The sequence below is a fragment of the Pleuronectes platessa genome, chromosome 19 (assembly GCF_947347685.1).
Source record: "Pleuronectes platessa chromosome 19, fPlePla1.1, whole genome shotgun sequence".
NCBI lineage: Eukaryota > Metazoa > Chordata > Actinopteri > Pleuronectiformes > Pleuronectidae > Pleuronectes > Pleuronectes platessa.
Window position 1 is genome coordinate 4761091 of NC_070644.1, and position 144179 is coordinate 4905269.

General features: G+C 40.9%; 8 protein-coding genes and 1 pseudogene across 11 annotated transcripts; 6 read left to right on the forward strand and 3 right to left on the reverse strand.

The window, feature by feature from the left end:
• Positions 1–4727: 4727 nt before the first annotated feature.
• On the forward strand, positions 4728–13142 carry LOC128425184 (proteinase-activated receptor 1-like; annotated as a pseudogene).
• Positions 13143–18130: 4988 nt separating this feature from the next.
• LOC128424976 (proteinase-activated receptor 1) lies at positions 18131–23283 on the forward strand. The gene is made up of 3 exons (XM_053411439.1): positions 18131–18347; positions 19088–19319; positions 20596–23283. The coding sequence occupies exons 2-3, from the start codon at positions 19238–19240 to the stop codon at positions 21846–21848; spliced, it is 1335 nt and encodes a 444-aa protein (XP_053267414.1). The 5' UTR covers positions 18131–18347; positions 19088–19237; the 3' UTR covers positions 21849–23283.
• Positions 23284–23442: 159 nt separating this feature from the next.
• On the forward strand, positions 23443–29897 carry LOC128425185 (neuromedin-K receptor). Its single transcript, XM_053411712.1, has 3 exons — positions 23443–23614; positions 23991–25043; positions 28200–29897. The coding sequence occupies exons 1-3, from the start codon at positions 23542–23544 to the stop codon at positions 29294–29296; spliced, it is 2223 nt and encodes a 740-aa protein (XP_053267687.1). The 5' UTR covers positions 23443–23541; the 3' UTR covers positions 29297–29897.
• Positions 29898–30046: 149 nt separating this feature from the next.
• On the forward strand, positions 30047–39538 carry LOC128424564 (proteinase-activated receptor 2). Of its 3 annotated transcripts, XM_053410800.1 has the most exons (4): positions 30047–30417; positions 33058–33141; positions 34567–35737; positions 38977–39538. In XM_053410800.1, the coding sequence occupies exons 1-3, from the start codon at positions 30354–30356 to the stop codon at positions 35661–35663; spliced, it is 1245 nt and encodes a 414-aa protein (XP_053266775.1). In that variant the 5' UTR covers positions 30047–30353; the 3' UTR covers positions 35664–35737; positions 38977–39538. The 3 variants fall into 3 exon arrangements, with proteins under 3 accessions (XP_053266775.1, XP_053266777.1, XP_053266776.1); XM_053410801.1 differs by lacking the exon at positions 38977–39538 and having other exon boundaries at positions 30352–30417; positions 33058–34247; positions 34567–35669; XM_053410802.1 differs by lacking the exons at positions 33058–33141; positions 38977–39538 and having other exon boundaries at positions 34567–35669.
• s100z (S100 calcium binding protein Z) lies at positions 36552–53970 on the forward strand. Of its 2 annotated transcripts, XM_053410804.1 has the most exons (3): positions 36616–36756; positions 51185–51327; positions 52911–53970. In XM_053410804.1, exons 1-3 carry the CDS (start codon positions 36693–36695, stop codon positions 53064–53066), a joined length of 363 nt encoding a protein of 120 aa, XP_053266779.1. In that variant the 5' UTR covers positions 36616–36692; the 3' UTR covers positions 53067–53970. The 2 variants fall into 2 exon arrangements, with proteins under 2 accessions (XP_053266778.1, XP_053266779.1); XM_053410803.1 differs by lacking the exons at positions 51185–51327; positions 52911–53970 and adding an exon at positions 37813–39538 and having other exon boundaries at positions 36552–36756.
• Positions 42464–43586, reverse strand: ch25hl2 (cholesterol 25-hydroxylase like 2). The gene is given in 2 exon segments (XM_053410883.1): positions 42464–42512; positions 42514–43586. Coding segments are annotated over 2 exon segments (894 nt in total). The 5' UTR covers positions 43359–43586.
• Positions 53971–60378: 6408 nt separating the features above from the next.
• crhbp (corticotropin releasing hormone binding protein) lies at positions 60379–65224 on the reverse strand. Its single transcript, XM_053411104.1, has 7 exons — positions 65072–65224; positions 64877–64970; positions 64371–64528; positions 63462–63672; positions 62763–62908; positions 61101–61218; positions 60379–61017 (listed from the first exon to the last, which is right to left on the reverse strand). Exons 1-7 carry the CDS (start codon positions 65159–65161, stop codon positions 60863–60865), a joined length of 972 nt encoding a protein of 323 aa, XP_053267079.1. The 5' UTR covers positions 65162–65224; the 3' UTR covers positions 60379–60862.
• A 27853-nt stretch (positions 65225–93077) lies between these two features.
• On the forward strand, positions 93078–121961 carry pde8b (phosphodiesterase 8B). Its single transcript, XM_053411901.1, has 21 exons — positions 93078–93142; positions 98915–99105; positions 101597–101656; positions 101762–101819; positions 102122–102210; positions 102326–102404; positions 103128–103268; positions 103499–103587; positions 103679–103733; positions 106931–106982; positions 107936–108013; positions 108585–108661; positions 110497–110661; positions 111458–111503; positions 112752–112881; positions 113418–113616; positions 114639–114856; positions 114984–115122; positions 115346–115513; positions 116541–116670; positions 118796–121961. The coding sequence occupies exons 1-21, from the start codon at positions 93116–93118 to the stop codon at positions 118903–118905; spliced, it is 2301 nt and encodes a 766-aa protein (XP_053267876.1). The 5' UTR covers positions 93078–93115; the 3' UTR covers positions 118906–121961.
• Positions 121962–122552: 591 nt separating this feature from the next.
• Positions 122553–132506, reverse strand: wdr41 (WD repeat domain 41). Its single transcript, XM_053411596.1, has 14 exons — positions 132284–132506; positions 132086–132156; positions 130658–130773; positions 129780–129828; positions 129562–129690; positions 129414–129476; positions 127922–128033; positions 127715–127777; positions 127496–127600; positions 127031–127215; positions 126803–126924; positions 125562–125647; positions 123401–123534; positions 122553–123303 (listed from the first exon to the last, which is right to left on the reverse strand). The coding sequence occupies exons 2-14, from the start codon at positions 132131–132133 to the stop codon at positions 123163–123165; spliced, it is 1353 nt and encodes a 450-aa protein (XP_053267571.1). The 5' UTR covers positions 132134–132156; positions 132284–132506; the 3' UTR covers positions 122553–123162.
• Between the last annotated feature and the right edge of the window lie 11673 nt (positions 132507–144179).

A 144179-nucleotide genomic window follows, 5' to 3' on the forward strand; every position in this document is an offset into this window, starting at 1 on the left:
GGTTTCCAGAACTTGAGATGGTCGATGCAGTGATAAGAGCAATTTCTCCTGGCATGCAACTTTGCAGTTATTTGGAAGGGAAAGTTAACCTGACATTGGGCACATTGAGACGTATACTTCGGTCTCATTATCAGGAGAAGAGTGCAACTGAGCTCTATAAACAGCTAACCTCTGAGGTGCAAGGCATCAAAGAAACCCCACAGAACTTCCTTATCCGAACCTTCGACCTGAGACAGAAGATTTTGTTCGCCTCGCAGTAAGCAGAGTCAGGCCTTAAATATGACCCAAGCTTAGTACAGAACATGTTCCTGCACACTGTGTTAACTGGCCTACAGAGTGATAACGTGAATCTCCAACCATATCTTGAACAGACTGACATCTCAGATGAGTTGTTACTTGAGCGGATGAATGCAGCTTGTGCATGTGAAGCTGAGAGACAGAGTAAGAGAAAATTTGTAGGACAACAACGTCCTGTCATGATTCATTCAACCCAATCTAAAGATGCTCCATTTGAGAAGGAAGAAAAATTGTCTGCCCAACAAAGCTCAGATAAAATTTCCCCTATGTTACTCTCCCAGCTTGAAGAAATGAGGTCTGAGATGGCTGTACTGAAAGATCTCAAAGCTGAAGTGTCTCAAATCAGAGAGTCTATGCAGCAGCCTCAGTACACACCACGACAATATCCACCAGCAGGTGGAGCAGTGGGCACATCAGTTCAGCAATTTCCGGGCCAGCAGATGCAGGAACCGCCACAAGGATATTGGTCCACTCCTGGTCATGGTCAGCGAGGGGAGACTGCCCAGTATCAGCAACGGTTTCCCCCACGGCGCAGTTTTCCTCCACCAAACCGTGGACGTATGAGGAGGTGTTTCGGTTGTCAACAGCGGGGAACTGAAGACTATTGCATGCACTGTTACAGGTGTGGCAGCAGTGAGCATTTCCTGGCTGGCTGCCAGGCTCAAGGACAAAGACATGTTGGAGGGAACACTTTAAACGGAGAAGGATTGCTCGCACGGGACAGGGAGTGACCAATTACACAGCAGTGTCCCCACATTGTGCAAACTGTGGGAAAACAGGTCAAACAGTAACATTAAAGCAATGTGCCTCATGTAAAAAAAGTACTCTACTGTTCAAGACCATGTCAAGTTGATAATTGGCCAGTGCACCAAAAGAAATGTGCTCCACTTTTATGTATGAACATGAACTCTCCCTCTACAAGAAAAAAATCAGCTGACATGGCTCCACTGGTGGGGAGAAAGTATCTGTTTGACTGTTTCATCCAAGATAAAAGGGTTCAAGCCTTGTGGGACTCAGGCTCCCAAGTGACAATAATTGATGAGCTATGGAAAGAAGAATACTTGCCTGACACAAAGCTAAGAGACATTTCTGAAATACTGGACACAGCCGACACACTGGACATAGTGGCAGCAAACGGTGAGAACATGCCATATGCAGGGTGGGTGGAAGTCACTTTCAGACTAGCTGCAGGAGAAGCTCCAATAACAGAAGTCGTAGTCCCCACACTTGTAATGAGAGGAAATAAGCTTATTCGACCAATAATTGGCTCGAATGTTATTGAGCTCATTATAGACAGCGAACTGAAACAGTCCAACACCACTGACCGGGAACAGATGGGATATGCGGTGAGGGCCGTATTTCCTGACCTTGGACCGACTCAAGCAAAAGCCTTTGTGGAACAAATTCGTGCTGAGCAGACAAATGAGTATGTTGTCAAGACAAAGAAGGAGAGGATCAACATACCAAAACACACTTCTATCCAGGTGGAGGGCCATGTGCACATGTGTTCACCACAAGATGACATCACACTAATCATGGAGCCCGATGTGAACCCCCGCTGGACAGAGGGGCTCGAATTCTGTGACACACTCGCAAAAGTGATTAAAGGTAACAAACCATCAATAATTTCGAGAGTGCAGAACCCCACAGACCATGACATAGTGTTAGCAGGGAGAACTGTGATTGGCACTGTCCAGCCCATTCAGGCAGTTTACCCAGCCTCTATACTAGAAGGATCAAGCCCTGCCCCTCACATGAAAGTGGAAATGAACCAAGATGCTGACAATGTATGGGACCCACCTGTGAATCTGAGTCACCTTAGTGAGTCAGAGCGAGCAAGAGCTCACCAGATGTTGAGGGAGGAGTCTGCATCCTTTTCACGAACAGATGATGACATTGGCTGCGTAGAAGAACTGCAACTCAAGATATCACTGAAAGACACAGAACCTGTTGCAAAAACCTGCCTTTCAGTGCCTAAGCCATTGTATCGGGAAATGAAAGACTATTTGCATGATCTCATCACACAGGGCTGGGTTCAGAAATCAAATTCACCTTATGCATTACCAGTCGTCTGTGTTCGGAAAAAAGATGTGAGTTTAAGGCTATGTATTGACTTCCGTGAGGTGAACAGAAAAACTCTCCCTGATCGCCAGACTATTCCCAGAGTACAAGATATCATGGATGGTCTTGGAGGAAACTCCTGGTTCTCACTGTTAGACCAAGGCAAAGCCTATCACCAGGGTTTCATGGCCAAAGAGAGCAGACCTGTGACTGCTTTTGTAACTCCCTGGGGCCTCTATGAATGGATTAGGATCCCCTTTGGCCTAATGAACGCCCCAGCTGCCTTCCAGCGTTGCATGGAGGAATGTTTGGCAGGACTGAGAGATGAGATCTGTATTCCATAATTAGATGACACTTTGGTTTTTAGCAAATCATTTGATGACCATGTAGAGGATGTGAGGACAGTACTACAGCGACTACGGCAGTATGGGATATAGCTGAAGCCTAGTAAGTGTGAAGTGTTCAGGCATGAGGTCCGATACCTCGGGCGGATGGTGTCTGCTGAGGGCAGTAAAATGGACCCGGCTGATACATTGGCTATGAGAGCTTTAAAGGAGAAGAAGCCAAGAACTGTAGGAGAGGTGAGGGCAGTCATGGTACTACTGAGCTACTACCGACAGTACATTAAGAACTTTTCTCGAATAGCGGGACCCCTGTATGCTCTACTCGAAACAGACCCTGAGGCAGCTAAACAAAAACCCAGCTATGCAAAGACAAGGAATGTAAAAGGAAAAAGCAAAGGGACACCTTCACATAAGGTGATTACATGGACTGACAAGCACCAGCAGATCCTGGAAAAACTGATCGACTGTCTGGTGGAGCCGCCGATACTTGGATTTCCGGACTTCCACAAACCCTTCATCCTGCATACAGATGCTTCAAATCAAGGCCTAGGGGCAGTGTTGTATCAAGAACAGGAGGGACAGCTACATGTTATAGCGTATGCATCCCGCACACTGACCAAAGCTGAGAAAAATTACCATCTTCATTCCGGTAAATTAGAGTTTCTCGCATTGAAGTGGGCTGTTACTGAGCGTTTTAGAGATTATTTGATTAGTTCACCGTGCACTGTGTACACAGATAACAACCCGCTTACCTATGTATTGTCGACAGCCAAACTCAACGCCACAGGATATAGGTGGGTAGCTGAACTAGCTTAATTTTCACTTAACTATCAGATATCGTCCGGGAAAAGAGAACGTTGATGCTGATAGTCTTTCAAGAATGCCTTGTGAAATAGGAACAATGATAGAAGAATGTACAGAGGAAATGTCTTCTCCTTCCATACAAGCAACAGTGCAAGCGGTGGGAACAGTGGATGCGAACACAGTGTGGTTCACGAGGGCGATCGAGAGTGCAGAGAGAGATGTGGGGGCACCAATGTTTTTTTCTAGAGCAGCTATACGTCAAGCCCAGAAAGATGATCAGAATGTTGGCCCTGTTGTACATGCTAGACAATTAGATAAGAAGCCAGTGGGGCAAGAACTGAAATTATTCAGTGCTCAGAGCAAGTGTTTACTCAGGGATTGGGAGAAACTCAGCCTAGATGGAGACGGAATACTTCACAGAGAGACTGCCAACAGAAAACAACTGGTACTACCAGAGAAGTACAAGGCAACAGTTCTGAGACAACTTCACAATGAAATGGGACACCAAGGTATGGAACGAACAACATCCCTCATTCAAGATCGTTTCTTCTGGCCACACATGCAGCAAGAGATAGAGCATTACGTGTCTCGGATTTGTACATGCCTCAAACAGAAGAAGCCCTCTAGACAGACTAGAGCCCCTCTCAACCCCATCGTCACGACACAGCCATTTGAATTAATATCCATTGACTTCCTGCACTTAGACAAATGTAAAGGGGGTTATGAATACATACTGGTGATAGTTGATCATTTTACACGATTTGCACAGGCTTATGCTACAACTTCTAAGTCCGCCAAGACAGTTGCAGATAAAGTGTTTAATGATTATGCACTGAAATTTGGATTTCCTTTGAGAATTCACCATGATCAGGGAGGTGAATTTGAAAATCAGTTATTTGCAAAGCTGCAGAAGAACTGTGGAGTGATGGGTTCAAGAACCACACCGTACCACCTAGAAGGGAATGGTCAAGTTGAACGTTTAAACAGAACACTGCTGCAAATGTTGAAGACGCTCACTGAAAAGCAGAAATCGAATTGGAAAGAGTCACTTCCAAAGCTCATTTATGCATATAACAGCACGCGCTGTGAAGTAACCGGATTCTCTCCATTCTATCTCTTGTTTGGGAGGTCACCAAGGCTGCCTGTTGACATAATGTTTGGTTTGATCCTGAGACAGGAACTGCAGATCAACAGGAGTATCTGAGAAGATGGAAACAACAGATGCAAGAGGCCTATGATATTACAGCAGGAAATGCTAAGAAATGTGTTGAGAGGAGCAAGAGAAATTATGACTCTAAAGTGAGGAGTTCTGTGCTGCACAAGAGTGACCGTGTCCTCGTCCGGAATCTGACACCCAGAGGTGGGACGGGAAAGCTTCGGAGCTACTGGGAAGAGTGCATTCATAAAGTCATCCGTCAAATGGGAAAAGACATGCCCATCTATGAAGTACTGCCAGAGCAAGGTAAAGGGAGAGGAAGCAGGATACTACATCGTAATCTCCTGTTGCCATGTGACCACCTACCACTTGAAATCCAGCTAAAACCTGCAACATCTAAGAGACGAATAACAGCTCAGACCAGCAGAGACAAGACAGAACCTCACCAGGAAGAGGAGGAGGATGATAGTGATGAAGATGACTGTGGGTACTATCAGATGCCCAGGATTCTGCCTCAGCCTGTGATGAAGCCACGGGTAATCACAGACAGAGAGGATGCTGCTGACAGGGAACTCACAAGGCCTTCACAAGATGTGCAGCATCAGTGCCAGGACATACCCCCACCGCAAGAAGCTCAGGACAGAGGAGTTGCGCTGGATGAAGAAGAGACATTAGGCCAAGGAGAGAGAGTTCAAGAAGGACTTGCTTTGGGAAAGGAAATACAAGCACCGCCGTCACCTGTTCCGAGTGAAAGTAACAGAGAAGTTGAAACAGGATGCCAGCGACCAGTGAGAGAGAGACGACCTCCGAGGATCTTCACATACAACCAGCTAGGCAACCCAGTTTGTTACTGCTTTGGACCCCAAAGCAACTTCAGGTACTGGTGCCTGCCAGGATCCTACAGAGCAATCCAAGGGACAGGTACGTGGATGGCCCCAGTGCAGCAGTTTAACTACCAGCCTGTTGTTCCTCACCGAGAAGGCATTTATACACACGCCCCACATACACTCATGGACTGTTAAAAAACTCAAGTGCTTGTATATATGTATTATATGCATTCATGGACTGTGGAATAAGCTGTGTGTTCCAACAAGCTTCATGCGATGATGGACTTTCTTCAAGCAGAGTGTTTGTACTTAGATCATATGTGTGGACCATTTCAAAAGAGAACAGCTGCATTATATGCCCTTGCTGACTACTTGTAAATATGGATAAGTGATATTACCGTTGACTATGATGTCGGGACGACATCTATGTTGAAGGGGAGTGTGTGGTGGATGTGTTATTGTTTAATATTGTTTGTAAGTGTTTACAGGGATTTAATTATCAGTGACATCTGCGATCTGTTGCTTTGGCCTTTGGGTTGTTTTCATACTGGGGTTCCGGGTTTGGACAGCAGAGGGGGTGGCTCGTTCATTATCCATGGACTTGAAGCCAGTGAACAACGTGTCCGTTTCATTCCTGCACTTTTCCCCTATTTTAGGGGCGTAACATATGAACTGCTTAGACTTAAGAGTTTGTTCTCGTTAAGTTTTTTCATAAACGTGACTTTTTGTCCGGATGTACTCTGTAGGAAACTTCCTTTCCCTTCACATCTCTGAGGCAAATGGCCGGCGACCACGAAGCGGAGCGGGGAAGATTAAAGAAGAGACGCGCTATGCTGTATAAAATACATTCTCCAGGTTTACTTTATCTGATCCCACTCATCATTGTGTTTTCACAGCCCTACACACACACAACGAGGCAGTCACTGCACATTAGGCCAAGATACCAGCTGCCAGTCCGGATTTGCAGTGTGGAAAATTGTACATAACGCCATTGTACATAAGCAACTGTTTAGTAATTGTGTTTTTTTGCTGTGGATCTTCCAACGATGATGTAGCCAGGCTATTTCCGTTTATTGATAATATACTCATGTTACTCATGTGGTTTTCCAGCTGCCTGTACAATGACGTACTAAGACACACTATGAGCCAGTATGAAGGAACTTCCTGTACATCCAACCGGACCTTGCAGCTCTTGCAGCAGCATTGAGAAGGTCAGGAGTCGAAAGAGAAGAGAGAGGGTAAGGTTAGATTCAGTGGCGGCTGGCCAATAGGGGGCGCTAGGGCGCCGCCCCACCTGATTGAAAAAAAATTATTTTTATTTTTTTATTTTTTTCAAAATAATAATTTAAGTACTGCTTATTCTACAAATAAATATGTTTTGAATAATCAAGAACCAGTCATACATATAATATAAACCATTAGTTAGGGGATAATTTGTGTCCATGGTCATTTCTCCTCCCTCCTGGGGCGCTGGGAAAGTCGCCCCAGCACTGCAGCAGCTCAGCCAATGGTAGGCTGTTGCTGAGGCAAAAAAACACATAGCAACGGGTAAATTAGCCAATGAGCGTCATCAAATTTGATAAGCTTGGGGCGCTAAAAATATCGCCCCAAGCTTTAAGTATCCTAGTGTGGCCAGATGCGGGTGCCCTCCCTGCCACTGGGGGCGCTGTCAGCCCCTATTTAAGGCAGCAGCCCACTCTTACTCACGTCTCCCTGGCGCTGTTGTTTCGTTCCGGGACCTTGGTCGGCACACTTGACTGAGACACCTTGTCACATTGCCGGACTGGCTTACAGCGTGGAGTCGCTCCACCGGGGAAGACGAGTGCGGTAGCGCGCACCAGCGGGGTGAGTAACGTTGTCTGCCGCTCTTGCTTCTATCATGCCATAGCTGACCCTGATTCCACCTTACAGCTAATGCTAACTGTATATAGTTAACTTTAATCATCCACCTGTAAATATTACAATAATATACAATGATATTGTAATTTGTACTAAGAGTATTCACTAATATATGTAATCCAATTGGTACATTTTATGTTCCTATGAGACAGTTTTTCTTTGTATATAGTTATTTTTAATCATCAACCACTTGTAAATGTCTCTCAAGAACTTGAATTTTGTATTAAGAGTATTCACTAATATACATCTCATATCATTGTCATTATCTGTCAAACTGTTGTTTTTAAAGGGCAATTAAATAATTATTGTTTATCCCTAAAACAATGGTATCTTTTGGTTTGGGCTCTTTTATTGGGATAGTTACCGAAAGCTTCTGGCACCTACAGCCCCACCTAGAATAATTTTCACCAGCCGCCACTGGTTAGATTCATTAGATATTTTTTCAGTTACATGTATAAGTGTATGTTGTCATTTTACTGAGCTAATTGTACTGATTTTGTTAACACTGATTGAAGCGGGACAGATGACATGGATCCATCCTTCCACAGCCAGGAGCTCACCGACCTGTGTGCCACACTTCAAATAAGACTGGAAGCTACACTGGATCTCACAACTACACACCACAGACGTCCACACACTGGGGCAGATTCAGACAGAGTCCCACAAAGAACTTGTGACTCCGAGACAAATTTCAAGCTTCACCTGATTAGTTTTTCACTGGCTAGGCCAGTTGTGTTTTTACAATATGTGTGCTGTATGAGTCAAGTTCTGTTGAGTCAATAAAGCTTTGACTCAACATTTACCTTGTTCATGTTTTTTTCCCCTCTACAATCTGTTCGACATATAACATCAAGCATCACATGAATGAATGTAGTCTGCAGTAACTGCAGTGCTTTTGGTAAAGGCTAACTTATAATTAATAATATATATATTATTTAATAATATATATTATTTATAATTATTAACATTGTGTGGGAGGGGTTTTACCAACGTGTCTATTATAATGACCCAGGGTGACCAACAGCCGCAGATCTACCAGCCAATCACAAGTGACTTTTAGTTTCAAAGGGCTGTGTTTTCATCCAATGGTGAAGTGAGATAAGTTCTCAAAAGTGATTTCGCTGGAATTCATATGCTAATTAGATCTAACCTTCGCTCCGCGACGTCAGGCGGCACTCCCCAGCAGCAATCACACCTCCAAAGCCCCCACCACTGTGATAGCGGGAATATGTTTCTGCCCGTTGTGTCATGGACGAACTGTCAGGAATTAGGCGAGTTTGCAAGTGTTTGAAGTGGTGAAAATTCGGCTTTTCGTCTAGTGAACGGGATGTTGATGCCAGATAAACTGACTTGATCTGGTTAATTTCGTTATATGAATGCTTTTTAGATAATTTGATTAAAATTCCAAAAGCAGTCCAGGTTTTATGAACTTTAAATTGAGAAGCCTATTTTATAAAATTATTTAATTATAGAATGCAACTAAACATACAGCATATAACTATACTGCAACTAGTAATGTTATCCTGTATTCAATTCAGATAATATTAGATACAATAGGTTATGATAGTTGATTACACTGTTGTAATGATTTTGTTATAATCTACATTTGCCTAACGCCGGGTTCACACCGGACGCGGAAGCGACGCCAAAGCGTGGCGTAAGCGCAGTGCCAAGCCTCTGGCTCCCATCCACTCCCATGTTAAACCCTTGTGCCAGTCACACCGGACGCTGAAGCGCCGCGCCACGCCGCGGCTGCCTAGCGCCGTGAAGCAATCGTTTTCGGCGTCGAGTCTATTTTTTCCGCTTGACGCGAGTGTATCGCGACAGGAAACACACTGGAAAATGATGTTAAACTATATTTTATATGATATAAATGATCAAATATGCATCCCATACTTTGTATTCACCTTCTGTTGTCTTGGAGTTTTAATTTTACCACTTTTACCAACCACATTATTAAATGTCCCCCTCTGCCCATCCACTACAGCCACACAAGCAGTCATACAGATAAAAAGAGAGAGGGGGGGGCTACGTATTCTCCACATAGGCTTGAGTGGAGAATACGGAATTTACCCTCGACACCCGACATTTACCGGAGCAAACAGCGGAGAAGTTCTTCAACATGGATGACATTAAATCAATAATTGAAGTGGAGAAGTACAGTGAGTTGTATGATCCTCGGAACATGTTGTATAAAGACAACACCAAAAAAGACACATGCTGGGACGCTGTTGCTTAATGTCTGAGCAACAACTAAGTATATGCTTGAAAAAAATGATTAAATGCCGTTTTTACTGCAGGCTGATAACAGCAGAAGTATGTGATATTATTAGTAATGCGCAGCGCTTTGCCGTCGCTACTGCATCCGGTGTGAACCCGGCGTAATACATCTTCTGCTTTAATAATAACTGTGCTGTACTGAATGAGTTCTCGTAAAGCTGTAATTTTACACCATTTTAAAGTTAGTTTTCTGCAGCAGAAAAAATATTTGAGTTATAGTTCAAACTGTCAATCCAGAATATAATCTCCATCTGCCACATTTATGTGGACTTGAAGAGGGAAAAAGAAGAAGACAATCTGGATGATTTATCGGTAATAATTGATAATATCTCATGTAAAAAAATCCAGAATATAATCTCTGAAAAAATACTGAGTTATATGACTCCACACACACAGAGACATTGGTGTTGTACGGAGGTGAGAGTCTTTTGAGGGTGTGAAGGAATTACAGAGGAAAAAGTTGACTCGTTTATTTTTTATTCATTTGTTTTACAATGTAAATCGTGTTCAAAGTTTACAGGCATGTAAAAGCATAAGATGACAATCAACAACAAACTGCTTTAAACGCTATACTTAAACCAGTTGATTTAAGGTTGCTAAAATAATGTCCCCTGATACCTTAAATTTACATGAGATATTATCAATTATTACCGATAAATCATCAAGATTGTCTTCGTCTTTTTCCCTCTTCAAGTCCACATAAATGTGGCAGATGGAGATTATATTCTGGATTGACAGTTTGAACTATAATTTGCAGAGGTGTTATAGTCAGTGGATCAGCAGCAGTTTAAGCTCTGCGCCGGATGCGGCGGGCCAGCTGGATGTGCTGGCAGCGTGCGGATCAGCAGCTCCGTAGATTCCCGTTCATGTCCGGGTGGACGTGCAGCATTATGGAGGTGCCGGGCGATTTTCCCGTGCGCCGCCCGCACCGCGGTCACCGGCGAGATGAGCTCGCTCTGTGTGGCCGACACGTCGGCCGAAGACTCTGTGGGCAGATGAACCCGATCATTGATCCAAACACACGGTCGGGAGTTGAACGATTCGTTCATCTGCCGGGTACGAGTCTTTGGATCGTTTGCACCCCCCCCCCCCCCCCCTGAAACGAACGAATGACTCAAAAAGAGATTCGTTCATTTTACTGAACGAGATTCAAAGAATCGACACGGTAAAAAGATCCGAACTTCCCATCACTACAAAGCACAACGATTAAAAAGTATGTTATTAAGGAGCGCTCTGTATCATTCATCGTGTTTGTGTGCGTCTGTGTGTGTGTGTGTGTGCAGCGCCGCCGCTCCCAAAACGCGCACTACGCGCTGTGCGTTGGGCACCAAGTCCTGAGGGGGCACCAAAAAAAAAGCAACTGAAAAATCATCATAGTTATAATAATTATGTAGCCGAGCGTTTGGTTGTATCATAAGTCCGGCTTCAGCCGACAAAGGACACGAGAGCAGGTCATGTGCTCGGGACAGCACACCCGTTTATCCTCAGTTCATTTTACAACTTCACTCATCACAGCACCCACTTCCTTTAAACCCCCTTTCAAAATAAGAGTCACTACCAACAACCCACTTAAAACCGGAAATACAAATCAACCCTCAACAATAACGTCATTAAATAAATTAGCTTACAATTATAATGCCGATATTATTTCAGTATAGAAATATTAGATACCTTTTATCCATGTATATCACAAAAAAGTCAGAACAAGAGATATATTAAATTGCTCAAAAAAAGTTAAAGAAGATTGACTATTCTTGTTTAACTTGTTTATTCTTGGAATCATACTACTTCCCCATCGTGCACAAATGACTGACAGACTTTTGGCCAATTTGGTCTTTTGCAAATGCAATGCAGCATAGGGCCCTGACATATAAAAAGCACAACCCCGTTCATTGTTATGTTCAAGTATTTGTTATGTTTCTCACATGTACACACAAACACAGACAATATGAGGTGAGATAAATGAGATGAGATAAACACAGGACAGGACAGAAACTGCTGTGGAACTAGTTAAAATGCTAAATACAATGTTAGCACTTTTGTACAAATAATTACAGTTGCACTTGTTTTTTCAAATGTGTTCATTCTGTAGGAGTGGTTTAAAATGAAGAATATTCTTGCAAAATATGAGTTAAATGTTAAAAATGACTGGTTAATAGTGCAATAGGGAAGTGCAATGTTGGCACAATTTTTTTTCTGTAATTTCAATTGCACTTGTTTTAATAAATAAATAAATACAGATTTGAAAAGCATACATGATCTGTGTAAATATATTATTACTCAGTGATCAAAAGGACTCGAAAAGACTTGAAACTCAAACTGCAGGACTTGGACTTGACTTGAGACTTGTCAGTGTTGACTTTGGACTTGACTCGGGACTTGCCTGTCTTGACTTGGGACTTGACTCGGGACTTGAGGGCAAAGACTTGAGACTTACTTGGGACTTGCAAAAAAATGACTTGGTCCCACCTCTGATAATTTGTAACTTTGATCCTGACTCTTTTTCTCTCTTTCACTCTCAAAAAGAATTCTGGATGCATAATGAAACCAACATCAACGGAGCGGGGCTGCTGAATGTAACCAGCATCAAAAGGGTGGAAATCTCAGAAGAAGCCCTGTTGTTTCTTACAGGCTCTGTGTCCACCATCTTCATTCCTTCCTTCTATACTCTGGTCTGCCTCCTCATCATGCCGATCAACATCTGTGCAGTGGTGGCCTTCACTCTGAGGATCAAACCCAAGAAGCCGGCGGCCATCTACATGTTGAATCTGGCCTGTGCCGATCTGCTCTTTGCTGTGCTGCTCCCCTTCAAGATTTTCTACGACTTTGGCGGCAACAACTGGATATTCGGCTCGCTCATGTGCCGTGTGGTCACTGCAGCCTTCTACTGGAACATGTACTGCTCTGTTCTGCTCATAACTTGCATCAGTGGGGACCGTCTCCTTGCTGTAGTCTATCCTATTGACTCTCTGTCTTGGAGCAGGCCATGGAACGCAATCATGGCCTGCGTCGCCATGTGGATATTATCCTTCGCTGGCACTGTGCCCCTTGTCCTCCACGACCAGACTTTTCCCCTCAGTCAGCTGAACATCACCACCTGCCACGACGTCCAGTCTGTGCACAAGATAATCTTGTACTACAAGTTCTACTTCATCGTCCTGTGCTGCGCCTTCTTCTTCCTGCCTCTGCTCTTCACAATGGTGTCCTACACTCGACTGATCTGGGCACTGAGCAGAGTCCCACACGGCGTTCTAGGACGTTCACGCAGGAGAACAAGAGCAGTGGTGATGGCTGGAACAGTGCTGGTGATATTTGTGCTGTGTTTCACACCAACAAACTGTCTACTGATGGCCCACTATCTGCAATTTAACGGAGGTGCTGAGGCGATCCAAGAGAGCACTGAAGGCTCCTACGCAGTGTTACTGTGATCCCCTGGTCTACTACTTTGGCTCATCCCAGTGCCAGAAACATTAGTAGCGTCGTTAGTAGCTTAACTAGGATGAGAACAACCTGATCCAGTGACCTGCAGGTTGACCTCCACCTAGTCTTCATACCATAAAAACTCAATTTTGGAGACAAATGAAAACCAGGGTTTCTTCCAAACCAAATGCTTTCAATCAGATAAAATAGATATACTATATGACCAACACTGCAGAATAGTTGGATGGATCTCTCTTGTCGACAGTGGTCAACAAGCAAAGTAGCCCTGAACCCATGCTCAATTCAATAACATTGCTCTCTCTGCCTCTCTCTCTTCCCAGAGGTGTGGCGATCACAGACGTATGTCATGAAACCACATTCCATTCTGTTCTGAAAACCAGCTCATTTAATTGAATGACTGAAGCAAAGAGCAAACAATGTTTAAACTGTCTTGATCTGGTTAATATTGCTTTATTACTGCTTTGAGGTAATTTGATAGAAATTCCAAAAGTGGCCCAGTATGAACTTTAACCCTTGTGTGGTGTTCGGGTCTGTGGGACCCGTTTTCAATGTTTGCTAAAAGAAAAAGTATGCGATTAATAATTTTTTCAACCTCAAACTCAATGGCCTTGGCTCATTTTCTGTGATGAACATATAAAAGAACATATTTTCGATGACTGTACACGGTACACCCCCCCTACACATTTACATTACATATGTGGTGTTCGGGTCCACTGGACCCAGGGGTAAGAAAAGTGTAGAAATTGAACCTTTTAAGCACTTCTTCTTCCTCATTGCTGCACATTTTACCCTGTGTCTTGCAGGAAACATTCTTAATTATTTTCTCACAATATCCAAGCTGCAAATTGGGGCTGGATACAACAAATACATATCTTTGAACATGTGGCTCCTTATCACAATCAATGAACATATGGCGAAAAGATTCCCTGCTCAGAGGGCCTTAGAAATGATTTTTGAAGAGTGAAAAGCTTTGGAAGACAATGAAGAGGAAGAGTTTTGAGAATATGAAGATCATATTCAGACTCTAAAAGTGAGTTTGAAAAAAGAGGATGAGAATGATAATCAGCCAGCTTCAAGAAAAGCCCGTCTGCAGCCAAACACAGGACTCACCCATCAGCAGCCAGCAAGTGGAGAAATATGGAGGTCAAAAGAAGTTGAATGGTCTTTCGCCCAATGGAGTGAGCCAACCCGCATGGCTACCAATGTAATAAGGATGCAACCAGTGCCAACACAGATAGCAGTCACTCATGTACAGGACATCAAGTCTTCTTTTGAACTTTTCATCCCAGATTCCATCCAGAAAATCATTCTAGATTGCACTAATTTGGAGGGACAGTGTGTTTTTAGAGAGGTGGAATGAGATTGACCAAACCAATTTATTTTCATAATTTGGGGTTCTTATCCTTGCTGGAGTTTTCAAATCCACAGGGGATTCCACAGAATCCCTGTGAGATGCAGAAACTGTCAGAGAACTTTCCGAGGAATAATGTCTCTGAAAATCTTCCAGATGATTTCCAGGATTATCTGCTTTGATAACAGAGACGAGAGACCAGCTCGGCGGCAGAAAGACAAGCTAGCTGCTGTTTTTTTCTTTAATTGCATTTTATCAAAAAAGACAAAAAAAACCCCTTTTATTCATATATGTGATTAAACAGGGGTAAATGACAAATATTAACCATATATGCTGTTTATATTGCTTGCTATTAGGATAAAGAAAATATCTGTTAAGTATTTTTACATAAATTGTTATAGCTGTATTGATTTTAAGACCCAATAATGCAGTGGGTCCACCAGACCCGCAAACATTGGCTGTGCGACAAAAACATGAACACCATACAAGGGTTAAATTGCGAAGCCTATTATATAAAGTTATCCATCTATAGAATGCAGCTAAACATACACCATATAACTATACTGCAACTAGTAATGTTATCCTGTATTCAAATCATATAATGTTAGATATATTATGTTATGATAGTTGATAACACGGTTGTGATGATTTGTTATAATCTACATTTGAGTATTACACCCTCTGCTTTAAACACATTTATATATTATTTTACAGAATATAGCTTCACCATATATTAGTAGAGCTGCATGATTTGGCACAAATTACTGAGCATTTTTTTAAACACGCTTCTCTTAAACTTGAAAATTCATAATAAACTTGAAAAAAGTAAGAAACCTGAACACGGACCTCTCCCATACGGTTTAAAGTAAAGATTTAATTTGGCCTGATTGATGAGAATGAAAAGAATAATAAATTGTGGACATGGTAAGATCCATGCTGCCCTCTACTGGTGATAAATGTGCTGTACTGAATGTGTTCCAGTAAAGCTGTAACTTGACACCACTTTAAGGCAGTTTTCTACACCTTATGGCGCAATACTAAAATAATTGGAAATACTTTATTAAATGAGACCACACACACACAGACACACATATATTGGTGATGTGCGGTGGTGAGAGTCTTCTGAGGGTGTGAAGGAACTCCTGAGGAAATGCTCTAACCAATTCATTTTTAATTAATTTGTTTTACTATGTAAATCGTATATTCAGAATCACAGTGTGTGTGTTTATGTGTTTGTGTGTGAAAACCTGACACAGGTTGTGGTTCATGCATGGACGCTACACTCTGTACCCATGGCCAGTGAGATAAGAATTGCTGAGTCATTATAAAAAGATTGATGTATCCACCATGTCTTTATTCCCTTCTGCTAAAGTCAACAACACAGCACAAACGCAAATGTAAACTCATCCTCACCCAACAAGTTTTCTTTGAAGCACATAGTTTTAGTGCCAGTACAAATAATTTTGTACTTACTTTCACATGTAATTGAATATTGTTACAAAGTTGTGTTGCATCTTTTTCGTGGCAGAGCATCCCTGAAAACAAAGGAGGAGATGGTCGTAGGTACTGAAAAATAGAAAAAGAGAAAGTGATTTGGTGAGCGTGAAAAGAACGTCTATCAGACCGGCTTTAATCGTTGGCGAGAGATGAAGGAGGCTCAACGACAGAGCTGAGTGACACGTCCCACTTGTAGGGGACAGCCGAGAGCAGTACTAACATTCTGACTTGGCAGATGTATGTGCTTTGTGGTTACTGTTTCCCTATTTGTATTCTGTCTTAGATGTTTGCACTGTTGCATCCATATATCTAACAGCTGGGTTTGGTTTTCACATCTGAACATTGATTCACACCAGCTGATAAAAGCTGAGTTTCTGTGTGGGAGGCAGGTCAGGCTGCCTCTGTCTCTCTCTCTCTCTCTCTCTCTCTCTCTCTCTCTCTCTCTCTCTCTCTCTCTCTCTCTCACTTACTCACTCACACACTAACTGACAAAGCAAGTCACTTAATTTCTTTCTTTGCTTTTTAAAGATTATGCATGTTTTTACATCACTGGACAGTTAATTCATGTCACCAAACATTTTTGGGACCAGATGAGACACTGTCTCCACAGGACATTTCTAACTGAGCACAGTATCCTCTGTGATATTCTCATTGTTGAGCTGTTTGTTTTGGTCTGTTCCTTTCTCCAAGGCCAATTCCCGGGGAATGATAAAATGTGCTAAAGTGAACACAGAAAACCCTAAAACAGGAACTAAACTTGCCTGGAAACATGCCAGCAACTTAACTGTGGACACATTCTCCCACAGTCTGTATCCTGCCTCTCTTTCTGAGCAGGAATGAGCTTCTATTAGTTCAGGAACGCCCAAACTCAGCAGGCTGCAAGAGTGGCCTGACCTGAGCAGTGGATACCATGACCAGCTGCACTTTCTATCGCCTGGCAATGCAGTCCATTTATGGGGCTTTATGGTGTCTCTCTTATCATTTTTTTTGCTTTTATATCCCACAATTATGTTGTTTTGGTTCCACCCTGTTTTGGTTTATTATTTCACTGTATCAGACAAGAAAATCTGACATTTTAACCCACAGTGCACTTCCTGCAGCACCAAACAGGAAACGTACTAATGAGCTTGTGAACATACTGGAACATTTAACCATCAAAGAGACAAATATTTCCCTTTGGAGGCAAGGGAAACCAAAAATCATCGTGGTACAGAAACATGAATCTATCTACTTATTCAACAAATGTCTGTTTTTCTGTCCAGCCGTCTGTATGTCTATGTGAAACGCATATCTCACATAGATCGGCTTCACACTTGGCATGTGTATTGATAAGACCCAATTTGTCTCGTGATTCATTCAATACAATTACATGTTTTTGCACTGTGATCTTTCCAAAAGAATTCAATGTGTGTGCCAGTTTCTGTCTGCTTTGATTTGAAAGTTTAATTCATCTGAATCTTCTAGCCCCTTCCTAACCATGACATAACAGACAACAAACTGAGATACTGCACCATGTATAAAAAGTAGAGCACAAGCTAAACCCACAGCCTACACTGTTTGTTACACTGAACACATTACAGCCTGAGTCCTAATAAGCATGAAATGATTGCATACCTCAAAATCACTTTTTTTATTATTATAAGAAACAGATCATGGTGACAGATATATTTGTGAGGAAAAAGGGTTAGTCTGTCTGTCTGTGAGCTCAAACATTGACTCCCTGTGGATATAAAGCTCAGGATGAATGAGTCAGACGACTCCCACCCATCCTAGCCTCATCATCCTCCAAACTCTCACAAAGAGAAAGCAACCAGCATATTTCTCTTTCTTTATAAACACAATTTCTTTGTTCTGTCTTCCATCCTCATATCTTGTGTTTTATAACTACAAAACTGCCAGAATCCGACGCATGAAGGTTAAAGCCCCTGTGACTTCAGTTTGTTTGAGCTTGATCTCTATGAGAGAACTGTCATCCCATAGAGTTAGGGTGAGAGTTTTCTGTTTTATTAACACAGGAAACAATTAGGCATCTCCAGGGATATTTCTTCAAGTATGTTTGTATAACACATTCTGTTCTCTATGTCTCTTGAAATGTGTTGGTGAAATGTTTCCCAGACATTCCCAAAGTTAAAAAAACAGCACAAAACCTTTGGCCGTCCCCTTAAATCCTCTTTCAGAACTAACTCCGACAGTGAGTTGATGTCACTCTGAAAATATTGTCATTCATTATAATCCTGCTTCAGCCCAGGTCTGTTTGGGTCTGCCTTCATTACTCCAGTATGGAATCTCTTCTTTGACTGAGTTTAGATTTGAATATAGAATTACCCATAAGAAACTATGCAAGGGAAGACATTTCTGAACTTTTGTATTGTCAGTGCTTGAACTTAAAGGTAAGTGATACCAAGCATTTTCTGTTGTTGCCTGTAGACTGTTGATTGCCTAAAAGACTGTAATTGCTCTCAGTTGTTTAATAGTTTTCTATTTGATAAAATATCAAACTTAATTGATTCCACACCAGGGTAATTCACTTACAGCCGACAAGCCAGAATGAGGCAAGAGAATAAAAAAGGCAATGGAATGGATTTAAACCTTTTACAACAGACAGAAAATATTGTTTGTCGAGTGTACACTGTATTAGTGCATTTGTATAAGGGGATAATGAAATAGACATATCCATATATATACATCTATAGACTTTTAAAGATAAAAAGGCACGTGACCACAGAAAATGAATATAAATATAAAAAAACACAAATATATTATAAATGGGTATAAATTCACCATATTAGTACTATAGTATAACTGTGTGTATAAATGTGTGTGTGTACATGCAAAAGTAATGATGAGTAGCTGTAATGTGGACAAACTGTGCAGTATTAGGTTTATATAGGTGCTATGGAGTCTGACAGCAGTGGAATGTGGATTGATTTTCTTTTGTCTGCAGCCAAGAATCAACGCCGTCTCCTTCAACCATTAATACAAGTAGAGGTCCAGTTATGGTGCAGTCAGTGTAGTGTGTGTGTTTCCTGTCAGTGCGACGGGAAAGGTGACATCAGTGGACAGGAATGTCTCTGTGTGTGCAGATGCTGTTGTTGATTGGCTGTTCAGGGTTTTGTGTTTTTTCCCTCAGACTTTGGGAGGAAACCAACTCACTGGTCACGATCAGCAGCAGAACGAGTGCGAGAGAGACGAGACACGCAGAGAACTGACACGCGGATTGACCATATTTAATATAATCTTTTTCAATATTGTTGCTATTGCTTCTTTTATTAACAGCACAATGTTTCCAGTGTTTCCAACAGTGCTGGTTCTGGTGTGTGCATGTGCTGCGTCAGCTGGGATTAACAACGGTACGAACAACGGTAAGAACGATTCACTTATAATGAAAAAATAACACCGGTATATAAGGTTAGATATGTTTTACTGTGTTATTTTATTAGAAAAGAAAAGGTTAGTTTAATTTTTGATCAACTACAAACAAATTAAAAGGAAAAGGCTGAATGAATGGAGATTGTTTAGAGTGTATATGTATATATCATACATGTGTATATCTTGGATGGGTTTAAGGCAAGAAGAACAGATCAGAGTGACTTGGAATAGGGTTCACTGTTGGGGTGTGGATGGCAGGAGCTGCAGTCACTCAATTGTTTATGTTACATGGATGAATAGATGGAGATGGATGGATGATTGATGGATGGAAAAACAAGATCTAACCGATCATATTGTGAAAGGGTAAAAGTGTGTTTCTATGGAGGCAGTGCAGGTATTAAATTAATTGTCAGTTGTTCTATCAAAAGGTACTAAACTCAAGCAAATAGAAAACATACCTAACGTAACAAAGACCAAAACCAAACCTATTATCTCAATAGGAACAGTTACTAAAGGAAAACCTGAATAGCAAATCCTCCTCAGGTTCTCGTGGTGACTGAGAGCGTCAGAGCAGGACGTGATCAGACAGTCCGCCTACAATCACATAGAGGGGGCTCTCAAAGTTGGGCTGCAGTGAACAAGCCCCTCACTACAAAGATGGCCGCATGTTTGAGAGATGAGTGGTGCAAAGACCACAGGCACTGGTCCACAGAGAGGTGATAATCGCAATATGATCAGATGAGTCATTCGATGACATCTTCATCCTATGACAAAACATTTCTTTCTGGTTCCAGAATGACAAAGCCCCGATCCCCTGGACCGGAGGGGGTAACTGAAAGTCTGTCTATGAAATGTTGTGAATCATATGCTCTTAACAGTTACCAGATGAACACTGGGAGAAATGGGAGATTTCAGACACAGATGTTTGTGGGCGCTCTCCAACACCATCAGGAAAAATTAAATGGGGGAATATGTTTTCGCTCCCTGCGAAGAGTTCAGAGATTTGTCGAATTAATGTCAATATGTTCTGAATCTATAGTGGCCCAACGGTGAACTCTTCTCAGTATGATGATTTGTTGTTTTTCCGTTCCCTAAAACAAGCCATTTGATGGCATCTGTTGATTTGGGCATTTCATGGACCAACACATTTTATTTGGCAATTCAGCTTTAGAAGATAAATCATTTAAATCCAAAAACCTGTTCACCCTTTGATTAAACGGTCTTTCTGTCTCTCCCCTTCACATTTTTTTTCTCTCCCTCTCTCTCCAGGCACCATGCAAGTGCGGACGTTTCTTGCCTCTGTTGGCACATATGAACCAATAGACCCGGACTATCTCAATTCTTATGATGAGGTCACCCGATCTTATATCTCGAAAAGTGGTCTGGTGCTGAATGTAACCAGCATCAAGAGGGTGAAAATCTCAGAAGAAGCGCTGTTGTTTCTCACAGGCTCTGTGTCCACCATCCTCATCCCTTCCTTCTACACACTGGTCTGTCTCCTCAGCTTGCCGATCAACATCTGTGCAGTGGTGGCCTTCACTCTGAAGATCAAACCCAAGAAGCCGGCGGCCATCTACATGTTGAATCTGGCCTGTGCCGATCTGCTCTTTGCTGTGCTGCTCCCCTTCAAGATCTCCTACCACTTTGGAGGCAACAACTGGATATTCGGCTCGCTCATGTGCCGTGTGGTCACTGCAGCCTTCTACTGGAACATGTACTGCTCTGTTCTGCTCATAACTTGCATTAGTGTGGACCGTCTCCTTGCTGTAGTCTATCCTATTGACTCTCTGTCTTGGCGGAGGCCAAAGAACGCATTCATGGCCTGCGTCGCCATGTGGATATTATCTTTCGCTGGCACTGTGCCCCTTGTCCTCCACGACCAGACTTTTCCCCTCAGTCAGCTGAACATCACCACCTGCCACGACGTCCAGTCTGTGCACGAGATGATCTTGTACTACAAGATCTACTTCATCGCCCTGTGCTGCGCCTTCTTCTTCCTGCCTCTGCTTATCACAGTGGTGTCCTACACTCGTGTGATCTGGGCACTGAGCAGAGTCCCACGTGGCGTTCTAGGACGTTCACGCAGGACAACAAGAGCAGTGGTGATGGCTGGAACAGTGCTGGTGATATTTGTGCTGTGTTTCACACCAACAAACTGTCTACTGATGGCCCACTATCTGCAATTTAACGGAGGTGCTGAGGCGATCCAAGAGAGCACTGATGGCTCTTATGTAGCCTATCTCGTGTTTATGTGTTTGGGAAGTCTGAACTGCCTCCTGGATCCCCTGGTCTACTACTTTGGCTCATCCCAGTGCCAGAAACAACTATCCAGCACACTGAGGTGTGAGAAGATTTTGGATGGCAGCAGCATTCAGTTCTCATCATCTGATTCCCGCCGATCCAGCTCCAGAACAATTCTGAAATCCAGCCGCAGAGAAAGTTCCAAAATACACAATCCAGTCACCAAGATTGACTCGTTCCAGGCCAACCTCAACAGCCAGTACAATAAACTGCTGGTTTGAGAGACTGGTTTGAGAGATCTGAGAAGATGTGACTGGGTGACTTAACTAACTCTTACCTGTAGTCGACCACTTTCTTTATTATGAAGGTCAATTAAAAGCAAAGAGGGCACACAGCCAATCCATAGGGTTTAGTCTGCTGTATTTCTTTTTCTTTCGTGTTGAAAGGATAGTAGAGATTAAGATGAGACTGTTTCTGAAGCACTTCATGCGAACATTTCGTACTATAAAATGCTTTTGTTTGTGGACTGCAAGTGTTTATAGGTGTTTTCAGACATGGACTCTGTAGAATTGGGTACAGACTCTCTTTAGAGTTTGTCTTTCAAACATGAACCAGCCAAATTCTCCACCCAGACAAGACTGAAATCTGTGGAGCGTTCAGGTGAGGGCTGGTGCAGCAGTCCGGACTGGTGGGGTAATACCGCTGAGGAGATCACATGTTTTTATTTACATCACATGGACACAGGCGTCTGTCCTCATCACCAAAGGCTCTCTCAACGTCTTCGCAGTTTTATTTGTTTTAGTTTTGCGCCTGTTTTTTGTCAGAGACGTCATCAACCGCCCACTTGCTCGGGTTGAATCCTGCGGAGGATCTCCTGCCGTGTTCTCACATCGGCTCCTTCAGACATTCTGCAGACTTTTGACTAGAGGGTTTGCTCGCTGAAGAAACTCCACAGAAAGTCCAGAGGCTCTCAATTGGACGTTTGCCGTCTTGCAAACAGCTCCTCCTGAGAAATCAGGAGATTATATGGAGTTCAGAACATATCTGTAAGCATCTAGGATTTTAAGACCTAAGCCCATAGGCATTACATTTAATGAAAGAAAACGACTTGCTATTTTGGTCTATATTTTGAATTATATCATCATATATTTGCTAATAAGCTCATTTTCATGGTTTTGTGTTTTATGTTTTACTTTGTAATTACTTAATGAAGTGTTAAATACATTTTAGTCCGACTTTGATTGGGTCAGTCCAAGAAACAGCCCAGGCACTGGATTATACCACCCACCTTAATAAAGTTAGACCTATGTTGCCTCCTGCTGGTGATAAATGTGCAGTACTGAAAGTGTGTCCAATTAAAGCATTTTACACCCCTATCAGGGTCGTTTACTCCAGCAGATGGCGCAACACTAAAGGAAGTAGGAATACAGACCGCATGACATCACACTCCAGCTCACACACAAGTGTTGATGTTCAGGGAGAAAGAGTTGACTAATTTGTTTTAATAAAAAAAAAAAATCTTTAACTTGTGCAGAGACGGTGAGTGGATTTTATGCTGCTGGAATAATAATTTCCCCTGATAACACACACACAAATATCTGTTCCCGATAAATGCGGCGGAAGGACGATTTTTTAAAAATTATTTTACAGAATTATTCATGAACTAACTTTAATGACGAGTTTCCATAATAAACAAAAATAAATCTGTAAATAAAGGTTACAAGTCTCATGGTGTCATTCATGCAGCATGAAGCAGGCGGAAGGAAGACGCACCAGTGTGTGTGTGTGGGTGTGTGTGGGGGTGGGTGTGTGTGCAGGTAAACTAGGTATGATCACCTGACCTGGTGACATCACACACAGGTCTTAAACCAGTTTTTTTTTTTAAGGAAGTGAGGCAAAGCCGCGCCCGCGAACGCACATAAACACACAGAGACAACCTCACACACTTGCTGTAACTCGTCTCCCTTTGCAGTAATGACTTCTGTTACTCGGTGGCATCAGCTGCTCCTGCTCCTGTGTTGCCTACAGACCGTCCTGTCGCAGAAAGGTAACGTGATCCTGTTCATTCCACTGAGCCAGACGATTTCAGCTTAGACCCAATCAACATATTGAACTTACGTGCGTTGAATTTGTAGGCCCTGTATGTTTGACATGTTATTCTGATCCTGACTGTCACCACAGACTGGTTTGTAAGAGTCAGAAGTCGTTTGGTCATATGGAATATTAGCTGAATGTTAAATGTATGGTTGTGACAGGACTGACTCAAGCTCAGAGGCATGTTTGTCTACAGAGAGGAGGGAAGTCAAAAAATACAGGCAGCTGACAGGACCCGATTTTCTGGTGTAGTCAGAGGTTAGTGCATTCCTGCACAAATACCTGTCGCACTTCCTCTAATCATGTCTTTCGATTTTGTGTCTGCGCAGACGAAAGAGGCCTCACTGGAACGGAGACAAACAATGGGGTGTGGGTCAGCTCCCAAGCCAAAGAAGTCCTCAGCAGTAGCCTCACGACCATCTTCCTCCCGATCATCTACATCATCGTGTTTGCTGTGGGGCTGCCCACCAACGCCTTGGCGATCTGGGTGTTCCTCTTCCGCACCAAGGAGAAGCACCCGTCCTCCATCTACATGGCCAACCTGGCCCTGGCCGACCTGCTCTTCGTCATCTGGGTCCCCCTAAAAATCGCCTACCACTTTAATGGCAACAACTGGATCTACGGAGAGGGTCTGTGCAAAGTGCTGGTGGCGTTTTTCTACGCCAACATGTACTGCTCCATCGCCTTCATCGCCTGCATAAGTGTTCAGCGTTACTGGGCCGTGGTCAACCCGCTGTCCCTCCATCAGAGGAACAACCGTGTAGCTGTGTGCGTCTCCGTCGCAGTGTGGGTGGTGGTCTGGCTGCTCACCATCCCTCTGTACCTCTACGACCAACAGGTCCGTGTCACCGATCTCAACATCTTCACATGCCATGATGTCACCAAGCCCAGTCAGAAGGAAATAGCTGCAGGCTACTTCCTGACAATGGGCATAGTGGGGTTTGTGGCTCCCACCGTTGTGTGCATCATCTCCTACGTCCTTATGCTCAAGGCGCTCAGGAACAGCATGAAGGACGAAAACATCGCCAAGAAGCGACGAAAGGCCGTGGTCTTGATCATCACAGTGTTGGTTATGTTCTTAGTGTGTTTCACTCCCAGTAACATAATGCTGCTGGTGCACTACATCCTGCTGCTGGGCGGGGCAACCGACAACCTGTACGGATTCTACATCACCACCCTGTGCTTGGCGAGCCTCAACAGCTGCTTCGACCCCTTTGTGTACTACTTCATCTCCGAGGACTTCCGGGACCATGTGAAGAACACGTTCCTGTGCAGGAGTGAGAGGACGGTGGAGAGGATGAGGGTCTCCTTCAGCGCTCTGAAGTACTCGAAGAAGAGCAACACGTACACGTCCGACTCACGGAACACGCAGAGCACTGAATGTTAATGAATCGATCTTTTTTAGGTTTTAATAAAATGTCTTTCTTTATTTAAATTTACCGAGAAATTATAGGTCTTGGTGGAAGTTCAGGAGAGTCTCCTGTGATGTAATGACCTCTTCAAAGCATTGAACTCAAGTTGTTTCTTCAAATAAAATTAAAAATGTTTATTTTTATACTTTTGACAACTTCAGAGTTTGATGAATTTTTTTTGAACAGTTTTGTTTGATTCATTGGGATTTGAATGACTTTATTTTTTCATTCATTTTTATTGTGTCTTGTCTTTTAGTCAGTGTTATTGAGACAAACTGTTTGATATTCAGACCTAAAATGGCCAAAAATTTAGTGTTTGAGGATATATGATATACTCTTTACATATGTTTTTAACTCATCATTTTAATTTTATTAACTTTTGTTTTTTACTTTTCAGTTTGCGTATAAAAGTACCTGCCCAGCGTATGTATCTTTCCCCCAGTCACACCATAGATTTTGCTGACATATCTGACTGTATTGTTGGCCAGGCAGTTAGAAAGGTCACGCTGGGTATTTCTTGTTTTCAAAACAGTCATATGCAGCTTTCTGATGCCTATAGTAGAAAAGTCATAAATGCTTCTTTTACTGTTGTAAATCTTTTATTAAAATGATATAAGAGCAGTGCAGATGTTTATTTTGTTCTTTTTGATCAGACAGAATCTCTGTCTTTTGGTTAAATAATCAAATTTGACGTAAAAAGCAAGAGAGGTGGTATTGTTCAACCTATTTGGATCTTTTTTAAAGCTTTAATAAAATGAGTCCCTGAAGTAAAACAAACAGTATCTAACAAAACTAACCCTTTTTTTCATGTTTTATTCTTTCAATATATTAGAAGTTAATTTTGATCCTGCTCCCTGTAAATCTATTGCTACCTCGGGACAGGAAAGAAATGATCGCTGTTACAGTTACATTGGTTTTAATTTTCAGAGTATTTTTTTATTCTTAACCAATCTCCTCAAACATTAAGGACTGTCAGAGGAAGAGCACAGGACCTTACAAAAACTGTTAAGTGTTTTTTTATATAATTCTAGATTCAAATAAAAAGAAACTGTAGGAAAGTTAGTCCGATGAAATTTAAAAGTTTTTGAGATTTACTTTATTTTAACAGTTGTTGTTCCACAGTGTGAGTTCTGCAATAAAAAAAACATTGAATAACAAACAGAAGCTATAACAGCTAACCTTCCACCACAAGTTATTTCTTGTTTGAGTCATTACCTGTCTAGGAGGTTGGGCTTCCGCTCGTGTGTGTTGCTTTGTTTGTCGGTTTATTATGAAACTGCGTCATCTGATTCATGCCAAACATAGTAGAGGGATGGGACCTGGATATTTGTTTATACAGTGTGTCTACTTTAAGAACTGGATCTAGACTAGTTTTTCAACAAAAATACAAAACAACTGCGCCAGACGATGAATTTTCCTGTCCCACATTATATTTACTAAGCTCAAGATATCTGGGTGTTTGGTCTGTTGCTCAGAGAAGACGCCTTTAATTTTGACTTGACGAAAAAGCGATGGAGATTTGTCACTATTTTCTAATGTTTACTAAAAGTGTAACTCTGGACGATGTCAGTAGGTCTATGGTCACATGATTATTAATCTTTAAGAACACATAAATAAATTCTCTTCAGCCCAAATAGTTTCCTTCCGGGGGATATAATGTTTTTCGTTTCTTAATACAGACATCCTTTTTGTGTTTTTTTTTATGTTACACATCATATACATTCTAGAGCATTTATTTAAAATCTATTATTGGAGATATACAAATCAGGTATTTGGACAGTTTGTGTTTGTGACTAAGCTCAGTTCAGACCATAGACTTGGTTCAGACCATATACAGTCTATGGTTCAGACTCACAGTGGGAGAACTGGCTCAGACCGGACGTCAGCGGGTAGGCAGTGACGTCAGCGCTGGGACAGGTAGTTCAGGGTGTGGCCTTCACGGTGCTTCAAGTTTTGTCCGACATTTAAGAAGCAGCGGCAGAGCAGCAGTGTATTGAAGGAGAAGTGAGCATCTGATCGCCGACAGGACATCATGGATTTAACTCGGTGCTTGTGGTTCGTGTCAGTGTTCTGCTGCTGCGTCTCTGTCACCTCAGGTAAGAGCTGCAACTTCTCACCGTGTCGCAGGAACTGGTTCGTCACGCATTCCGCCTTAACTGTATCATATACATGTGGTCTTAACTCAGGAGAAAATATAAAAATGTTATCTTGGGTTATTTATAATCAAGTCAAATGTTTATAAACACTGACAAGTACAAAATGTTTTGACGGGACATTGTTTCTAACACTGGGTTGTGGTTAACTCCCCAACAGACAGGAATGTCGGGAAATGTAGGCCTTTCTAACTACACATGTATTTATATCTGGGTTTCGGACTGATGCTCAGAGAAGACAATACATTGGATAAGGTCACTTTTGACTTGACGAGAGAGCGATGGACATTTGTCACTATTTTCTAATGTTTACTAAACGTATCACTTTGTTTGTGTTATTGTAGCCTGTTAGAATATAAATAAAAGTGTCAATCACAAAGCCCAAGGTGACTTCTTCAAATGACTGGTCCTGTCTCAGTATCTGTACAATATTTTACACAGACAAAAACATCAAATCCTCACATTTGAGAAGCTTTATTCAGAACATATCTTATAATTTTTTGGTTTTGTAAACTAGTGCAGTGCTTGACCTAAACCTGCCTCTTCTGATGGGCTGTTCTCTTGTCCTGTGTTAATGCTCTGGAGATACTTCAGAATTGTTCCTTGTCATTATTGTGTTTTCAAATAGTTCTACAATATACTGTGTGCAGAGCTTTTTATAAACAGTCGAAGAGTGAAGTTAGGAAACTTTGTGTTCATCCTCCCTAGTTTATCTGCAATCAAGAATTTAAAGCAGATTTTTTTTCTGGGCATAAAATGAAACTGAATTTACTTCATCACTGTTCATATGAGTAGTTATGAATAAGTTTGAAGGCTTTACTTAACTGGTGTTATTTGTCATGCATGTCAGCTATTTCAGGGGTGTGATAAGCAGACAGGTTAATTAAATGACAATTATCTAAACTGTTTACAGTCAATATTCTCTCCATCAACTAATCAGTGCCCTGATCTGCTTTTATGTGTTTATTTTTAGCTAAGGCCAAAGGACGGGGGTTCATCGGGGTTATAGACCCTGAAAACTCTGGACAAGTTGTTGTGGACCGCGCCACTGCAGAGACGTTGAAGAGTCCCCTCACCACAGTCTTTCTCCCAATCATCTACATCATCGTATTTTTGGTGGGACTTCCTGCCAACGGCATGGCACTCTGGGTCTTCCTCTTCAGGACCAAAAAGAAGCACCCGTCATCAATTTACATGGCCAACCTGGCACTGGCTGACCTGCTCTTTGTCATTTGGACGCCCCTAAAAATCGCCTACCACCTAAACGGCAACGACTGGACCTATGGAGAGCCGCTGTGCAAAGTCCTTGTGAGCTTCTTCTACGGTAACATGTACTGCTCCATTCTGTTCATCACTTGTCTCAGTGTGCAGAGGTGCTGGGTTGTGGCTCACCCTCTGTCCCAGCAGAGCAAGAACACCAACGTGGCTGTTGGCGTGTGTGTCTCCATCTGGGCTTTCATCTGGCTCACCACCACCCCTCTGTACCTGTATGACCACACTGTCAAGCTCAAAGACCCGAACATCACCACCTGCCATGACGTCAACGTCATAGAAGACCTAGAAAATCCATTCCCCTCTGTCCAGCTCCCGTTCTACTACTTCACCTTCATGGCCGTCGTTGTGTTCCTCATCCCTTGTGTAGTGATCGTTGTGGCCTATATTCTGTTACTCAGAGCTCTTGGGAACAGCATGGAGGAAAGTACGGCAGCAAAGAACCGACACAGAGCCGTGGTGTTGATCGTGACCGTCCTGGTGACATTCATGGTGTGTTTCATCCCCAGTAACATCATGCTGGTGGTGCATTACGCTCTACTGAAGAATGGAGTGATAAATAATGGTTACGGCTTCTACATCTCCACATTATGCCTGGCCAGTCTCAACAGCTGCCTGGACCCGTTCATCTACTACTTTGTGTCTGAGGACTTCAGGAACCACGTGAAGAACACTCTGCTGTGCCGCAGCAGCAGGACTGTGGAGAGGATGAGAGTTTCATTCAGCTCCATGAAATACTCCAGGAAGAGCAAGTCATATGTGTCAGACACAGGGGACACAAAGAGCAGCACATGTTAGCCAGATAAAGCAGAGATATCGTGCCTGTGCTTGCACTGTAGTGTTCAGATAACATGGCATCACACAGGCAGTGAGGCACTGGGACACATTCTATAAAGATAAGGCCGGTCAGTTGCAACCAGTTAACCTCGAGGCATCTCATATCCAGATGTGAACATGACTACTGGAATGAATGCGATTCATTTTAAGATGTGTGTTACTTCATTATGAACAGATGTTTGGTTTTAAAATGTGAAACTTTTATGCATATTGTTATATTTTGTGTATATGTAAAGATAGAAAGGGCCTTTTTAAGGCCTGACTTGGCTGCACAGATAAATGTGGGTTTCCTAAGATTTTCACTGCACTGAAGAACATTTACAAACAATGTCTGATATAAGAGCCAAACTGAACTGATTTGTGCAGCAGATCAGTTGTGTCTTATTTTATGTCAGTCAGACTTTGGTCAAATTATTTAGCACCATTCCTGCAGCAAGTTTTAACGTAACTTTTACTTTTAAACCACCTCTTTCTGAGGTGTTTATCTAATTTAAAGTTTTAATGCGCCAAGGAAAATGGTGTAATTGTTGTATAGTTTCTTAAATAAATGATTGAAACAACAGGATGCAGTTTCTGTGAAACTCCTTCACTCTATTGTGTAACTGATTAAAGTCCTATTCATGAGTGACTCACAGTTTTCATGATGCAGTCAAAGAGGAATGTGGACGAGGCTCATTGTCATGTATCGCTCTGCCTGCCTCGTAGACATGTTTGGAATGTGCTGTGGTAGATTTCACACTCAAAACGGTGTCTGGCCCAAACTCTATATATTAATGTTTACATTTACTACGTGTTGGTCATGTTTTAGTTTTTTTTTCTGAAGGGAAAAGTCAAACAGAAGAAGAGTGTCAGAGTTAAGGTGGTGAAGAATGTTAGAGAACGTGTTGAGGCACGATTAGAGGATTAAACATGTTGTCCTCCCACTGGTTTCAATATCACACAACGATCCACCAGCAGAGAGTTAAACAGCTGCAGTGTGTTGAAGGAGAAGTGAGCCTCTGATCGTCAATAGGACATCATGGATTTAACTCGGTGCTTGTTGTTCGTGTCAATGTTTTGCTGCTGTGTTTCTGTCACCTCAGGTAAGAGCTGCAACTCGACACTGTGTCGCAGGAACTGGTTCGTCAACGTTACACAGACACGCATTCAGCCTTTACTGTATCTGAGTATATATTAATGTGGTTTTATCTCAGGAGGAAATATCCAAATGTTATCTTGGATTATTTAATATTATATCCAATGTTTATAAACACGGACAAGTACAGAATGTTTTGACTGTGACATTGTTTCTAACACTGGGTTGTGGTGAACTCCCAAACAGACGGGAAATGTAGGCCTTTCTAACTACACACGTATTTATATCTGGGTTTCGGTCTGTTGCTCAGAGAAGACAAGACATTGGATAAGGTCACTTTCGACTTGACGAGAAAGCGATGGACATTTGTCACTATTTTCTAATGTTTACTTAAAATATCACTGTTTGTTTTCTTGAAGCCTGTTAGAATATAAATAAAATTGTCCATCACAAAGCCCCAGGTGACTTAACAGGACCACATAACTGGTCCTGTCTCAGTACCTGTACAATCATTTTACAATGACAAAAACATCAAACCTCACATTTGAGAAGCTTTAGTAAGAACACATCTTATATGTTTGGTAAACTAGTGCAGTGCTTGACCTAAACCTGCCTCTTCTGATGGGCTGTTCTCTTGTCCTGTGTTACAGTTTTTTTCGATTGCATAAACACTAAAATCAAAAGTATAACACAATTATCAAACATGACACTCAAGGAGTAAAACATGGGCCCAGATCTGCACCACTATAAGCACAATGTCAGCTTCACACTTTTTGAAAAACAATACACACAGTGATCTGCAAAACACTAAACACACTTGTATACATTAAACACAGAAGTATATCAAGATGTCACTTCCTTGCAATTCCTAAGCACTGCTGTCAAATGACCACCCCTATGGGCCAATTGGTTAAACACAGCCATCAGGTTTTCAAACACATGATTGCTTAATTGTAGACACACTAATCAGGTTTAAGCACTTTAAAAATGCATCAGCTGAGTTCACCTGTTTTCAACCAAAATGGAGCTTGTGCTCAAAAAAGAAGAAGAGTGAGGGTGAGAGGGGGAATCCACGGAGGTAGAGAAGGCTGCGGCTACGGCATTAGTAATGATGGTGTGCGTGATGTTGCACACTGCACACATAACTTTCATAATGTAAATGTACTGTATTCCAGACCTATGCTGAACTACACAATCTTGTCTTTCACTGTTAATCTGAGAGTTTTACAGATGGATGCTGAGGAAATCGCATGAATTCATATACATAGATGAGGCAGGGTTCATAGGACAAAATCAAAAAGGAGAGGCAGACATATCATTGGCCACGGGGCTATAATCCATGTCCCAGGGCAACGTGGAGGAAACATCACCTTTTGCGCTGCCACTACACAGAATGGGGTCCTCCTCTGTCACGCCAACATGGGCCCTTACAACACACCTCACATTCTCACATGTTTGGACCGATTACACAACATCGTCACAGCAGTAAACCACATGCACCAGATGCAATCCATTGTCATCTGGGACAATGAGTCATTCCACCGCTCTGCTCTGGTCCAGAACTGGTTTCAACACCATCCACAGTTTACAGTACCATACCTTCCACCATACTCTCCGTCTCTAAACCCAATCAAAGACTTTTTCTCGGCATGGCGGTGGAGGGTTTACGATCTCCGGCTCCAGGCTCAGGTACCCCTCATTGAAACCTGTACTGGATACAGAATGTTCTGCTTGTCTGATATTTGTCGAGCTTACAGTTTTATGCACACTCCTGTAGTAGCATGAAAACTGGGACACGTTTTGATGTGATTCTCCATGTTGACATATTGACTGATTTGGGGATATGGAGAGAAATATATTCAATTTTCATGGGACTGCAGCATTGGTCTTGTGTAGTGTTTGGTGAATTTATTGTATATTTGCACTTTCTCAGAGTACTTCACTTATAGAACTCTAATCACTGAGAACTGGAATTGCTAAAAGTGTTTAAGGTTAGCAACAGCAGTGTGTAACTGGCTAAAGCAGAATTAAGTAATATGAAGCGTGTGTGTTTCATATGGCAAAAAAATATGGTTTTGATAAATAAGTGTATAGTTTTTACAAGAGTGTTTTTGTTTTGCAAAGGATCTGAGGTGTTCTGCTGATTGGGTGTGTGGTTGTGCTGATTGTGTTTAGTGTTTGAAACACCGGGCCCTGTTTTGAAAATCGTGCTTAAGCAATCGAAAAAAAATGTAATGCTCTGGAGATACTTCAGAATTGTTCCTTGTCATTAGTGAGTCCTCCTCAAACAGATCTACAATATACTGGGTGCAGAGCTTTTTATTAACAGTATATGGTGCAGAGTTAGGTTAGACAACTTTGTGTTCATCCTCCCTGGTTTATCTGGAAATTAAGAGTTTATATCTGATTTTTTGGGGGCATAAAATGTAACTGAATTTGCTTTATAACTGTTCATGTGAGAAGTTATGAATAAGTTGAAGGTTTTACTTAACTGGTGTTATTTCTCATCTATGTCAGCTATTTCAGGGGTGTGATAAGCAGACAGGTAGATTAATCAAATAATAATTATATAAACTGTTTACAATGAATATACTCTCCATCAACTAATCAGTGCCATGATCTGTTTTTTTGTGTGTTAATTTTTTAGCTTCGGTCGAAGATCTGGGGTTCATCGCGTATGAGGTCACTGAAAACCCTGGACAAGCTTATGTGGACAACGCGAAGTTAAAGAGTAACCTCACCAGTCTTTCTCCAAATCATCTACTGTATCTGAGTATATATAAATATGGTCTTATCTCAGGAGAAAATATGAAAATGTTATCTTGGATTATTTAAAATCAAATCAAATGCTTATAAACACGGACAAGTACAGAATGTTTTGACGGGGACATTGTTTCTAACACTGGGTTGTGGTGAACTCCCAAACAGACAGGAATGTCGGGAAATGTAGGCCTTTCTAACTGCACATGTATTTATATCTGGGTTTCGGACTGATGCTCATAGAAGACAAGACATTGGATAAGGTCACTTTTGACTTGACGAGAAAGCGATGGACATTTGTCACTATTTTCTAATGTTTACTAAAAGTATCAATTTGTTGTTTTCTTGTAGCCTGTTAGAATATAAATAAAAGTGTCAATCACAAAGCCCAAGGTGACTTCTTCAAATAACTGGTCCTGTCTCAGTATCTGTACAATCATTTTACACAGACAAAAACAGCAAATCCTCACATTTGAGAAGCTTTATTCAGAAGATATCTCATATATTTTTTGTTTGGTAAACTATTGCAGTGCTTGACCTAAACCTGCCTCTTCTGAATGGGCTGTTCCCTTGTCCTTTGTTAATGCTCTAGAGATACTGCAGAAGTGTTCCTTGTCATTAGTGAGTCCTCCTCAAACAGTTCTACAATATACTGTGTGCAGAGCTTTTTATTAACAGTCTATGGTGCAGAGTGAAGTTAGAAAACATTGTGTTCATCCTCCCTGGTTTATCTGGAAATTAAGAGTTTATATCAGATTTTTTGGGGGCATAAAATGTAACTGAATTTGCTTTATTACTGTTCATGTGAGTAGTAATGAATAAGTTGAAGGTTTTACTTAACTGGTGCTATTTCTCATCTATGTCAGCTATATCAGGGGTGAGATAAGCAGACAGGTAGATTTATTAAATGATAATTATCTAAACTGTTTACAATTAATATTTTCTCCATCAACCAATCAGTAACCATATCTGTTATGAAGTATTATTTTTTAGATGATTCATGGAATCGGGGGTATCCCGCGTATGAGGTCACTGAAAACCCTGGACAAGCTGATGTGCACAACGCGACGTTGAAGAGTAACCTCACCAGTCTTTCTCCCAATCATCTACTATATCTGAATATATATAAGTGTGGTTTTATCTCAGGAGAAAATATCAAAATGTTATCTTGGATTATTTAAAATCAAATCAAATATTTACAATGTTTTGACATGGACATTGTTTCTAACACTGGCTTGTGGTTAACTCCCAAACAGACTGCAAAGTCAGTTATTTCAGGGGTTTGATAAACAGACAGGTAGATTCATTGAATGAGAATTATCTGAACCGTTTACAATAAATTTTCTTTCCAGCAACTAATCAGTGCCCTGATTTGTTTTTATGTGTTTGTTTTTAGATACCACCAAAGGACAGGGGTACTTAGGGGTTGATGTCCCAAAAAACCTTAGACAAGGTTTTGTGAACCGCGCCACTGCAGAGACGTTGATGGGTAAACTAACCACAGTCTTTCTCCCAATCGTTTGCATCATCGTATTTATTGTGGGACTTCCTGCCAACGGCATGGCACTCTGGGTCTTTCTCTTCAGGACCAAAAAGAAGCACCCGTCATCAATTTACATGGCCAACCTGGGACTGGCTGCCCTCTTCTTTGTCATTTGGACGCCCCTAAAAATCACCTACCACTTAAACGGCAACAACTGGACCTATGGAGAGCCGATGTGCAAAGTCCTTGTGAGCTTCTTCTACGGGAACATGCACTGCTCCATTCTGTCCATCACTTGTCTCAGTGTGCAGAGGTACTGGGTCGTGGCTCACCCTCTGTCCCAGCAGAGCAAGAGCACCAAAGTGGCTGTTGGCGTGTGTGTCTCCATCTGGGCTTTCATCTGGCTCACCACCACCCCTCTGTACCTGTATGACCACACTGTCAAGCTCAAAGACCCGAACATCACCACCTGCCATGACGTCAACATCATAGAAGACCTAGAAAATCCATTCCCCTCTGTCCAGCTCCCGTTCTACTACTTCACCTTCATGGCCGTCGTTGTGTTCCTCATCCCTTGTGTAGTGATCGTTGTGGCCTATATTCTGTTACTCAGAGCTCTGGGGAACAGCCTGCAGGAAATTACGGCAGCAAAGAACCGACACAGATCCAGGGTGTTGATCGTGACCGTCCTGGTGACATTCATAGTGTGTTTCATCCCCAGTAACATCATGCTGGTGGTGCATTACACTCTTCTGAAGAATGGAGTGATAAATAATGGTTACGGCTTCTACATCTCCACATTATGCCTGGCCAGTCTCAACAGCTGCCTGGACCCGTTCATCTACTACTTTGTGTCAGAGGACTTCAGGAACCATGTGAAGAACACTCTGCTGTGCCGCAGCAGCAGGACTGTGGAGAGGATGAGAGTTTCATTCAGCTCATTGAAAAACTCCAGGAAGAGCAAGTCAAGTACGTCAGACACAGGGGACACAAAGAGCAGCACAAGTTAGCCAGATAAAGCAGAGATATCGCGCATTGTGTCTGTGCTTGCACTGTAGTGTTCAGATAACATGGCATCACACAGGCAGTGTGGCACTGGGACACATTCTATAAAGACTGTATAAGACTGTATAAGACTGATAGGAGTGGAATTTGTTTTAAGATGTGTGTTACTTCATTATGAACTGATGTTTGGTTTTAAAATGTGAAAAATGTATAAATATTTTTTTATTTTTCATTTATATGTAAAGGTAAAAAGTGCCTTTTTAAGGCCTGACTTGGCTGCACAGATAAATGTGGGTTTTCTAAGATTGTCACTGCACTGAAGAACATTCATAAACAATGTCTGAAATAAGAGCAAACTGAACTGATTTGTGCAGCGGATCACTTGTGACTTATTTTATGTCAGTCAGACTTTGGTCAAATCATTTAGCAAAATTCCTGCAGCAAGTTTGAATGTAACTTTAACTTTTTAAACCACCTCTTGCTGAGGTGTTGATCTAATTTTAAGTTTTAATGCCCCAAAGAAAATGGTGTAATTTCTGTTTAGTCTCTTAAATAAATGATAAAACAAAAGAATGCAGTGTCTGTGAAACTCCTTCACTCGATTGTGTAACTGATTAAAGTCCTGTTCCTGAGTGACTCACAGTTTTCATCATGCAGTCAAAGAGGAAAGTGGACGATGCTCCTTGTCATGTATCGCTCTGCCTGCCTCGTAGACATGTTTATATTTTGTGGAATGTGCTGTGGTAGATTTCACACTCAGAACTATGTCAGGCCAAAACTCTATATATTAATGTTTACATTTCCTACGTGTTGGTCATGTTTAAGGTTTTTTTCTGAAGGGAAATGTCAGACAGAAGAAGAGTGTCAGAGTAGAGTTGTTGAAGAACGTTAGAGAACGTGCTGAGGCACGTTTAGAGGATTAATCAGGTTGTCCTCCCACTGGTTTCACTATCGCACAACGTTCCACCAGCAGAGAGTAAAACAGCTGCAGTGTGTTGAAGGAGAAGTGAGCCTCTGATCGTCGACAGGACATCATGGATTTAACTCGGTGCTTGTGGTTCATGTCAGTGTTCTGCTACTGCGTCTCTGTCACCTCAGGTAAGAGCTGCAACTTCTCACTGTGTCGCAGGAACTGGTTCGTCAACGTTACACAGACACGCATTCAGCCTTTACTGTATCTGAGTATATACATGTGGTCTTAATTCAGGAGAAAATATCATAATGTTATCTTAGATTAATTTAAATCAAATCCAATGTTTATAAACACGGACAAGTACAGAATGTTTTGACGGGGACATTGTTTCTAACACTGGGTTGTGGTGAACTCCTAAACAGACGGGAATGTCGGAAATGTAGGCCTTTCTAACGACACACGTATTTATATCTGGGTTTTGGTCTGTTGCTCAGAGAAGCAAAGACATTTGATAAGGTCACTTTTGACTTGAGAGCGATGGACATTTGTCACTATTTACTGATGTTTACTAAAAATATCAGTCTGTCTGTTTTCTTGTACCCTTTTAGAACATAAATAAAATTGTCCATCACAAAGCCCCAGGTGACTTCTACAAATAACTTGTCCTGTCTCAGTACCTGTACAATCATTTTACACAGACGAAAAGACCAAATCCTCACATTTGAGAAGCTTTAGTCAGAATGTATCTCATATATTTTTTGTTTGGTAAACTATTGCAGTGCTTGACCTAAACCTGCCTCTTCCGAATGGGTTGTTCTCTTGTCCCGTGTTAATGCTCTGGAGATACTTCAGAATTGTTCCTTGTCATTAGTGAGTCCTCCTCAAACAGATCTACCATATACTGTGTCCAGAGCTTTTTATTAACAGTCTATGGTGCAGAGTGAAGTTAGAAAACATTGTGTTCATCCTCCCTGGTTTATCTGCAATTAAGAATTTATATCAGATTTTTTGGGGGCATAAAATGTAACTGAATTTGCTTTATTACTGTTCATGTGAGTAGTTATGTATAAGTTGAAGGTTTTACTTAACCGGTGTTATTTCTCATCTATGTCAGCTCTTTCAGGGGTGAGATAAGCAGACAGGTAGATGTATTAAATGGTAATTATCTAAACTGTTAACAATTCATATTTTCTCCATCAACTAATCAGTAACCATATCTGTTTTTATGTGATATTTTTTAGATGATTCATTGAATCGGGGGTTTCATGTGTATAAGGACCTTGAAAACCCTGAACAATATGTTGTGGAGTCCGAGACAGCAGAGACGTTGAAGAGTGAACTCACCACAGTCTTTCTCCCATTCATCTACATCATCGTATTTTTGGTGGGACTTCCTGCCAACGGCATGGCACTCTGGGTCTTCCTCTTCAGGACGAAAAAGAAGCACCCGTCATCAATTTACATGGCCAACCTGGCACTGGCTGACCTGCTCTTTGTCATTTGGACGCCCCTAAAAATCGCCTACCACCTTAACGGCAACAACTGGACCTATGGAGAGCCGCTGTGCAAAGTCCTTGTGAGCTTCTTCTACGGTAACATGTACTGCTCCATTCTGTCCATCACTTGTCTCAGTGTGCAGAGGTACTGGGTCGTGGCTCACCCTCTGTCCCAGCAGAGCAAGAGCACCAACGTGGCTGTTGGCGTGTGTGTCTCCATCTGGGCTTTCATCTGGCTCACCACCACCCCTCTGTACCTGTATGACCACACTGTCAAGCTCAAAGACCCGAACATCACCACCTGCCATGACGTCAGCGTCATAAAAAACCGCACAGATCCATTCCCCTCTGTCCAGCTCCCGTTCTACTACTTCAACTTCATGGCCGTCGTTGTGTTCCTCATCCCTTGTGTAGTGATCGTTGTGGCCTATATTCTGTTACTCAGAGCTCTGGGGAACAGCATGCAGGAAATTAAGGCAGCAAAGAACCGACACAGATCCAGGGTGTTGATCATGACCGTCCTGGTGACATTCATGGTGTGTTTCATCCCCAGTAACATCATGCTGGTGGTGCATTACGCTCTACTGAAGAATGGAGTGATAAATAACGGTTACAGCTTCTACATCTCCACATTATGCCTGGCCAGTCTCAACAGCTGCCTGGACCCATTCATCTACTACTTTGTGTCAGAGGACTTCAGGAACCACGTGAAGAACACTCTGCTGTGCCGCAGCAGCAGGACTGTGGAGAGGATGAGAGTTTCATTCAGCTCATTGAAAAACTCCAGGAAGAGCAAGTCAAGTACGTCAGACACAGGGAAGACAAAGAGCAGCACATGTTAGCCAGATAAAGCAGAGCTATCGAGCCTGTACCTGCACTGTAGTGTTCAGATAACATGGCATCACACAGGCAGTGAGGCACTGGGATACATTCTGTAAAGACTTCACTGGGATGAGAGGAGATTTCTTTTTAAGATGTGTGTTACTTCATTATGGGACACATTCTATAAAGATAAGACAGTCATTTGCAACCAGTTCAACTCAAGGCATCTCATATGAATGTGAACATGACTGTACTGGGATGAGAGCGGAATTCATTTTAAGATATGTGTTACTATATTATGTACTGATGTTTGATTTTAAAATGTGAAACATTTATGCATATTTTGTTATATGTTGTGTATATGTAAAGATAGAAAGGGCCTTTTTAAGGCCTGACTTGGCTGCAACAGATAAATGTGGGTTGTCACTGCAGTGAAGAACATTTACAAACAATCTCTGAAATAAGAGCCAAACTGAACTGATTTGTGCAGCAGATCAGTTGTGTCTAATTTTATGTCAGTCGGAATTTGGTCAAATCATTTAGCAAAATTCCTGCAGCAAGTTTGAATGTAACTCTAACTTTTTATACCACGTGTTGTTTTTAAACCCCTTCACTCGATTGTGTAAATGATTAAAGTCCTGTTCCTGAATGACTCTCAGTTTACATTTAGTACTTGTTGGTCATGTTTTAGGGTTTTTATCTGAAGGTAAAAGTCAGCCAGAAGAAGAGGATCAGAGTAGTGGAGTTGAAGAATGTTAGAGAACGTGCTGAGGCAGGCTTAGAGGATTACGTAAACAGGTTGTCCTCCCACTGGTTTCCCTATCGTACAACGTTCCACCAGCAGAGAGTAAAACAGCTTACCTAATTTTACAATACACCTCAGCTAGTGACGTCCTACGTCACTCTCTCAGTGTGGGTGCAGCCTGTTTCTGGGTTTCTAGTTAAACTCTTTCAATGTGTGTCACAGTCAGGTTCTATTTTCAGTTGAAATCTCTCACCTAAGACAATGCATGTTGTCTTCTAAAAGATAATAGAGTGTCAACAAAGGGGGGTATTGTGAACTAAATTGAAGGGTCCTGGTATTTTTTTCTGTAGATAAGGAGTAAATGAGCCAATGTGTTTCAAGCATCTACCCCACCCAAAGAGGTGGGCTGTTTAAGAAGGTAAATGATTGCTGTTGGGTGTCGTGTTACCTTTTGTCAGCACTCGGAGTAAATAATACCTTCTTTTCTCATGTTGGGGACAGGGCCACTCCCTGTCGATGTTACATTTACATTAGTTAGCTACATTATGTGACGAGGGCACACATAAACCACTTCTTAAAAAAGAGAGAAGGGTGAAAAGATTCTGATTGTGGTTTGTAAAAGTTGATGATCCAAAGGGGGTTTGAGGGCACCATGAATTATGCAGGGAGTGATATGTCCTGCAGCAATGTTTCTGACCGTGAATGATCCTGCAGGATTGAAAACGCAGATGACCTTGAACATAATGCCGGTGTGCACACATTTAAAAACACATCCTGCTGCATGACACAATCAACACAGGTTTGGTGTGAGGGCCATTGTTATAGGAATTATACTGTAGTTGCACTCCAAACAACAGCATTGCAACACATAGCAATGTTCTTGGGGAATAATTCATTATTCTTTGGAAACTTACTCCCTTTCTAGAGTTAAATGACAAAGGCGGATATCACACTCCTGTTAAATGTGAACTTATACCACCGGGAGCCAGTTACGTAGCTTAGTATGGAGAGTGAAAACAGGTTGAACAGATCATCTGTCCAAAGACACAAGAAAACTACCCCCACCTGCACCTCATATCCTTTTACAAAACTCAAAGTGTGAAAACAGCATGTTGTGGTTTTACTGCTGCCTCTTTACCTGTAAAGTTACTTCTGCAGTTGCAGGCATGCAGTTTAAGTGGTGGTTTGCGTTGCATATTTCCATGACAAAATATTTACGGTATGCTCCATAGGAACTGGCGGATTTCATCAGCGCTGTAACCACAAGACTGACAAGTGGTCAGGTATTGAAATATGAGAAAATAACTAGCTATTGAGAGATGGCACTGATCTGACCTGATGCAACTGTTGAAGTTATTTTACCAATGCACAAGTGAGATGATTTCTTCCATATGGTGCTGGTAGATTGCAGAACAAACAGAAATATTTAAAATCCTTCCTTTGAGCCTTTGTTTCCGAAATAAACAATAAAAGAAATCACTCAATTAACACCCACACATTACGGTCCCCATCATAATCACCCTTGAGTTTAAAGTTTGTTAATTTCTTCATAAATAAGATCCTAGTACTGAAGAAATTTGAGAGACAGTTTTGCTTGAGGCATGTGAACATGTTTCTTCGTGAAACAACCTGTTGCAACTGTCATTTCCCTCGTGATGAAGAAACACACCACGACACACCGCCTGTGTCTCCACCTGAGATGAGGGTGCTGACCTATGACTCACTGCATGTCCTCTTTGATTTAAATAGACATGACACAATGCTAGATAGTTCAATCTGTGCAAATAAGAATTGTAGATGTAGCCCAAAGAAATTGTTTTGTATTTCAAAAAAGTCAAATGAGTTGATTTCCACAGTAATGTATATTAGGCTACCCCACAATACTAAAACTGCTTTGTTTGTTTAGTACCTTTCAATACAGGAAACAACACCGATTAACAATCGAAACATGAATAAAATAGATATTTTGTTTCAAAATATTTAATAAAACAAGAGAGAGGGCTCTGAGGATCTGATTTCCTGTGACACAGGAGAGAACACAAATTCAGAGATATACCGAACATAGCAAAGAGTCTCGCAGTGTTTGATCCTCATTTTCACATGTGGAAGACTTTTCATCAAAAACATGTTAATTCTTTTTGGGGTGAGTTTAATGAAGAACTCCTCCAGTAAGACCATTTTGTCTGAGAGAGCGGATGATAGATTAGTATTGCGCCCACGCATTATACTGGGATGCAGCTTAAAGACCACTATTCATGCGTGTGAGTGAGAGAGTCGGTGCTGCGGAGGGAGAGAGGGAGAATGTTTGTGCTAACGTGTGTGTAATCACTCTGACAGATCACACCATCCACCGACAGCACATTCTCAACTACTCACCAAAGTGCAACAGAAGAAATCTCCAAAAAGTGCTTTAATCTTTTACTTTTATTTTACAGGGTACTGAAAACAGGACCTGAGAATACCATGGAGACGAACATTAATATATTAACATTAATGGAAAATCTCTAGGAATAAAAAATAAATGTACAAAGTACAACAGTGTCTGGTAAAACATTACAGATAATTATTCTCAACAACTTACCAGAAAATGTTAAGATTGATAATCAGCTCCAAAACAGTGAAGAATATCCGTACTCTGTTAGAGAGCAGAGCAGAATACCAGTAAAGAGTGAATCAATTTAACAATATCAACGAGAAGGAAAGGCAGGGAGATGGGGAAGAGAGAAAGTGTTCTCCCGAAGAGGAGTGAGGATAATAACTAGTGGGACAAGAGCAGGTACAAAAGAGACGGAGCGAGTAAAAGAGAGACAGAGTCAATGAGGGATTAATTCAAGCTCTTTCGTTTTTTCTCCCCTTCAGCTTGTCTGGCAACGTGGCGTGGAGTTGACACGGTGTGGGTGCCCCCCAGCCAGTCCCAGTGAGAGAAGAATGGGGCAAAATTGGTGCTGGGTCTCTGGTGGTGTGTGTCATGCTTGGGAGCACCGCCCCAGAGGCCAAAGGGCACCAGGTTATGCATGGCCCATGGGAAGTTGTAGCCGCAGTGGTCCTCGGTGGAAACATAGACGTTGAACACCATGAAGCCCCATGTTGTGAGGCAGTGGCATTGGAGCAGGATTGGGTCCACCGTAGACCACAACCCCACGCTGAACAGCTCCCAGCCAGACAGGTACTGGGTAACCAGGCTGAAAGGCTGGTTGTACTGGTGGTGCACGGCGTGGAAGGTGCGATACAGCCAGGGAATCCGATGGTGCAGCAGGTGCCACAGGTAATACTGGAAGTCGAAGACTACCATGCAGCCCAGGATGCCCAGGAAGAAGCTCCAGAGAGAGGGTGCTTCACGAGGCAGAGGGGTGGGCGGCCTCCACAGCCACTGGGCAACTGCAGCAGGAAAGATGTACAGAAGGTGGTTGTAGATGGTGATGCCCAGGGTCGTCCAGATGTTTGGCCAGGAGATTGGTTTGTCAGGATGGAGCCTGTAGCGGTTGATGCTAGGCCAGGTGGGAGCCAGCAGGTCCAGAACGGTGTAAAGAGCTACCAGGAAGAAGTAGGTGGTGACGGAGAGGAACACAGGGATGAGAGGGCTCGTCAGAAGGTCGTGGTGGTTCTGATGGAGGAAGTCCCAAAGGGGCTGCAGGACCAAGTCGTTGGACTGGCCCCATGTCACGTTGTCCACATTCGTCATCCAGGATAAAGCCTCAGTTCTGAGTAACCTGCCCGTGCTCATCACTAACAAGGCGTCTCTCTTTCAAAAGAGGGCAGATTCAAGAGGATTATTTTCTAACACGCTTCTGGAGAGGATAAACAGAGTCTAAACGAACGGAGAGATCCGATCAGCTTCTCTTTATAGGTTAGGCAAGAGCAAATTGTCTGGCGAGATTGTGCCAAATTGGACTGGCGGGCTGTCTTAGCCTCTTATGTATATTCAAGCCCCACCTCCGACCCATCCACCTCCCCCCCCGAATTTCGAAAGCGGGCACTTAGTAAAGGCTCTTTTTCATGGCACAAGGACCACAGCCAGGACTCAGAAGCCCGGCCAAAACAGCTCTAATTTTTGACCCAGATCATGGAGAGAAGGCTTCCGTTTACTTGTGAATTTGAGTCTGTCACAAAACGCTTGAGACGGTGTTTTATACTTGTTAACATTAACAGAATAGACATCATCTGAAACAAGTCATACAGTCTCTCGCTGTTATTGCCTCTCTCAGATTATCAGACACACACACACACACACACTTGTCTCTCTATAGTTGTGAGGACACTCATTGCCATAATGCATTATCTAGCCCTAAACTAAACCGAATTCTAACCATAACCCCTAAAACCAAGTCTTAACCCTGAACATTCCTTTCAATTTGTGAGAACCTCAACTCAAAATGTCCTCACAATAACTGTATTGAACGCTTATTGGCCCTCATATCTATAGAAAGACACACACAAACAAACGCACACACACACGTACACACACACACACACACACACACACACACACACACACACACACACATACACACACACACACACACACATATGCACACACATACACTGAACACTGACATTTGAGCCCAGAGGAGTAATTAATCATACACCAGCTGTCAAATGAGACATGAATTCAAAAGCACTTCCTTTCTGACGTTGGATTGCTGTTGGCCTATCACTCAGTTTGAGTTTGTTTACAGAAAAGAGTTCATTTAAAAAAAAAAAACTGAGCTGGAGAAGCAAACACAGCTCTTGTTTCCATGGAGTGACCCAATATTTCTTTGCAGAGCAGAGGATTGGATAATATCTCATTTACCACTGTGCACTCTATGTTAAGATGTCGACTTAAGATGCTCTTAACACTGATTTCATTAAATAACAACATATCACATGTCAACAGCAGGCCAGACAATTATTCTTCAAGTATATTGAGTTCATGTGTGGTAAGAGGAAACAGACACACTGACATACACAGGGTTTGATTTAAAGTTGACTGAATAAATCCACCCATGTGAATGCAGGGGAAACCTGCATGCACTGCCACTGGCTCAAATATTCTGACACATAACACCATTCATTTGAGTTGCTGTTTTATGTTAAAGTTAACTAATGAGCTTATAGTCATGAATAACTCAATTTTTAATTGTCAGGATATCTGTTTTCATATGTTTCCAGTATTTATCAATCAATAAATCAAATGAAATTTGTATAGTCCATATTCACAAACCACAATTTGCCACTTTAGTCTTAACAAAGTGTGAAATCTTTTGCCCTTAACCCTCAAAAGTAGTGATGGAAAAAACACTTGACAGTCGTACAACAGAGCTCTTCCACAAAATCAAAAATTAACAACATTCTTGAAAAAAGATAGCGTCTAACATAAATGTATTCTTAATAATGATAGTATATGTGAGTATTCATATCGTTTATTCAAGCTATCTAGTTGTAATCATAGTCCAATTCTTCTTCTACTTCTTCTTCTTCGCTGTGATAAAATTCAGGGGCTTCATCCTTCAGAGGACGAGGTCTACCCGGCCCACGAAAGAGGCGGTCTTCAGTACATTGAGAAGGCCGAGCTCAAATGATATATGCTGGTCTACAGAGGATTTCCATGATCGGCATCAACTTCCCATTTTGCCCGCATTGCTATTGCATAGCAAAAGAGCTGAAGTTGGATTGGACCAGAAGGTTCTAATGCCCCTTGACACATTTTAAGGAGCTCACGAAATGGGACGGCCTACTCGCACAGCTGTGACTCAATCAGGCCTTGAAATGCAGCCTATGAAGGATGCAGCCCCTGAATTGAGACACATTACATAGCAGAAAACAGCAGGAGAGATGGACTTTAAAGACCTGCAGTGTAAACAATGTGGGCCCACTGCAGGCAACACTTAAAGAAGAGCATAAAAACAAACATATCCTGTCTGTAATAGGACAGTTAAAGAGTATTATCATTACACTTTCTGATACCTCTGATCAGCCAATAGAGGGCAACAGTAGTCAAGTCTTCACCAATCCTACACACCACTAAAATAATGAATGGGGAGAAGCTGCATCTGAGCAAGATTTTCTTAGATTTTTGTCTTTTTTAAAGGTTTCCAAAGTTGGGACGGAGCTCAACAGAGAGGACAGTGTTATTCATTGCATTCATCCAAGGTATGAGTTATGCCCAGGAAGCCTATAGCCAGTTTCAAGTTACATGAAATGAGTATTGTGTCAACAAGACAGCTGATGAAGCATTATCCTGTGCAATCCACATAGTTGGTGCAGACCATGAACAGTAGAGACGACTTGTGTTTAAACCAACAACACTGTCCAGGACCAAACTGGTTTTACTGCACTGACGATATTAGTATCTGTGCAATCTACAGCCACTATATTGGCATCAAAAAGTGAAGCACATTCATTAAGATATGTAAAGAAAGCTGGATTTATTTTATAGTTCCCCGACAACATACAGTACTAAATACTCTATAGCCTCCTATAACGATCGCTCTGTCTTATTGTTTCCTGTGGGACTTTGATATCGAGTCAAACCCAGATGAAAAACCCTGACAGTTACAGAAGTCAAAAATAACTGATAGCTCATGGAAGAAGATCTGGCCACTGTCTGACTCAACAGATCCCAAAACTAGAGATCGCCTTAAGGATTAACAGAAACAGCTCTTGGCACATTGTCAAAAATGATGAGGGTTAGAAACTGCTCCAGTGCCTCAGTAATCAGCTCGGTGGGTAGATGCGGGTGATCGCAAACCACGTTTTGATTTACCACTTGACTCACAAGTGTAAAATAAATGAGACGTGGCGCCCACCACATCACGCAGGTGTCTGAGGACACATTGACTCTACACTCGCGTAGGGGCGGCACTCGTCCGTTGAGCTCTGCTGCCACAAGGCTTCCAAGGAACACTGTCCAGACATTTCCTGGTTCTGAAAGGAACCAGATACAATTAAAAGTTTAATGCTGCACAGTAAAGAAATCTGATGTATGATTAATAAATGATAGAAGAATGAACTCTCGCTGAAACATGCAGTAGTTTATTTACTGGCTTGTACTTTACTGGATAGCTATAGCATCGGGCCAAGGATTCAGCAAAATGCCAAAAAAACACTTTGTTTAACAATGAAACAAAGTTTGTCAGAGCGAGTCACTGAAGTACACAAGTGAGAAATCCTCCAGCGGCTATTTACACTGCCCCTGACAGGGTGAGCACAGCTATGCTAACACCTCACACCAAAGCTTGTCCCTTCACTTCACTTTAACTTCCCCATGCTTACCCTTCAAAACACTGCAACCCTAGTATATGCTTTTCAAAACACTATAATGTCATCCTAACCTTGTTTGAGAACATTATACGTGTTTATCAATGTATTTATGTGTATACACTGTAGATTAAGATACAATAGTTATCATAGATTGCACATTAAATCAAATCCTTATATTGTGTGACGAGACTTTTGTACACAACCATGCAAAGGTTTAGTTTTAAACTGTTTATGTTGAGCTTCACTGTAGATTGAATTATCTTTTTACTTTATTATACATGACAGAGACTACTACAACACCAATCTACAAAGATAAAAATATATCAAAACGAAAAAGTAAAATAAACTACAAGCTGTTAAAGTTTGATTGACAGATGGATTTTGGTTTTGGAGAATGTCGAATTGAATGAATTCACTACTGAACGCAGCAAAGCACTTTCTCCGACCATTGAATTTAAATGTATTTGTAAATGAATAAACAATTAATAAGTAAATGTAATTAATATAATTAATAATACTTTATTTATCATAGTGTAATGAAAATATAATGACATATTATATCATATGATTACAACATTGTTTTATATTATGACTTTCACTCCTATAAGAATATGACCAAAATAAACATGACTGAATGAATAAAACATATGAAAGCTGTATGTTTTGAAAGAGGAGATAGATAAACCATCTGTACATGTCAATATACGTAGTGAATTGCAAGATGATAATAAATAACATGACTTCTATCAATTGATTACATATTGCTTCTATGTGCTTAATGGGGTGGGTGATTGGGATTAAAATAAAATGTTACAGAAGCTTTGCAAAAAAGAGCTGAACATTTTACTAAATACTGCAAAAAATCTAAAGGTTTCCTGGAATATATTGATGTCTGAATGTTGCCAGCTATTTGAACTGGAAAAAAGAAGCGCACAAGCAGTATTATATAGACACAGTCTCAATGTATTTGTAAATCCGATATGACACAAGACAGAAGAACCCGATTTTCCATTCAGGCTCAGCTGTAGACATGGCTGAGACGTTCGTTCAGCTGCCCGCAGCAGTGCAAAAAACAGAGGTTAGAATAAAGCTGGCGGAGGAAAGCCACTTTAATTGAAAGATTATGAAAAGCAGTCAGTCCCTCTGACATTGAGACTGAATGTTCACTTCACCACCACATTTCTCAGCAACATTTGTGTTGAGGGCTGCGACACAGAAGTGTGAAAACAGGCTTTACACTCAGCCCGGACTCCTTGATCCAAAGTGTGTTTCTTTCTCTGCTGCTTCAGGCTTGGTGACAGCGCGTGTTAACAGCGCTGGAGGTGTGAAAGGAATACACCTTCGGAATCACGTCAGCGTCCATCAACAGGTGCTGGACTCATCTGCTCAAAGGTCTGCATGGACAACCTCTATGAATATCTGCACAAAACTTCATGACAATCAACTTACCAGTTGTTGAGATAATTCATTCTGCCACAAAGTAAGATTGCTGTTTTATTCAACAGCTTTGATAAGATAAGATTAGGTAATATAAGAGATAACATAACATAGCATAACATAACATAAGACTGTGCCAAAATGCTTTAAGTCTGCTGCCATGATGCTTGTCCAGAAGAAAACAGCAATCAGCAGCCCTAATGACTTCAGGCCGGTGGCTCTCAAACCCACTGATGAAATGCTTCCAGAGGCTGGTCCTTAAGCTCCTCTGCATTTCATCCCTTTCTTGATCAACACCAATGTGCGACCGGAAACAACAGATCCACAGAGGACACCATCAACACAGCTCTTCATGCATGAGGAAGTTGTTTGTGGACTTCAGCTCCACATTCAACAAATCGATCCCCAGCAGAATGGTGACCAATCTCCAGTGCGCTCTCATGCAGATGGATCAAGGACTTTTCAACAAATTGACCACAGACTGTGAGGCTGGGGAACTATCACTCCCCGACCCTAACACTCAGCACTGGAGCTCCACAGGGCTCTGTGCTGCGCCCCCTCTTCTACTCCCTCTTGACCCACGACTGTGTACCAACCAAGAGACACAATCCAAATCATCCAGTTTGCAGATTACATCACTGTGGTTGTACTGATTCAAATTGGTGATGAGTCTGCCTTCAGGGATGAGGTCTGCAAACTGTCAGAATGGTACCATCAACAACCTGGCACTCATCTCCTCCAGATCAAAGGAGTTGATCAGGAAAAAGAAAAAACAACCTGCTCCCATCAGAGGAGAAGAAGTGGAGAGTGTGACTAGCTTTGAATTCCAAGGCACACACATCTCCCAGGTCTTCACATGGACAGATGACACAGAAAACCATCAACACACAGCTACTTAAACCCCAGGAAATTTCCAATGAAAGAACCCAATGTTTACGGCGGGCCACATCATCAAGGACCCATTCCACCCAGGCCACCCCTCTTTACTCCACTGCCCCCTGGAAGGCGCTGCAGGTCCATCAAGGCCAATACTTCCACACTCCTGAAAACTTTAAATAACTGAACTCTATCTAATAACCACATATAAATATATAGTTGTGTGTCTTACATTGGAAGGGCAGATGTGAAGAGGATGAACCGTGATGTAATTAAATAGAAATGCCTTTTTGATTCGTTACATTCACTTATCATTGTTTTTGACCAAAGCAGCAGTCAATATAAATATTTGCAGGCCCACTCAGTCATCTCCTTTTCAAGATGTTTAAAAGCTTAAGCACCAACACAATGAACGCAACACTTCTACTGCACCTGCCGTGACATTGAACATACTGCAGAGGACCTGAGGCCAAATTAACAAATGTAAAATCGCACAGCATCTCTCGGACAGGTGGAAGGCACGGTTTACATCACCTTCAAGACAATAAGCAGGGAATCACAATCTCCTATAAATCACAGGGCATTGAGTTTCATCATTTATAAATAATATGGAGGAGCCTTGTTGTGAGCTACAATCAGATTAACTGTAACTATCTCTAGAGGGTAGACATGTATCTATGAGACAAATGCAATATATATACATATAGTATGTATTAATGTCACCTTCCCTCACAACATTTTCTAACAGCGGCTGTGAGGGGAAACTGTTTCGTCACCTTAATAGATGGAAAGTTAATTTCTCCATGACAGTGGCTGTGGGTGGAAGAAAAGTTCCCTCAGGTGTTGTCTTTGGGGGCTACAGGGTGAAGAGTGTGGTTTTCCACTGTCACTTCTGACACACTGACAGAGGTGGGTATGGGGGGGGGAGGTGCCTATAGACCATTTGTGACCATTTTAAATCAAATATTTGCTTTAGAGGCTGAAACATGTTAATAAATCCATAACACATGTTTTTTGGTGATTGTTTGTCTTAGCTATTATATCATAAGTTAATGGCCAAGATGGCTACCCCTGTCTTAAAGGACCTTTATGTTGGCCACTACTCATTTGCAACAGTAAATTATTTTTTAGAAGAAAGGTAACAATATACACTACACAATATTATTCATACTGTATTCAGCCCTATTTTAAGTCATGTTTTCTTCTATCTGAGATACAGTATAGGCTGTAATACATATTCAATTTAAGGTAATAACATATTTCAATTAAAGTGAGATATTACTGCTGGTTCGTTTATATGTCCAATCTGTGGTTTCTGCATATTACCCATGATAAATGTCATGGAGTGAAAGTATAAGTATAAAAATACTCAAGTAAAAACTGTACTCAAGGTAAACATATTCCCCTGTTCAATCAAATAAAAAAGAAAACTAAAATGGCAACCTGTATCGTCCCCTGAGGAAAAAGCATTACACTGGTCCCAGTTAATATTTCCACTTGTGCTGTCTCTCATTAACCAGCAGGACACAGTTGCTATAAATTTCCTCCCAAAAAGTCGTGAAGCCAAGCATGCAGTGGGGCCATAGAAACAACGGGCCTGATGAATACCCGTGGGGCATCGGGGGTTACACTGGTGCACGTGTTGTTTTTCACTCAACGGAATTGATTAACACCTGGAAAGGAAAGACAGTTGCCATGGGCGTCTCACCTGAGGAATTAATTATCGCCACAAAGATAGAGGATGGCCCTCTTAGCTGCTCCTCATTTCCTAATAAACAAGCTGTGCCGCAGCGTCTCTCATCACTTGTGCAGGACTCTAACCAGGTGAGAAAACCTCTCCCACTGACCGAAGAATCAGCGCCTTCTCTCTGCTAGGTGGATCCTGTTTATTTGATTCAATTCTGTGTGAAAATCTTTCTCCTCCTCAGGAAGCTGCAAAGGTTTTTATCAATAAATCCTTTCTGATTCTGATTCTGATTCTGATCATCCCAGCAGAAATGCCGAGCCAGCTGGAGGGTGCGATGGACGCACTGATATCCGTTTTCTACAACTACTCAGGAAATGACGGAGACAAATACAAGCTGAACAAGGGCGAGTTGAAGGAACTTCTGAACAGCGAGCTCACCGACTTCCTCACGGTAAAGTTTTCAACATTTCAACATTATGGTTGTGTTTTGTCATGATGTAGCAGAACATATGGGGAAAAGGGAGGAAGGGGGTCTTCCTGTAACTCCTTGGTCATCTTAATTACCAGAAATATGTTAGTGCATCAAAGTGTGACCATTACATCTCCCTGTATTGGCTCAGTAGATGTATAATGACCATGTAATGTAATCACTGGTTCAGATGATGCTTTGCTGCTCCTCCCTGGCTATGACCCTGTTTGATCAAATGTTTATTTTTTATTTTCACACTATTCATTTTTTCACTATACATTTATTTTAGCACTCTGACCTTGTCTGAGGAAAACAGTCTTATCGATTGCGATCCTTCTGATTTGACGTGTAACTCCTGGTGGCTCTCACGCCATGGAACTGTGAGAAATAAAGAAGGAGATAGATAAGGGCGTTTGCAATAAGCTCCATCCTCTGAGTCTGTGTGATAGCAGCATGTGCAAGCCTGCGATTTCACATGATTGAGACCAGCGTGTCAGACAAAGCGGCCGAGGCCTAAGACCTCTGATGCTTTCGGATAAATTTATTATTTTCACTTCTTGTCCTCGCTCATGCCGAGTGGAAACCTCAGGTGTTCACACATCATCATCATCATCATCATCATCAGTGGCCCATATCGCCTCCAAATATAGACACTCCTATGATGTCATCACACCCCCGTGGGCTATAGTCACCTCTGACAACAGACGCAGCCCCACAGAGACGAACACACTCTTGGTTTCCATTGACTGAAAACTTGGACCCTTGGAAACCAAGACATGACACAGCACTGCATTTGTACAGCTTATTTTTGCAATTAAACCATTGAAGACAAGAACAGTTATAGACCACAAAGCTAAAAACTAAATTATGACAATAAAATTAGCTTTATGTTATTTTAGAGTTTGTTTCATTCAGATCAATTCTAGACATTTGCTTCTTGTACCTATTTTATTTTTATTTTATTGCGTGCACCAGCATCTCGGTGCAGTTGTGGCAGTGAATTTGGTTGTATTTTCGGTTTTCTTTTCTTCTCTGTTGTTGTTGTTTGCTGTCACCAACAGAAGCCATTTGAGAATTGTAAATCAAAACAAGATACATAAAACACAACAACACTTTAGTTATATTTGCCTAATGAAATGAATCCCACCTGGTTTGACTCCAGTGTTTTTCCTATTTCGACTTAAATAAGCCACGACTTTAAGATCCCATTGAATTGGAGGTATGAAGCCGTGACCCGTATCTCGATCCTGCTGGAAACAACCGAAGCAATAACCGTCCTGTGTAATCAGCTGTAGCTCGTGGATCGTTTAACAGTAACATCACTCTGCTCTTCACTGGACACGGATGGAAGCTTTGGCCTTGAGTCAATCCAATAACATTCAAACAACCACATTGGTGATGCTCATCCTACATGGACAGGCAGATATATGCAAATGGAATTTATCTAAGGAGTGTTTCATTGCTCAAACAGGGATACAAAGAGTCCATTGGAAAACCATTAAAAGGCATTTTAATAATCTCCAGCACATTGCTTGTTTATTGTGCTAATTGTGACTCTTTTTCAGTCTCAGAAGGATCCAATGCTGGTGGAGAAAATCATGAATGACCTGGACTCGAACAAAGACAACGAGGTGGATTTCAACGAGTTTGTGGTGTTGGTGGCCGCCCTGACCGTTGCCTGCAATGAGTTCTTCCAAGAGAAGAAAAAGAAAAGCAAGTAAACGTCTGTGGGGAAAACTGTATAAGCTCTGTAAATCGCCATCCATAAGTTTTGAAAATGACATCTTAATAAAAACAGTAAATATAACATCAGTTGAATCAGTTGTTTATAGTATTTCCCCCAGTACATGATAATTTGTGTATTATTTAGGAATATCAACACTCTCAGGCAGTTCTGTTGTCACAAATCCAACAATATGGAGGATAAATTCATTTTTATAGTTAAGTGATGTAAGTATATAGAGGATACAAAAGAGCCCCTTCCCCATAGTTTTGTGATTGTCACCTTTTTACATTGTTAATGGAGTTGTGTCTAGTCTAGTCTATGAAAAAATTAAAAGATTATTCGCTACAGCCTATTAATTCCGTGGCATTCACCATTAAAGAAACACCTTAGTCATTTAAAAATGTCCTCAAATCCTCTGTCATCATTTCATTATAGCTTTTGTCCCAGCAGACATCCCTAGCCGAGACCCTCTATGTTCAATATTAAATGTCAAATGTTAAATAACTAATATTTAACTCTATGGGCAGCCTCATTGTTAAACATTCTCATCCCTTAGCAGTTTTCCAGTCAGCCTCTGTTGCCTATAACGACATATTTTAGTTTTTCTCCCCTTGCTAGCGGAAATAACATATCATGAACAGTAGAACTGGATTCAAACTTTTTTTTATGTTTTTGTTTCAGTGATTAAGATGTAAATGTACAGCATCTGAAATGTTTAATGCTGTTTAAATGAACTCCACGAGACACTAATCTATTCATCCAATTTGTTTTATACAATATTTGAGCATCTTCTTTGAATATGACAGCTCAGACAGTAAAATGAAGACCAAATAAAATATAAACTTATTTAAGACATAATGTAAACATTTGATGAAACTGAATTAAATAAAAAGCTCAATATCCACTAGAATTTGCAAGATGTGCTTACTTCCTCTTTACCATTTACTGTGTGCAAGTATTAGCATATAATATGCATATAGCACGTGTACACATGACGTGGTCGATTTACTGAGGTATGAGTACGAGTTTTGAGTGTAAAAAAGAGAATTGGAGGACATTTGTTCCGCAGAAGAATCACCCCTGTGCCTGATATATCGATACACATGACATTATTCGATTATCAAAGGCATCAGTAGCACCGTCACACATTCAATTTGAGGGATTATGAGATGATTAATGATGTAGAAAGAAGGAAAAACCCAGTTCTGCTGCACAAGCCTGTCTTAATTTGTTTTATTTGATAATTTGGTTTGTTTGGACCTGAGTGATTTCATGTCAGGTCATTGGGGGAACTGCTAAAAGCTCATTGCATCAGAAATATCTGACAGAAAGTGGCCCATACAGAGCAGTATAGTGTATTTATGTAAAATTGTATTAGGAACACTGATAGGACTAAAAGAACAAGAAAGCATATACAAAACTGAAATAACACAATAACACACATATCTCATAAATAGATTTTACTGTACGGCACTTTAGTAAATTTACTTTCCAAAGCCATGCATGTGTAGGTGCGTGTGAAAGCATGTCTCATTCAGCTTTCCCTGCCCGGACACCACAGAAGGAGAGAGAGGCTGTGCTTTCGGGAAATGACTGTGTCTCAATGATGCATGACGTTCCCAGCATGCATCCACCACCTGCGTCTCCAGCAGCATCAGCCTATCACACATCCTCCTCTGCCCCTCGAGCACAAGTGCTGATGCTCTCACCTTGGGAAGGACAGAAGTGCAGACTGAAGCTGTATTTTCTAAGGGTTTTCCTGTGTGTACCCAACCCCCCCCCCCCCCCCCCCCCCCCCCCCCCCACCCCTAAATATATGTATGAAAAAAAAAACTGTTAATTTGCAGTGACATTCTCGGCAGTGACGTGGAGGCAAATCACTGAAACTAAATTCAGTGGCAAGTGTGGTGCTTTTATGTGCACAGATGGTGCCTGCACAGGCCTTTCGCTGTCACAATGCAATTTGCGTGTGATTGGCTGTAATCGGGCAGGATAATCACCCGGTAATCTCCCGTGGGAAGATGCCATGCAGTAATTATGTTTTTTGTCCAATTTTTAAAAGGTTGCAATCAATCCTGAGTGTCATTTGATAATTTTTTTAATGTGGGTATTTATACACGCACTCTTATGACGGCACAAACTCTTCAAAATGTTCACACTATTGTCTCCTCATTTCCTGTGAGCTACCGGCTCTTAGCAGAGAGCACTTCTCCAGCAGATAGTCTGAAATCCTCATTTCTTTGATTTCACTTTCAGCAAAGTCCTGGAGTCCCGTTAGAGTGGTGGGGAAATTTACTGGCAATTAAGAAACGCAGAGACGAAAGAATGGTTGCATCTGATGTTAAGTTTTCACTGGATGAGAGCACAATTAGGTACAAATTGTGTGTGACATAAACATAGTCTTAAATAGATGATTTTATTACATCATGAGAAATTAAATCTAATGAATTTGTCCTATTTTGTGTAAAATCTATAGTGAGGAGTCGTTTTTATGACTTTGGAACTGACAGGGTGAGTCACCGGATGGGATTTGAGGAGATACAACTGAAATAACAATTAGAGAAAGGCAATTAAGAGCAAAAACAGATTAAAGATTGATATGTTTAGAAAAATATGTGTTTAAAACATGCGTGACAGTTGACAGGTTTATGACGTCATTGAGTAATTAAGAAAGAATTGACCATTAAGGAATGAAAACAGTGCAGAAGACAGAGGAGAGGGCCATGACCAGGAGAGTCTGGAGATCGTCTGTTTTAAACAAACATACAGGCTGGACATAAATCAAGATTTTAAGACTTCCAGGACAGTTTCTTTTCACTCAGTGTCAGTCATCCAAATGTAGCTGCTGCCTGTGACAAATGTCTCTAAAGAACGCCCCGAGCCCTCATGCAGCACATGCTGTCTTTTCCTTTGTTTCGTCAGTTTGTGCGTCACAGTTTGTGTCATAACTCCTCATTAGTTTCTTAGCTTAAATAAAGCCTCAGCTGATGTGATATTGACCTTTCTCCATCATTTAATAAAAAAGGATGTTGAGGAAAGGATATAAAATACAGACCTCGACAAGATACAACAGACATAACAGTTTTTTATGTATTTTATAATCATAATTATATAACACGTACATCAAGTAAGATATAATCGATCAAATTAATTGATGAATCTGTGAAGACGCTGATATAAAAAATTCTGAAAAGATGCTATATTTAGTAAACTTTTTATTTCCTTTTAGAAATGTAGATGAAAATGTATGATTGCACACATGACAGGATTCTCACAGATGTAATTACAAAGATGTTGAGAGATTGACAGTGTCGCACAAATTAAAATTAGTACAGTTATGAGTTATATAATTAGGATGCAATGTTTCAGCATAGTCATAGTAAAACTTATTATTTAGTGAGGGTTATAAAGCTACAATTACATGAATTTGTGCTCAGACTTAATGTAGACTTTAGTTACACATATATTTTGAAACCATTAATATACAATTAGTATAGAAAAATCCCTTGTAAATATACTAAAACTGTAAATATTTTGTATCTGTAGGAATAATTTAAGTAAGTTAAGGTAATAAATTAAATACGTATATGTAATGCAAAACATTAAAAAAAACTTACTGTATAGTTAATAATGGTTTTAGTTTTGTTACTTTTTTATCCTTAATGCTCTAAGTTCACAATCTTGCAGAAAAACTTTTGACTACAATCAGAACCTAATATTTTAACAACACATCCTAATATCTTAACCTGTTTTTTGGTATATATGTATAAATTCAATATACCATACAAAATAATAAAAGAAGGATGCCCCCATAAATTGAATTCAACCAATCATTGACGGAACAATATAGGATGCAGACATTTTTCCATTTCCCTTCTGACCATCTGCTTTTTATTTTCTGTTTGGTAATGAAGTGCAAGATGCCACACGAATCCCCATTATGTTTCTGGACCCTTTCAGTGCTGTTTAGTAACAGATGAGGCATGATCCTATTAGGAAGCACAGCACGTGAGGAAGACAGATTTTCCACAGCAGCTCGCTTGTCCCAGGAAATCAGGGTGGTCATCCCGCGGGGGATTGTGACATGACACCAGTGAAGGTGTCATCCCGTTTGGCAATACACATCCTGATCCGTCTCTCACACTGGAAGAAAAATGTTTAGTTGAGATCATCTCCTTTGATTTATACCACCCACACACGTATGATGTTTATAGACATCAGAAAGCTGAAGCTATATTGATTGGGACATTTGTATTAATCATAGTAAAACTCTGGTATATATTTAAAATGAATTATTTTCTTAACTGCTGTTACTTTTTCAAACTTACTATTTCAAAGTTCTGTTGAGCAAGTGAAACAAACTTTTGATCCAAGTTCCCACCTTTTCAATATGAAAGCTCTGTAACTCACCTCGATATAATGCATAGCAGCAACAAAGTGGCCCATGGTTTGAACCAGTTGCTGACCGCTGCTGTCTATTTTGATTACTCCCTGGTGTTTCGCTGCAGTATTGACCAAAACCCTGCCTCCTCCATGTTAGCAGATTGGACATGGACCAAACAAAAAAGTCCAAATATATTTTTCCATGTATACTTTCTGTCATGTAAGTTATAGTTCTTATCAAAATTATGTTTGTTCAAGTGTTCATTTTTTTTCAAGTTTGGTTTTAATTAGTCATTTGATGCTATGAAAATGGGTTGTTTCAGGATTGACAGCTGAGACTGACACGCAGTTGGTTGAGCATGTGGGTCGGCAGAACCTTGATGCTGCATTGACAATGTTTTGAGAGGCACTGCACTCAAAATATTGAGTGTCTTTATCGGCTCTGAGCCCCTGTTGAGTAATTGACAAATTATTGTTGCTTTCCCTCTCAGAGAGGCTGCATTCAAATGTCATGCTTGATTTCCTCAATCTAGAGGCGTTCAACAGAGCTGTCATCATTGCAATCAAGCTCACAGTTCACAGTTCACTTCCCACAGGCATTAACTGTTTCAACATAATACATATACTGTATAATACACTGTATATAATAGTCTTCGGGAAATCACATGTAAATCATATTAAATATCGTTAAAGAAATCTATTAGATATTTAGAAGAAAAACATACAGGGATAAAAATATGTATGTCTTAGTTCAGTTTTACTCTACAAGACATTTTCTCTTAAAATGTTATTCAGACCAAGGTTGGTGATATTGAGCTTTTCTTACAAAACAATGTAGAGACCATAAAACCCAAATAACTCTAACAAACACTGTGTGAAGCTAAAGCCACAGTGGGCCACACTGGTGACACACTGATGACATACTGGTTCATCCCGTTTAACTTCAGCACTGGAACTTGACACGACCTGACACACACTGTCCTGCTTATACTCACTCGAACTCTGCTCAATCAATCCGCTGTTAAAAATAGACCCCTACAGTGTAATTTCAGCAAATTATTTTGCATTTTGGGGTTATTTTACTTATCTAAGTTTATTGTCAATCGATATATTTTGTGGATTAATAGACTTGCAGAAGGTCACAAGCTGGTGAATTTGAAAAATATTATTATACATTGCAAGTTTTGGTCATTTCATTTTCAAGGCAGTAGAACTAATATGTATGGTGTAATTATGCCAGTTTTATACTTCAACTCATTATGACATTGAAACTGAAAAGAAATGTCCTTTTAGACCAGTGGTTGCCAACCCGTCGATGGCGTCATCATGCCCTTGTTCATCACCAGCTATGGCTGCAGGTGTTTGTGATGATAATACACCTGCAGGCCTTCAATCACTGGTTGCCCCATTGGTTTGTGCCTTTCAAGCCATTATTTTCAGAGATATCGCCTGCTGCTCTCCCCGTGGTGACAGTGAGGGCTGTTTCATACCTGAGAGAGTCGTAATTCCACATCCAAGGGGATGATGAAGCGCCTTGTGCTCTTGAATGTAGCTTCATGGTATTTATCCCACTCACTGTGAGTCCTGTATTACTCTGGCTCATTGTAGGGCACATGTCTCCAATAAACATTTAGTAAATGGATGCTTATTAATGTACAGTCTTATTGCAGATCATTTGAATAATACCTGTAGTGTTTGAAAATACAGGAAAGAGAAGGGGGCAGCTGGGGGAGATAATGAATTGACCTGGGCTTCATTTATGTTGTGGATCAGGATCATAGCAACAATGTTTAAAGACGCCTATGAAACAATAACCTTTCATTGCCGATATATTAAAACATTTTTTAAAAACACACATGAAGCCAGCAGTTTTGGGGATGTGTATACATCATTACAGCCAAGCTTGTAGCTATGTAAGACTGTATTGGGACAAAAATAATAATATTTTCCTTTTTTTCCCTATTTACTCAGACTGTTGGTATACTAGCACTCCTTAATCAGCACTAAATATGGTGTTCAGACAGTTGTGAATAAAAGTTAGTCCTTCTGCAGGTTTTGGTTGCAAATTGGAAAATCACGGTCATTATACTAACACAACCTGACGCTACCAGGAGACATGCAAAGTCATTTAGATACATCACAGACCATCAGTGTCTGTGCAAAGCTTCATGGCAATCCACCTGTTTGGAGATGTTTCAGGAAGAACCACAGTGATGGACATGATGTTCAGACTGACTGACATCCCAGAGTAAACAAACACAGTCTATATTTGACCCAGTGCGTAGGGCTTAATCCCACTGATCTATCACAGATCGACTGGTAACACAGCAAACCGCAGCAATTATAGAGACATGGCTGTGATTCAAACATGTGCATTTTAGAGTTCTTCAACAACAGTACGAATTAGCACCGTTTCATTAGACTGTTGAAAGAAACCAGAACAGTGCTGTCTGTGAAGGTGGAGCAATAAATACCTCCTGTATGTGTTCCTCCACTGGAACTAATGATCTGAGAGTAATTTAATGGAGCTGTGCACAGAGGAGACAGGAATAGATACAGGAATATCCTGAGCGAGGAGGGCAGTGAATACCTATAAATATACATTTATAGAAACTTATTATTTAACAAAGAAACCACGTCTTTATTTGATAAATAGATTATAAAGATAAATAAATTATATATTATATTATTTACAGCATGAAACTCAAATCTATTAAAGGAACATATAGCTTTTAAGTGCACCATCGAGCCAACTTCATGTAATATTTGTACTTTACCAGCTTTACATTGTCTGTGTCTGTTGTTGTGACAAGGATTGTAGATAAGTTGGAATGTTTGTGTTTATTTGTATGTAGTGTATATTTGTATGAGGTACACAGCTTTATTTATCACAAGTTAAACAAAAAACAAGAACAAAACCAGAGTTGAGTGCTTTGTCATGCAGTATAATTTTTTATTAAAAAAGGCTTTATACAAATTTAACTGCATACTGATAACAAGTACTTGCATTTGATACACTGAACGGTTTCCCCGCCGCGTATTATACAGCAAAAATAATCAGAATGTAACATTCATTTTAGCACCATTCTTTTTCAAGAATGCTGACCACTAATTCATACATAACATAAAAACAATATCATCTAAATGAAGACAGATATTGAAGACAAGACAAAAATATAAATAACTGCAGTTCCACCGAACACAAAGGGACACTTCATCAAGATTTATTTAGCAACAATAAATAAAAAGATGTAACAGGAAAGTAATAAAGTCCAGTGATTGTTGCATTTGAGTAATGTGTATATATCATAAATCTCAGTGGTGTAATTCTGCTGCCTTAAATAAAATTGTTTAGAAAAAAAATGTGCAGTAAAATGATACATTTGTCACTTTCCAATCCTGCTGGGATCAGTTGTTGAAACAGAAATCTTCCACGTTGTTGAGTTTGATGGTCTGAAGCTCCTGGCTGTCCAGTAACCGGTAGCTGAAAGACACGCGGTTGACAAACTGGCCGCTGGACACCATCCTCACCACTGTGTTGTCGCAGCCGACCTTCATGTGAGCTGCAGGACAGTGGAGAAGAAACAGTGACCTCTTCATTCAACAATGGTGTTATGAAGGAGGAAGATCGTCGTGCACTACTCACTGGAACCAGAGAAGGAGATGCAGAAGTCTGTGATCGGCAGCAGCTTCGACGTGTCAATGCCACTTCCTCCCAGTAACTGCACAAAATCCCCTGCTTCTGCACATCTAGGCATGGATCTCTGTGAAGACCAACACATGGCTCTTTAAATCGTGGTAAATAATGGTTGTAACGATAATGATAATAACAATAACGATACTACTATATTATGAAGCATCTTGACACCGCAGGTGGTCTGGGATAAGTCTGTGCTCTGTCCCCATACTCTAAACTAAACATTGAGAAGCAACTGCTGCAACTCTTAGTTCTTTTAAATCCACGCTGAAGACTTTCCTGTTTGCCACAGTCTTATGAAATAAATCAAATAATCTCAAATTTCTTACACTGCAATGTTCAATCTTTTATATCTGGTTTTACTTAATTTCATTATGCTTTTTATTTATTTTTAGAATTCTTCTTTTTTTGTGTTGTCTTGTGTTGCTTTTGCCATTTGTCATTAAGCCTTTTAGCCCCTTAAATTGTTAAAAATGTAGTTAAATAAAAAATCGAATAACAAATACTTACAAATATTGACAACCCTGTCGATGAAACTGTGTTTCTGTTGTGACTCTGTATCCATGGCCTTTGCAAAAAACCTTCTTTACACTCGTGTGAATAAGTCCCTGCTTGCACGCCACATTACAACCTGTGTGATCATGTGTTGGAAGAGATATAACCTGCACTTATTTTTACAAAGTAATTTCCTTGGGAGATTATAAAAAGTGTTGTGGAGGAGAGGAAGTCAGAGTGGAAGAATCGTGTTAATTTTCCAATTTTTTTCTCTAACTTGCATTTACTGTTTACTTGGCCACTCGTCATACACAATACTGACATTGTACGATTTTAAGTTGATATAACAAATAGCAAACAGTTCACTACTCAACTGAATGTAATTATTCTCTGCTCTGGTTTGGCTTTTCACCAACTCCTGAGACACATGTCTGTCTCTTAAGCTGCTGTGTTCTCCAGCTGTCTGCAGTCTGGTGCTGAACAGGTAGCGGGTTTCATCAGAACAAATCTCACTGATAGAATCTGCCTGCTACGCCTGGAAACAACACTCATGAACCAAAACAATGAGCCAAAAGATGCGAAAATGCTCTGGAGCGCTGAGGAGGTCATTTTAATCCATTGTTGATACAGAATTATCCATTTTAGGACAGGTATGACCACGTGTTGGTGTCGGGTTTACATCGCTCGTATAAACAGAATTATATTATATACAAGCCTCAGGTTAGTAGTAAACCCGCTTTACCTGCTGAGCGACAGCCAGTCGAGCATATAACAGTATCGTGTCAAACAACGACCTTTGGCAAATCAAGTGCACTAACTGTACTTAACGTTAGAGTTTTAAAGGGTCAGTTCACTCAAACAACATCAATAATTGTCAAAGCAAAAATCATTTTTTACTGTATGTGAATATTAGTATGTCACCGATCCATTGTTCCCTGAATCAGCAAATTGCTGGTGTGTTTTCCTCCTGTTATTTTTATCTCTGCTGACGATCCTGAACAAACTCCAGGTGACAGCTGGAAAAACGGTGAGAAAAACCCTTTGCAGAATGCCGAGGAGGAGAATCATGAGCACTGAGTCGAAACTGTGGCAGATACTAAGTGTGCTTTTGTTCACCTTGGGGAAGTTGAGGTTGTGTCCCAGACTGAACTCAGAGATGTCGATCTCCACCGGATAGATGATGGAGAAGCTGCAGTTTCTGTGCTGCTGCGGGATCACAATTGTGTAACTGCCCTCTGGTGACTGGGAGATGACATTACACGCTGCAGAGAGACAAGGAGGGCTGTTACAAGCAGGTTATCTCTGATGGATTCTCAAGCAAAAGGCAACCAGCTGCAAGGACGGTCACTCATATGAATAGTTTAAAAAGTCAGGGATGAGCAGAGGATCAGGAATATCAAACCCACTTAGAAATCTTTGTTCATCTTGATTTGTGAAAATCAAATTAGTGTTTGCGTCAGAGATTTGAAACTGAATGAAAAAACTAATAATTATAATTTGATTTTAGAGTAAAATCCATTTATGTAATTTAAGAAAAAACAATCAATCTGCTGATCAGTTCTGGTGATAAGTTTTGCCTGTTGCTCACATCTTACTGCAGAGCATCATTCAGAAAGGTCATGTTCCAGATCCAGAAACACAGCGATGGCAAACTGTCCACAGTCAGTGCACTTGATGACTAAGGCACCTCGCCACAGGCTTGTGATGTCACCAAACACTCACACATTAGTCCCAGCAAAACTGGGCTGAAATCTTAAATGATTGACGTGCCAATTATGCACATTAGTGTCTTTATTCCTGTGCCTTTCTACTCACGGAAGGGGTTGATGTGTTTCCTGACTGTCAGGGTGAAGCTGCTGCCGGCGTTATGAATGCGGAAGAAGACCATGGCCACGTTCTGAGAGGAGCGCACGCTTCTCTTCAGGGATCCCGAGTCGCAGTAATCCACGTAGCGCTCGTGCAGAGGCAGTGGGTGATCCTGGGAGCTGGGAAATTTGTCTCCTTTCATCACCCAGCCGTCGAACACCTTCGTGTGACACAGTGAGAGGGAGAGGCAGGATTTCAGATTCAGTCAAATGATGGTTGTTTCGAGGGTTTAAAGGTAGATGAGCTGTATGTGGAAAGAGGTGGATTTTTCCCTGTTGGAGAGACACTGAATTATAGGTTTTGAATAGCATGTCATGTTCAGTATGTGGAGAGCATCAGTGCAAACACAGAAGAGGGTTTTAAGGCCAGGTCACCTAAAGTAAGTAGGTTTGTGTAAGTGCCTTGTATGTTAAAGGGCTTTTGTCTAACCGGGCAGCTTAATAATCACAGGCTGTACCAGAAAAACACAGTTTTACATTTCAATACTATACACACATTAGAGTTATATAATCAATCAAATCAATCAAATTTTATTTGTATAGCCCATATTCACAAATCACAATTCGTCTCACAGGGCTTTAACAAGGTGTGGCATCCTCTGTCCTTAACCCTCAGCAAGAGTAAGGAAAAACTACTAAAAATCCTTTTAACAGGGTAAAAATACGTAGAAACCTCAGAGAGAGCCACATGTGAGGGATCCCTCTCCCAGGACGGACAGAAGTGCAATAGATGTCAGGTGTAGGAAAACATCTATATAATAAACCTAAGAAGTTTGAATGCAACGGGAGATAAGGATTTACAACTCTGTGACACAGACTCTGTATCTGCTGCTCTGTGGCAGAGGTTTTGCTGGTTTACCGTGATGAAGTCCCCTCCCCTGCAGTCGATGTCCACATTGTCAAAATCCACACTGATCACCTCGGTGGGCTCTGCCATGAAGAAGGCAGCACAGCTGAGCTGAGGACGCTCCGCTGTGAAGGTGAACTGACCCTCCACTGCAATCATGTCCAGACAACCTGAGACACACACACACACACGTTCACATGTGAATGGAGGGGATACATTTCATTTAGATATAAAGTGCTTTAATAAAATTATTCTTTAACCATTTCTATCTATCTATCTATCTATCTATCTATCTATCTATGAATTGCTTTCAGTAAACCACCTGAAATTGGAAACAAACAAAAGATTGAGTGACTCTAATGTCTTATCTTTTTATTTTATATCATAATCTAATCTAGATTACAGACAGTGTTTGTGAGGGATGAATAGTGTAAATCTGTCTCAATCTCCCTCTTATGAAGTTAAAAGCTGTACAAGAACTGCAGCATAGTCTGTACACAGTATTTCATCTGACTTACGTAAAGGTCGGCGATACAGTAACTCCTCAGGTGTTTCTCTTTTGAGTTCCGGGTTGAAAAAAGAGAATAATTCATCTTTTGAGATGTCGTTGTTCTGCAGGAGAGAATGCACACGCGTGTGCGTAAAGTTAAACATGGAACTTCAGACAAACCAAACTTTAAACCCTGATCAAGTGTGTGGAGAGTGTCTCTCACCTCGATGTACCGGGAGTCTCCCTTCAGCACCGACAGGCACAGCACCAGGAAGAAGAGCTGCTCTCGGAAAGTGCGCTCCATGACGCGCATCGCTGTGTGGAAGTGGCGCACCTGCAGCGGAGGTTGAGTCTGAGCTGCACCGCGACGCAGCGCCGCTTTTTATAGGAGCAACTTCTGCGAGGAGCCGCTGGCATCGTGGCTAATGTCACCCACCGTGGACCCCCGCCCCCTCCCCCCCCACACTCCATCCATCCACCTCATCCTCCTCATCCTCCTCATCCTCCTCATCCTCCTCATCCTCATCCTCCCCTCCCTCACCCGGCCAATTGCGTGGTTGTGACGAGAGCAGGGATGGACACACACACACACACAAACACACACACACACACACACACACACACACACACACACACACACACACACACACACACACACAGCTGATGCCAGTAAAGGCTGAAGCAACATAAATCAGAGGTCATCTTCCCTCTCTGGTGAAACTGCTGCACAGCCAACAGACTGCTGATCATTAAACAACTGATCCATGATGTGAACATATTTTAATGTCACTAAACACACTCCAAGAAAATCGGATATTGATAGTATGAATCCAGTGGAGCATTTTTTATTGAAGGACTTATTTGACATTTGCCGCTTTTCACCTGTTGGTTGAATCTTAATTTCACATCTGAGGAAAAAAAGACACTTGCTGAAGCTTATTATGGTAAAATATCATTGAGCACGGCGATCTTTTAATGTCAAATTTATAGATCTGAAAGTATATAACATGTTGGGAAACAACATCAGGTGATGATCAAGTGATATCATTAATACCTGGAATCGTAACTATTCACTGCAACAACTACATTGATCACTTTTTCATTGGAGCACCGGCTCTCCGTTATGGGGTCATAAGTCTGACAAGTCAGAAAAAGAATGACAATGTTTTTTACTTCTCTTTCACATTTTTACAATTACAGCAGGGGTCAAACGTCAAGGTAGAATATAATGTAATTACTTTACAGTACTCAGTATGAGTAACTGAACTGCACTGATGTCCCTGCCTGTGACTGTGACACTTTGGCACTTGAGAAATAACAGTTCACACAATCACTCCCGTTTATAGTTTTCTATTATTTAGCTTATTGTATCTTTAGATTTTTTTGTTCATATAACATTTTTGTTCCCTATTTTTGTATTCCTTAGATGTATAATTGCAATAAAACCTGATTCTGATTTTGCTTAAGGGGGCATACAGATGGCTGCAGGGTATGAAACATTTCTAGAAAGAAAAAACACTGAAAATAAGATTCAAGCTACTATTTTAGAAATTTCCAAAAATGTCCTAACATCTATTCACAGCAAGTAGACAATGCAATCCTCTCTAATAAGTTAAGGAGGATATCTTGAAGCTGGGATCATATAGTGGTGAATAGAAATAACAGTAGAGGAGCTTCATCACGGAGAGCGAGGACGATAATATGTGGTCGACTGTTTGCAACCATGGATAATGTTGAGCAAGTTTCTGGTACCATCAGCACAGGTATGACCTGGGCACCATGCAGTGGACATACTTTATACACTCCAGTCATAGATAAACAGTTTCCAGTTCAAGTACAGGATATAGCCTGCGAGAGGAAACTGGAGCAGCTGGAGTGGAGGAGAACATACAGAAGATGTGTTGTTTTAAGGACACGTGGAAGATGTGTGTGTGTGTGTGTGTGCGTGTGCGCGTGTGTGTGCGTGTGTGTGTGTGTTTTGGTTCAGGTCAATGTTCCGATCGTATCTGCCTGAATGTCTCATAACAAACAACATAGTGCGGAGTGAACCCATGTTACTACCTGCTGTGATTTATAGAGCGTTGGTTTCCAGCTAACATTCATTGTTCTGCTTTCACACCTGCCCCGCGTGACGTAGTCTTGATAAACCCTGGAGGCTTCAGCACGGCATTGTGGCTTGGTAGGATTCTTTGGGAGGGTGGGGGAGGACGCCGACCTGATAAGAGGGAGAACACCAAACAATCCCTGTGCAGTTTATGAAAAATTATGTTTTCTGTATCCAGGAGAGGTTAATGATGAACTGCAAAATCAAAATTAGGCCGTAATACTCAAAATGTTCCATAAAAATTGCACATCAGCTGTTGGTTATAATACTAATGAAGTATAATGCATCCCATCACGCAAAATAGAAACTGTAATTAGAGCTGCTTCTGGTTTTAAAAAACTATATTTCCACATGCGTAAAGTCTAAATTGCTTGTTTTATGTGCATGAAAAACGAATTAACATTTAATTGAAATGAGTGAATAGCTAGATTGTTAAAAGTTTGAAGTCGCATCAGCAGACTTTTCTGAGAGTCAAGGACGCCGAGCGCTCGCCCTCCAGCCGTCTGAGCTCGGCCCCTGAGGTCTGCAGGCGCCTCAGGCTGCTGAAAAGGTCATTCCATTCCAATGCAGAAATTAGGCCTTGGTATTATCGACACTCACACACTGTGAGGAGTGCTAGAAAATAATGTCTCCATGATGAGCTATGTGTCCCAGTGTATATATAAATTTGAGCAAACCGAGCATTTGTAGAAGGCAAAAAGAAAAATAAGGAAGAAGCTTTGTGGAGTTAATTTGAATATAGGAGCTGATGGTGTGGGACCACGACCGAGGTGGCAGCTGATGATGGATTCTAACTGGCGGCAATGGACAATGACTGTGGACTATAGTGGATCCGATCTTGATGATGGATCATGATCTTGCTGGCTGCTGACCATAGACTATGATTGCAGCTGGACTGCTTGACATATAGTATTGAAGTTATCCTTCAAAATGTTTACCATCATCAATGCTGCTAAAAACTTTAATCTTGATGATGTTTTCCTACACCTGACATCTATTGCACTTCTGTTCGTCCTGGGAGAGGGATCCCTCACATGTGGCTCTCTCTGAGGTTTCTATAGTATTTTTACCCTGTTAAAAGGGTTTTTAGTAGTTTTTCCTTACTCTTGCTGAGGGTTAATGACAGAGGATGTCTCACCTTGTTAAAGCCCTATGAGACGAATTGTGATTTATGAATATGGGCTATACAAATTAAATTTGATTGATTGATTGATGATGAATTCCTTATTGTCTTTCACTGACCTCCCTGACAAAATCAAACTGAAATTGGATATCTAAGATTAGATAAATACATCTGCTATTCTACAGAAAATACATGTTGAACATATTATAATCCTTTTAACCCTGAGGAAAAAAATTACATGGGAAGTATTAGATCACAGATTTTAGGATTCTTAAAGCTACAATATCCACATTCCATTGACAGCACCTCTCCACACCGAGGTACAATTTTGCAGAAAATTCTTTGAAACCATTAGAAACATTTTGCATACACAGTAGTTTTAAGGCCTGGAACTTTGTGTTGCTGCAATCATTTGTACGATTCCACAGCAAACGAAATACCTCGGTGGCTCGCAGTGTTCCCACCAACCAGGCGCTGTGTGATAACCGTTGGAGGTCCTACAGAATAAGTCCAGGGAGACAGGATTTCATAAGCTGCTTGATGATCTGATTTATTATTTAGGCCATGTTTACTTAACAAAACCAACATACTTACCACACAAACCAAATTTTGCACACAAACATTCACATGGACACTAGACATTAATCAGATTTAGACTTTAGTCTGAATAAGACACTGTGATACAAACACTATTTCCTGATCAGTGGAACACTCCGACCTTGGTCAAAATATCATACATGTATTTGTCTTCATCGCATTGTTACCTCCTGTTGGAGTTTTTACAGCGTTTTGCAACATCAACATATGGCAGTTACCAACTGCTTGACGATGCAGGGAGGGATGCAGGACCGGGGCCAAAGGGCACCGGCAACTGCTGAAACCTGATTCACCCCTGAAGTGACCCAGTCCTGTCTTCTTCTTCTTTTTTTTAATATGCCACGATATACATGTAATATGAAAATTTATTTTAGAATTACATTTTCTCTGTTTATTTTTTTAAGCTCACAATGTGCTGAACAAGGAACGTTTTTTTATATATATTTTGGATATTGTGTGGCTTTGCTCAAAGCTTTAGAGCTAACAGTATACAAGGAATGACTTGCATGTTGACCTTACTGAATCAGGATTGTACATGGATGTTCGACATTTAATCTGTGCCTTTGTTTAAACTGTGGCCCCTGTTTTAAAGAAATCATAGATTTGCCACTGTGACGATGAATGCCCTGCAGGTTTGAGTGTAGACAACATAGCTGGTGCATCAAAGAAATAACATCTTTATGGAATGAAATTAATGGGGAACTGATGAAGGTTATAGATGAGCAGAAACATGTGGCGGCTGTGGCTCAGGGGGTAGAGCGGATTGTCCCCCAAATTGCCTGGCGACTGGCCATTCTCATAGAAAAAGTGTTGCCTATAGCTGCACTGTATGAATGTGTGGGTGAATGAGTGAATGGCAGAAACCTGTACTCTTAAGAGCTCCCAGTGGTCAGCAAGACTAGAAAAGCGCTTTATAAATACAGACATAAATACCATTTACCAGTCAGTGGGGGTTGTTTTCGAAAAGGTTGTCAGAATATCGGACGTATGAGGTAGCGGACGTCACGTAGATGTGAGTCACAATCAGATATAAACAGAAATGTTAATGAAATATTCTATTGGCAACTCATGTAAACATAATTTCAGAGTGACGTTTTAAGAATAATGTCAATCGTCAATAGTCACTGTGCCCTGATGGGAGGTTTAAAGATTACAGGGACATTTTGTTTTGTGATTTTTGTGGCGAGTGGGTGAGTCATATTCCTTGATTTCACAAAAACTCATCAAGGACAAACACTTGTGGGTAAAGATTCCAAAACCTTGTAGTGATTGTCCAATCACATGATTGACCTTTGATTGACGTCTGACTTTGAGAATCTGGACCGAGAGACAGAAGGTCAGACTCTAAAATGAAACCAAATTGCATGTTATCCCAAAATTGAATCCCTGTTATCATGATGTTTGCAAACAGGTCAGGATGTATAAACCACTCACCAGGTTCTAAGGGGCCCTGGATTGAATATATATATATTAATCCCAGAAGTCACCTACTATATGTGTCTGGTGAGTTTGAGGCTGATTACTCACAAGGCCAAAGTGTTTTCCATTACAGCGGATTGGAGCGGTTTTATGCACCATGGTCAAATATCAGTAACACATATTTCAAATCAAAACCCACTTTTCATTAGGCTTCAATATGCAGACATTTTCTATTGCACGCTCATTAAAACTACTTCCTGCCTCTTTGATGCATGTGCATCTGCATGGGGGGGAGGGGGGGGGTTGTTTATTTGGCCACTTCAGAGGTCCTGTTGCTTTTCATTTAGCACTGAGAGGCCGAGTAGAAGCCACTAAGTACTGGGGAAGAAGCGTCATTAGGCTCCATCAAGTCAGATGCTTCCGCCCATTGTGCCCTCCCTGCATGGGTGTTACGTGCATTACCATTCAGTGGAGCGGAATCTGTCATAACTAATGTCCACTTCAGCAAATGCCTTCGCCTGTGCAGGAGTAAAGGTTTCACTTGTATATGGGTTACAGCTCTTGGGGGGAAATGCTCCAATGTGGCAACAGTGTCACTTGTGTTTGGCTGAATACTCAGGGATTACATAGTGTAGTACACACGGCCATCTCTTGTTTCTCTCTCTGCACAATTGCTATTATAATAGTGAAACAATCTGAGTCAGATCATTTGAAAATAATCAAAACTAGAGGGAAGTACATGCCAAACATAAGACACTTTCTGAAACCACATAAAATAAAACTAGATCAACACCAAAGTGCACACACTCATATATATCAGTCATCTAAACATGCCTTTTCTATAAAGATCCCTGACCAGGAAAGCAACAAAAACATTGAAAAACGCACTCTCTCACAATGTTAAGAAAGTGAAAAAGAAATGTCTGGATCCATCCCCTGATCCAGATCTGCATCACACTTCAATGGGTACTTCCTTGACCCAGACTATAGACCACATCCTTCCACCAGGTTTTGTGGTAATCGGTCCAGTAGTTATTAGGAAATCCTGCTAAATACCTGACAGTCAAACAAACAAATGGAACACATTAAAACAAAACCTCCTTGGCGACCACAAATGTCTCTGTTACATTTAAATTGCCTTTCCTACCACTGTTGAGACTGGACCAAAAACAAGGACTAACCGGTTGCCCCCCAGATAACATTGGTCTATCAGTTACGTCATCCGACCCCTGCCTGTGATACTAAGAGGGAATCAAAAAGCCTTGAGCTCTGTGTCATTTCCTATTTTGTCTCTGACGCGTATTCCATCAGATATTTTTGAGACTAGAAGAGAAACATTTATGGGTTTAACACAGATGAAAATACTTTGTTTTCAAAAGTTTTTTAAGAATAGAAACAAATAAACACAGACGACAGATAGCAGCATCAGGCCTGTCGATATCAATCGTGAACATGCTGCCTGGCGGGTTGTGAGCAACACACTGGGACTGAGGTGCTGTGAGTCCACTGTGATATTGCCTCGTATCTGCTTCCCCTTGACACTGACAAACAACCCTCGCGTTTTGTGGAAATTACATGTTAATGGAAACTTTAAGCTTCAGTCTTCCGAGTGTCTCCGTTTTTTCAGCTATGAGAAAATTGCATTTCTTATCATGTGATAAAGTATCACACCTCACTGATGGGCTCCTGTCGATACATGTTGATGCTTAGACTAATATATAAGTGTGGGAGGCGCAAGGAGGCCGCCAACAGGTCCAGGTTTTGATCATATCCTTTTGAACTTAAGCTTCAGTACCATATCTAATTACATCCGCGCTGACATGCTGGACGTGCAGACGCCTGCAAGAAGGATCTTTGTCAAATTGTTGGATGAGAGAGTGTTATTGGTCGAGAAAAGAGAGAAACTTTTTCCCCTTAAAATTAAGCTTCATGTCACATAAGTGCAGTAAAACAAGGAAACCGAGCCCAAACCCTTTTAGAAAAATGAATTGGAAATAAAATGGTATGTTTCAGATAAGGGCCATCTGAAATGTGGCCAGCAGTAAGAATAGAAATATATTGTATGCTGGAGATTTGAGCTAAATGCATTTTTGTGTCCCCAATATCCCCAATGCGAACTCTGACATCTCGCAAATTTTTGGGCAGAAGTCTGCACAGTAGTGATCAGGGAATGGAGACACGGCAGCAAGCGCCTGTCGATACACTCTCACAACCAATCACGAGTCAGTCTCAGCTGTCAATCATGAAGTTTCACTTCGTTTTATAGTGTGTGAACATTGTCAGGTGCCACCCAGTGCAACAGTATGACTGTTTGATGCGCTTGTCATCATTTTAAGATATCAAATGGATAAATTCAGTTGTTTTGGCCTGACCAGTTGTCAGGCCCTCTCATTTTGATAAACATAAAGTGTCATGGCGGGAAACTGTTACAGCAGTTAGGGTCTAATTAACCTCCTTATAGGCCCCTATATTGTCCCTCCAATTCCTGCTGTGTGTTCTATAAATATCCCATTGATGATAATGGATCCACCAGGTGCACATGGTCACTTTATAATCAGCTCTTCAGAACTGCTTTCAATGTGTAACAATTTTATATTCTTTTATCTTTAATGTCTCTTTTAGTCATTCTGTTGAATCTCTTTTTATTCCTTGGCAAGTGAAATATTATCAAATGTATTTTTATATATTATTATAATATTTTGCTTTAAGAATTCAAAACAGCAGCACTCCTATGCTTAATCCTCCTTGACTCCTACCCTGAAGGTTTATGTTATTTCATATGTGCACCATCCAAATATTCTAAAAATAAATAACTAAATCTTCACAACTCTAAGAGGGCAGAAGAGCAGGACCTGACCCTATTAATTTGTTTTTATTGTGCTTCAGTTTAGCTTATTCCCAAACAAATGTGCAATTAAGCCAATTGCAAACCGATACACCTGCTACCTTGGAGCAGCATGGAGTGTGAACAGAAACGACTGTGTTCCATGTTTTTTCTGACAAAACTGACGCCTGCTCTTTAATGCGCAAGTGCATGTGACAGCCTCAGACCTTAGACCTCATGTATCTGTGCACACATATACATGTACGGACCAACACATGCGCACACAAACAAGTGTGAAAGCCTCCTTCATGCATCAAAGTGTAACATAAGCAGTCTGTACCGTGTGGGGGTGTGTGCGTGCGTGTGGGAGTGCATGTGAGTAAGACGGATTCAGATCAGCCATGCATGATTGAGATTTAGGGAAACAAAGGCCTGCTTATGTCATAACAGGGTTAGCTACACAGTCTTGCAAGCAGGAAAGAAAGAAATCCAGGTCCCTGGTAAACAGGAAGAGAGAGTGCATTAAACATCTTTGTCTGTCTTCCAGAAACTCCCTTTTACGCATTTATGTATATAACACAATTTGATACCACACATTTATTTCATTGTTTCCAATTTACCCTATTTAACTAATTGCTTTGTGTCCTGTTCATTGCTGATTGGATTTACCAACCGGCTGCTTTGCCTTATTTATACTCTCCTAGTGAAATTTGTCATCTCATTAACTTTGCCTGCAACAGTTACTCTATGATTCATGAGAGATATTAATCACCCTTTTGTTTTTACTGTTCTCCTCACGTCACTTGTTTTCTTCTCAATCTGATGCCTTTGCTCCCTGGAGGAAAAAGCCACGTTTTCTTTAAGACAATCTTTACCTCCGTCACTTTGTTGTCTTTTCTTATTTCCCTGACGTTTGAGCATCCCCATTGTTTTCACACAGTGGTCCACAGTGTTTGCTAAGAATACAAACATGTAAAAATATAAACATCCCAAAGTTCATGTTGATTGTTACTAATGTGTTGATCTCACCTGATGTACTTCTCATGCCCTCTGCTGGCCAGCCCAGGAGCCTGCAGAGGAGTTACAGACATTTATTTTATTCAAGCTGAGCAAAAAGATTTTACATATTTTGTCGATGATCAGATATATTGCATGTACGTATGCGATTAATACTCAGGTATAACTAAGCTCACTATGCAATACTCATGACTCATATTTTATCTGTTTCACTGTATACTCTTTTCTCACTGTATTCGTTTTACACTTTATACATTATTTCTATTCTATTTATATATTATATATTTTTTGTTTTTAAATTAAATTGCAGTTTACTTATTGATGTATTACTTGATTACGTATTGATTACTTGTAATGATGACTACTTTGCTGGTATAGCAAATATACTCGTTATGGGACTTAAACAGGATAATCTTAATTCTAAACTATCTTTTCTTATTAATCACCTAAAATAATCTTCTGAATCTTCATGCACAGAAAAAAGGGATAAGATCACAAAGCCTTGTCTCTGTTTAAATAGTTATTGAGCATATTTCACACAGAATGTTTATATTGAGTTAAAAAAACAAATTCAATAAGGAAGTAAATCATAATGAAAACCATGTGAACTCAAAGCACTTCTTTTACAACCATCCTTAATGTGTTTCCCCCTCTCTCAAATCAAACCCCAACCTATTACTGATGCAAAATAAATAACATAATATTGTTTAGAAAGCATAAATCAAATCCTCAGTGCACCAAACAAACTACATTCAGCAATTAAAAATATATAAAACACCATACACTAATGAAAAAAGGAAAACTCTATCAGTAATTTTCCATATCAACATTTTTTTGCATTTGGAGAAAAATATCTCCTGTATACCTCAAGAAAATAAATCTACACAAGCTCACTGCATTCAATTAAAATTAAAATGTCATACAAGTGATACATATGTGATCTTAGTCATAGGGAAGCACTGTAAGATGTTCATAATAGAATGCATGATTGATTCCTTCCTTAACAATCTATCCATGTGAACATACTCTGGAGATCATCAATAATATGACCTTTGACCTTCATCAAATGAACATTATTTTTCCAAATTTAAAAACAAAAACTGAACCTGATCAAACCTTAAACCTGCAGGAAAGCACCACGATATTAGATTGAACAATGGTTTCAATGTTTTCAGGTGTGTCTTAAACAATCTCCCCTTAAACTGAAAGAGAAAATGGTCAATGCAAATGGGTTTTCAATGCTGCCCATGAACCTAGAACTAATTAGCCTGTTTTCAAAGTTAGTGGATATTTTTCACTTGATATACACTGTAAAGATGTAAGGAAAATTTTAATCCAAAAAACGGTGACTTTTGGAAATATTTAATTAAATTTGAATTGAATTGGTATAGCAGCAAATCCCAACATGCATTATCCCAAAGCAATTTAAATATTAATTTTGAGATCTTAAAATATTATAGCCAAACACATCAGCTCCCACAGTAAGCAAACACATTGAGGAGGAAAAAACCTCCTCTTATTGAAGTGACTGACGCAGACAGTTGAACCCTTATATTGGCTTTGTTGATCTTTAAAATAAATGTTGTCCCATCCACTCCATCTATAGCCTACATCATATTCCTTAGCAAACCATATTTCCAGGGTCATTACAAACCAATAACAGCAGCTACAGTCTATATACGGTCACGTGACTGTGCTTTTAAAAAGAGACATGAAGAAAACATTCTCAAAGCCAGTAAGTCAACAAAGTGAATTCTGACATACTGTGGCGAAATCCAGACAAGTTGTTTTTTGTTTGTCGGAGCCATCTTGCATGTTTATGAGAGTTGTTGGTACCAGGCTACGAAGTCTGAATCACCCTCAGTGACCACCAGGGGGAGTTGATTGATCCTCTTTCATACAGAGCCTGCATTGCAAGATCTTTTCCGCTTGCACTCTTTTGCTGCTGTATTAAATTTGAGTGAAGCATTAAGGAAAGAGGAGAGAGGTGATGTCCTTACAGCCAGTAAAATGTAATGTCTGCCGCAGGGGATTTGGACATTTAGGAAAAATATCACAAAAACACTGGGTGACAGAATACACAACCTCCAAGCCACCATGTTGTGCTTATTTTTGTAATTTGGTGATGATTGGAAATTGTTGAAACATTTTCAAGAGTGCAGTGCTTCAAGCTAAATGATGATGTCACTTTGCAAATGATGTACGATTACATTATAATCATTGTTTTTACCACGGTAACCATCTTAATAGTTAGCATGCAACCATTCATATTTAGCACTCAAAATAAAGTGCATTGAACCAAGTTTATCAGATTTTAGTTACTGGACAAATTGAAATGTGTAAGAATGTGACCAGAACAATTTTATGTCAATCCATCAAATTGAGTCTTAAACTTGGTCCAGACAATCTGATGGCTTCTTGTTGTATGTAGGCTCTACTAAAATATATCCTATGTCTAAATAGTTACTTTTTAGACTTTGAATAAGGGAAAGTGAATTTTAAACATACTGGTTTTGAATTTGTGCAGCGGAAGTCCTCACATATACTCAGGAAGTTGCAATATCGCTCTGTAAAATACTCTGTTACAAGTAAAAGTCTTCTTTTACTTAAAGGGATAGTTCAGCCACCCCTCCATCGGCGTAGTGGTGAGTAGATGATGAGTGAATTTTCATTTTTGGTTGAACTATCCCTTTAAGTAAAAGTACATTGGTATTAACAACAAAACATCAAACTAAAAGCACTACCCTTTTCTTGATGAGCAACGAGCGGCATTTAAATATCCAGGTAGTTTAACATGTCTACTATAGATGTTAAACTGGATTAAAGCTGTACACTGCAGTAGTGCAAAAATTACAATATGTGTCCCTGATTAGATAAATGAATATAGCATGATACATAAAAGTACAAGAAATGACGAATAACTTAGGTGAACTGTTACTTTCCACCACTGCTCATTACTTTGTAATTGAAGGATTTACCTTGAAGTGTGTTTACATGGTTAGAGTATCTGCAGTGTGAGGACACTAGGGCTGCACGGACACCAGCTCTGCAGGCTGCTGCACCAGGGTTATGAAGTTCAGGGGCCGATGTCTCACTGACTACACACTGCTCAGTACCTGTGGGACCCCACGTTCCCCGGCAGCTATTATTGTCTCTACCCTGAGAACTACATATGTATTTACATTCTGCACAAAGACTTAGACTAATGTTGATTTCACATTGAAGGAGTTCACTTCGTGGCTTTAAGACATGAGTGGACTGACAGCAGGGGAAAGTGCTTCATTTCCAAACGGGCCACGAAAGGTAAGAACTTTTATTGAAGTTTTTTAAAGAAATCTTGCTTCATGTTTCAAATGGGAAAAATAGAGAAATAGAGAAAGTGGTATCTATTATAGGTCAAAAAATGTAAGTACACAAACAAATAAATTACAATAAAATATAACGTATTGTTATTAGATGTGTGTATATAAATATCTATATCTCTCTCTCTCTCTATATATATATATATATATATATATATATATATACATATTCATGCTATATTGTACCTGCTGAAAATAGCTGTTGTCTCTTTAGATTGAGATAAATGTCAAAACTTTATGGGGGAAAAAATCTTGTTTGCTGCAACTAAGTGAGTGTAGGATTTACTTTGTATATGACAAAAACAACTTACAAAGTTATTGACAGCAGTAAACTCTGTAGTTTAAACAGTGTAGTTTACCAGCCTGCCGGCTAAGTTGGGTTCGGTGGCCTATAAATAAAGGCTATAGAATGATGTGGCGATAGCTGAACAGCTGTGGTGGTGAACTCTGACATGTATGAGGGTATTCTAGCTTGAAAATGTTGGTTTAATGGGGTGCTGCTAATCCATCTGAGCACCAGATAGTGTGAGGCCGGCCACCAGGGGGCTGTAGTCTCAACAGGTGACCATGAGCGCTGAGCATGTTAATATAATATCTAATGTATACACTGCTCTCAGACATAAACAACCACACAAACAATACTTTGTGCATAACCCAGGTGTTGGAGAAAAGTTAATATACTCCAGCTCATCCTCATATTGTAAAAATAAACAAGTATTATTTGTAAAATGTATTTGAAGTATCAGAAGTAGGGTACTCAGCCCCTGTCAGTGTTATACTACTATAAATCACACTGATGGATTCATATTACTAATGTGTGAGTGTGTGCACAGCATTTTTAGGAAATAGAGATGGAGCTATTTTAACATTGAACATACAGTTGATTGGATTCATCTGAAGCAATGACTTATGTTTTATAAATGAAATATAACTAATAACTTATAACTAATCCATGCATCTATCAAAACCGTGCAGTGTATTAAAAAAGCCTTTTCCCTCTAAAAGTTGGTGGAGTATAAGTATAGCCAACAATGTATATGCTTAAGTTCAAAATGTATATGTCAGAATTAAACAGTGTTGGAGTAACTTCTTAAAGTATAATAATGAATATAATTCCTTTAACCGCGTGGCTTCTAATGCGACCTTTTCCTCCTTTATTATGTACATCAGTCATAGAAAAATGTTGGGGCTTCTTTTCAGGCTCTTATGCTCCAAGGTGTCTGTCCTATGCGAGTCAAAATATCAGACTTGTATTGTTGTGTGGTAAATAAGGCCAAACTATGAAGTGACGTGGACCTTTCTTTTCAGTGTTACTCATGACATACTTGGTGAATATCACAGCCACAACCGGGCCAGCCCAAATGTACCTACTGCGTTAAAAGTGCTTCTCTTAATTTGGGTCATGGCATAAAACAAATAGATCGGGTTTAAAGACACAGGCTTTAATTTCCTGTCTTTATGTTCAAAGTCATATTTTCCGTTGGTGATTGGTTCCTGCTATGTGCAGAGGACATATTGATTAGCTTAAGGGTTTATACGTATTACTAAGTTTAGTAATGGTTGGTAAATCATAATAATGAGTAATAAGAAAGCAAGGAGCCAAAAGTGTTGTTTGGTGTAGATCCTCCATTTATTCACAATTTTTTTACATTTACAACTGCAGATGTGTTGGCTTATTAGAAATTCAGACACCCATGGCCCATTTATATAAAGTATTTATTTACCCATCGTACAAAAGTTTTAAGCATAGATAAGTTTAATCGTGCATTTTCATTACTAGTGCAGTGTCTGTTCTAAACCTGCCTGTGTTAATGCTCTGGAGCTACTTCAGAATTATTTCTTGTCATTAGTGAGTCCTCCTCAAACAGTTCTACGATATACTGACACTTTTTGATGTTTGCCTGCTGGATGTTGTGTGCAGAGCTTTTTATATCCAGTCCATAGTGCAGAGTGAAGTTAGAAAAAAACTAAGTTGTGTTCATCCTACCTGGTTTATCTGCATCTATAATGTTGTAGTCTGATGTTTTTCCTTAAATGAAACGTTGAGAGATTGACTTGACTGTTAGTTTTTCATACATTGCATGTTGACTATTTCAGAGCTTTGTTTAAAGAACAATCTTCAAACCCAAGTTCACAACTTTTCAAAATAAAAGCTCTTGAATTCTGCTTGATGTAAAGCATTGCAACAACAAAACAATGCTGAGATTTTACTTTGAAGACCAATTGCTAAACAGGAAGTGTTTTCATGAATGGTGGAGATCAGATGTAGTTGTGGTACAATATAGTAAAAGACAGCTGGAAAGGAAAGAATTAGTTGTTTAGTTAAGCAGTATGAAGTTATATTGTTTGGGTAATTTTTTTCTGATGAGATATTTGCTGCTTTTCTTCATCATGTATCATAATAGAGTCAAAGTGAGACTTTGCATGTCGTACAAGTGGTCATACGAAACAAGCAACGCACAGATGTCAGCTTGGACATCTTGGAACTGTGATCTCTATAATTTTTCGCACATTTTATAGACACAAATGATTGGTTAATGGAGAAAATAATCATTGGATCAATCAGTAACAAAACCTATCCTCAGTTGCAACCCTTGTCATCTTTATTAGGTAAATGATTTCCCCATATACCCTGACAGCACTGTCAAAGGGCAGATGTCAAAGGTCAGTCTGAATTGCTTTATGACCCTTCCCCAACATAACAGACAGTTGCAGTGTTTATGGCAAATTCAAGACACATACGATCATACAAGTAAATCTACTACAACCTCTTAAAGAGAGGGTGGGAAGTGGTTCAGGCTCTAAGTGAATTTTGATCAAGCCTCCATTACCTCGACGGGCATTAGGGTCTAATCCAGAATGGTGAGGCCTCTGGAGTCGGGGAAGAACCTACCGGGGAGACGAGAGGGTCATGATGGAGAGATAGAAGTGACATGACGTAAGTGTGATGGAGAGAGAGAGAGGGGTAGAGAGGTGGAGAGAGAGAGAGAGAGAGAGAGAGAGAGAGAGAGACAGAGAGAGAGACAGAGAGAGAGACAGAGAGAGAGAGAGATGGACCGTGGCCAATGATCAGCAAGCAGAACAACTCAAGTAGAGACACAGAAGAAGAGATGTCATTACTCTGCTACAGGCCTGAAACGCGGGCATGTCACATGGGATGATACAAAGCCGGATATGAAGCAAAGGAAGATGATGAGCAGCAGCCAGGTGGTTCAGTCCATTTGTTCATTTCATTCATATTAGTCCGGGTCATTTCATAGATGCGGCTGATACAGGAGGGTCCAGACTACACCCTGAAACACGGTTCAGTCCTAGATATGATGCCGACTGCCACGGTCCCACACTAGCGGAGGCTGAGGAGGACGCATGAATTGAAGCATCACCCGCGCTGCACGTCTCTCTCCATTAATGTGCTCAAACGGGGGGGGTGCGGAGGAGAGAGCGATTCCAGCCCGCAGCCGATGCCCGGAGCCAACAGCGGCCGCGGTCGACAGGAAGGTGGTACCCCGGCGTCCGCGTCGATTACCAGGGATCCGGCTCCGGAGGCGCGTCGCTCGCTGAGGCATGGGCTGCGCTCCCAGTATCCACGTCTCTCAGAGCGGGGTGATCTACTGCCGAGACTCGGACGAGTCCAACTCGCCGCACCAGACCACCACCATCTCCCAGGGCACCGCGGCCACGCTGCACGGGCTCTTCATCAAGACCGATGCTGCCGAGACCATCCCCTCCGTCATCACCTACCAGAACCGCCACTCGCGCAACAACTCGTGCCGGGAGCTCAAGGAGAACAGCAGCGGACACATCCGCATCGAGGCCGAGACGCAGACCAGCCGCACCAGCGTCAAGGTAAAAGCGGAGCGGGGGCTCAGCATCATCCGCGTGAATGGGAAACGCCGCACGTGAGGAGGCCTCGTGTGTTTTGTTTGTGTGTCTGGTTGTTTGTTACCTGTAGAGGCCCGAGTCCGCTGCTCCACATCCATAGGTGTTCACTCACTCTGATGCCATTCATGCTTTTAGACCTGCAGCCATTCGTGTGCGAGAGGGATCCCGTTGTAATGGCAGTGGCTGTGTCAGTTCATCCGCCACACGCTTCAATGCATCCTCCAAACATGCATGTGACAAATGACAGGTTGTCTGTCAGATTCAGGGATTCATTAATAAAATGACTGCAGTAGGGCATGGATCTCATTCCCAGTATTTAGCATCTATAAGCAGACAATCTGTAGCACTCTATGATGTGGCAGTGTACGCAGATATAAGGTCATTTAAAATGTTTATTAATGCACAGTATTTGTCAACAATCAGAATTGCTCTCATTAACATATCTCATTATAACTGCGTTTGACTGTATATTCATTCATGATGAGTTTATAGCACAACCTCATGTATGAATGACCAAGAGGGGTCATAGTTACTGACAAATACATTAACAAACACAAAATAAACACTATCTGGGTTGCAAGGGCATTATAAAGTGATTAATGCTTAACAAGTGATGTTATAACGTTCCCATCAAGACTTGTTGCATACAGAACAAGAACACGTGTTGCTGTGAACATTTCCCCTCCTCATGCACCGTAGAAGGACAAGTTGTCCCCCCAGAAATCCCTTCTTTACATTTCTCTGTCAGGACGCAGCACAGTCCATACTCTGTGTCATATAAAGAAGAAAGGTTGTTGCCAGACCATTGTTTATCATCTGTAAGCGCAGGCCCTGCGGCCCTGGGTGAAGGTTCCCAGAAACAGAATACTCTGTCAAATGAGCAAAAATGTGCATCCAATTGGTTAGCTCTTAAGCAAAGGAGCAAAGAAAGTGTGCGTCAAAGTGCTAAGAGACAAAGTCTCATCTGTGGTTTTACAACGTGGGTTCATCCCTAGAATTGCATTCATCTCAAGGGACCGTTCAAGACTCATAGTGCTGCGATTATACCGTTGAAAAATTATAAGAAAGAAGAGTTGCTACTCTTAAGATTGATTTAAAGTTAAAACTTGACAAACAGAGAGATATTGTTAAATTCAGTCTGGGAGACAGTTTAGGTAACAACCTTTAAGCCATGAAAGTAGTACAAATTAAGTTAGTTAAGTTCACAGCTCATTATATCCAGATGACTTCAAACAAGGAATCATGAACTTTAAAGCTGAAATCTACTTGTTTGAAGAAAAAATAAACTCACAGTGAGCTTATTTCCTTTTCTGGAGCTTTACACCACATGTTAAGGTTTTTCTTTTCACACAAAGTTTGTGATGACACGTGTACTCTCTTCTCGAGAGGGAAAACTTCAGAAAAAACTCATAAGTGTACACCGAAGTTAAAATCTTTTGAGAAGAAAAGGTGAAGAATGAAATTTGGCCGACAAAAGAAGCTCAGCTCGTTGTCATGTATAAGTTGATCACATCTAATGGGAAATGCTCTTAACACTATACATCAAATAATTAAGTTATAGGAAGATTTTCATTAAGTTAAGACATATACCGGGTTTTCAAACGTCAGATTTCAAGCTGAGTTAGGCCCAGTCCAGTTCTCACTCAGTGCTCTGGGAAGTCTTTAAACTTGTGGAGTTGTGTACACGTCTTATCATATTAATTGTGTGCTTTTTTCCTTGCTGATGAATCCCTCTCATGAGGGAGCATGTGAACAGATACTTCCTTATATTTATGATCGAACCCCAGAGGATATGGCTGTGTTTTGGTAAGAAGTAGTTCAGCAGATGATCATGTCATCAGAGCCTCAGAATACATTAACCCATTCAGGCCTGGATGGTAAAACTTTACAAAGCAAAAAAGACACTTTCGAATAAGAAACTTTTTTTACACAATTTGATTTGGTTAAATTTCACATTTTGGACCTGTGGTCTTCTGAGTCTTTATAGAGGCTCTACCAGGTCATTGCTATTTCATTCTCACTATTTAAACATTTTTACACACTTGCCTTGTCTTAATATGGAGGAAAACTGGCACAGTATACGCTGGACTGGACTGAATGAAAATATTTAGTCGTCCAAACGGGTTCACCATTTGAATATACCTTTTATAGATTTGTGTCACGAGTTGAGGGAGAAACAAAATGTGTGTGTGTGTGTGTGTGTGTATTTGTGTGTGTGTGTGTGTGTGTGTGTGTGTCTGTGTGTGTGTGTGTGTGTGTGTGTGTTTGTAAGTTGGTCAGCTGCTCCTCTGCTCTCCCTCAGTTCCGCTCTGTCTCTGGGGACTGAGTTAGGATCAATGATACCATTTATTATTAAAACAATCTGGCTTTCCCTGCAGGATCTTGATAATCTGCCATGGCGTTGACCACACTCCCATGTGTGTGTGTGCGTGGGAGTGTGTGTGTGCATGTTTATGTGCACAAGTCATTTGTTTACCCCTCTGGTCAGTACGGCCGGGGTGTGAAGAGTCACATGTGGAGGAGCTGATGCTGGTGGCCTGTACAGAGATCCCCCCGGGGCCTCTCACACAGTCACTGACTTATAAGAATATACAGAGAAGAGCAGTTTCTCAGCATCGCGGCGAGCAGCTCTCTTTCAGACGTACACAAGTTCCAGGAACAACAGGTTCTTTGATCAGAGCAGTGAAAGACACCAACACCTCACCAAACCAATCTAAGGAACACAGTCCTGCTAACCTGCTAACTTAACTGTACAGGTACTTTCCTTAATTTGTTTAGATTCGTAAACATAATTGAGACTGGGAATAGAATCATAACACAAAGAGTACGCAGGTGACAATGTCAAGATTTCAATGACATTTGTCAAGACACATTATTTGTAACAAAATAACAGATGCTCTGATCTTAAATCCCTGAGTCCGGGATCCATAACTGTCAAGGTTTTAATTGTGGTTGAAACATTGCAATCATGTGACTGTAAGCTGAGTTAACAAAGCGCCCCTATCCTCTGTGTTGTCTCATAAAACAAGGCCAGAGCAGTATAGGCTATAAACATGCATACAATTCTATGCACTGTACAGTTACATCATTAGTGAGTTGTGTAAACATACAACGTGAATGGCACCATGATAAATGGATGGATGGTGCATTATGGGACATCATGGTCCTATTTTTCACTGGACATATGTCTGCTCAGACACATATGTACAGTATAATCCACCGAAGCTGTAATGTGAGAAAGGCGTCTTCTCTCTGCTCTCTGAGCATCATTTTAATTGTCAGTGTTGAAAACTCCTGAATCCTGTCCAGTCAGAGGTGTGTGAGATCAACCTCAACCGAACAATACCCACCTGTAGAACGTGTTAGAGCTTCTTTTCCTGGTGGTGTAAGTATCTTGTTTTCATTAGCTATTCATTTACCTGATACCGTCAAAATCATCATGAGAGTTATCAAATTCAAGATAATCCTAGAAAAAGTAAAATGAGCAGGTAGAAGCGTTTTATCTGTTGTGTCTGCACAAGATACAACATACATTTATTGTCCCACTCACATGCACACAAAATTTGTTTTCTGCTATGACCCATCTGGTGTACACACAGAGCAGTGGGCAGCCATGCATGGCGCCCCGGGGAGCAGGTGTTAGGGGAGTAAGGTGCCTTTTTCAGGGGCACTTAAACAGTGTGGAACAGATCCAGGTGTTGTCCGTTCAGATATGTTGCTTTTGTTGTCAATCTGTGGATTTGAACCAGAGACCATCGTTGGATTTTGTGCCCACAGTCCAACTTTCTGCCAGTGCTCCACCACCTCAGAGAGTTGAACCAGCCCAAAGAACCTGTGGATGAGCGGGACATCCACTAACCAGATGGTCAGCAGTTCAATCCCCATTCTGCATGTCCTCGGGCAAGATACTGAACCCCCAAATTACCCCTGATGGCTGGGCCGGCAGTGTGTGAGTGATGTGTGACAGAGAAAGCTGCACATAGATGCACTGTATGAATGGGTGTGTGAATGGGTGAATGGCTAAACTGTACTCAGTGGTTCATCCAGACTAGAAAAAATGCTCTATAAATAAAACCCATTTACCATTTCAGAAATTCAATTTGTGGTTTTCTTGCAACATAGCGATCATAAAAATTATGATTTGATCAACCACACAAACTCAGCAAATACCAGTAGTCACCACTAAACATTTGAGCTGTAGTTCCATCACCATTGTTTCTCTCTTTGCCCGACAAAAGAAATCAATGATCAGGTAAATGAGACCACTTTGAGTTGGAGTGCACGCCGACACTAAGTAAGTGGCGAGGGAGAGCAGCAGGGTCCGTAATGGGACAGGAGACATGTCTGCGGTGTGGACAGAGGTCTCGATCAGAGAGGGATGCACGTTGTGTCAAACGGCGTCTTGAGATTCAGCCGGCTGACTGCGGACGAAGTCTGAGCCTGGATGGAAGAGGGGGTGTGTGAGAGCAGGAATGTCATGCAGGCCGCGAAGTGGAACATAGTTTGGATGTCAGGAAACTGTTTACATGCAGAGAAGTTCCCGTAGCTGTGTGTTTCTCTTCTCATTGGAGCACAGAATGAATTTGAATGTTTCATGCTTCCATGTCCTTTACTTTCTAGTTTTCAAAAGTGCCACAGAATAAAGGATATCATATCAGAGATTGTGGCCTGACCTGAGGATTAAAGATTTTTGCAAATTGTGGATTGGATTTTGAACATAGAATTCTGATTGATTCAGTTTTTAAAGTCTGGATTGTTATGTCAGCCTTGAGCCTCATTCAGATGCTGCAGAATTTTGGGGAATTCTACTCGCCTCTATTCGTGAGTGAATGCATCGGTCTTAACAAAACCCTCTCATTTTCCATGCAAGTGTATACTAATATAACTTGGGCAAAATGAATTGCAGACATGTCATCACTTTTATGCAGCTCTTAAAACACTGATATTCACAACTTTAGGCAAATTAGACTTTCCAGTGTATTTGTTTTCTATCGTTATTATAAGGAGGGTTATGTTTTTGTCTGCGTTTGTTTGTATCAGCAGCAAAATCGACTGAAAAGACTGCAACAAAACTTAGTGGAAGGATCAACTACGGGTCCAGGACAAATCCATTACATTCTATTGCTGTTCTGGATCAGGGGACAGATTCATAAAGTCTTTTTTTTCCTTTCTTTAACATTGCAAGATTTTAAAAACAGTTTTGTAGATTTCTCAGAGAATAATTCGGTACGAGCTTTATTAATGCCATTAAAATTTTGGGAATTGCATTTAGTCTAGAACAAAGTGGTGGACTGACTGACCAACATGGCCAAACCAAGACCCATGTCACTCCACAAACTTCCAGTGGATATTTTTGTTCTGACTGACTGGGCAGAGCCAACACTGGTGGTTCAGTGTTTAGGTTAAAGGGATAGTTCACCGAATTTATTTTTAAATCCTTCATTATATATGATATTAATATGACTGTCGGGGCTTGCAGACACTTGGATGACACCACACAAGCTGCATGGAGGCATTTTCAGTTTTTTCTGTTGTTTTATTACATCTAAGGTTTAAGTCGCCGGGTACTTCAATTGTATCAGATTAGGCTTTTATATTGTTTAATAATTTCTGCTCAGTTGGTTTATTGCTCTTAATGTTGGAGGACCGTGGAGCAGAGAAAGGTTAATCAGTTTTGACTGGTTACCAGGTTAAATACAAAAACTGCATATCATCGATAAAACGGAAAGTTGAGTTTTAGACTCTCGAACCATTTTCTAGAGCTATTCAAAATAGGCATCAGAAGAAAGAGGATTTTTTCCACAGCTTCTGTTCCATTAGCCGGTAATATCCTCTGGGATGTGCTATTAATGGGAGCGTGATCATCAAATCCGAAGGTTGCACTCAAGTAGCTTGCTCACATGACAAAGTGTGCCCACGTCAAAATATCAGTTGATCAGTGAGAGCTTATCGTGTCTAAAGGATAAGAATGATGATAAGTGTAGCGGTGTGTGCAGACTGAAGCTGACCTCAAGTCCATGGAGGCCCAACAGAAGGCCGCGTGCACTGCAGATAAGCGGAGGCCTTGTTGCAAGGACTGCGATTCACGTAAACACCAAGGCCCGCGATGATGAGTAATATAATATGACGAAAGCCAACCGTCATCCGCCATCTGCCATTGTCCGCAATAAATCAACTGTCAAGTAACGTCTGACTGGTCGGCTCAGACACAGATGAAGGTGCCGTAATGCACAGGATCAGGAGAAGATTTAGCTCGGCTCCGAAGGGCCTCCACAACGTCACCATGTGTCAGTCTGCAGAGTTTCAAAGAAAGAAGCACAAGGTCAAGTCTCCATGAGAAGTGCCCCCCCCCCCCTTATGTCACTTACTCAAAATGATTAGACGTTGGCCGGCAAGTGTAAACAGCGCTTTCTGTTCCCCAGCCGTGATGTAAACCGACGTCTCATCTTTATTATCGGCAGTCATTGTAATATGTGAGTACACCTTCCAAAGAACACGTTAAACATACCGTAACTTTGTTAGCTTTATTGCCCTCTGAAGAACAAACCGCACAGTTATATGTGCAATGAAATGGAGCAATGTTTACTCTGTGTCCTAACAATGTCCGCACAGTGTATGTGATGACAGGATTTACCTGGGCCCCAGTAAGTAAGTAAGTAGTAGTGTATTTATACAGAACCATTCAAAGCTAACATTCCAAATTGCTTCACAAAAACGGAGTAAACAATGGAATGAGCTGAAAAGAGGAAGGCAGCTACACAGCAAGAAAAGCTGTAGCAAGTTTGCACTTAAATGAAGATCTACGTCCGAGGTTTTCTAACAGTGGGCGGAGCCTTTGGTTTGCGGTGGAAGATGGAGCGCAGAGGGAGAGATGATCTGACTTGGGTGAAAGGGACCAAAACAAACGTTATTTATAAGAGTTTGGTCCTCCACTGATTTGGCCCTTTCAACCTCACTGTCAACAGACACACAGCTCAGTCCGGTCTGAAACACTCCAAAAATCTGCTTAGAATACAGAGGAGATTCCCCAGAGGAGAACTCAACATCTTGTCTGAGATTCCTGATGTTTTTAAGTTTTCCTCAGTATTAAAGTAATCCTGTCATTGTCTGATTCAGGAGTTTTTCTTGTCACTTTCTTCGACAGAAAGGGAGTTTTTTGATATTGTCACTTGATTTCTTAGAGAATAATTCATAGATTTATGTGGGAAAAATCAGGCATATCCATATATGCCAGATTTTTCCCTGATTTCTGTAAAGCTGTTTCATAAAATCTTACATTCTTTGGAGGAGCTGTATGTGAGAAATGTCGTACCGGCTAGGGGCATTCTCTGGAGTTCCTCTAATGTCCGAACGAGCCCATATGAGAACACAGCAGTAGATCTTCCAGAGAATTCACCAGAAGCAACCTTGATGTAGTTGATGCAAAAATTCAAAAATAAATAACTCGGGTTAAAAATGTGATACCATACACGTAGAAAATACAGACGGAGATGTCCTTGAGAGTTTGAGGTGATACGAGCTGACACCAGAGTCGATGTGCTACATCAAATACACTCTGCAGCAGAATTATTATGTAATATCCTGCCTCTCTCTGCTGTACCCCTCCTCACCTGAGCCATCTTCAGATTTCTGTGTTGTTGTGAACGAGTGGAGTATCTCCAGCTGCATGTGTGAAAGACAAACTCCAGAGAAAGGCTGGAGCCGTTTGTGCGGACATCCTCCTGAGTTCATGTCTGATAACGGCTGCATCGATGCAGCTTGGTGCAGCTTTATTGAATGTAAGGGGACTGTTGGGCCTTAGCGGAGGTATCTACTGCATTCTACATGTGTGTTTATCCAATAGTTTATTGCTAACAGGGACAGCTAACAGCCAATTCAGCCTAATTTCAATGGTGACAAACTATATAATAAATATTTCTTACAAGTCTGAGCAATGAGGTCATAGCTCACTCAGTATACATTCTGTTTTCACCCCTTATCAGAATCAGAATCAGAATCAGAAAGTATTTATTGCTAAGTAGGTTTACACCTAAAAGGAATTTGCTCTGGTTATTGGTGCATACAATGAACATAGAACAGAAAAACATAAAAACACAATAAATACAACATACATAATAAAAGCAGTAAAAAAAAAGAAACAATATATATTTAGTCTTTTAGTCTTTGTTTGTTTGTTTGTTTGTTTGTATGGCATGTGGCAGTATGTATATATTTACTCACTATTACTTCTTATTTACTCCCTTTTTCTAATATTTATACAAAGTTACATTTATTTAGACATAAACATATCTAAATAAAATATATATAATAGATAAAAGATATAAAAAGTGAAGTAAAAAGTGAAATGCAAGATGCAAGACAGTGAGCAGTGTCAGATTGCAATATGCAATGTGATACAGTATATTGTGTACTGGTGATATGAAGGTGTTGGTGGGGGCAGGGTGTAGTTGGACCCAGGATCGCCAGTTGAAGAGTTTTGCTTATTATCTAAATTGTATTGCTTGTCCACCTCTCTGAGTTTTCGAGTGTGTTTTAAAGGATTTTCTGAATATCTTTAAAAATGTGTCTTTATAATCAGAGAAAACTAAATTTTTTCCTCTGTGAACATCTGACTTCTCTGCTGTATTTCCTTCCTTTTCTGAATCCTTGTGAATCAAGTTTAGAGTCTCAGCCTTTCGCATTCTTCTCCTCATCCGTCCATCTTTCTGCGACCACTCACCTTACCTCTCCAAGGCCCTTTTCTGTTTACTCTATCCTGTATCCTCCTTCACTCCCTTCCCCTTCCTGTCTTTCCATAAAACACCAAACACCAACACTTCCTCCATCATCTTCTAACTCCACTGACGGGTCTCTCTCCATGTCCACGCTACTACCGCTTTACCTTCCTGCTCTGTTTTACATCTAGCTGTGTCCTGAAGTAAAACAAGATTGCTCCTTTTCTTCTCACGAAGCCAACCCTCAAGGACACAGAAATATTTGGACTGTGCTTTTTAACTGTTCTCACTGACACTCGAAGAGGTTTCAGGGCCTCAGGTCAGACCCACCAGACGCTCCTCATCTTTCTGACTGACTTGATGTGGCTGCAGCTCCCTCGGACTTTATCTAACATGATCTACCTCATTTCTCTGATCTCAAAGTTAACACGACGTGTAAGTGATCTCTGCTCAGCTTTGCAATAATCTCTTTGTTCCCGGAGACAAAACAGCCGTGATGTGAGGTCCCCCATGACAACACATAGTATAGTATAGCTTTACCTTTTAGAGATCCCCATACTCACAGACCGACATACAGACAGACAGACAGACAGATTGTCACCTAGAGCAGCACAAAGTGTTAAAATGAACAATTATCCTACCAAAATATATGGATATATATAGATTTAATTGGTTGAGAGGTCCTACCTTAAATCAGACCATTAAATCTACCTGAGTTATCACTTTGACGGACAGACAAACGCCACCACTTACAATACACCGGCCTGCTACTACATAGCGGGTGAAGTAAAAGCTGTTTCTGTTGGTTTAGGTACAAAAATGACTTTGTTGAGGTTAAAATATGTAGTACAGTGTTTTGAATTTTTTTTATTCCAACTCTAACTGACCTAGCCACCCTGATATAACAGCGTCTCACTACATTCTTAATTCAGCCCTTAGAGGGCTTTGTCAGCTGAACATAAACCCAGCATTTGCTGGTTTTCTTTTTGGAGGACAGTCTCCAAATGAACATCCGATAAGTCACTTCCCCCATTTTTTAAGCTGTATAACAGTAAAAGACATGACCATTGTTTACATTTGGGAATTGTTCATGTGAAGCAGCTCCAGGAAGTGTTTTGTTTTCTATTAACAGCATATAAACACCACAGACGGCCTTCCCACACCTACTCAATGAAAACGGTTACTGTCGCGCTTCAGCGACTCATTTTGTTTATGTCAGTAAGAAATTCAGGCAGGCATGTGTTTGGTTTGGATTCACAGAAAGAAAAAAAAAATCTCTGCACAGGAAATAAGATGCAAAGTATTACTGGGCACATTATGGCATTTAAAGGTCATGTACATTTATGTTACTATGGAAACAGACCATTTTCTGTCACTGTCAATTCATAGTCACTCAGGCAGCTCTGATGATGCAGGTTCAGTTTTTGAGGATTCGACTGAATAAAACCTAAGGATGTGTTTCATAACCAACAATGTTCACTTTGCACCTGCCTGTTCGGAATGAGCTGCTCTCTTGTCCCGTGTGTAAATTTTCCGGAGCAACTTCAGAATTTTTCCTCGTCATAAGTGTGTCCTCTTCAAAAAGTTACAATTTTGTTTTTATTTGTAATGTACAGGTTAACACAGGCTCAAAAGTACAATAGTTAAATTAAAAAAAAGAGCTTTCTGTAAAACAAATGTCAAATTCCATACATCACATACAAAATACGTTCAAAGGTGCAGTGTAAAACTCAAGGATGCAAATGTAGTGACAACTTTCAATGTAAGCAATGTGAATGTAAAAGTTATTGCACATTTTCCAGAGGTGAATTGAGAAAAAAAACTGCAAACAGGCAGGTTTACAGATATGCAGAGGGTAGTTGGACATGAAGTCAGTCTAATACGGTGAAATAGAAATAATGTGATTATCAAAATGATGGGTAAGGTCTCATATTATTGCCAGCTGCCGATCACTGCTGTACTTTATCTAAGGTTATAGAGGAAAATTCAACTCGGCCCACCAGACCTAAGCTTTGACTTTTAACGCACCTTGTAACTATGTTTTAAAAAGGTGCTATACAAACAAAGTTTACTGAGTGACCTGGGCATATAATAATACACACGCCAAGTGTGAAGATAAGATGAGCGGTTCATGTGATACGTTTTTCACATATAGACAGATGTTTGTGGAATTTGTCGGTAGATACTGCTGTACGAGTTTGTTCATCCTCGAAGCGACATGCTTGAAAGCCTCTTGAGGTTTGTTGTGTAGCTCCCACAGGTCCTTGATGACGTGAGCGCTCCGACGGTGGTTTGTGGTGACCGTCCACCTTTAAGCCTAATTACCACTGACAAATACGTCTGTAATGATGAGTGCTCGAGTCACTAGCACCTGTTGTCATACAACTTCCCTATTGCGGAGTGGTGTTTGTGCATTAGCAGTAGAATGAACCGACCCCCCACCCACACACACACACACACACACACACACACACACACACACACACACTGTTACCTGCATTTTACCTGGAAAAACATGTAACGAAATCCTTACAAAGCTGAGGATACAATGTGTTGTGGTAACACAGCTGATTCATGTGTGATTCAACAGTGTGGTGTAAGCATGTGTGTGCATGCATATGCTCAAATGTGGCACATGTTGCAGAGTTGCTGATTCACACCAGAATGACATATGTGGTTAAGACGCCTGGTGAAGCTGCAAACACACACACAGACACACACATATATATAGATCTACACAGCACAGTGTTGGATGTTCCTACAGTAGGATTACGCAAGTAAACCTGTGACTTCAATCTGTGCCTGGATGCTAATACCTTCTAAAGAGGGTTTGCAGTGGGAAGCTCCATTCTGGGCACTAATACCATGTCTGCAGTGATGGGATCACAAAATCTGCAGTAAAGAAACCATATGCATGGATTTTTATTGTTTTGAAGGATATTACTGTCTCGTTTTACTCATGAGAGGAAGAAGTGTCCTGTTGCTCTGTGAAGCCTTAAAACTTAAAGTAGGAGGTTAAGTGTGGTGAAGTGCGACTGGACAGGAGAAGCAATATGTCAATATGCTCCTGGACATCGATGGCAAAATGGTAAGAAATGCTTGCAGGTTGTTCTTTTGTTGTTGTTTTGTGAGTGTGTGTGTGTTTTATGTGTTGGGATTGACAGTTACTCACACATCCTCCTCTGTCGCCTGCAGGTTTCAGCTACAGAGGAATGTGTGGGACCTATGAGACTGACCCAAGAGCCAATTCAGGTAAGAATTTACAGACTCTGGAATCATTTTGTTCATCGCCTGTGTTTTATGGGAGGTCTGATGTGAACAGATAAGGTTTTGAATAGCAGACGATGCAGACAATTTCATTTTACTTGTAGAAAGCAGAGGAACATGTGATAACGAAATATTTCAAATGCTGGTTAGAAAATAGCATTTAGAAAGGTTTTTACAGGTTTAACCATATTTCCGTTATTGTCAACCTTGCTCAGATTTCCCTCGACCAAGGAGGTAATGTTTTGACTCTGGTCCCTTTGTTTGTTTGTAACTAGACTACACAAAAGTAGGAGAACAGATTTCCACAGAACTTGGTAGAAGGAGGTGTTATGAGCCGAGGAAGAACCAATTACATTTGGTGTAGATTCGGATCATGACAGAGGGTGTTTTTCAACATTTTCACTGTTTTCCCAGAGAATAACTCATGGATGTTTATGAAAGACCGTATCTACTTGACTGATATATGAGCGTGTGAATCGATGGTGCAGTTTGATTGAATTCAAAAGGACTGTTGAGCTTTAGCGGCGGTTTGTGCTCTACTGAGTTCCATTCTTGTTAGTGTTGTGTTCCTTTCTGCATTGTCTGCAATGAAAAGATTAATAAAAGTAGCAACAAGTGGATGAAAAACATTTCCCCTGAACATATAACATGTTAAAAGAAGCAATGATTACAACCTGGTGAAGCTACTCACACCACAAGCTCCAATTATCTATAACTTGTCTATCTGTATCATGCGGTTGAGAACAAGAAGTAATCACCAATCACCAAGATTTGTGTACTAGTGCTATGTTCAGGTCACACTGGGATCTTTGCAGTTTTTTTCTACTTGGAAACCAGTGACCCTATCTTGTTAGTGGTAAATACAGCATGCTGAATGTTGGAACTTGTTTTCATAACCTTTAAACCCTCTGGTGCTCATGAGGAAACAGGTTTTGCTCGCTATAATCTTTCCTCCTTTTCCCCGTGTAAGTTATGAAGGGCGTGGGGGGGGGGGGGGGGGTCCCTTGTTTTGTACAAAATGCATTAAAAAGTTTATGTGATATTGTTATTGAGTTAGTGAGTTAGTCCTGTTTTTCATGCATAACGCCTTCTTTAAAACAACGAGTCTATGCTTTAATCAATATTTCCTTTATTTTAGTTGATTTGAACATGTATAAAGATGAATGATATGTATGTAGGTATGTATGGCTTGACGATTGGATGGATGGTGAACAGCCTGTATGCATGAGCTTTCATTAATTGTGTAGACCAGTCATGGCTGTGGGAGGATGCTGAATGTGTGTGAAGGTTGAGGGTTGGCCTCAGGCTGCCTGACAGACAGACCTGGCAGTCGTCCTCCGGTGTCAGCGACGCTGCGCTCATGTGGCCCGCCATGAACTCAGGGGGAATATTGCAAGGTGAGGCAAAGTTGACTCAGGGATTGCCGGTGCTCATCCTTCTCTGGTCAGGGATTAGGATGTTCTAGTTCAGATTTGCCTTTATGTAACAGAGAAAGTTAGAGCTGCTTTTCAGGTTACCAGCTGGTTGAGGTGCAGGTACCTCAAAGCATTCCTCGGTTCTGGCTGCTTCTACGTCAGGAATCAGCTCCTTTATTAGGTGCTTGTTTATCGCTTTGATTTCATTTGCTGCGTGTTGAGCTGCGCTGGTTTGACCGATTTCCAGGAATGTCTGAGTTCAGCTCGGTTCCCACTCCAGTGAAGTGATGTGAGAGGCCAGGCATGCCACTCATGTTCATACTGAGCTACAGTAACCTGCTCTATTACCTCCTCCTTCTCCTTATTCACTGCAAATAACATCGCACCAGGGATCTCTGGCAGCAGGCAGGTGAAGGGACCAGGGGCTTTATTAAAACGCCGTCTCAAGACCTCGTCTCATGCCCCATAAAACCCCTTAAACTGCTCTCCCAGAGCAGCACACTTCTTCTAGATCCACGACCCAACCTGACCCTCTCCTCCTTTGCTCCTTCCACAGGAACGGGGAGATGAAAAGAGCGAGATAAAATGCTCTGCGGGAGAGAGTTATATATTGTGAGTTTTCCTTGACATTTACTGTTAACTGCCTCACAGCCCTGGAGAGCTTCAACCTCTTCCAGATACCTCCCTCCAGCAGCTTATCTAATGATTAATGTCTTAGAGCAGCACACATGTTGTATATTTCCCATGCACGTTCCTGCAGTGTCCATAAATCTTTTTGAAAACTACAACTTTTGTATGCCAGGACATGAACTAATTAATGATAAAGAATAAGAAACTGTTGAAACCTTTTGTTAATCAATCGAATAGATCAACAAAAATGTTTGACAAGCAATCTTAATTGTTTGGACCAAACAAACTATTAACATGGGTTTTTTTCCCCTTGCGTTTTTGAAAATATGTATATTTTAAACTTTATTTTTAAACTTTAAACATTATGTAAACCAAAGATGTAATTTACTGATGAGACAAGATAATCTGTAGTTAAGGTCCACGTACTGCAACGAATAAATATTTTCATTAAGTTTATCTGACAATCTCTTTCTATTCTAATCTTTCATTTCACTAGTGCAGGAGTTCTCCAAATGGTGTGTGGGGACCCCCAAGGGTCCCTGAGAGGCTGTAGGAGGTTCCTGGCAAAAAGGGGAATGATTTATTTTCATCCATATCTAACACACTGACAGAATGTTGGACAAATTGGTCCTAAGTGGATCATTTTATACTTTCAACTACTGTTTCATCCAACAATGATTAACCCTTTGATACACAACATGGGTCAAAATCGACCCGATGGAGTTTTAATGTAAATATCTTTGCAATAATTTATTTCATCATTCAGAATTCAAGGAATTCAATTAACTTGTTTTTAATCATCACAAATTCTTATTTTCATGTCCTGTTTTACTTTTTTAATATAAAATAATTTTTGTATCACTACCCTTCTAAGGCACAACAGGGGTAAAAAATAACCCCTATTCATTTCACATATTATTCCATGCATGGCTGTGCTTCTTTGCTATATCTTTTAAAATGTATTTATTTAATCATTTAATATTACAAGTATTCATTAAAATATCTTGTTTTTTATTACCACAAATCATTATTTTCATTTTCTCTGTCTTAATATTTGAACTAAAATAGTTTTTGTATTACTACATCAAGTTTACACACATGGGTAAAAAATGACCTATGTATGCAAGTGTGAATTTGATAGGAACCTTTGATTTGTAAATGTTTGTAGTAGGAACATGTTTACTGTGGACAACCTTTCACATGCCACACTTGTCAGAACATCACATTAAAATATCTGTGGGGGAAAAGACCCTGCTCTCTGTCACACTGTTACCTGTGCTGACTTTATCACGTTTGGCTGCTTTGACTTTCATGAAGTAAAATATAGAAAAAACTGAAAGGCCTCCTCGACCTTCATGCACTATCTTTACTATCTGTGACTGGCTCAGACTGTGTTACACTCCCACACAGATAAAGCGCTCAGAGCTAGTTAGCTCAATTACACCTCTCTGCGCTCGGGATTCTCCCAGCGTCAGATGGCATCTGGCCTGGGTGTGCAAACATGGCGGATTAACCTCTGAACTTTGAAAATGTGAGTCAGCTCGCAGCAGAAGTCAGGCGTAATCCACTGTGCCAACGGAACGCCAAGCCACTGTGGGCTGTTTTTAAATCATGAGGCCGAGAAGTGTCGTTTGTGTAGTTACATATATAAAAATGTGTTTTTATTATAAGGATGCTCAAACCGGGTAATCGTGCAAATATAAGTTCATCCGTGTACAATTAACCTACCTTTAATTAAACAAAGATGTGTGTGTGTGTGTGTGTGATTCCACAGCAGACATGATGGAGTGCAGCCATGTGTCTGTGTTGGACCGGGTGTACATATGATGGGGTATTAAGACCAACGGCGCCTCCTACCAGGCTTGTTGCTGGTGACATATTTGGGTGGCGGGTCGGAGACGTGTGCGGTCGGCGTCGTCCCAGGGTCGACTGGGTCCTCTGTGTGTGGAATTTCACATGCTAGCACCATGGTTACACAAAGCAGCGCCGTGGTTACACAAGCCAGCACGGGATCAAAGACTGTGGACCTTTCACAGGCACTCACCAATGCTAGCTCATTTTCTCCCTCTATCCTCCTCCTCCTTTTCCTCCTCCTCTTCCTCCTCCTCCTTCTCCTTCTTCTTCTTCTTCTCCTGCTTCTTCTTCTTCTTCTTCTTCTTTTCTTCTTTTTCTTCTTCTTCTTCTCCTCCTCCTGCCATTCTCACCTGTTCTTTTCCACATTCTTCTTTCTGTCAGCCTCATCTCCAGGTGTGGAGGACTTCATGGCTCAATATCAAACGTCTCTCTCTCTCTCTCTCTCTCTCTCTCTCTCTCTCTCTCTGCACCTCCATTCTCTCAGTGTGTCACTCTATCCTTTGTTGTCCTTTGAGGAAGTCAGGAGGTGGTGCTGCTGCGAGCCAGAGCTAAGTACTGTTGGTTCTGGCTGCAGCCCAGCTGCCTGTGTGTGTGTGTGTGTGTGTGTGTTTGTGTGTGTGTTTGTGTGTGTGGGGGTGGCGGTGTCTACTGCTTCTCTTGCAGTCTTGTATTTCCTCACCACTGTACCAAAGGTGCCTGCTGTGCTCATGGTCAAAACACAGTGTGGGATCAAAAACACGAGCTCTGCAGGCTTCATGTCTGCTGGTGTGAAAAAATACAGATTTCATATTGAAAGCTTCAGCTCAGGGGAGGGTACTGACATGAAGTTAATATGATGCTGTCTGTTCAGCTGTACCATCCATCCTGCTTAAATACCCCCATTCAGGATCAGCGAGGAGGCTTGAGTCTATCCCAGCATGCACTGAGCAAAAGACAGAGCGGCGACCTGTGCATGTGCCCAGGGAGAACGAGCAAAGAGATGAACACACTCACAGTAATGAACAATACAACGTAATCATCAAATCTCCTAAGAGGTGTTATGCCACTCAGAGAACGACTCATCACACACTGACATTGATAATGACAAAACAAAATGTGCCCCCACTGCTGACTGGGACGGGTTTAAAGATTATTTTTTCATCTTTAAAAAAGGTGGTTTTATTGTTTTATGTTAAGTATTGTTTCAAGATGAAAATCATTACAGGAAGTCTGACCGAACCAATCAGCACCGACCAAACACTCCTTGAATTGCTTTTATTCCATAATGCACACGCCGTTTACAATAAACATATACAGCACCCTGAATGAAATTATTCAAATTTCCCTGAATTTTAAATGTTAGGTGACAAATTACTTTATATATATATATATATATATCTTTTGAACAGTTTTTAAACTTGTCATGAATAGATGATTTTATAGATTTTAATATAAACAATTCATGGAGCTGTTCGATATATTGGACATATTGTTCCTCCATATAGTTCATGCAGTGGTGCTGCAGCTGATTCCAACAGACATTATTCGATTTTCATATTTTAAAATGACCTCAGACTCCATAGGGTTCTTGTCCCTAGATGCAGCACAGTCTAGCGTTCCAGCCATATAATAAATTTCTGAAAACTTTATTATCAAAGTTATTGAAAAGGTTTAACAGTCATGTATTAAGCCTCATCAATGCCAGTAACCGTGGTACCACACAGTGCTGTTTATTACAGCTGAGGTCTGCAGCTCTGGAGAATGTCTTGTGTGAAGCGTGAATGTCGTGTAGACATACACACATACAGTAGATATTCTATGAGTATCACCATCAGCATCGTTCACTGACCCAGGCGTCACTTCCCTTCTGCCTTCCTAGGTCCTGCTGGTGTTTGCCAAGGAGGACAGCCAAAGCGATGCCTTCTGGTGGGCCTGTGACCGCGCCGGGTTCAGATGCAACATCGCACGGACGCCAGAGTCTGCCGTCGAGTGTTTCCTGGACAAGCATCATGAGATTATAGTCATCGATGGACGCCACTCACGTTACTTTGAGCCTGAAGCTGTCTGCCGGTGAGCCGGAACTTTGTGACCTGACGCAAATGGCTGCCTTCACTTTGAGGGACTGACATTGGAAGAACTTCCTCTCCAACATATTTACTAGGAGCAATAAGATGTGATCATCTGGGACAGGTCACTTGGTAATCTAGGACACTTGTATAAGGTTTAAAAAAAAAAGTTGTGTATCACATTTTTTTAAATAAACTAAAATTCAATCAACAGCCAGCAACAATAACAGATTATTCATTCAGTAATTTGTCCTTCTATTGGGGCTACTCAGGGAACGAATAGTCCTTGGAGGTGAGAGACAATGATCATTGATCAGCCTATTGTCGTCACCACATGTTTGGTGAAACCAGGCCACAGGGCAGACACTCCTTTGTGCTTTTTGGATCATCTCTGAACCAGAGAGATAACTGATTGCGTGCCAGACTGTATTTACCATTAACTCCTGTCTGACAACTGCAGATCTTATGCTACATCTCTTTAGTTTATCTTTTTTACTTCAACAGGTTCCTAAATGCATATTTCCCCCATTTAGAGAACTTCAGTGACTGTCCCAGATTACTCAAAGCATGTCGTCCAACATTATCAATCATGTTTGATAAAGTGGGATGACTAAATAGGGTTTGAAAAAAAAAACTAACACACATTTCAAACAGCTCAGTGCATATTTTGTTGCTTGAATACATAATTTTTGATAACAGTTAGGAATACTGTCTAATTTATGACGAGATTTATATCTTTAACATTAATCTTATCAGAATCCTATGTCATTAGGTGTGTTCGACTTGCTGTGTTAACGTGATGCATGTTGGTCCTCACACAATGCATTCTGGGTAGGATTTTCAGACTGATGTTCTCTGCCAGCAGAAGCACATTGGGGCCGCCTCTGTGACGTCACAACGCTGCCGTGATTGGCTGAAGACTTCAGTGACTCGCATAACATGTCTTGTGTTTTTATTCTAAGAATTCAGATGTGTTTTCTGGCCCGTATATCCATAAATGTAAGGTATTAAAGCCAAACTCTATTTTTGTTACAACAAAAGCTTATACAATTGACGACAGTCAAAAATAATCAGCACTTAAAGTATTTGTTGTTATTTTAAAACCTGAAATCCGTCATTTACAAGGACATTCATGTGTCAAAGAGGTTGGAGGGCTTGTTTCCGCCATCTAGTGTTCACTTGCAGGACCACAGGTATATGTAGCGTATGGAGCTGCACACTGATAAAACAGACTGAAGTCTCAGAGTTTTTGCTAAATTCTGTGTTTTGCACCAAACTGAAGCAGCAGTGGATAAAGCTGCATGACACACGTTATGCGCCGCTGTTGAAACACAGTGGCAGACTGTGAGGTTTTATGAGGTGAAAGCTGGATCGTAGGAAAGGTCAGTTGTAGAAGCTTTAAAAACATTTATTTTCTTCCTCATCCCTTTATTATTATTTATTTTCCTGAATTATGAGATTTATTTAGAAAGTATTTAGTACCATATGTTTAACATGTCCGTTTTCTTTTAAACTGGCATCTCTATGGTCCAAAGTTTTTCCGTCCTATTGATGTATTAATACCTATGTGAATATTCAAGTATCATTACAAGGATATATGTAATGATAATAATAACTCATTTCAAATCATGGCTACAAGATTTGCATGTTAGAAATGAAAAATTGAATACAAAGATCAGGGAGAATGTTAAAAAGCAAACGATCAAAAGCAAGTTGAAGATCACACAGCAATAGAGCACAAATACAAAGAACAAAAATATATAGCAGATAAAAATAGTGTTAAAACATTATAAAATTATTTAAATTGACAAAAAGATCAGAGCTAGGAGAAAGCACACCTTTAAAGATATGTCTTTAAAAGAGGAGGAGGAGTTTGCTGGATGGCTCTCCTCGTCGAGACTAAATGGAAATGCAACGTTAAGACATTCTTTCTGTCTAAACTCTCTCACCTTGGTATTAAGATGCTTTAGCTGCGGTCGTGATTTCTGCAGATGTCTGGGCTGTAGTTATTGTTGGAGACTGCACTGGTTACACTAAAAGCCACCACCGTGTATTTTGTAGAGTGATATATTGTAAGTGCTTCATTATTCCTCCAAATGAAGGAGCAGACCCATTTGTCTCCGCTGTCTCCTGATTACCATGTTGCCTGCTCCTTCACTCCTTCCCTTTCTCTCCAACCCTTACCCCCCCCCATGAGGATCTCTGCCATCATCCATTCCCTCTCTTCCTCCTTTTCACCCTCCATCACTGTCGCCCTGTTCCATTGGTGGGGCTTTGTGGTGGAACCTCTGAGGCACATGCTGTGTGTTGGTGTTTCTGTGTTCTGCACAGAAATGTTCCGTCCATCTTTTGTGGCGATGACATCACCCCCGAAGCTCGGCCACAGTGTTTACCCTGCACCTGAGCGTGAGCCACTCCTCATGAGCTCACAGTGTGGATGAAACAAACTCCTGTCGTCACTCCAGCCTTTTCATCCTCGTCTGATTTCTCTCCAGGTTGATTCGTGCCACAAAGCCCTCAGAAAACACAGTTATTCTCGCCGTCGTGCCACAAAAGTAAGTTTGATTTCTTCAGGCTCCCATTTACTTTTGGTGTGGACCACATACAGGCATGTTTCTGTGGTTGCAGATGTTTATAAATACTTTCTTGTCATTGTATAGACCGCCTGACCAGGAGGAGCCATCTGTTCTTCCTCTCCTCTGCGCTGGATTTAGCAGAGTACGTCCGACAACTTGCCTTGGCTTTTGACTGTGTGTGTATGAGAGACAAACGTAGGCCTGCGGTGTTGCTCTTGTTTCTAATTGATTTTTCAACGGGCGCCTAAGTGACCTCAGGCTACTCAAATAGCAGCATGTTGCCAGTGTTGAAAGAAGCACGTATTGTCAGCTGTCTTTGATGGTGTGAAAATGACGTAGGTGGCTGCAAAACAAGTCGCCACCGCTCGAATCCTGACTCATTCCATTTTCCATTTGTCTATCTCCCTCTCCTCCAAACGCCGTTTAACCTGGTTTGGCCTCCAGAGGTTTGTGGAGAACAGCAGTGTGTCGGCCTGCTACAATGAGCTCATACAGATGGAGCATGGAGAGGTGCGCTGCCAGTTCAAACTCAGGTACAGCGGAGAAAAAACACCTCCACCGCACACACACATGTATATGAAAAGGTCGTGTTTGCAGTTAAGTTCCTGATCCTGTGTCCTGAGTTGCTGCGGTTTTATTGGTCCACAGGGCTTGTAACTCGGTCTTCACTGCTTTGGAGCATTGTCAAGAGGCTGTGGAGATCACCAATGAGGACCACATCATACAGGTAACAACAAAACCTGCACACACAGGGAGGAAAAGATTAAAAGCATGAGGCCTCTATGTTTCCTGTCATATTCTTAACATATGAAGGCCCATTGGTTCCTCCTAAAGACGTAAATATCAAAGAAGGATCAATTATTTCCTAAAGCAGCTAAGTTATTTTTAACTCGAACTGGAGTGAGTATTGTATTTGTTGGGGACTCTTTTTAGCTGTGGATGTGATGCAAGTCTTTACAACAACAGGACATTGAGGAATTGAAAGAAACCACATTGCTCGAGAGTTTCCTAAAGATGACACATGACAACAAGTAAAGACACATAGACTGGAATGTCAGTAGAGCGCAGACCTCCCACCAAGCCCCAACAGTTCCCATTTAAATTCACTAGATCCAGATTCTTATGTGGAGCTGCAACAAGTAGCACACACTCATACTTATCAGTCCCCCTAATTATCAGCAAGATCCATGAATTATGCTGTGCAAAATCAACACAAATTTGGGAAAACAACCTATCTTGTTATGTTGAAAAAGTTAAAAAGAAAACCCTGACCCATACCGTCCCCTTCCATCAAGTTTAATGGAAATCCGTCCGGTAGTTTTTGTGTAATCCTGCTAACTAACAAACAACATGTAAAGATACACTCATGCAAATAATAAATATAAAAATAATAATAAATATAAGGGTTCCATTTTTTGTGACCTTTAACACCTTCCTTGTTTTGTCCCAGTATGTGAACCCGGCGTTTGAGCGGATGATGGGCTACCACAAGGGGGAGCTGATCGGGAAAGAACTGACCGAACTCCCCAAGAGTGACAAGAACAGAGCCGACCTGCTGGAAACCATCAACACCTGCATCAAAAAAGGAAAGGTCGGTCACACATCCATCCATCCATCCATCATCCCATGTATCCACCCATCCATCCATCCATCCATTCATCCGTCTGTCCGTCCACCCATGTATCCACCCACCCATCCATCATCCATCACTCCTTCCATCCATCCATCCATCCACCCACCCACCCACCCACCCAATCCATCCATCTATCTGGGAAATATGAGCTCTGTTACATGGCCTGACTCTTTCTGTTGTCTCTGAAGGAATGGCAAGGTATTTACTATGCCAGAAAGAAATCAGGCGACAGTATACAACAGCATGTGAAGATAACACCCGTCATTGGCCAAGGAGGGTAAGATGACATGAATCAACCCAATGTGATCACATACTGTTGATTTCCTTCTGCTATAATCCTTGACACATTCCTCTCTCGCTCTCCACAGGAAAATCCGACATTTCGTAGCCATAAAAAGACCTCACGTAGACAACAACAATCAGGTGAGTCAAGTGATACACTAATTTTCTTTTCAATTATTATTTTTTTGTTTTCCTTGCTGGGCCTCATGATTTCATACATCACTAACTTTTTAGCTACACCTTCCCTGAGATCAATAGGATTTCTCTTAAAAAGTCAAACAAGAGCTGTAAAACAAAGCAGTAAACATCTCCGTAGCTGATCAGATTATCCTGGTACCTGAGGCAAAAATTTTAACTTGGAACACTTTGTTCTTGCCTCCGCTGTTCCAGCCCCTAATAAACAGCCCCTGCACATTAGAAGCACTTTGAAACCTGAAATCACAAACTCTGAAATCTGTCCAAACTGCAGATTTGCAGGCTCAGATGATAAATCTTCAGTTTACGGGGCTTACTAGTTTGGTGAAGGAAAATGCATCTATGCAATTTAATTAACAAATGAGCACTTCTGAGGCTCAGAATGAGTTGGTTTCGCTGTCTTGTACCTGAAGTAAATGTCAGTCCGTTAGCGGTTTTAATGCTACAGTACAACTTGGCCCAATCAAGCCTGGTGGAGAAATGAATGACTGAGGCCAAACTGGACTTGAGCATTGATTGAAAACTCTGCTGGCTCCAAGTTTAACATTAATACTTCAAATGAGCTGTTGTCTCAAGTGTCAGACTTAAATACTTCATGAGGGCACGTAGCCTCACAGGCTGCCAGCTCTGCTGAGGAGTGTCCACACTTACTCTGAAGCAGGTGAGTCGCTGCTCTCAGCTGGCTTCCAGGCCAATAACGTCATACTATGCTAAGCTACGGCTAAGCACCAGGATCCCCCGGCTAAGGCCTGGGAGGGCCAGCAGCCAGGCGCCAGGGCTATTTATACCTCAGGCAAAGCTGCACGGTGACTATAGCTTTAGCTTATTGCTCTCTTTCATCATGTGCACATAAGGTGAGTCAGCCGCTGGCATCTGCCTGCCAAAGCCAAATAGCATGCATTCCCGCTTGTTGGGATAGGAAAACCTCAGACATGGCAGCCACTGATCCCATTCTCGAAATCAGGGAAGTCGTTCCCCACAGCCTGAATTGTGCGCTGTCAAACTAAGTGGTATTATCAGGGGGGCTTTTTTTGTTCTGGACCACATCATGTACGGGAATTGAAGCAAAGAAGGAAGAAAAGTTAAATATTCAATATAATTTCAAAATAAATCATGTTGAGAAGCATGTACCACAACAGGCACCTTCAGCCAGGGCCACTGAGGTCCTCTCAGGATACTACTGATCTGAGGCCTGGGACATTCTCCTCTGAGCACTAACAATCTCACATTATTCCTCATCTTTTCCCACCCAGACGTTTGGCTGTACACCACGGTTTCCATTTCATTGTGTTGTTTAGTTACTAGTATTTGTCTAAGCAATCCAGACTTACAGCAGCTTTAGGGTCAATTTTGTTTGTCTTTCCCTCTCGATTAAAGCTCTTCATAATCTCAACTATTCCCCAGCTTCAGTGAAGTTCATTCAAAATATGTATTTGAATTTTTTTTTCGACATGTCTGTTTGTGCTTCGCAGCCCAAGAGCCCCATTAAAATGCAGCCAGCTCAATCTGGCAACCTTGTATGTCATTAGAAGTGTTTATACTGTCTTAATCCTATTTACTCCGCATGGGACGCACTGGAGACCTGAGCGCAAGCAACTTAGAAGGGAAAAAGAGAAAATAAGCAACAGTGTCACATGTATCCTGAACATGATATTTGATACGCGGACATTTCAGGAACCACTTTCCCCACATCAAAATTACAGTTTTTCTTTTTCATAAGAATGAATGAATACAGCTCATATTTATGTAAGCGTTGATCATCTCATAACTGTGCATGAAGCACTGTCAGGAATAAGTTAAGGTGTAGTGAGTCACTGCAGGTTGAGGGGAAATCTTCTGTAACCGGATTGGAGAGTCTGTCCATATCAACACATCCTGGGTGTGACTAACAGGATGTTCTGTACATGTTGTCACCTGCATGGAAATATAATATTATGAACAAGGGGAAATGTGCTGAGGGCTTCATAGAAACAACACTTGTGAAATGTCAGCTTATACATCCTTTATCATCACACTCTTGTGAATCTTAAGATGTGAATTTTTAGAGCTTTTCTTTTTTCCTTTTAGATGCTAGCAACAGTTTAGCTACCTTTATTTTGCTGTTCCATGTTGACCAGCATTCAACTGGACTGGAGACAGGGATCATTTTAACTGTGAAACACTACACCTGGTATTCAAATGGCTGCGGAGTTTTGATGGATTTGTTGAGCAAAGACATCTGATCGCAGAAGAAAAAATCTGAGAGCAGAAGTTTTCACGGAGAAGGAGAAGGAGAGGAGCTGGAGCTGGAGAGCAGGAACGCTAAGCACAAGTCTGGTGTGAGCTCAGGGTTTCGAGTGAGAGCAGCACGAAATGGGAACGTGTAATCAATAAGTCCTGCTCTCTAACTAACACACCACGCTCTTGAATAAGAGAGAAAGAAAACTCCCAAAGAATATTTACACTGGAACAGACCACAATGATACAGACACTGCAACTTGCCTTTGGCTAATCCTCAGCGAATGTAAAGAGATCATTCAGTAGATACACAAACGCTGTTCTTTCAACTTTCTTGTCCATTTATAGTATATTTACGACAAGGCTTTTTCTCTTCCCTTTTCATCATGACTGGGTCAAATTAGCTGTTACTTAAAGGCTAGTGTGCAAGTTACCGTGGTTTGACTTGTTACATGTCCAAGTCATGTACTGCAGATTTTACATGCTGTTTAGACAGAAATTATACAATTTTATGGAATAATACCTTTATTCTGTATTCTGGTCCTTGGCCTTGAGTGCTGTATGTATTTGTCACCAGGTTCACGGGTCGTGGTTTTACAGAATCCTTGAAATCGAACTTCTCACTGCTTTCAAGTTGTGCACAGAGTGATGCTCCATGCAAATACAGTATTCAGTGTAAATAGTAAATATCTGCACTGAACACATCGAAGGACTGAGCTGGACGTGTAGATTCCATGAAAAGATTCCAAACACAGAGTGCATCAAATCGCCGACTCACGTCAAGTCTTTAATCAGCAGAATTATAATCCTGCCAGCGAGCTGCTTCCATGGAGCAGGAAATCAGATCTCATGAAGGTGAAGTGGAAGCGACTCTTGGTCCCAGTCCAGGCTTCAACTTTAATCTGCTGCTGCTCTCTGTCCGACAGATCCACAAGTTCAACAAGGAGGAGAGATGCAGTGGGGAACATTCTCAGTCAGGTAACTTATCACTTCATGTTTTTTAATGTTACCAGAGTCCCTTCATTTTTATATAGAGGTGTTTAACACTGACTGTAAAGACGATTATAAAGTAGCATGGGTTAGATCAGTTCTGTGACTCTGCATGTGAGTTTCAGGGCTAATGTTTGGATTTCCCAGACTGACGAAATGTAGTAAAGGGTTATTATATACAGTTTAAATTATATAACGGTATGCATCAATTCATTATATTGTTAGTTCATATTTATAATGGAGTGTAAATATAAATCTTGTTTAAAAAAAAAGCTAAATTATTTGTAAGTACTTTTCTTCATATTATCTCCATATAGCAATCTGAGTGTAAAGGTATGACCATCTGTTTCTCCTTAAAGATAAATAACCTGAGCTATTTGAGATAACTTTTCTGGTGGTATTTTCAGAATTGTCCGACTCCTCTAACCACCTGGAAGTAACAAAATCACGTTTGCTGCGCTTGAGAGATTTTTCCTTTTTTTTTCCGATTTGCAAATCTTTTCCAATCCAAACAAACATGGTAGCCGCAAAGTATATTATCATGCATCATTATCTATATTTATTATTCATGGTTATTTTATATGCAGTATTTATATGAGTGTGTTGCTTTTTATATTTCCTTTTTGTTTTTAATCAAGGATTAAGAAGAAAGTTAGAAAGACTTTTCTTCGAGGAAATGGCTTTGAATGAATGAATCATTTTATAAATTATGTTTTTCTGAATTACATTTTATCTATTGATTTTATTTATATACCTTTTAGTAATTTCTCAGGGGGGGTAAAAACAGTTGATAAAAGGCATAAACAAGAGCAATACTTATATGTGTTATAGGAGCAAAATGTGATATCTTCCAAATGAATCAGTGAACTGAGAGTCAGCTACATGAGTCTAATCATGCAGTGTACATGTAATGTCCATAACTTTGCTCAACCTCTCTACAGAATGCCATTCTCTACGTCACCGGGACCGAAGGAAAGATTCAATTGATGCCAGGTCGCTCAGCTCCCGCGGCAGTGACGGTGAGGCCTTTCAAAGTGCAGCATGTGTCTGAATGAATCCAGTTTGATAAGGGAGGACGAGCGGGAGAGGTAGAGAACGAGAGCGGGAAGATGACAAGGGGGATGAAATAAGTACGCAGTGGGAAGTCAGACTACAAAGGCCGGAACACAAAGGAAGAGTGTGGCAAAGAAGGAGATTAAGAATGGAATTGGAGACAGTGAACTGGAGAGTGAGTCAGACTGTGTAATGGGAGGTACTTGAACTGAAGAGATCCTAAAAGAGATGTTGGGAGCTGACGACATCACAATCCTCCCCCCTCAACTCACTTTGACGCAGCTGCTCCTATTTTCAGCCGAGTGCTGCTTCTCTAATCAAAACAGTACTCTTCTCCTCCTAACGTATATTTACACATTTTATATTTACGTTTCCTTTCTCTTTATACTTTTTCCACATAAACTTGCCTTTTATTCACAAGCCTTTGGATTGGGGCTAACAGCTGCAGACCCTTTTTTAAGTTTGACCTGGCTAATAATCAGTGAGACATTCTATGATTATGAATGTTTTAAAAAATCATTATTTTCTCAATTACAGCTCCCAGTTTACAGAATCGAAGATATTCCTCCGTCGCCAGGATTCACTCTATGACCATCGAGGCTCCCATCACCAAGGTATGCTGCTCTCAGCGTTAATTCATTTCACACCTAATGGGCCCACACAGAATAATATGATGGAACATTTGTTTTCAGGAGTTTTCAGGTTTTGTTCTTTCTCAGCTTATCACCTTGGAGCTTTTTTATCACTTGAATAATTCTTTATTTTTCTAATAAATTACATAAGTATGATTTATTTTATTTTGAGCCTCCAGCAAACATGTCTAATTTACATTTAACGTTTAATTACAATAATTTTTTTCTCTCTATTTATGTGTAATTAAAAAGACCATAGCTTATCTTTAGACATGAAGAATTAGCTAAATTTGGCCTTGTTTTAATTGTTTATCTCTGGTGCAATGCTTATAAATTCCTTAGGTACAAAAAAGTATTTTCTACTTCAGTAGTGAAAAAACTTGCACCGCCTGCAGGGACTTGTGTTGTCAATCTCCACATCTGCTTGTGCTTAAATCGTCTTTTGTTTAACTATTAATAGCTTTATAACACTGGATTTATCAATTGAAAATATCTGAAAACAATATTGATGGAACAATTTTCCAAAGATAATTACATTTAGTGTGGATTTTACATCATTCTGATAAAAACACTCTCTGAACTTACACATATTTGCGCTAGGTATTACTCAGTTCAGCTTTTGTATTAACCTGTCTGCGGGGGTCTTATTCTTCCAATGGACACTTTCATAAGGAATCACTTGAATGCAGGTTCGTGCCTTCAGCGTTTTAAAAATCACTCGGAGCTCATTCCTCCACCAGCGATCAGCAGGATTCATGCCTGGGATTTCCCCCAAGAATTGAGTTATTTTGTGGCATGTTACCAGCTTGATTTGCAGGAAAGTGCTCAGGGCTTCATTGCAGCCCCTCCATTCAAACATGAGATCTGTTTGCTCAACTCCTGGCACTTTGAAGCATTTTAGTGGATTATCCCAACACCGCAAAGCCATTCAGTGTCCATTAGAGCTGTCCTCACTACCCTAATGTTGTTGGACTGAGACAATAATGGAGGGTTCACCTCTGACAACTGCTAATAGGACATAACATTTGGCTCATAAAAGGCTTGTAACAGACACAACTAATATGATTTCCCGTTAGTGAGATGTGTCACAGCCTCTTTTTCCTCAACTTATATTTAAACTTCCCACAGAGTGACCAGACTTCGTGGAAATCTTTTCTTCCTATGGAACATTTTGAGAAAAAAACTGCTAATAGGACACTGTAGTAAACAGATAAGCAGAAAACATGACTCCCACACAATCCGGGCCTTTCTTCCTGGGTTGAGAGGTTAGTTTCCGAACATTGTCGAGTCCTGAGAAGATACATTTCTTAGGATTGATTACACAAAATGAACCATTGCTGTGAAAGAGCATCATGCCTTTTGGATTCACCGCTCCACGCCAGCTCTCCACACATGATAGGGGGGAATTTGTTTGTGTATGTGGTGGTGAGCGTGTTTTTATGATCGGTGTTCTCCGAATGCTCCGAAAGGGACCCTGCCTCATGATGTACAGAGCGTCCAGAGCAGATGCTGTGAGCAGCAATAAAAGCGAGTCAAGCTGTAGGCTGGGTCGTCCTTTTATGATATACAGTGTACAGCGGGTCACACTGTCTTGTTCTGCCTCCTGCTGCAGGTCCTGTGATGTTCTTGTGTGTTCGAGAAGCGGCTTTATTTAGCTGTTTGGCCCCAGTCTTCGGCATCACATGCACATCACCGCGAAACATGCACAAAGAAAGGAGCGCTTTGTCACGGCGTGTCTTGCAGAGGGCCCTTTGTGCATTTGTGTGTATGCAGTGTATGTTTTGCAACAGTATGTTTATCCCCTCCCCCCCATCCAGGTAATAAACATCATCAATGCAGCACAGGAGAGCAGTCCGGTGACAGTAGCCGAGGCTCTGGATCGCGTGTTGGAGATCCTGAGGACCACCGAGCTCTACTCCCCTCAGCTCGCCTCCAAAGAGGATGACCCCCACACTAACGACCTGGTTGGGGGGCTCATGACTGTAAGAGAGGTTTTCCTGTGTGCTCTTTCTGTTCTAGTCTGAAACACTTGATAGGGTAGAACGAGACTTTTTAAATCACATTGTCTTACCCCATCCATGTTACATTGAATGTGTATTATTTATGAACAAAGAAAGTTCTGGCCTCAATCAAATCAAATCTGTATTTTCGGGGGGGGCAACTGAGTATTTGTTTTCGTGTTTTATTTTTAATTTATGAGGCGATTCTCTGAACGCAGATGTTTTACAGATCTGTCAGTCGAGTGAAGCAGCATCCAGCAACATTTAAATTTGAATTATATAGCTTTTAGTCTACTTCAAAGATAAGGGGATATATTTCATTCATTACATTTATATTATTATAAACAGATTATTTAGTATCTGTTTATCCAAAGCATCTGTATTATACCCCTCTGCCACAAAGCTCCATTTGTTGTTCACAAAAAATTTGTATCACTGTTTTAACTGGGTGAAAATAATCTAAAACAAATACATCATTTATGCCAGTTTGATTCAAGTTTGTTAGAAACCACTCTGCTTCTTTATGGCTCATGATATTACTGAGCCATAAAAAATCCACTTGCACATGTGACTAGAGCTTTGGGGCAGAGAGCCACAGACAGACCGGGGAAGTGGGAATTTAAAATTAGAGATGGACTAACGTTGTTGGTTTCAGCCATTGTCGGATATTTTAACATGCGAAGAAAACAAGAACAATCTTTATTCTCCCATTCCTGAATATCTGCTGGAATGTTTTGATTAAAATGTGTAATTCATTGAACTGTTTTTGTTTCTGCAGGACGGGCTTCGAAGACTTTCCGGAAATGAATATGTCTTCAGCAAAAGTATGTTTTCAAGAACCAAAGAATTATAACAATATGCCACTGACCATGTATCAAAATATAAAACAATATAATTCAATAAATTATATTGTAGGCAACATCCTTACTACTACAAACACCGTTACCAAACTAAAATGATCTTGATGAAGTGTTTTGGCTCCCTATCGGTTTTTAAACGGGGCCAGCAGCGTTTCCAACATCTCCATTTTAGCGGCTCTAAAGCTCCAGAGAAGTATGGAAGCCGTAGCAGGGTGGATGCCTAGTCAAAGGAAAGCATCATAATGTGGATGTAGCCTTGGCCTTGCACACTGCAACAGGCGTTTTCACTTATATTTTGGCTGTTTAAAGCTATAGTCTGGTTGGAGCTCCTCAGAGATTTACTGGGGTCTGACTGATGTTACCTAACAAGCCATATAAGCACTATGTACTAATAAAAGGGGCATGTGGTCCAGCTGCAAACAGGTGCAATGAAACCAACAGGAAAGTGAGGATGATGTCATTCGAACCCTCATAGTACTGAGGAGAATAACGTAAAAACTATTTATTATCCTGTTTGAACAGGCTAAACCTCAGCAGCACACTTAACTCACATTTCTTCACAGGCTCAGTTCACGTTAGAGCTAAGAACAGGCAGAAGAGCAGACCCTTTAGCCTGTGGCCCTCATCCTCACGGGGATCATGGAACTTGAGGTCTACTGCCTGGAGCGAATCTCATGAATAAATATCAAGTTTTAGGTGGTTATTGTCCTGCTGAAAGCTGCACAATTTTCTGATGAATTCTTCCATCGGACTACATTATGTAAACCCATTATGATGATTAAAGTCTCAAGAGCACTTAACGGAGAGAAGATCTAACTAAAGAGTCTGTTTTCCAAGAAACTGTCTTCCTTTTCATCAAGTTAAGGGAGGTTTTCTTTTCTCAAAGCCGCAGCTCTGACAGCTCTAGTGTCTTTTTTTAAACAATCTAATCACACACCATCTTTTTGCCACGGTCTGAAAGGATCAGATTTACAGAGTGAGACACTTAAGCAGTATGTTTGCACATGTGTACAGATATTAGAGAGAGAGCCAAGATTTTTACACTCACTGTAGTATTTATCCATCAAATCTCAGACAAAACTGCCTCTTGGTTTGCCCCCTTTTATGGTCAAATCACCGTGAATAATGCATGTGTGTATGTGTGTGTGCGTGTGTGTGTGTGTGTGTGTGTGCGTGTGTGTGTACGTGTGTACACTCGTTTCTATTTGATAGATATGAGCCAGAGCCAGCTGGCCTTACCAGTCACTCTGAATGACGTGCCTCCCCCCATCGCCGAGATGCTGAATGATGAGGAATGCTGGGAGTTCAACATCCTGGAGCTGGAGGCAGCTACGCACAAAAGGTACGAAAGATGTAAAATAAATCAGCAAATTACATGAACATCATCCTCTGAATTGGAATATCATCCTTTTGCCTTCAAGAATTGGAAAATTCACTTATTTACTTTCCCTGCGAGAGTTTGCTATCCCTCAGTTTGCACAGTAAATAGGAAGCTTCAGCCTCATCTGGTTAGCTTAGCGTAGCATAGAGACTGGAAACAATCGGTTGCAGGTACTGCATGAAGTCAGTGTGCCAGGTAAAGAGGAAATCTCTCACATACTGTAAATCCTTTGTTTCTTGTCATTAAGATTGAAATTCAGTTTTACTCATGTTCTAAACTGTATACATACTGTTTATTCATATATAATGTTGATTCAGTGGTAAACCGATTACACCGGTGTAAAAAAGAAACTTTGAAGTAGATGAGTGTCCAATGAAGACAACATGACATTTAATGTATCACAAAGGTGGTATGGTATGGTGAAGATTGGGAAAACACTGATTTGCTGCTTAAACACGTGCTGCTCATTGACCCCGTCCACTGTGTGACCCCTCCAGGCCGCTGACCTTCCTCGGGCTGAAGATCTTCACGAGCTTCGGAGTGTGCGAGTTCCTGAACTGCTCCGAGGCCACGCTTCGCTCCTGGCTGCAGCTCATCGAGGGCAGCTACCACTCCTCCAACTCTTACCACAACTCCACGCACGCCGCAGACGTGCTGCACGCTACTGCCTACTTCCTGCGCAAGGAGAGAGTCAAGGTTAGAGGGAGAACATGCACATTGGACATGATTGAACACATGCACCTTTCATATATCCTAACAGCTATTATTAAACCCTTGAGCGGCGGTGGTCTAGTGGCAGAAACTTGGACTATGGGCAGAGAAGGTCTCTGGTTCGTCTCTGGTTCGACTCGCTGTACATGGCTGCTCACTGCTCTGTGTGTACTGCACCAGATGGGTCAAAAGCAGAGATTAAATTTCCCTACCTGCATGAGTTTGCATGACTGTGTTTGGGACGAATAAATGCATCTTTTTTTTTTGTGGACGAATGTCACGAATTTGCCTCAAACCCAATTCCGGCTTTAATGCCGCCGAGCTGGCGATTGTGCCTGATGGTGCAAATACTACACATACCAGGGAAGGTATTGGAAGCACTCTGCCGCCATCTAGTGGTCGGAGTGGAAAATACGTACTAACGCCTTGGGACTGTGCAGCAAAGTTATTTTGAGGTATTAATCTGTATTTGAAATACTGTGATGATGGAACAGCAATGATGTACAGAAACATATGTTTTTATTCAATTTCAAACAAAAGCAGCAATAATCTACATACCAGAGACTGGAAATGTGTTAAATTAAGGTTATGCCCCAGTATGCCTAATGTCGCTAATTTGCCTCATACTTTAATTTTATATCTACTGTATATGCTATATTGAAATTAATAATCTCCACTTAATTTAGCATCTGTATGACAGCCAAAAACACAAATAATGTTTTTTTTATATAATTGGAAATTAATTCAGGCAGTAAGGGGTTAAAAAAGATGACGCTGCCCTTTATTTGAATGAGATGTCGCAAAATGCCAAAGATCTAATAACTCCTACATATATTATGAGCAAGCTGGTGTTATCTTGCTTTTACTGGCACATCCGTACAAAACATGCCCAACGGGCCCAAACATTAGTCAACAGTGTGTCTACAATAATCCACTATTACATTCAAAGTGTCCTCTAAAGTTACCAACAAGCTGACACCCCACTCTGTCTCTGCTGTTTCATTCAGAGCAGTCTGGACCAGCTGGATGAGGTGGCGGCGTTGATAGCAGCCACAGTGCACGACGTGGACCACCCGGGCAGGACCAACTCCTTCCTGTGCAATGCCGGCAGTGAACTGGCCATCCTCTACAACGACACCGCCGTGCTCGAGAGCCACCACGCAGCCCTCGCCTTCCAGCTCACTGTCCGGGACAGCAAGAGCAACATCTTTAAGAACATCGACAGGTGTGTAGTCGCAGTTAGTGGCGTTAACATTTTCCCAATGCTCAGCTGCAGGCCTCCATCTGTGTACGACGAATGACACTGAGCCAAATGCTTCTTCATCCTCTTTGTTGCTCTTCACCGGCGGCAGGAATCAGTTCCGGACACTGCGGCAGGCCATCATTGACATGGTGCTGGCCACGGAGATGACGAGGCACTTTGAGCATGTCAGCAAGTTCGTCAACAGCATCAACAAGCCAATGGCTGCAATAGAAGAGACCAGCACAAGTGTAAGTGTGAGGGGGGTGGGGGGAGGCATTGTTTGTCTTAGTGTAAGATTCAGTGTCTCCTACAAAGACCGATATATCAGTGATTTGTCATTTATTATTAGTTTATCATTTTCAACTGTTCACGTTCTCGCATGTTAAGCTGACCCACCTCATAACAATTAATAATAGGCATGTCAAATTACATTTACGGAAAGGAGCTGTGTCTTTCCTGTCTTTCCAACAGAGCATGAACAGTGACTGTGAGGGTCAGGCGAACATCAGGAACTCTCCGGAGAACCGTCTGCTGATAAAGAGGATGTTGATCAAATGTGCAGACGTGGCCAACCCCTGCAGGCCGCTCGAGCTCTGCATCGAATGGGCAGGACGGATCTCTGAGGAGTACTTTGCACAGGTGGGTGGACACCGCCAACACAGCTTAGTTTGATAAAACAACGCAGTTCAAATCTGCTCGGGGAGCGAATTCATCTAATTTAATGCTTAAAGTGTGTTTTACAACTAATTCACAAAGCAAGTAATCTAGTGGGGTGATTGGTTTTATTGTTCATTGGTGTGTACATAGTGTTACTGAGAGCCTGGGTATTTTTGTGTAATTATGTTTATTGGTTTTATTATTCATTGGTGTTAACATAGTGTTACTGAGAGCCTGGGTATTTTTGTGTAATTATGTTTATTGGTTTTATTATTCATTGGTGTTAACATAGTATTACTGAGAGCCTGGGTATTTTGTTGTAATTATGATTGTGTGGATTTCTGTTTTTAAATGTTTTTGTGTGCGCGTGACCAAAAAATCCTTCACTCGCCTTAAAGATTATTTAATTTTATACACTTCCGGCGGATGTGTGTAGACAGGCCCTTACTGCTCAGTGGCAACTGTTTCACGCTGATGACTAATCTGTCACACGAGGTCAGAGTTCCCCCACCCGGGTGCAGTTTGGTGCTGCCTTCAGGGACAGTCGGAAAACTGATAGAGTAAAACAAATCTGTAGTCTCCCTGTGGCCACAGTTAGACTAAACAATGACTTTCTAAATTATATATATTTTTAGCGATTACACCTGTATAATTAATAATAATAGTCTGTGTAATACTAACTTGTAGTTCTGTGTGAGCACAAGTCTGTGTGAAGTGAGTTAATTTTTTTTGAAAACTATTTATTGCAATGTGTGTTACTGAGAGCATATTGTAAAGAGAATTTTGTGGGTTTCTGTTGTGAGTTTGGATTAATGTTGTAAAACTGTGGGGTGTGGAAAGTGGGACCTTGATGCTGGCTCGTTGCTAAAACTGATGTGAAATAATTGTTTAGGTGCATGTTCTGGGATTTTAATCTGAGCTATTAACGTCTCTGCCTCCTCCGTGTGGCAAACTGCATCTTGAGTTTGCATTCATGATCCCTTGTGATCTCTCTGTGTGTTCCCTGCAGACAGATGAGGAGAAGAGACAAGGGCTGCCAGTGGTGATGCCAGTGTTTGACAGGAACACCTGCAGCGTGCCCAAATCTCAGATGTCCTTTATGGACTACTTCATCACTGATATGTTCGACGCCTGGGATGGTAAGATCAACCAATTCTGTGCCGTGCTCTGTATGTGGAGGGTTTTTAGATGTGGTGTCGTGTCCTGTCCCGTTCCACTTCAGTTTCAAGTAGGCTGCGTACCTCAGAATAAAGCCAAATAGTGGACATTTCTACCAAGTCTGATTATGCTAGTAAAAGGTCAGGGTGGCATTCTTAGTTTGCGAGTCAGACGGGTGGTCTATAAAGTCTACTTCTAGTAAACATTGTTTCCGTGGAATACACACTTTCATTCCTTTGAATTAAAAGAATCATTTTTAATCCGTGACAAACCTCCTTCAGTCAGAGCAGTTTCGTTGTAAACTTTAGTGAACGTACTTGTATCCAGTACGAAGTTCAGATTGACTAAACCTCCTAGGAAACACCAAACTCACAAAAACGTATCATCTGAGTACCATGAATGTCTTTACAAAACTTCAGAGCATCCAGTAGTTGTTAGTAGATACAGTCCGGACGGTGATGGTAGATCAACTGAACAATCAAATGCCAAATTTAGTTACTGATCAACTTTCTATGAGATTCTGATATCCACTTTGGCCCTCCATTACTGCCTTTAGGTATTACTTCATTCTTGTTTTTCAAGACAGATAGAAAGATATAGGAAATTACAGGAACAGGTTGAGGAGGAGGAGGAGGAGGAAGAAGAGGAAAAGTCAAGGGAAACACTTGTTGCTCCTCATTCCCACTGAATTTCCCTTTTAGTATAGTCTTCCCAAGAGGGGACTTGTTTACTGTCAACACTGCTCTGATGTCACGGAAAGATTCCAAGAGCCAGTGGGACGGAGAGAGGCTGCGAGGGCGTCAGGGGAAGGGAAGTGGGGAAAATAGTCGAGGGGATGGGGGTTTACGATCTCTGGGTAGCAGTCGAGCAGAGCTTCACTCGCACAGAAACACAAAAACACACATGCAGCCGATTTTCAATCCACCAGGGTCACTGTCAGGCCACAGCGGAGCCACTGAAACGCAGAGTGGGCCATCAACAAGCGGATCAGGATGTTAATCACACGGCCTGAGTGGGACACGTACACACACTCTTGAGAACACACACACTCGGCAGACCGACATCTGTGTGTATGAGAGAGAGAGAGAGAGAGAGAGAGAGAGAGAGAGAGAGAGAGAGAGAGAGAGAGAGACCTTTCACCCGAGCAGCCCTTTTATGTGGGAGCTACATCCCAAAGTGTACACAACATAAGCCAGTGTACATGAACTAACCACACACACTGACACAAACGCAGATTTTCATGCTTAATAGCTTGTGTGGAAAGATAACAGGAAGAGGCTGATGGCAGGTGTGTGTAGTCATCGCAGGCTTGTCACTGTAGGTGCTTGGGTTTATTCCCGTTTTCCTGGAGGACTCATATTTAACATGGGAAGATAGGGTCATATTTTCAGCCTTAAAAATGATATCCACATGTTCATTTGTGCACTGACAGAGTTAATGGTTGTTGTAATTAATCTCGCTTCATAAAGTTCTTTGTGTAGAAGGTATGGAGACCGGCAGCCCTCTTTGCACAGTTCGTCCAATCAATTCATTATTTCCCCAAGTTATTGTATTTCTGATACAAAATTACGCATCAATTGATAATTTATCAATACAAGCAGTGAGTATTACAAGTAGGGAATTCCATGTGTTTCATATCAAAGCAGCACACCAATGTTTTAACGTTGCATTCTTAAAACATGACTGGATTCATGACCAACAGTCACTTTAACAAAAGATCTGAGGCATTGTGGCAGAACCAGAGATGTTAGCTGTGTCTTAATTCAGGGGCTGAATCCTTCAGATGCTGCATTTTTTAAGCTGGTGAAGCCAATCACGGAATTCTACACGGACACTACAGCTTTGAACAACTTCTTCACATATATAATAATACTACCGAAGACCTATGAGCAGACTTTAAATCAGTCGACTTCCCCTTCACAACTTCATGTCTCTGCATTTCACAGGCAAACTGGAGAAGGGGAGATTATTAACTTCCACCAAAAACTGTTTCAATGTGAAAAACTGTGGACGTAAACTCCTGAAATCAACCAAACATCATTGTTTGTGTGTGTTTTGTTGCTGTCTCTTCAACCCACCTCACCTTTCCTGTGCTTCTCCCTGCAGCCTTTGCCAGCCTGCCTGGTCTCATGGAGCACCTGTCAGAAAACTACAAGTACTGGAAGGGCTTGGACGAGATGAAGTGCAAGAGCCTGCGCCCTCCCCCTCCTTCTTGACCAACCCCTCATCGCCTTCTCGCCCCCATCACCCGGAGCAGGGTGGGACGGCGGACGCGGCCCTGCGGTGGAACAGCTTGACTCATCTTGACCCTGATGAACTCCGAGACTTCGTTTCCATCTCAAATCACAGCCTCTTTTCTTGCATGGTTGGAGTTGGAGGTGACGTGCTGCCAGTGGAGAACCGGCTGTCATTTGAGCCCCGCCGTGTCGTGCTCCCAATAGCGCCTCTATGAAACTGTGTGGACCTCACAGCTCACCCGACAATCTGCACCATACAGTGTAACACACCAGAAACCTGCACTTTAGCTCATCAGGACTTTTTCATTACGCTAAATGCGCTTTTCACCATTTTTCTTTCCTTTTTAAAGTTACTTTAACCAAATCTTTCCGTTCTGCATCTGTCTATTGCTGTAAACGAATCAAAGTGATTAAGATGGCGACCAAAGCTACAGGTATTGACTGAAAATAAGGACCTAAAGAGATTCCCTCATTTCTGCTGGCTAGTGTGCGTGTACTCCAAAAGTTAATTTTTTCACATTTTTGAAACTGTGAAGGTGCTCAGCCGGATTGATCAACTCTTAAGAAGCTGTGGCTGGCAGTATGAGTCAAACTTTGACTCGTGTCTGGGGCCAAATTGCTGACAGTCAGACATCCCCTGTGTCCTACAACTTCCAGAGACAGTTGGCCCGATGTTCCAGGTTCCAGTCGGGATGAGCGAATCACCCGGCACACCGGCTTCCTCAATGTCCAGCCCCGTCATCAGAGGTGGCCTCAAAGAAGGACTCTTTTGTGTCGTCATGTCTGGATTTAAAGATCCTGCAGTCACATAAAAGGGCCTGAAATATCTCATCCAAATATCTGCTGGTCATTTCCTCTACATCGTGGTCTTGTGGCAATGTGGGAGCGGCTGGTGGAGCTCTGCGTCAAATAAAGTGAGACGTATGCGTATCAGAACAAATTGTGGGAATTGAATTGCACTGTATACGAGCTGGTAAGTTTGAGTTATCGGATGTTACATGCATAGCTCTGCGACACTAACTGTAGACGCCTGTACCCAAAAAACAGTTCAATCAATTCTGAATTGTGACAATAAGTGACTGTTGTGTGGTGCACAAATCGTTTGTGTTTTTTTACACACTTTATCGATGAGGCAGATGAATGGAGGAGCAGCAGATCCATGTTCGGGCCAGCGTCCCTTCGCCTGCTGCTCTAAACTCTTATCAGCTCTGCCCCTCACATGGTTTCTGTTCAACACATTTTTTTGTTGTATTTTAAATCTCTCACTTTGCGGCTACTGGCTCTTTTATCTTTGGGGGGGAATTGTTGCACATGATTTTCAAATTTTCTGGATTCATATGACAATAGGCCATCAGATCTGTGGAGATTTCTATGATGTGTCTGCCCTCTGGTGGCCAACTGGGGGAGTTGCAGAAGTTGTGCATTGACAATAAATACCTGTATTTTTCAGCACTTTTGTTTTAAAATTTGACCACATGAAGGTGAGAAAAGCATTTCCACCAGATGGGAACCATTTTGAACTAATTTATAAATCAATAAAATAGGATTTGCAGATTCCCACTGCTGCTGTTTTAGTACAGTGACAACATTTCATTTAACACCATTACGAGCTGTTGTCCCAAGGCTGGACTTGAATGAAGGTCATGAGTGAACTAGGACATGCGGCTTTGTGTGTGTTTACATCATGAGTGTCAATCCAGGAAGACGCACACTACAGTGTTAACCAAAGGCACAGAGAGCTCTTTACAGGTGCCTTATTCTTTGGTCAAACAGAAACAAGTCCTGTTATTTGGTTGAAATAGTTCCTGTTGTTAAAAGAAAAAAAACAACACAAGAAAAAGCCATAGGAGTTTTAGATATTTAAAAACTACAGATTTTGGGTGCGTCGTGCTGCAGCTTTGAGTTGACCTGGTGAGTCAGTGTTCACAGTTCCGTCCTGATGGTCCTGACCTTCTTTCATTTCTTTTATACAGCCGAGGCCTATACGCGTACGACACAAACCGAATCAGGTGCAGTTGGCTCCAATGTGAATTTCACCATTGTCTCGTCAGCTTTGACTTCAGCTCATTTTGCTTGGAAGAGGCAGAACTGGTCACATCAGTGTTCAATGTGTTCACCATGATGTTGTGTTTTATTGTTGATCGAGGTCTTAATCAACGCCTTAATCTTGTTTCAGTGTTTAGGTCTGCTCATGTTGCAATACACTGTAAAGCACCTGATGGAACTGCTGTTCTTGTACATACTCAAGCCATTATATCACTTTTTGCTTTGCATTCTATGAGATTTGCGTGCGTAACTTGTGTTTAGGCTGTTCTATGTTGCAGGGTTGACATCCTCAGATCTGTAAAACAAGACTTTTTTATTGTTATTATTTAGCGTGACTTTAAATGTTGCTCCAGCTCTGAATGTTTGTGTGTTTCATGACTGCTCTCACTGACCACGAGAAGATATTTTTGCAAGATTTCTATTCACAAAGACAATTTAAAAGTATTTCAGACAAACTTGCCTTTCGCTGTGTAGAGCAGTGACTGGATTGTATAACGATATGAATGAGATCTGATTACAGCCAGTCGCTTAAAGCCTCGCTCGGAGTGTCCCGAGGCCGAAACCGATTGTACAACTGCTTGTTATGTAATGATAAGCCTTCATCACTTCCAGAGATTTCTATATCGGTCATTCATGTTCCACACTGATGGCCGTGGTTGTGGTTTTATATCATTCATATAAACAGAACAATTAGATGATGATAATGTTATATACAAATTATTTTTCAAAGAAGAAAAAGCATCATTATCATCATCATCACTGGCGATGAGAACTGTACTTTGTGTTTTGAAAGATTTGACTGCCTCATGCATAGTAGTGACACAAGCTTTCCGTCAGTCACTTTAAAATCGACCATGTCTGTTTGAAAGATTTAATGTATTTTGCTCTCTCTGGATTATGATGTCTTATTTTGATGTTCCCTGTCAAACACAAATGTATTGTGAGAGACAATTAAAAGCATTCTTTAAAGATGTGCCTGTTACATGAAAGGCAGCAACGTGTTTAGAGAATTTTTTTTTGACATTTGGGGAAATACATTTATGCCAAGAATTAGATGAGTAAACTGATCCAGATCTTGGTCAGTGTTGCTTAATATTAAGGCCAAAAAAGGGATAAACAACTGCCCAGGCTCTATCCAGAGGTAGAAACAAAACAACACACTGCCAACACAATAAAGCGCACTATAAATTATATATTTTTTGTTTAATCCGTAATGGTTTAGTGGTGGGTTTGTGCTGTACATATCGTGAAATGATTTTCGAAGCTGGACAGAGCCCGGCTAGCCATTTCCACTGTTCCAGTCTTTGTGCCAAGCCAGGCTAACCGTCCCCGGCTTCATATTAAGCTGATGCATATGAGTCGATTAAGGACATCAAATACACAAACCCAACTGATTTAGAGCATGGTAAAAGCTCGGACTCTGTGTTGATCAAAAGCAGATAGGACTTTCCCCCCCCCTCGCAGGAAAAGAGGTGGTCTCAGATCACAATCGGGCTTTTGGTCAACAAGATGATGGGGAAAACAAATCTCTACAAAGAGAAATGTGAAACATCAAACATGAAGACACACGCACCAAAAGGTTTCTCACTCAGTGGACACTTTATTAGGTACAGTCTAATGCAACCCAGTACAAGTGCTGTGTCATCGAGTCAACTTTTATGATGACTAAAATATCAATTTTTGACACTGTCACAAAGGCGTCAATTCAACTATGTTTTCGGTGAGTAGTACTGCCTCATTTTCTCTTGTGTATAAAAATATAAAGCAATGAAGTGACAAAACTTTAAACTATGACCTCAGTAATAAACTTATAACATTGTTAACAAAAACTGAATGATATAAAAGGAGGAATTTATGATGACATTTTAGTTTGTAGAGATTGTACATGTGTACCTAACAATATGGCCACGCAATGAAACAGCATTTGACCCCTAAGAGGGACGCCCCAGCATCACATCACTTAAATCACACAAGACTGAAAGTAAAGATAGTACAACTTGTTTCTGAGATGAGGTATTTAATGAGTTTTTCAAATTCAAGTTAAATACTGGTTTTCAGTCAGAAGGCAGGCAACTGTTACAAGTAAACGCACACAACAATATTTACACTGAACTTAAATTAGTTTTTCACAAACATCAACCAACGCCGTCCCACCTCTCCTTGTCAAGGCAGAGAGTCAAAGGTTAAAGGTCAGAGTCCTCCATTCTCCTCCAGCTTTTGGAAAAGTGCCAGGCTGCGGAGGTGCGTCTGCCTCTCTCCGTTCTTCCACAGAATCAGCAGGTGGTCCGTCGAGCATGTGACCAAACCGTTCTCCTTGAAGCTCACAAACATCTGAACAGAATGAAAAACAATATATATCTATATTTTTTAATGCTACTGTCACACCATCTTGAAGCGAGACTTGCTGTATGTTTGCACGTCATCGTACCTGCACTGCCCCGGAGTGTCCGATCAGGTCCCCGGTCAGCTCCAGAGTCCTCATGCTGGGGACATCTATGACCTTCTTTATCGGAGGACCGGTCGGTTTGTGTGAACGGCCAAATGTCCACATCCCAAAGAACCCTGAGTCGAAAAGAACCACTTTTAGAATATTGAATGGAACTATTACTGTTACTACTGAAGAGAAAATCAACTTGATTGATTGATTGAGCCTCTGAATTCAAAGCGTATTAATATTTTCATATTGAAAATGGATCAAACGGTTCCATGTGATGTAAAAGACAAGTTGACCTGGATGTAGATCCTTGTGCTTTTAGCCATCATGGCTACTCCAGCTACTTTCAACACTTCATTTCAGTCAGATGCATTTGAATTGATAAGGTTTATGTGTACATCTGTAGGAGGCTCAAGCAGATTGCCCCAATATACACAACTCATTTCTCTTAACTTCTACAACAGAAGTTTTAAAATCAAAGTTACCAATTTTCATAGTCACAATGGCCACATTAAGGAGAAATACGGCAGGTTTAAAAATGCCGGAATTTTCCTTAAACCAGCAAATGCTATACTTTAGGGTAATGGAAATAAGTTAGTATCAACACTGACATATCATCCAGTTTCATATTGATATGATGAACTTATTTAAAAAATTGGTATTTACACATCCAGCTATTAAAGAGAAAGATAAGCATTTAGATTTTGTCTGTCCAGTATCCCCCCCTCCTTCTGCGATTTTTGGTCTCCTACCTACTCCGAGGGGAAATATCTGGCCCCATAGCTGCTAAATGCGCAACCATATTTATCAGCTGGTTTCTGACTATGGTCATCTGCAATTTGGTGCTGGGCACATGAAGTAGTTCATTGGATTTTTGAGCTTTTTCACTGAAAACACCTTAGTTTTGAGGCTGAAAACCAAAACAAAGAGCTAAAAGATGCTAAACAGCTGCACAGAGCTGAGAAAAATTGCAGGGGTTGGTGATTTTTTTTTATGTTGTACTCACTCCTTTCACATTACAGTGATGTTTTGTAAAAGTATTCATTGCCAAGTGTAATTGTCGAAATGGCCACAATCACGTGAAAGACGCCAGGTTGAAATATCCAAACTGTTTCCTTTAAAGACCACAGGAGATGCATGTAGTTGGTTTCTGGTTTGCTACAGAGACATAAAGCAAACAACAGGCCTTTGGTGATGAGGGAAGTTCTCTCCTGCCAAGATCTATTCGGAATCAGCACAGCTCTGCACTGACTAGAAGCAGCCAGACCATCAAAGACAAAATGCACACACAGACAAACACTTAACTTAAGACGACCGCACTCAAGCACAACACACAGCCTCTCTGAGTGCCAGGAGAGAACACTTTTCCTTTGATAAACACAACAGCACATCTGGACTGCATTAGTGTTCCTCCACACATCAAAACTCTCCACTGTAAACACACATATTGAGTTGAGTGGAGGCTATTTTTTCCTCAGTCTTTGAACTTTCTGATTCATACTGAGGTATGTGATCAATCACTGGGATCCTAATCCAGTGTTCTTAACAAAACAAATCCACAGGAAGAAAATAGGACGATGGATTTCTACTTGATACGTCTTTATGTCAGCATCAGCACTGTGAGGTCAGACCTGAAATTGTTTGTGTTTTTCTTGTATAGTATTGTATAGTTTGTGTTTATTGCTGCTTTCAGACATGCATTGAACTCTGGATAATCTCCTGACATTCTCTGAAGGACCTGTAAGTGAGAATGCAAATGTCTCAGTAAGTACTCTAATCAAAACTCCTGAGGACGTCTGAATAAGCCGATGTGAGAACACTGGGTGCTGATGAAATTTCAAACAAGCGAAAGATACATAAATAAAATAATTCAAATATCTCAGGATGGAATAGAGGAGCCAGAGATGAAAAAGACACTGACGAAGATGTCTAAAGAGTTTTCGGTGATAAGGGCCGACACCGGTGTCAATGTGCTGTAAACAAAAATGTGATCTCTGCAGTGGAATAAATACATCACCTCCTGTCTCTGCCTGCTGCTCCACCCCTCACCTGAATCCTCTGGAGATTTCGGTGTGTGTGAATGCATCTGAGCAGAGAATCTCCATCTGCATTTATTATGTGTGAAAATGTGTGTGTGCGTGTGTGTGTGTTTCACCTGGAGACGCAGGTTCCCCAGGCAGCGGTAACTCCTGGATCTCCCACATCCTCACACTACCGTCTTCAGAGCAGGACATCAACGCGCTGAAAACAGACAACAGTGTCAGAGCTTGAATGTCAATCACAAGCTTTTGTATTTCTAGTCATTCTTCCTGTTAGGACACAGACACTGTGTTGTACTCAGGCTGCCACTTCTGCAGGCATCTTTATGTTTGTTTGTGTTGTTGAGCTCAAGAATATATTTAATAAACTAAAGCTGAGAAATTACAATGAAGTCAAAGACAAATTCAACACAACAGCTGACTGGTTAAACACTGGCTTCTGAGAGAGGCAGACACAAAGTAGAGGCAATCACGACGAGCAGCGTTTGTGTTTTTTGTGATGTAGATGAAGATGAATTGTGTTATTACTTTCATTGCTCCATGTGAAGTGAACTAGAGAAACCACTGTATAAAAAAACACTTAGAGTCCAGATGTGCTATTAACAAAAAAACTTTGTTAATAGCACACTGTTTTGGAAACAATTCTAGAAAATAAGTGGCGCTAGAACCAGAGGACACTGTAACTGACGCTGAAATAAATCTCATGAAATGTCCTCTTGTTGACCTCTGAACCCAATATTATGATTTCAGTGTGATCATTTTGTCAGTTGTTGCTGTCTGGTCTTTTGTATGCCCAAACAATCTGGACATCATTTGATGAAAGACACTGATGTATACCAATCAATCAATATATTCTAATGTTATTTATTTTCTTTGTTTCATTAAAAAGATGTATTGATCACAGGAAACAAATTGATCTTTGGTAGGCTGCATCCGTTGACAAAAATTAAGCAAATTTACTTATTTCCTTACTTTCAAACTATTAAACTGACCCTTGAATTTTACATGAAGCTTTGACTTGAAGCTTACTTAAGATCTACAAGAGCAGCTATGAAAGAACCAGGGTAGTGGCAACCTGATGTGCATGAAAACTGTTAGTTTCACTGTTCAGTCTAAATAAGTCTAAAAGTATTCTAATAAAAAAGAAGGAAATCTGTCTGAACTGGTCACGGAAAGCGGTCACAAGTAAGAGTTGTATGGTGTGAAAAAAGTCACAAATCAAAAAATATAAAAAATTTGTTAGAAATTAAATATTTATCCAAAGACAAAACTTTGGGATATAATCCTACTTTAATATTACAGCTATTTCATTCTTTGGAGATGGTAGAGACAGGAAATGATAAGAAGAATGTGTTACCTGTCTGAAAGCAGCATGGTGTGTAAGACATTGGAGTCATGGGCGACCTTCCTATAGGCCACCACTGATTTGGCCCGAATGCTATAGACATACAGACCACTGCCCACCGCTGCGAGGATGAGCTGCAACAAACAAACATTATTTATCTATTTTATTGATCACATCGACGAAACAACATGTGATTTTCTGATGACAGCAAACTACATCCACTCCTCCCGTCCCCTTCACCTTTCCATTGGTGGTGAGATGCTGAATGGACATCTCGCTGGGTTTGGGAGCCCCCAGTCGTATCTCAGCCTGAGCGCAGGTTTGCGACTCCTCCCACAGGATGTGCTCGTAGGCCAGAATGTTCCAATCGATCGCATCCCATAAGATCAACTCGCCCGCATGGGACCCGCTCACAAAGAGCCCGTCTGAGGAAGACATGGAAGCATACAAAGCAGCACAGTCATGGTTAAGTTGTACGTAGAAAGTCAGATAAAGTTGGTTTGATTATTGGCAGGATTACGGAAAGTTTACTGAACCGATTCCAATTGAATTTTGTGGAGGGTTTGGGGCATGACCAGATTACATTTTGTGCGTATTTGGATAAATGGGCTGATTCAGGCAGAGATAGGGTGTTAGCCTAGGATGAGGTATGTGCTCTCCAAGTACGCTTCAAATGTTCATTAATGTTTCCTTGATGACACTGACCATTGACGTTGATAAGAGCTCGAATCTGGTCTTGGTGGTCGGACAGACAGCGCATTTCAGCCACTGACACAGAGGAATCAGTAGAAAAGGTCAACCTGTAGATCACTGCGAAAAGAGAAAGAAATCTTTCAATCAATATGCTTTTCCCTTATACATTCATGACCTGCTGTTAGTAGTAAATAATCCTGTAAGGGGATATCATTAAAATCCCTCTCTTACTTATTTCTTTATCCATGGCAGCAGCTATGCAGTTCTTGGGCAGTTCTATCAAAGCAGTTATTCCTGCAAAATGGTAAAATGCGACAACAACAGTAATCAGCATGTGTGCAAACAGCGGTGTCAGGGGTGAACTCAGTTGGTGCAACAGACGACTAATGAAAGGATATTTCTGTGACAGTTCTTTTTTCCCATATGTTTTCTCCTCACCAGTGTCGCTGTGGTTCTGTTTGTGACACTGCAGCTGAAAGTCTTTGTTCCACACACACAGCTCCTCCCCACCGGAGAACCACACACACAGCCGCTCCAGCACCAGCAAGCACTGAAAGAAGAAATACACACAGATGGGTGAAATAAAGATGTGCAATCTTTAAATTGGGCACGGACACACACACACACACACACACACACACACACACACACACACACACACACACACACACACACACACACACACACACACACACACACACACACACACACACACACACACACACACACACACACACACACACACACACACACACACACACACACACACTTCCAGTGAAGAAAGAATCAAATATAATTAGTTGCAGCAATTAACCAACAATTAAGTCTGAAGAGGTGAAGTTGTAGAAGCCATGACTGACATATACAAGGAAATCTAATGTGAAGCACCAGGATGTATTTAGCATTTCTGCAGCTGAACATTTCCTGCCTTATATTTTCAAGTTTTAATTCATTGAATACAGTTTACAGATAGAAAGATAGAAATCTTTGAATGAAGCTTTTCTGATTGGATTGTGATGGTGAACAAGGAAAGCAGAAGCACCTTGAAGCCTTACATTGCAATAATCAGAAACTTAAATAAGTACTTCTGTTGACATTATATTTTACTGCTTCTGAGATGAAACTGATATTAACATAAAAAGTAAATAAAAGCTTTGATATTATAAATGTTACCACAAATAAAATGTATTAATTTATAAAAAGTTATATTATAAATTTAGCTTGTTTACCATCAGAATGATAATTAAGGACAGTGAGCACAGTAAGCTCATGGATTTGATATTATGACAAATTTCTTGAAGAGTTGGCTCATCTTGAGAACGAACCTGTGTCTTAGACTGACACATCTCCGCGACTAATAATGAATCTGCTGGATACATTATCTTAATTACATGATGTATATCCACACATTCTGTTTTATGACATGTTAGATTAAGAGACCGAACAGATCGCAGTAGATGTTACACCTTGTGGAACTCTAGTTTTGTTTTTCAATTCCGTCAGACAAAATCCTGATGAAGGGCTATTACCAAAACGATCCAAATAAATATATCACTGCAAGTTTAAAAAATGTTTGGTCCACTTACTGTTCTCTGCCGCACCTGACATTTAATAGATGTGCGACGGAGTTTTCTTTATAGTTAAATTTCAGTGACTTTTTTGTATGTGTGCATTAGGGATTATAGGGATGATAGTTAAGAGGTGAAGTTGTTTTTGTGTTCTTAATAAGGCATTGTAAGACATGTGTTTTTCCCCTGTTAGTGTTTAATCAAGTGCTGCTGCTGGTGTCTTCACATTAATCACTTTAGACGTGTGTCCTGTTGGAAGGATTAGGGGCAGGTTACTACACCGAGACAACAGCAATTATCCAGACACGAGACCAATAAGCAAAACAATACTCACATTTATGTAATGAGTTTTATCACATTACCTTTACAGATGACTGAAGATCTGAAATGGTCTGAACCCTGTGGCCTGTATCAGGGTCCCATAACTGAAAAATCCAGGATTAAGGAGAATCGATAAAAAAGTGTTCTTTAATGTAATGGTGTTTTCTCGGTCTTTTGGTATAAGGATACACTGAGACTTCTGTCTGAGGAGGCCGTGATGAGGGAGGTGTGCGATGTGAGGCCATTGTTACAGGTGAAGGTTGTTATGGCTGTTATTTGCTGGGAATGGCCCCTCAGCTCCTGCAGCCTTTCCCCTGTCTAGCAGCCAGGTAAAAAATATATATTTTTAAATTAGTGTTTCCATGTTAGCAACATTAAACAATGATAATAAACTTGCAACGTATTACCTCAACATTCCACACCAACACAAGGCCGTCGTCCCCAGCTGAGGCACATCTGCAAAGATAACACGGAAGGAATGAGTTGTTTTTTGAAACCAGACTCCTGTGACATATATACCTCAGAGATGTCGGCAGGCTTCATCTTCAGCAGGTTGACTAGTCAAACACTGCAAGAAAATCTCTATTTCAGTGAGGAATCATTTCCTGCAAGTCCATCTCCGCCTGGGGAATCTTAAAAAACATCTGTCCTGGGGCTTACCACCTTCATTTGCCCTTTGACCCCCGAGCAACCGCACTACCTGTTCCCAAAATCAACAGACATGATGAGCGGATGAAAAAAGAGAGCTAAAATGAGAAGAGAAGGAACTGTCGAGGATACATTTTCAGATTTCAAAAGCAATCCGGAGAGAATTTTCTGGCCTTTGCCCCCGACTGTGGACCTGTGTGTGCGGAGAGGACACGACCCAGAGGAGGGGGTTATTATTGGAGGAGGCCAGGCGTGAAGCATCCCACACCTCCTGACACACACACACACACGTACTTAGTTATGTTATAAATCCCAATCTGACCACTTATGCAGACCCACTGTACCGTGCCACTGTGCAGCATGCTTCCACAAAGCATCGCAGAGAAAATAGCAGGTGCAAAACCCTTCAGTGTGTGCGTGCATGTGTGTGCAGGCCACAATAACAGGCTTTGGTTACACCGTACTGTGCACACACACAATAACACAGGGGTGATGATTGGGCTCTTGTCATGCTCTGTAAGTTTGCCGTAGGTGAGGATCTCCTGTCAATCACAGGGGGATCGAGGCCAGCCAAGGGTAGAGAGGAGAGAGGTTAGAGTAAGGGAGGGGGTCGGGCGGGGGGTTGTGGTCTGCTTACCTGAAGTCATCAATCTGCACCAGAAATCGAACAATGTCAAAATGTCCTTTCAGCACCTGCAGCTCAGTGAAGCAGTTTTTGGGCTGTTCCTCACCAATGCACAACACCAGGCTTTTCTGCAGACGTAAGAGGGAAAGTGGTGAGACAAACAGGCGGAGGTGCACGGAGGGTGTGTGTGTGTGTGTGGTGGAAAGTAACTCAAAGTACTTCAACTTTATTTCTTCTTTTGCTGCATTTTATTTATCGGACAGCTATAGTTACTTTTAAAATGTATTCTTTTTATTCCCGGAAACATGTACTATCATCCCAGGTTCATCTGGATTATTTCTCAATGAACTGTTTAATCATTTAGTCTCATTAAGTGCACAACATGAAGTTTCAGAGCCAGAGTCTGTCTTTAAATGTCTTATGTTGTTCAACCAAGAGTACAAACCAAAATAGTTTCAGTTTACAAGCAGCAAATCCTGGATTTGAGGAAGTTGGAACATTTACAATATAGGACAAGATGTTGAATATCCCTTACAAACGAATATATAGCATTTTTTGCTAGATAACTGTTCAGCTAATAAAGTTCTTATGTAAAAATAACATAATATATTTAGAGGGGGAAATGCCACAAGGTGTTCTTTGGCACACGGATGGTAAATTTTGACACAAAAAAATAATCTGTAGTATCTGAAATCGTAATATAATAACCGGTCACTACTTGGAACCACCTGTCTGAACTACTTAACTTTAATATAACATAACATAGCTTTTATTGTTGTAGCTGAGATTGCGCTTGTTTTGTCTACCTTACAAACAGTGAACTTGTGTACTCAGACTTGTCAGACCCGCTCCTACGGGTCACTGGATTAATCTGAATTATTTTGAGATTATTGGGAGAGGTAAGAAAAACCTCTGATGCACACGTTTTAGATATTTCACTCATCACTGATTCCTTGGATCATTTTACCTTCCTGACCCTTCAACAGCTGTTAATAAATCTAACTTTTTTTGTCCCCGGCAGAATGACACATTTGAGGAAAATATTGGTGAAACACATTTAGCTCCTGACCCCAAATATCAGCACAGATGTTTATCATAACACATGTTAAATTTCACCCTGAGCAGTTCATATGAATTATGGGAAGGAATCACTAGAGTTAATAATAACAAACAAGTAAACATGTGGATCCTGTTGATATTTATAATGCAATAGTAGAGTGTGTGTGTGTGTGTGTGTGTGTGTTTGTGTGTGTGTGTGTGTTCAGACAAGTGCAGCTGTCAGGTGAAAGCAGCTAGTGTTGTTAGCCTCTGAGATGCTGTGGGGAAGAGGACTAACAGGAAATAGGACAACATACGAAAGTGAAGGAGAAGTAGCAGAACAAAGTCGAGCCTTTATTAAAACGTGAGTGGAGCTAAGCTAATATTTACATGACAGCTCACCTCCACGGAGCCCTGAGCCTCACGACCACCGAGAATCCACCGCAGCATCGTTCGTTAGCAGCTAACGTTAGCTGGAGACACCGCATGAAGCCAGTTTATACACAAACATCAACCAATTAACATAACTTAAATACAACAAATGATGAAACATCTTCATCTAAGGATTCAAGCTAGCGCTACAGACGAGGGTTTCCTTACCAGTCATTAGCGTAAACAGAGCCTGGCTCCCGGTGAATAGATGTCGTCCTGTTTATCCAGAGTGTGGCAACATGTTGACACCAAGTGAAAACAGATAATCTCACCGAACCTGACAAATGTAAAGTTGATACTGAGACGTTTGAGCTGCGTGAGGGAAGAGCAGAGTTTCACAACCACAACAAATCATTCATGTGACTGGGGCTACGGAAGCTGCCGAAGGACAAGTCTCATTCAGGTCGAGTAATATGGGGAAGTGATACTAACACTGCTGTAGATAATGACAAAGACCTAACTTCAGGTCAGTTTAAGTAATAATTCATTATTCAAACACAGTACAGAGATATTGCCGGGTGCATGTACTTAAAGTAAAAGTACAAGATCTGCTGAAATGACATGATGTGCTCTTTTTTATTGCTATAATAAAATGAGTACCTCAGAAAAGTCCCCACAGTCACATGATAAACTAAAGATCAAATGAACCGTTCTGATTAGGATGATGAATATTATTATGATGATTATGATTATTGTTATGTTATTATTATTATATTACCATTTGATTTCACTGTCATCAAATTGTACTCAAGTTGTGTTTTACATTATGCTTTGGTACTTGATGCATTTTTGGGTGAAGAAAGGACCTGATAGATCTAAGCAGGAAGCTCAGGTCCTTCCAGCTGATCCTCTATGCTCTTCCACTTCATCCACTGCCCCTGTCCTGCTTGTGTGACAGCCTTATCACATATGGCTGCTTCCTCCTGACGTCGGACTTCCAGGACTACCATCTTTCACTGCTCTGATGGAGTAGCCTTGTTCCACAAAGGTCTACTCTGACCAAGGCCCAAACTTCCTCCTCATGGCCCACAATGTTGAGTGTCTTTTATCCCTGATATTCGACAGCCTTGTGACTCTGAGAGATCCATCTCTAGCTTCGTCTTGGTGCACTTGAATATGTTCTGTAGGGAAGATCTTAATCTGTAAAGTAAACATGGCTGTAAAATGTTTACCTGCGGAAAAAAGCACAATACTTTCCTTTGAAATGTGTGAAAGAAGAAGTATAAATTAGCGTGAAGTGGAAATTATACTGTAGTAAAGTGCAAGTAACTCACAACTGTACCTTAGTACAACAACACTAACGTCAATCTACTTTGTTATTTAAAGCCTGAAAATTGCAATAACTTCATTAGGAATTGCATCTACTCATTCTCGCTCAGTGAATAATACGATTGCTAATTGTACAAGCAGTGTTTTCAGTTGCAACTAAAAACAGTGGCCCAGTCAGTGAATTTAGAACCCACCCAGTTTTCATAAAAGTTGAACAAACCTTTTCCCACAATCTTTGCGATATAGTAACATTAAATATATAAAAATCCTCACTTACAAGTAAGCCTTTTAAAAAAGAAGAAAGTGCCTGCCTAGTTGTTAGAAGGTGAAATGACACTTGGCTTTGAAGTTCATATGTTATGTCGACCTGAGAGAAGGGACCATTACATATTAACTTTTCGTTAACATTTTATCCAACCCAATTAAATAGAAAGTTGCTCTCTAGATAAACAAATGCTCAATTTGGCCATACCTCATGCAAATGTCTTTTTCAAATGTTTTGCATCTGGTCACAAGATGTTTTCTTCTTCACAAATCTCTTCTCAGCTTATGTGTCCTGGATGTTCCACGTTTCCACACCACACATGTATAAATTGTTTACTGTAATCTGAAATTGAACTGAGATTTCCCCTTTGAATGAATGTAAAAACTCTAATTTAGCAGTCTGTACTGTGAAGCTCAAACATGCGAATGAAGGAACAATGAGCAAAACATATTTTTAGGTAAATGGATCTCTATTGAGTCAGCTGTGTATCCTGCTCAAACCAGTGTCATTCTTCTTTTTACAGCTAGATGGCAGTGTGTAACAATCCCATGAGATCACACAGGGCTCAAACCCCTGTTAGCCAGACATAACCAAATACTTGTGCCAATTGCTTCCTCTTGTATTTATCTGCAATGCATTCATATTTGTCTAAATTAAAAAGGCAAAAACTTTTTTTTTTTAATTCAAACAATCTCTACCTGCAGTTTTGATCTGCTCCTCCTCTTTCATCTCTTCCCTCCCATGACTTTATGCATCATTGTTGACCTGCTCTTCCTCCACATCCTCTTCTTCCACTCTGCATTCTCTCCTCTCCGTGTCTCCCCTGTTAACACACACACACAACCACACCAGACACACGGTCACACATCACCCTCGCTGTATCTACTCCTGCTCCCCCGATTGAGACGACAAGCAGTGTAGGGCCTGTGACCTTCATGGTGGCTCAGATCTGCGGCTGGCACTGATTTCTGATTTAGTGTCGATCCGCCGCGCTTGTCAGGGGCTGCGAGGTGCTTTCCATGTGGTAATAGAAAAGCTCAAGGGCAGCTGGAGAAAGGAGGAGGATTAGGGAGAGGGATTGGCTGAGGTGGAGGGAATGGGTTTTAGATGTGAGGATGGGTGATGCTCTGTTTGTTTAACTGCCTGTCAGATATCTGAATGAATGGGTCAAATATGTAGACTGTAGAAGGAGTGTTTTGACTCACTATGCTGCATAATTAAAAGAAGTTAGGGAATGTGATGCTCTGTGAGGCTGCAGACACAGCTGAGCTCCGAGCCACATGCAAACATCAGTTTATCTACGTGTCACAATACTCACCATGACAGGGCTCATTAAAGTTCTTATTGTTTTTCCAGGGGAGGACATGAGTGTCTGTGCCAAATTCAAAAAGGAATCCATCTGATATTTCACTGAAAATAACATTTGTTTCAACCTCGTGGTCTTGTTAGAGGAAAGGTCAGAGGTTCACAAAAGTCATTAGGATACATAGTGTGTATAGTGAAGTGTAAAGTGGATCCGATGCATGTTGAGCCATTTTCACGGATTGAATGGCAATTTTTACTCTTTGGTGGCATCAGAGGAAATATCATGTCAATCAATCGCCAAAGGCCGGATTTATCCTTTGGACACCACATCAATATATCGCAGAATGTATTGAATATTTTGTGAAAATATTTCACTGAAAACTAAAGTTAATGGACCCATTTCTGTTGATTTTCATCATCAAAAATAATATTCGATGCATTTAGATGCACTGTTTCAATTAATATTGCATATTATTTTTCATACTTTTCATAAAAGCAAAATGAAAAGTCACAAAAACAGCACTGTGAACCACAACAAAAAGTCCTCCAATGACCACAGTCACATGATAAAAATAATAATCACAGCAACTGTCATCACAGCAACTGATAATAATAATAATAACAATAATAATAATAATATTAATGTTTTTTTATTGTTGCAGAGGAAAAGTCAGATTAACACCAAAGTCAGTGGAGTTAATCCTTAGGTTCATGAAGTCCGTCACTGCAATCAGTCCGTTAGCTGTTGAGGCAGAGGTGGACCAGCATTGACCAACATTTCCAACCCAAGACGATGCCAAGAAATCCATTGGTAAAATGAACAAGATAATTAACAAATTATTAAGAGGAGAAGACGAGAAACAAAATGTTAAACAGTTCAAATATAAATCTAAAGGGAAGATGAAGAACAATTATAAAAATCTGATGAGAAAAGAAGGCTAGGTAACAGGAAGAAATACAGGGAGAAAAGTGGAAATAGGAAAGTGGTTCCTGAGTGCAGCGGCCGCCGTGTGGAGTAGACAAGGTGTCAAATATGACCAATGGCAGGAATCAGATAAGAGGTGAAGTCATGATGCGATGGCCACCAAAGCACTCACAGCACTAAAGAGCCACACAGAGTCAGAGCAAAGAGAAAAGTCCGCCCGCTCCCTCTTCCCGTGCTGCGGTGCCTGAACGCTTCGGCCCCTATCTCCAGCCTGTAAGGAAAACAAATGGTTATGATGATGGAAAAGGAATTAAGCTGTAATTTAGCAATGGGCCAACAACCGCATTCAATAACGGGGCCCCCGCCCTCCCTCGCCGCTCGGAGGGGTCTTGTAGAAGAGAGAGGCTCATTCCTGACCAACACACTTCACTGTCCCTCTTCATCAGGATTCCACTGTGTTCTGCTTTAGCACACTGGCCTCTGCCTCCACATCAGATCTGCACTAACACCTCAACATGTGTTAGCACCTCCTCCAGTCAGATGTGTCCATCACAAAGATCTGACTTCCATTTCTGTGTTAAGAGAATTCAACTTTCATTTCATTAATCCCAAATGCTGCAGTCTGCTCATTTAAGAACAAGGTTGGTGCTATTCAATATATAGGTATAAGTCAAGACTGGGCCCAAAACCAGTTGGATCCTGCAGCAGGTGTAAACCTTAAACATTTTTATTCATAGGGGATTATTTTTAGCTGCGGATTAACACATTTTGTGAATTTGTGAGTACCGTCGGCAGCACAACGGCGAATGTAAGATTGGATCAAAATAAACTACAATAGTACTCATATAGTAGTATATACAATTGTACTCAGTACTCACATATAACTCTACCAAGGCTCAACAGTCCCCTTACATTCAATCAAGCCAGACCAAATTACACACACTCACAGATGTCAGTTCCATAAATTTGCCTGAAGTTCTTCATCAAGATCCATGAATTTTTAGGTAGTCAAGCTAACAAGCAAACAGACCAATGGCAAAATGAAATCAGGTAACTACTCTTCAGTCTTTATCATAATTAAGGGACATGTCCCCCATTACAGTGGTGTACAGGTTTTGGACAACGATGGCGCTCCATGGCACAGAAAATCTATCCATCTACAGTAGACTATCTATCTATCTATCTATCATCGTACAGACACACAGACACACCCACTGGCACAAGTGTTCATACCTGTTCAGAATGACCACACTTGAAGTCAAGCTGCCAAAATGGAACAGGATGAGGTGCAACAGTGGTAGCATGATCTGAAGTTGGAAGAGAAGAGTTTTTTCTTTCTTTCTTTCTTTCTTTCTTTCTTTCTTTCTTTCTTTCTTTCTTTCTTACTTTCTTTCTTCCTCTCTCACCTTCTTTTTTTAATTTCAGAAAGACTATTTCTTCGGTATGAAATAGGCACCTCAGGTTAGAAAATTAGTAAATTGGAGTTAATAAATCGCAGGATTAGAAACTTACCCAACTGTTTGAAAAGAAATGGAAGAAGATACAGAAAACAAACAAATATTGTACAGTAATAAAAAGAAAAAACTACCCTACCTTACTTTATGATACTCACTGAGCCAACCGAATATCCCTATGTCATCATTATGTTTCTCTTCTTGTTTCATTTTGGTTAATGACTGTTGTTTTATTAAATAATTTCATTATTTTGTGTTTGTGTTAACTAAATTTCTTATTTCAGATTTTTGATAACGACTTTTTTTTTCATTTGTCATCAATCTGGGATGTTAGGCCTGTGGGAGGTGGGGATAAACAGTTATTATTGTAAAGCTGGGTGATTTCCCATGAACGTGTTTGTATCCCAGTCCCGAGGATGATGGTTATACAGCTGACCAGGGAGGAGCGCTGAGTGCATTCAAGCTTCTGTCACTTTGATTTGTCACGTGAGTGTGACTGTAATCGCAGTGTTTCACTCATCAAAGGTTAATTATCAACCTTGACCTATTACATACACACATACAGACCCTCACACAGTTCAGACATGTGGAGGGATTGTTGTTTTAGTGCGATCCCGAAAGTCAGGAGCAGCTACAGGACAGCAATGTAAACCTGCCACTTCTCCTCTACACTGTATCTTCCTCCTCTCCGTCTGACTGATCATCACTGTCTGTCTCTCCACCCTCCTCTCCCTCCTCCTCCGCCCTCCCTCATTTGGTGACCCACTAATGTTCTGTTCATTTTCTCTTATGAATAGATAATGGGCAAAAATCAAATCTCTTCATTTGCATGTAATACAATTAAGACCTTTTCAAACAATGACAAATGGAGGGAGCAGCGAGGTGTCAGTCAGGCTCGACAGTGAGACGGCAAAGACAGCATCGGCGAACCTCCTCCATTCTTTAACGAGAATTAATAAAATCTTCAAATGGGATTTTCTCGCCGCCATCTGGAATAGCAATCACCGGGGACACTCCTAGACTCTGCCTGTCAAATAAAATTAAAGCTCTCATGAATTTGGATTCATAATGTGAATGTTGAGCCACTAACATGTCTTTGCCAGGAAAAGCCAGAGGATTACATTTTTCTCCTCATTGGTAATAATGGAATGTGTTGCCCAGACTGATCAATTTCAAAGACAGACACTGGAAACATAAACTTTAGAAGACCAAGTGTTGAAAGTGTTGGTGACCTATTGTCACATGTTCATTTAACAACTGATATCTGTGAGCTGTCAAAGAGAAGGTTCACATTTGTATGACTGTCTTGAAACAATTCTTACATTACCAAATGAACATTTATGTTGCAGTAGTCGTCCTCACTCTCCATGCTTGGCCCTAGAGGGATCCCGTTATGCCTAGCTATGTTGAGCTATGTTGGAGCTATGGATTCATATTTACTGTACTTACATGAGAGCGGTATTTAACTCTAAACTCGTGGAACTGGCTCTCACATTTTATGTCTCAAACCAACAGAACTTAGCAAACACCAGTCTTCATTGGGAACAATTCAGCCCCAGGTAATAAGACAATTCATCACTCTGAGTTCACCAAACCAGGGGGTATGAAATCCCCTCTTCATTTGTGTCCCAATGGATGGATGGATAGACAAATAGATGGATGGATGGATGGATGGGTGTTTCTCGAACACTGTTGCTGAATGTAATGATTCTAACAGATTTTTGTACAAATTAAACAATGATTAACAACATGTCAATCGGTGAACTTGAGAAGTGCTGTCAGACAGATTTGATTACCTTTAGACAGAGACACCTTTGACTAAGCTGAGCTAAGCTAACCAGCTTGCTGTCATTTCACAGGGAGATGTGAGGGAGGGTTTCCCAAATGTGAAACTATTATTTTCATTTTGTTAAGATAATCACAAATACAGGGATAAGGTTGCAATTGATTTGATTATAATGCAGAAGTCTAATTAATATTCATAAATATGAATTAACATTATTTCGTTCCGATATTTATCTCTCATACAAATCTGTAAAAAACAGAAACTCACACTATACGCACGCACCAATGCAAGAATAAGAAAAACGTACATTTGTTCTCTCTCTCTCTCCCTTTCTCTCTCTCTCTCTCACACACAAACACACACCCAAAGACACACAGCCACACACACACACAGAGGGAAATTAATGAGCCCTCATTCATAATCCCGGACAGAGAAAGCCATATTCACCCTTGGATGGTTTATTGACTGATTTCATTTATTTGTGTGGAATAAATAGGAGGTAAACATTGGCTCGCTCTCACATTTTCCGCGACACACTCGCTGCACAGCATTCTGGGAGAATGATCCCACCAACAGCAGGGTCACTGATTGGGTACCTCGTCAGCGCGTGACAAATTACCCAATGAGAAATAGGTTGCCCATTTTCACAAACTAATTAACCTGGGTGATAGTGAAACAAATTATTACATTTATGTAATATTATTTCACATCTGTCGTTAGACTACTAAAATCTTTATCCCTGTGCTTCCCCACCCCCCAATCGCCTCCTCTTGATTATAAACACACCCAGACGTCGGGAACACCCCTCACTATACTGTATCTACAGCATTCATGAATTCTGCTTATTTCAAATAACTTGTTCCCACACTTTAAAAATAAACCTGACTTTAGTTTAATGTTTATCCTTCTTTTACCAAATACACTATACATACATACGTTACTAGCAAACACCTCGTGCAGTAGTTTTCAGCAGGGAGATCTTGAAGGGTCACAACTTAAATCTGAGGGTTCATGGGATTCTCGTGAAGCTAAAAAAGGAAAGAAGAAACATATTTCTGTGGCTCAAATTATGTTTAGGCTTTTAAAATATGCAGTACACATTATTAACGGAAGGACGACGAGACAAACGTGGCTCAGATACTGTCACCATTCAAATATAATTTTGATCAATTTGAAATGCACATTCTGTGTCAAGTACAAAGCAAATGTGACCCTCGATTCTGACCATTCAAGGAGGAGTAGAGGGTGAGACAAATAAATGGCTGAAGTCTGAAGGGGGGGGCTAACATTTTCCATTTGGCACACTGACAGGGATGATTCAACAGTCATAGTAAGACAGAACCAGCTGCCTTATTTTACATAGTAGTACTTATTTAATATGTTGATGAAGTAAAAACATAGTTGAATGCAGATTTAAACCCTAATTTGATGGTTTCAGAATAAGTACTTTGAATTGCCTTGTTTATTTTTACTATACAAATAAATTTGCCTTGCCAGTAATCAAACAAATCCTTTTGTACCATACAATACAATACAATACAATATGATATGATATGATACGACATGATACGATACGATACAATACGATACGATACGATACAATACGATACGACATGATACGATACAATATGAAATCTTATGACAAAATATATTCTTTATATTTTCAGCATCCAGCTGCATTAACAGCAAACAGCCTCGATCTCGTGGTCACGATTTACCTGGTGTGGGGGTGCTCCTACATTCCTGTGACAGTAAACTGCTTCGACCACTTCCCAAGTTGTTGGTCCAGAGAGGGGAACAGCAGTTTTCCCCAATAACTGTCCGACTGTCATGGCACCTAGGGAGCAGATGTCCCATTTGCGAATTGAGGCGGCTTGACCCTACCGACTGTTTGAGGTCGCCCATGCAGGGTTCAATTCATCCACCTCACCAACTTAATCTGAATTTCCTGAGGCTGACCTGACAATAAGGAAAAAACACCATTGCGTAAAATAAATTACACCTTACCCGACAAGATCTATCCGAGGTCCACGCATGATGAAAACCTCCACTGTTGAAAAATACTCCTGAAAAATTAAACGATTCTCACCTTTCAGCTATTTACTGTTTGTTTAACCAGTGAGCTGCAAAAATCGAGTGTACGTGGTCTAATCTGGTCTAATTTTCATAAAATCCAATCTGCCCCTGAGTATGTACCTTTATGACCATTATGACAGGAGAACAGCAGCTTGAGATGTAGCATCAGGACCATATATTGGGTCATTGAGGTTCCTCTTAATAAAAACCCAGGCTGACACAGAGAGAAGGGAAACAGACAGTGAATTAATAAATGAAATCCTCTGCGGATCAGATCTACTTCTTCACATTTAGTAACACTAGTTTCCGGAGCTCTCTCTACTGTAACTCATTTGAAAAGAGACTTTAATAACATACATATACATAAACATAAATATAGTGATATGAATGAAGTAAGAGGAAGCTTTGATTACTATCACACCCTGATGCCAACCTGCAACCAGGCCACACTGAGTTTGTTTACCACGATGCAGACTGAGGCATTTGAGAAAAAAAGGGGTTTCCATCACAAATCTCTCACTGTTTGTCTCTTCCTAATGGCCACAGCTGATGGAGCTTTCATAGCAATGAATACATTCCCTCATGCCGTCCAGAAGAGGATGTGTCAGTATTTAAACCACGGCCATGTCTCTCTTTCCTCATAATTATAATCATATAATTACATCATTACTTTCACATTATTTGGCCCGGAGCAGAGGGAGAGAGGGGTCCGAGGCCTCACAAAGTGCAGTTTCATTGTTGATTGGCTCCAATGACTTAAATGCAAAATGACTCACTAACCTGTGGGTCGCACAAAAGAGAACAATCAATGCAAATAGACGCCTACATACAGAGTCTGTGCAGCGTCCCAGCAACAGAAAACTGTCAAGATGATGGAAGCACAAAAATCTGAAAAACGAAATCATGACGTGACAGAATCAGTTTTTACCTGATTTTACTTTCTGACTGAATGTCTACACAAGAATGTAAATGTCTGTATAGGGCTTTAGCCACTCAAACACTTCACACTACGGTTCTTCATTTCACCCATTCACACACAGTCATACGCTTCATCTGTGAACATCTACTTCCTCTGTCATGTACTAGGGGCACAGCAGTTTAGAATCCCGCCCAAGATCACTTCGGTACGGAGAATGGGCTTCTGGTCGGTGGTATATCCGCTCTACCACCTGATCCACACCAATTCCTTGGAGAATTCAATAAGGATTTGTGACAACGGTGTGAGGTGTGTTGAAATATGAGCATTTTCAGCTCAGAGTCTACAGCCCACATAGTTGTAGATGTGACACCTACATGTCTGTTTGTCATTGTTTTATTACTAATTAATGAGCTGTGGAAAAGTCATCAAGATCTTTTATTCCATTGTTTTAGGAGATTAAACAGTTGCTTAGACTTCATTAGCAGGAATCAGTGATGTAATAAATGACTATACACATTATGATGGGATGTAGACAGATACAAGTGTTTATTTATAGTCTATACTTGTATATAACTCCTCCTTCTGGGCACTCAAAGGTCGAGGCTACAGTACATCATAATGACTCAATTTCAATTCAACAGTGTTATATCAATGTAAAATACACGTTTAGTTAATATATTGAATTGTTTCAGCTATATCTTCAAATGACTTTGTTAAAATGTGTTAAAATGTTAACATACTGCTTATAAATGTTAATTAGGGGACGGTGAGTATAAAGCAGAGTTATGCAATGATCAGTTACTGGATCTTCATCTTGTTTCAGGCTTTTGGCAAATATGAGACCTTTGGCTAACCACTGCTTATTTGTCAGGTTGGTCCTGATTGACTTTGACAAATCTGTCATAGGGGAATGAATGTTTTTGTGAGAAGATTCTCTGTCGATTATCTGTTTGTTTTTTTCTTCCGGTACGATGTATCCAGCATCAAAAGTATACTCATAATGCAAAAAGAGGCCTTTTTGGATTATTTTATTCTTACATTTATTGATGCATAAACATGGAAGCAGCATTTTTTGTGTTGTAGCTTGAGGTGATGCTCATTTTGGATTGTTTCATTTTAGACAGTAAATTGTACATCGGCCAATTAACTGCTGGCTGATAAATGTGGAGTATGTATCTGAAAATATTTCCCTCTGAAATGTCACAAAGGTCAATGATTAAAATACTTAGAAATAGCACAAATTGAAAAACATTGTAGGTAAACGTACCTTTACTTTGCCCAACTGCCCAAAGGATTGTATTTCAGGGATGCTTACACATAGACATGATTTCCTGTTTAAAAACGCTGAAGATTCACGTGATACTTTTATTTCTACATCTGCATTTTTAGCATGGAAAAGAAAAATGGCTTAACACCACCTTCATCCTGTTTTGACTTATAGAAGATCATCTGACACATGATGCCACACGACTGAAGAGATGATTGGTCGGTGGTGAACTCCATGGTGGAGACGAACCCCAGGCGCAAATTTGAAGGCGATTCATTATTTAGTTGGAAATGGAGCTTTGAACTGGTTGAACTGGATTAAAGCCACAAACTCATCTGATTTTCTTCCCTTCCGGTGGATTAATTGCTCTTTATAACAGGCTGAATAAACTTTCACCTATAGCTCCACGGTTTTTCAGAGTATTCACTTTAAAGCCTTAGAATTTCTTTCAAGAAAGGAGGTTAGATTCACGGTGTGACATAATCGAAAATGATTTTATTTGATCATTTACATTGAATTGATATAAACATGTCCATGAAACAAAAATGGTTCAAACAATTAAGAAAGTCATATTTGATAATAAGCACAGACATAACTCTTGGAAACATAAGTTATCACAAACTGACCAAATGGGAAGAGAGTGCTTCCCCTACACAAAACATCCTATATAACAGATTATAGTTAGAGTCAGTTTCCATGTCGTCATTTGTAGTATGTCCCTTCGTTTTGTATTTGTTTATTTACTTATTTATTTTTGCCCTGGACAGCACATGCAGTCAAGTCCTTTTCCATGTTGTC

Excerpts from the sequence above, each read along its gene's own strand:
- LOC128424976 (XM_053411439.1), top strand. The coding sequence starts at position 19,238 with ATGTTTCCAGTGTTTCCAACAGTGCTGGTTCTGGTGTGTGCATGTGCT. Across the intron at positions 19,320-20,595 it reads TAACAACGGTACGAACAACG|GCACCATGCAAGTGCGGACG; the intron begins GTAAGAACGATT and ends CTCTCTCTCCAG.
- crhbp (XM_053411104.1), bottom strand. The coding sequence starts at position 65,161 with ATGCGCGTCATGGAGCGCACTTTCCGAGAGCAGCTCTTCTTCCTGGTG. Across the intron at positions 64,529-64,876 it reads ACTGTATCGCCGACCTTTAC|GTTGTCTGGACATGATTGCA; the intron begins GTAAGTCAGATG and ends TGTGTGTCTCAG. Across the intron at positions 63,673-64,370 it reads GGGGAGGGGACTTCATCACG|GTGTTCGACGGCTGGGTGAT; the intron begins GTAAACCAGCAA and ends TGTCACACGAAG.
- s100z (XM_053410803.1), top strand. The coding sequence starts at position 36,693 with ATGGATTTAACTCGGTGCTTGTGGTTCATGTCAGTGTTCTGCTACTGC. Across the intron at positions 36,757-37,812 it reads CTGCGTCTCTGTCACCTCAG|ATGATTCATTGAATCGGGGG; the intron begins GTAAGAGCTGCA and ends GATATTTTTTAG.
- wdr41 (XM_053411596.1), bottom strand. The coding sequence starts at position 132,133 with ATGCTGCGGTGGATTCTCGGTGGTCGTGAGGCTCAGGGCTCCGTGGAG. Across the intron at positions 127,601-127,714 it reads TGCCATGGATAAAGAAATAA|TGATCTACAGGTTGACCTTT; the intron begins GTAAGAGAGGGA and ends CTCTTTTCGCAG. Across the intron at positions 123,535-125,561 it reads TGGGGAACCTGCGTCTCCAG|GGTTCTTTGGGATGTGGACA; the intron begins GTGAAACACACA and ends TTTTCGACTCAG.
- LOC128424564 (XM_053410800.1), top strand. The coding sequence starts at position 30,354 with ATGGATTTAACTCGGTGCTTGTTGTTCGTGTCAATGTTTTGCTGCTGT. Across the intron at positions 30,418-33,057 it reads CTGTGTTTCTGTCACCTCAG|CTTCGGTCGAAGATCTGGGG; the intron begins GTAAGAGCTGCA and ends TTAATTTTTTAG. Across the intron at positions 33,142-34,566 it reads GGACAACGCGAAGTTAAAGA|ATACCACCAAAGGACAGGGG; the intron begins GTAACCTCACCA and ends GTTTGTTTTTAG.
- LOC128425185 (XM_053411712.1), top strand. The coding sequence starts at position 23,542 with ATGACTTCTGTTACTCGGTGGCATCAGCTGCTCCTGCTCCTGTGTTGC. Across the intron at positions 23,615-23,990 it reads GACCGTCCTGTCGCAGAAAG|ACGAAAGAGGCCTCACTGGA; the intron begins GTAACGTGATCC and ends GTGTCTGCGCAG. Across the intron at positions 25,044-28,199 it reads GAACACGCAGAGCACTGAAT|CTAAGGCCAAAGGACGGGGG; the intron begins GTTAATGAATCG and ends GTTTATTTTTAG.
- pde8b (XM_053411901.1), top strand. The coding sequence starts at position 93,116 with ATGAGACTGACCCAAGAGCCAATTCAG. Across the intron at positions 111,504-112,751 it reads TGAATATGTCTTCAGCAAAA|ATATGAGCCAGAGCCAGCTG; the intron begins GTATGTTTTCAA and ends TCTATTTGATAG. Across the intron at positions 112,882-113,417 it reads GAGGCAGCTACGCACAAAAG|GCCGCTGACCTTCCTCGGGC; the intron begins GTACGAAAGATG and ends TGACCCCTCCAG.